Here is a 144,179-nt window from a genome sequence, read left to right on the forward strand (position 1 = left end):
AGAAAGAAAAAGAAAGAAAGAAAGAAAGAAAGAAGGAAAGGAAGGAAGGAAGGGAAAGAAAGAAAGAAGAAAGAAAGAGGGAAAGAAAGGAAGGAAGGAAGAAAGGAAGGAAGGAAGGAAGGAAGGAAGGAGGGAAGGAAGGAAGGAGAAAGGAAAGAGGTAGCTTTTGGGGTGAGAAGATATAGGAAAATTTATATTTTGTGTATTTTGTTAGCTGTTGACAATTATCTACTTGGCAGTATCTGTTATTTCAATATTTTATATAATTGCTAAATATCCTCATCATTACTCTAAATTTAAAAACATTTATGCCTAGATATTTCTAGTTATTTTTAAAATACTGAGTTTTTCTACAATTTATTTTATTTTATTGTTCTATTTTATTTTTTTTGAAACAGAGTCTCAGCTCACTGCAGTATCCACCTCACAGATTCAAGCTCTTCTCCTGTCTCAGCTGACGGAGTAGCTGGGATTACAGGCATGCGCCACCACTCCCAGCTAACTTTTTGTATTTTTAGTAGAGATGGGGTTTCATCATGTTGGCCAGGATGATCTTAAACTCCTGACCTCAAGTGATTCACCGGTGTGGGAATCCCAAAGTGCTCGGATTACAGGCTTAAGCCACCATGCCTGGCCTACTTTACTATTTTTGAGAAATTTGTTAAAACATATTTACAATATCCGCTAAATGACAAAAGAGGAACTGTGGCAAAATAAGGTTTAAAATTCTTTCATCTCAAAAAATGCTTTCAAATATCTTTCAGTAAGTAAGTTGTATAAAATCTCTATTTGTTTTTTAGAGACTGGCCTAAATCTTCAGTACACAGTCAATGATGGAAATAAGCTTATAAAGACTTCATAAAGAAAAAACAGTTTTATTTTTTTTTAAAGGCAGTCTGAAAGGTGTGTATACCTCCTGCCTCCAAAAATAGAATTCTTTACTATGATCATAATAGATGCTCTGATTTTTCTCCATCATTTTTCTCCATCAAAAATCTAGTGTATCAATCATTGATCTCCTGAAATATTGCTTTATGAAAATCACATGAAAGAATAATCAATTTTGTGTTCGTTAATTAACATGGCATCCAGCCTGCACTAACATAGAAACTCTCCTATAGTAATATTTTGATATGAACAGAAATAGACATCTGTTTCCTTAAGACAAATATCATTTGCTGGTTGTTACCGTTTTTTTCATAAGAGAAACTTTTGTTTACTCATGGCTCCTCCTTGATGAGTATAATCAGTACTCATGGTATTTCTGTATTCTGCCCATACTTTGAAACTTTCTTATGGCTTTTTCAAGATGTTTTATAGTATGATCATCATACAAAAAGCAAAAGTTTTCATTACATTTTACATACCAGCCAAAATGATGATCCTTTTAATACTACCTAAATTAGCACTTCTGAAACCACAATGGTTGGGCCTTCCATCAGCTCTATTACATACAGCATACCCAAGCCCATCAGTGGAAACCAGGAGTTGTGGTTCTGTCTGTGGGTAAGGGAGAATAACAAATTAAGTAGAAAGAGTGAATTGTGCAATTTTCAGAATTCTTAAATCTTTTGGGTTTTTTTTGTCTTCTGAGGGCAAATCAATGTTTATTTTTCAGTTATAATGAAGCAAAGGAGTATGGAATTTACCTTAAGAGAGAGAAAACTCTGCAGGAGCCAGCACCTCTGAATGACCCGGAAAAGCACTGATTAAGAGATGCATTTGCCCTGAGCATCTACAGCCCTGGCAAGTACTGCCACCTATGAGCAGAAAGACAGAAACCACAGGACCCTAAAGCCATCCTCAAAATAGCATGGATAAGGGAAGATTATATTGGGGTTTTCCATGAAAAGGAAGGAACCAAGTTTTCAAGAGGATACATAGGAAAGCTTAGTTCATATTGTTAGTACAATTATTGCCCTATTTTACTGATGAGAAAACAGTGTGATGGAGGTCACACAATTAAACTGGTAAGTCTTCATTGCATTTGCAACACTTACTGGCTTTTTATATGTTGTCTCCACTAGAGTGTGACTTTCAGAAGGGCAAAGGCTTTGTTTTGTTTATTTCTATACCCCAGTATACAGAACACAGGTAAATGCTCAGTAAATGTGTTAGTGTAAAAAATGAAATTAACTGAAATCATCATTCAATCCAGTCCACTGCTTTAAAAGGAAGATTTTATATATAATTGACAATTTCTTGTATATCCATTCTATCATTCTATAAGTCAGGAAGTTCTAGTGACTTCGAAATAATACCAATGTATCAAATATATTTGATCAAATCAACAATAAATTCAAAATACCATTACAATATAGCCATATACGTTTAAAGTCAGTTTTTAAAGCATTTTATACTTCCAAATTCTAGCACCAAATTCAAATGTCTCCATATTTTAATGACAAATTTCTTCATAGCATTTTATGTGACTTTTTTAAAATTTACAGAAATTTAGTTAATGATGAAAAAACTGAAAGGGCATATACATGCACCCACATTTCTGAATCTGAAATTTCATTTAGTGACATTTTATTTAACAGTATTTCATTCATCCTCAGAAATCAAAAAAGACAGTTTCTCTTTAAAAAAGGAAATAAAATATTAATATAATGGTTTTCAGAATATAACAATGATATGATTTGTAAAGTTATTAAATCCATTATAAAATGGATTATAATTAATACAATTTACCAAGGAACATACCCTTAGGATTCAATTATAAAAAATTATACAAAGAAAATTCAACCTAAGAGAACATGAACTATAGTATCTTTCATGTGCTGTGTATACTTGAGCTTGAACTCTATGTTTGAAGTGATGCTAAACATATTCATAAAGGTTGGCAAAAAAGGATGTCACAGAGGAAAGTGGTTTCACTGTACAGACTATCAAGGATCAAAGATTAAGAAATGTAAGGAAATTCTCCCTTGTTTGTGAGCAAGAATCATTAGTCTCTTCTCTAGAGAATGTTTTCCAAACTGTTAACCCTGATTACCATATCCTTGTGTAACTGACAAGAAACATGATCTATATTGCTTAACAATGTCATAAACAGCACACAAAGCGGAACAAAACCCCTACCCATCACAAAGCCACTAAAAAACTGGATAACTTCTGACACATTTTCAAACATCTATCCTTATTCTTCAGGTTATATTTCTTCTTCAACATCACCTGCTGATCCTTTAAATTCGATGTCTTCTTAATAGAGGTTCTGGTAGGAGATTATAAAACAGGAGGCTTAAATTATTACAGTGTTGGGAAAGGCACAACAATATAGCCAAGGAAAAGGAATAACATGTGTTTGGCAAGGCTTAAAAGTTAAACTGCAAAGGATAAAAATCAGATACCTATCACACCAAGAACCAATATCTAGGACATTTAGTTACTAAAATTATGGAGAAGTCAGTCCAAAAGGAAATAAAAATTGGGGATAGTTAAGAAGAATTGTGACTGTAAGGCTCTAAAATGATTGCTAGAATTAAAATAAAGAGAAGGGAGCAAGTTGAAAAGCCAGTTCAAATATATGTGAGCATGAGCAATTTCTGTTATCTTGTGTCACAGCTATAAATTTTCATCATAAAAATTTAAAGATACGTAACATGAAATCCAACTGTTAAAAGTGTTCACAGACTAAATGACTATAATATATAGATTTCCAGATCATGTAAAGACCTTAGAAACACCAAAATACTTCCTCATTCATTTTATAATTGTTGCAGAGAAGGTACAAACATGATTTCTTCCCTTTTTTCTCCTATTCTTTTTTCCATTAAAAGTAACTACTATTCTGTCAGTTCTCACTCATAGGCGGGTGTTGAACAATGAGAACACATGGACACAGGGAGGGGAGCACTACACACTGGGGTCAGTTGGGGGGAAATAGGGGAGGGACGGTGGGGGGTGGGGAGCTGGGGAGAGATAGCAAGGGGAGAAATGCCAGATGTAGGTGATGGGGAGGAAGGCAGCAAATCACACTGCCACGTGTGTACCTATGCAACAATTTTGCATGTTCTTCACATGTACCCCAAAACCTAAAATGCAATAAAATAAATAAATGGGGGGAAAAAATAAAAAGTAACTACATCGTCATATTCTCTTAAACTGGCTTCCAATGCTGAAATTATGGTCATTTTAACTCCCTGCAATTTTTTAAAAACTGGAATTAACTATGATAATGAATAAAGAACAATTCCCTATAGTTTTAATCTTAAAATGACTTTTCACCTGAGCTATCTTGTAGTCTCTCCAAGAGTAAGCCATGTGGATACATATAGGGTCCAGTGACCCTGGAGTAACTTCTGAAGACAAAACTGAAACACTGATGTAAAACTTAGGCTCAGGAATAGAGACCACAATTGAGAAGAGGAGGATATCATTTTTGATTCATGATTCCATCATCATGGGAGGAAGATAACAAGATTTTTTAAATTAAGAAAACAAGAAACTATCCTTTAATGCATACTATTGGGTGTTATGTAACTTACTGAAACAAATTAGGACCTTCATAAAATCATTTTGGATTTGCTAAGTCCTGGGCACTGTTCAAGGCACCAGTAATGCAATAGTGAACAGACAGACAGAAATCCCTGCCCTTGTGGAGTTCACATTGCTATTGGGGGAAAATATGAAGTAAATAAATAGGCTGTGTGGTGTATCAGATGATAAATGCTATGGAGAGGAAATACAGCAGAAAAGGAGAATGTGAAGAACCATGGGCTGTTTCATCTAAAATTGGGAAAGAGAGTCCTCATAAAGATGACATTTGAGCAAAGACCTGAAGGAGATGAGAGAATAAACCATGAGACTATCTGAAAGAAAGAGGCAAAGGAAACCGAAATGCCAAAGTCCTGAGGTAGAGGCATGCTTGGCAAGTCGCTGGAACAGCAAAGATGACAGTTTGGCAGCAGCAGATAAAGGAGCGATTCTTAAGAGATTATCTAAGGAAAGTCAAGAATGGGGTAGAGAACTTCAAAAGCAAGAAATTTAAGTATTTTACAACTATATTTGCACAATATCGGCAAAAATGCCAGACCACTCAGAAACCATGGTATGCTGCTATACTGATGCTTACTGCCTTCATATCAACACTTCTCATACCCTGTTATAAAGACATTGGCTTTTACTGTTTCAGAGGATTTTGAGAACAAAATTATCTGAGCTACATTTTAAGAGACTCACTCTTGCTAATGTGTTGAAAGTCAACTCTAGAAACAAGGAGACGATTTTTTAGATTATTAAAATATTCCAGATTTAAAATGTTGAAGACTTGGGCTAATACAGTGATGATGAAGATTAGAGAAGTGGTTAGAGTTGGATACATTTTAAAGAGCCAACAGCATGAGCTAGCTGATTAGATGTAGTTTTGAGAGAAAAAGAGGACGGAAAGAGAGGATGACTTCAAAATTTTTATTCCTAGAAACTGGAAGATTGGGGTTGACACCGAGCGAGATGAGAAGGCTAAAGGGGAAGCAGGGTCAGAGCGAGACCAAAGTTTGGTTTTATAAATGTTAAATTCACATATCCATTAGCCATCCGATTAAAATTGTTAGCTATATGAATGACGAATAAGGGATATTACCAGTCTTCCCCATGAATCCAAGACACAAAGAACACAATTTTCTAGCACTAAAACTTTATAATTATATTTCATAAAACTTTTAGGCAATAATTTATAAACAAGCATGCAAATATTTCAATCATATGCAACTAAGTGAATTATATTTATATATGTATAATATAGCATTTTTTTCTTAAATGACAACAAAGTATTTGTGGCTCCTGTCTGATACTTTCTTGATGCCAATTAGAAAAAAAAAGGGAACAAAACAGCATATTTAATTTTATTTTTAGAGAAACAAGTAATCCTCAGAGGCACGAGTTTTTGATGATGTTGCTGTGTGGAAGCTCGCTTCACAACAGAGATTTGACCATCACTTCCCCATGACCTCTTTTCACTTGTCAAGTATTTAACCGTTGATATTAGAAACTCTTGACATTTTGAAATAGCTTTCTGCTTATAATTAAAAATATTTTCTCCTCGGTCATCCTGAAGAAGGAACACACTTTTTGGCAACCAGAGTGAAAACAATGGCTTTTCCTGTGTTTTTTGGTTGCCTGGGTTCATTCCCACCGTGGATACTACTGTTGGAATCATGGTTCTCCTGGCCTGCCTTTAGGAGGGAGCACCAATAATGATTCTGGATAACCTCAAGGATCCTGTGTAAAGAAAATCCTCTGAGTTTGGGCCAAAGAAATTAATGAAGTCTACTTACAGATGGTTCTGGGTAAATGTAATTGAGTCTCTTTTACCTTATTAGATAACTTTTCATCCACAGATAGGATAAATGAGAAAAACTTACCGAAGACACAAATGTATATTTAGTGAATAAGCATTCTTTCTCAAATCAGGCTGAATTCTTTTTTTTAATTTCACAACACATTTTGACCTGGGATTATTTTTTTGAGGATCTATTTAAACCAATGCTTTCCTGTAATTCAAATTTCTAAATTTAATCTCTTGTCTAATCCATTTTATGTGTAAATGTGAAAACACTAGTTATTTTATTTACTGATCATTTTATTGCTATATGTAATTAAAATGTTAGCTTACTTCTTTCCAACTTTCCTTTGAAAGTTTGACTAGGAGTTATAGAATACAGAATGTCATTTTGATTAAACAACTACTGTATATTTTCCTCTTTGATCCCCACACATACAAATATCACAAAATTGGAGGAATCCTAACTTAAATAGCTATGCACAAGTTCTCTCAAAATAAAAATATTGTTAATTTTTAGAGAACCTTTTAAAGACATCTCCATTTTATAGATGCAGCAGATCTGGGACTACCAAATTCAACATCAACCATATGCAAAATAAATGTATACATTTAAAATATAAAATATACAAAATTAAAGTATACATTTCTCTTAAACAGAAATGTATACCTATCCAAAAATTATACTATACTTATTGGAAATTATAACTCCTTCAAAAGGCCAAATTTTGTGTAGTACTAAACAAATAGTATGTAGTAGTAAAAATTAATAACATTGGAGCAAAATAGCAAATAATGTGCTCAGTATTCTTCAAGGACTTGTATTTTTCCTCTAGACATCTTTTATTTTTCCTGAAAAGCTTTGAAAACAAAAACTATTTGGTTTTCTGAGTTTTACTTATCACTTAAGCAAATGCAAAAATCTGAAAAATAGGATTAGAAACAAGACAATGATTTGAATCTCTGTTAAATGTAAATGAATTAAAGTTCATTGCAATTTTTTTTAAGTAGCTGAGGATTGGCTGACTCTTAAAGCTGTTGTTAAAATTTATTTTGATTTTCACCCAGGGCCATCTCATTCACTAGGAAAAAACAAATCTTACAGAATAAATTCACTGATATTATCAAGGACAGAAGTATTTGCATTGAGACTTGAAACTAAGTCAAACACTGACAAAACACCTTCTAAATTTTAACAATTTCCACTATTTACCATGGCTGTATTGATTGTATTTAAGTCCTATAATTAATCGATTTCTAAAATTTTATTTCAATAGTATCACTTGCACTCCTCCTTCTTTGAAAAAGGTCTAACTTGAGTGTTTCAATCCACAAAGTTGTTATTTCATATTTTTTTCTATAGTCCCAGGGAATTCATTCCCATATTTAGTACATAATAGAATCCACAGCACTATTTTCATGTCTGAGGTTAGCCTCTAAATATTTATAAAATAAAAACTTTAATTCTTAAAAAAGATTATATGACTATGTTCTCTAAGCCATTAACATCATAATATAATAATGTTACAAAGCCAAACTTCTTTTGTATTTTTACTTATTTTTCCCTTTCATGTAGTAAATAATGTCAAATAGTTTCAGTAGCATATGGGAAGCTATTTTTTTCAACTAAAACAAAAGACCAAAAACAAGAAAACAAACCCTTTTAATTACTGAAGATAATTATACACCTTGCATATTTAACCAACCTTCTTTTGTTTCAATACATTGGTTTATAATCTGCCTCTTGTATGATTAGTGACCTCACAAATTTCAAACACATTACTATGTTTCAGGCTATGTATTTATATAGCAGATCTAAAATGGAATATATGCCTATGAGCTTATTGTTGTAAAAAAATGTACATATACCAAATCTGAAAGTTCAAATATCATGCTAGAGCTCTGCTCATTTTATTTTGTGTGTTGAAAATCTTTCTGAAGTGTCTTCATGGCTGATGGCAACTTTTCATGTAATCATTAATGAATATACACAAAGAAGCTGAGATGTTATTCACTAACCACACAAGGCAGACCTTTAAATAAAACAACAGAAGAGTGTACAGTCTCTCAGCAAGCTTTCTTAATGTAACTTCTTTAAAGGACAACAGACGTGTCCATAAACCTTTACATTATAGAAGCAAAGGAAGCCTATCCCTGAAGACATACTCTATGGCTCTGAAGGTTTCTTTTTGTAAAGAGTCATAAATATATTCCCCAACATCTAAAACAACTCTCCAATTTCTTGGTACAATAGGACTTCTGTTCCCTCGAGTATATTACAGAAACTTCTCATTTAACAATATGACCTTGTTAACACTATTAAAAGAAGCTAGGTATGAATGTATGAATTTTTGGCTTTCCTGCTTATGAATGTATGAATTACTGGTACTGTAAAGTAAATAAGTATTCTATATGAAAAACTTAGGAAATATCTCTGTTTATACTTATGCAAACCATTACTGAAATAAAATAAATCATGCATGCCCACTTCAAAAACTTGCTTGCAAAACTGTTTAATACTTGTACATTGTTTTAGCATAGTGCCAGGTTTATCATTAACATGTGTTAAAGTGTATTTTACTTACACAACAGAGACCTAATACTGTATGAGAATACTCAAATAAAGGCCTCAAATATCCTTCAAATATTTCACCTTTATAATATAGATTTATGTATTTACTTTTTGGAAGAGAGTACAAATAAAATCCATATGCCAGTATCACTGCTTTATTCCATTCTCAAAGAGGCACTTCTTCATATTTCTTAGAGTATATTTTCATGATAATCTCTTCCTTCTTAAATAGTAGTCAAAAATGCAGGCAAATGTCACTGACAACGTGGTAAGAGATGTTATTTATTTTTAAACCAGCTTTGGAAGCAGCTGCCCCTGAAATAACTGGAAGAAAAAAAAGATACCAGAAATAGAAGATGGAACAGGCAGAGGAAAATAAAAATGGACTACTGGCCTATTCCAAGTCAAATATGGTAATTCTTTGAAGCCCACAGATTTCAAGTGACAAGACAACTAAAATCCCTCTCAAAGTACAGATGCAAATTAATTAGAGCAAACAGTCTAGTGAGTTAGTGTGTGTATAAGAGTGTGTGTGTGAGAGAGAGGCAGTGAGTGGAGGTACACTATTGCAATTAAAATAAAAGGATATAGGACTGCTTATAAGTATACAACTATAGGGTATAGATTACAGAACAATAGACATAGCTATGTGACACAGAATATCATGAAGGGGAACAGTCCTAAACAGTGCTAGATACCTGGTGCTGAGGGGTAAATTTATAAAGTTGAATGAATATCCCTTGACTGAGGTTCACAAACATTACTAGAAAATGAGTTTAGTCACAGAGTGAACAAGATATGGTAATTTCAAAAGGCATCATCATTGTAATTTGTTCATTCATTTTAAAATATTTTACACAATCTAGCCAACTCTCAATTGCTCATTTAAAGATGAGCAGTAATGCAATGCAAACTTTCCAAATGTGGGTCCAGGAGACAGTGTGAATGATACTTATAATTAGATAGGCATACATATAAAATATGCCTTTCTAGTTATTTTTATATATGATACTAATTTTACGATAGGAGAAAGAAGCTGCCAATGCTGGTTGACATCTGAAACTGGCAGAATTCTGGAAACTGGCAGAATTCTGAAAACTGGCAATAAATGGTACACATCAAGAGAAATTCATGAGAATAAAATGTTTTCTGCCCTCTGCACTTACAATGTTTCTATTTTATTCCAATAGATTATACTGCATAAGGTTTATATAGTCTATAAAGCCCATGGCTACAAAATGTATGTCAGGTAGGCAAGAATATAAGAATATCAATGGTTAGAATTCTCACAAAGGTAAGAACTGCTCAGACATGTACCCAGTGCATCCCAATCTCTGTAAAAGTAACAAGGAGAGCAGAGTAACTGACACTCATTATTCTTCTGCACATGACTGGAGGTTGGCATTATTAAGGTCTTTCATTTGTGTTAAATAATGTACTTTTACACACAGGAGGCCGTCCATTGATACACTGTACACTGATGTACTTAGCTTGCTTTTACAATTTTTGGCTGTAGAATTCTAAGAAATTTTGGAAGCTTTTGGCTCAAAAGTGTGAAGGCTGCCACATGCCTTTATTTTTGTTGGTTTCCAAGAGTTTCTGGAGATATTTTTCTTCCAAAAGAATATTTTAAAGATATACTCTCAATCTCAAAATTTATTATGGGTGATAAAAATCTTTTTTTCACATTGAAATTTAGAATAAAAGTTTTATAAAATTTGCTGTAATTGTATGAATTTTATAAAATAAAACATTAAATATGCAAATTTCTAAATCCATGTATAAACTATTGCATGCTGTCTTAGATGTCTTCAGATGATTTCATTATGTCTCCTGACTAAATGTGTTTTTTCAGCCTTTTCTGAAAAAATTTGTGGACAAATCGGATCACAAAGATAATTAACTTAAATTTGAAAAATAAAATTGGCTGTCACCTGATGCTACTCTACGCTATGTTGAAATCTGTTGCTTCTTTGAAAGAAAAATATAGTTCAAATAAGATGGCACATATTTAAGATTGCATTATATATTAAATTGGAATTCCCTTAAATAGGTACACTGAAAATCAGTTTCACTATTTCTCATTTTCATTAACTTCAGTGGAATAGTTTTCCAGTTATCTCATGTAATTATCTATAACATCTTGAAGATCATTGAATATCTATGATTTATTTTATAATCCTGTTACATCAAGGATTTATTAGAGCTCAGTAAAAATATATATGTGTTAATATATATATGTTTTAACCAGTGCACAACAATTAGAAATTAGCCCCTTACCTGTAAGCTGAAAATTTTATGTTCAAAATTAGCTGTCAAAACACTATTCACATATAAGTTCTCAGTCTCTTGGTCAAAGAGCTTTGGGGGGAAGAAATGTACTTAGAGTACATTAGAGAGAAATATAATGGGGTCTTGAATAAAGGTCACATTGTGAAGACAGCAATTTAAAAAGAATCCACTCTCTTACAATTCTATGTCTTAACTGAGGAAACACATCTTTTCACAAGATTCCAGGAATTAAACAACATAGAAGAGTTCAAGTGTTCAGTTTACCAGCTCATCTGCCATTCCTTGCCTCCAAAATGCAAGTCCAATAATAGTTACTAAGACACATTTCTCTGAAATGAAAATCACTAGACAGGAAATACATTAATCATGAAATTTCCGAGAATCATTTAGTTGTGTGTGCCCATTAAAAGTATGCTTGAATACTGACAGAGTTTCAGAGAAAAACAATGAAGCAATCACTATGATAGCTGAAATATGGCTTCATAGGAAAGAGGGCTACATTTAATTCGCTTTGATTGTGTCTTTTCTGCTTTTTGTTATAGTTCATATTACTGGCATGGAGTTTTGAGCCAACCTTTTTCCAAACTGAGTTACTAGCGAAATTTACAAACTTGACATGAAGATTACATTATATTTACAAAGAACTTGGCACTTACAGAATAAATTATTGACATTTTTAAAATCCAGCTCAGGGCCCCCATGGTTCAGGCCAAGGAAAGCCTGATGCCTTATTATATATTATGCTACATTAACATGAATAAGTCAGTTTCCAGCTGGTAATTCCTCCACAGTGCTGTCCCTGTTGCTGAAAACCAATACTTTCAATTTCTAATCCGTGAAGCGGATGTAGAGAAGTTATTAGTCCAGAGAAAGCAAAGGTTGCATGTTTTCTTCCTCATTTTTATCCATGCGTTTTAGTACTGTAGGATCCACTACTGATTGGGATCTGGAAAGGATAAAGCCAACATCAGTGAGTTATTACCAGATAATTGCGCAGATGACATTCCCTCCTCTGTCTTTTTGTCATTGCTTCTCCCGAGAATGTGGATTCCCTTCCTCTATATCAAGGAATTTATGAACTGTGGATGTTGCACATTTAAAGATAAACTGCTGCTGGTGATGTTTTGCACTGGAGTGAGGAAACAATCCTCTCTGGCCTCTAACTAGAATAGTGAGTCACCAATGGTTCTGAATAGACAATACTAGGCTTAAGAGCTCTTCATAGTTGAGCAAGATTCTTTTCTTTGAGATATCAAAAATTTCTAGTGTAGGATAGATGTTTTCCAATAAAACATCTCCAAATGAAAAAAAATACAGTGAAATGATTATTATGATAAATTAAAAAGAAATAACAGGAGGCTTAATTCCAGTCTTTAAAAAAATCTATGAAAAAAAATGCAACAAAAATGCACCTTTTTTTTCTTCAGACCGTCATTTTTTAGCTTGAATGATCGTATCAACAAAAAGATCAAAATTTGAATGTTTTTATTAAATTTCCTAGTAGAATATCCAAATAAAATCAACCTTAATCTTGAAAGTTTCATGGAACAGTTCTAGAATTTTAAAAAGTAAAAACCCCTCTTGTTTAGGCCACAATACGTTATGATTGGGAAAGCACATAGTTTGAAAACCCACTTATACATGACTTTGATAGCAGGTGGGGATTATATCTCAATTTATCATTAGGAAACCACATGAGAGTTGAAAAGAGGAAAATCAATGAAACATGCTCCTGTCATGGCAGGAAGCTGCCATCTTAATAGCTATAGCATTTAGGAAGCAGCTGCCCTTTTAGAATTCTCCTTGGTAATGAATTCTTCCCCTGCTGCTGCATTCCAGCCAATTGGCTTTTGCTGTGGCAATATGCCTCTTAGCAGACCTCATTAACTGCTGAAAAGACTATAAGCTAAAACACAACTGCACATGCAAATGAAAAAGAACAGCAACGGAACTAATTATCAAAGTAAAAATAATTACAGAATTAACTGATAAACTGTCTCAATTTAAATAAACAAATTATTTTCCAAAGATGGAATGAAAATGAAGGTGAAAGCATTAAAATATTGAGAGATTTTGTTCCCTAAGTATCATTTACACTATTTTATCTCAATGTTAAATGGGCATTAGATGCCTATAACAGAAAAAAGCCTGACTAAAGTTGTGCGTGTGTGTATAAAACAGACAGAATAGGATGAGGAAAAGAAGGCAACAAGGAGAACAGAGAGAAGAGAGATTTTGTGTCATTATGCAATAATACATAACCATCTTTATTTAAAGCAAATAAAATACTTTTTAACAAAGCAGACAACTGAACAAAACACTAAGTAATTAGACTTTTAACTTGTTTTTAGGTAAGACCCAACTAAGCAAATTGGCTCTCAGATGAATCCATGTTAAAAGAGAAAGAGGCTCATTTAATGTCCTGTGCTAAAGTATTAACTTGACAACTGACATGCACTAGACTGCAAGTTCCATAAGCAGGGACTTTATCAGTTTCTTTTCTTATTGTGAAAACAACGTGCATCATATGGCTTGGAAAAGAGTAAAGTCTTCATGTCTGGACTTCTAGCCAGTAAACAATTTCCCTATTGAAAGAACTTCAGTATGAAGCACTCAAAATGAAGAGTAATGAGAATAATAGAGAAAGCAATTCTATTTTCTTTATAGAAAATAAATTTTAAAATGTTCACAAAATTAAATCGATTATGTAAATTGTTAAGATATATCCTAATAATATTCTATAAGTATATACCAATGCTCTTCAGACAGTACAAGGCACAAAATTTAAGCATCTGCCATAATATTCTCTTACACATTATACAGACATGCACACATATACACATTCTAAGTCTGTGTGTTTCAGGGCTGTTTTTGAAAAAATATTAGAGAATATGACATTTTTAACAAAATATTTTAAATTACAGTATACTGTTCAACCTAAGATTAAGTTTCTAGTTTGCTTTTATCATGCATTACAGATATGAAGATTGTTGGATGATGAATGCTGGTTCCATATGTCGAACAATTCCTCAATCACAGAACAAAAGTGAGTCAGAAACAATTTATAATTAATTTTTTTTCTTTTTGGTATTTAGTTGTACCAAGTGTATAGTTATTTTAGTCCAATTTTTTTTACTCTCTTTTATGACAGAACAGGATTATTTGTGCAGAATCAGAAGTGTTAATGAATTTATTTATTCCAGCCACAGTAGGGAGAGATATCTGTGATTAACTCATACATCTCAGAGGTTTCTGGGTTTTTTTGTTTGTTTTGGTTTGGTTTTGCTTGAGCCAAAGGCTCACTATGTCATCCAGGCTGGAGTGAAGAGGAGCCATCTCAGCTCACTGCAACCTCCGCCTCCTTCAAGCGATCCTCCCACCTTGGCCTCCCCCAAGTAGCCAGGATTACAAGCATGCACCATCACGCCTGGCTAATTTTTGTATTTTTAGTAGAGGTGATGTTTCACCATGTTGGCAAGGCTGGTCTCAATCTCCTGACCTCAAGTGATCCTTCCTTCTCAGCCTCCCAAAGTGCTGGGATTACAGGCATGGGCCACCATGCCCAGCCCATCTCAGGAGTTTCTGCACAGCTTCTATTGTTTTCACAATGAATAACTTTTCTTTCTTTCTTGAAAACCAGTAATTTAGATTTAGGTATCCAATACTCATTTCTCATGCATCTACAATACACAGTGTTTAAGAAACTAGATATCGGACAGAAGTGGATCATAACTGCAGTTGTTAATAATAGCAATTTGCTAGCTGTATGAACATGAGAAGGCTAAACTCCCTAAAATTTTGTTCTCAATTTTTGTAAAATGGGGAAAATAACACCCACATTATACAGTTATTGTGAGGATCAGAGGCAACAATGCATCTATAAACTCTGGCACAAATTCTGGCATATGGTTAAGAAAATGGCTCTGGAATACTATTGCCTATGTACAGATATTAACATCACTACTTTGTAGTTATGTCACTTATCTTTCCTGTTTCTCAGTCTCTCTATCAATAAAATGTGGATACTACTACTTTATTAGTCGCTTTAAGAAGCAAATGAGTCAACATATACAGAGCATTGGAACAGGGTTTGGCACAGACTAACAATAAATGCTTAACATTATTCAATAATAATATATTCAATATTCAATAATCAGAAGTGCATATCATGAAAATAAGTACTGTTACTCACTACTGTTATGTGCCAGGCACTATCATAGGCATTGGCAACATAAGGTAAAAGACATTCTCCAGTTCTAAAATACTCAGTCTGGTGAACTTTGTGTCTTTGCACATGACTATGCCATTCCTCCATAAATTTATGCCAAGAGACAAAGTCATCTTCTTAGACATCTAGCTACATCTACTCAAAAGAAGAATTATTGACAGCTTTTTGGTGATTGAATGATTTTCTCCCTCTTAATCTAAAGATAGCATAAAACTACAAAAAGGAGAAAGGCCAAGGGGAATCAGCATGGAACACAGGAGCAATCTTCTCTTTTCCTTGATGGCGAACTGCCATTCGCTGACAAACAGAACACGAGAATCAACTGCAACATCTTTCTTAGTCTCATTCTTCAGGAGTTTTCCAATAGAATCATAAATATTTCATACAATACCAAACATACACCAAACAATGCCTAAAATTCTAATCAGCCCATGACACAAGCAAGAAACTCAGGATTGGGGCCGTTAATGGGCTATAAGCAAAGTGCTCAGGGTGGGAAATGGCCTAATTACCTGGAGAAGAGAATCAGTATACAAACAGTGAATAGATTGGGCTAACTCTTAACAAGACGGGCTTTACTCAATTAAAACAATGTTAACGGAGGACAAAGCTAAACTATAGGAGGACATGGATTGGTAAGTAAAGAGACTTTCCAGTTTTAGGAAGCCCCATATGAGTCAGCTTTGGCTGCCTGAACAATAGCAACAGTGACAACAAGAGGAACCCAAAGAAGCCACTGAGGTCTACCCTGCAAAGCCAGAACTCTGCAACGTAAACGCAAGTACTAACACCGGGTCAGATGTCTCCTATTCAGTTATGAATACTGCACTTAAAGGGGACTAGTGATGGACAGCAGAGCACACTCTTCCATGCATTCAACTAGTAAGTGCTGAGCACCCTCTGTTGTTCCAGGACCTTCTCCAGGCACCGGAGATTCAGAGAACAGGGTAAACACAGTCAATATGGTCTCCATGAAGCTTACTTTGGGGTGGGGATTGGATATAAAATTAAATAAAATCAGCTATTTCACAGACTAAAAGTGCCATGAAGAGAATAAAATAAAGAAAGGTGATGGACAGGGAGTGACCAGAATGAGGAGAAAGCAGAACTGACTAAGACCAGGTGAGTGACAAAGATCAAAAGACTCTCTATTGAGAAGCTGACCTTTGATTGGGACCAGCCATTTGAAGATGAAGGAAAAGAGCATTCCAGGTGGCAGTGACAAGGGACAAAGAGACTATTGTGTCTGAAAAGCAGGGGAAGAGGAAGAAAATAGGATATACCTGGAGGAGACAGGGAGGCAGGGTCAGACAAGGTAGCACCTTGTAAGCCATGATAAGGAGGTGATTCTATTTATTGCATAAATAGCAGTCATTAAAAATATAAAGCCAAGGCCTGCACAGTGGCTTATACCTGTAATCTCAGGGCTCACGCCTGTAATCCCTCGGCTTTGAGAGGCCGAGGCAACTGCATCACTTGAGGCCAGGAGTTTGACGCCAGTCTGGGCAACATAGTGACACCTGGTCTCTATAAAAGAAACTTCAAAAATTAGCCGGACGTGGTGACAGGCACTTGTAGTCTCAGCTACTTGGGGGACTGAGGTGGGACCAGTGCTTGAGCCTGGGGAGGTTGAGGGTGTCGTGAGATATGATCACCCCACTGCACTCCAGCCTGGGCAACAAAGTGAGAACCTGCCTCAAAAAAATAAAATAAAACCAAGATGTGAAATGGATCTGATTTATATTTTTAGAAGATTTTTGGATTGCCATGTGGATAATAAATTGGGGATAGGGGAGCAGGTAAGGCTGGAATCAATGAGAGCAGTTAAAAGTTTTTTAGGGGGTGGGTGCAGCTGAGCAGAGTGCAGGTGATGTGTAAAAGTTAAAGAGAAAAATGTGCTCACATGATGGGGCCACATGAGCAATCATGCCTCAGGTGGAATGGCTGAAGGAAAAGGGCCTCATTAACTGACAAAGAAGAACACTAGTGGACACCGATGACAGCTGCCACCAAACCCTTATGTAGTTCAGCTCTTGAGAGAGGGGCTCTGTGCCATCAAGAGTAGGCAGGCTTTATGTCAGTGATGTGAAGGACTCCAAACCTCATGCACTGGAGCCCTGCTCTGCTACATATAGACTAGCTAACATTGAGGATGCAATAGCCGTTTAAAGGGTTGCTGTGAGGATTCAATAAATTAATGCAAAACAAGGCACCTAGTAAGGACCTAACTCATGATGAGTACCTAGTAAATGATAGATAATAACAACTATTATCATTAGGATTATTATTTTATTAGAAGAAAACTACTTTTAGGGGAAGTTGCTTTTAACCACTTTTGCTTTTAAAAACTTTTAAATAATTTGATGAAATATATGCCTTCTCCCCGGAAAATAAATGCATGACATATATATACATTCATACTTATGCACACAAAATTTTGCATACAACTTATAGCACCTAACAGAATCCTTTGAGAGCCCATCCGTGAACCCCTTAGGAGAGCAGAGATCTCAAGAAGTTCTGTTCTAAAAGAAGGTAGTTAAGAAGCCTAAAGTTGGTTTAAATATAAACTTGCTAACTAGCGGGAAATTCGAGCAAGGAAAGTTCCTGGCCTTTCCATTCTCTCCAAGGACTTGTGCATCAGCCTGGAGAGAGAAAATGATCGCACACACATACTAACAACAATCACCACAGAGGCAGCAGCATAAAACAAAGCATCCTTAAAGAACAACCACATTACTCCATGAGTCAGAGTTAGGAGGATAGGACCTTAAGGCTTACATCGGAGAAGGATGCCAGACATTGGCATGACCTATTCAACGTCCTTGCATCTTCCCTAAGCTAGGTGTGGAGACACTTGCGGGGGCTGTGGTGCCCATATTTCTGTGAATGCAAAATGAACCAGAGAAGTAATATTTGTTACTGTTATCCAAATGGACCCCGGGCTGCTGTTGCCTGGGAAGTCTGAGAATTATACATCTACTTGTTTGCAACAGAATGCAAGCTCAAGGCCAGGGATGCATTTGTGCATGCTGACAACTCCCCAGATTATTGATTGAAAGAAAAAAGGCATAAAAGTGCTGTGAGAGTCAAAGCAGGTATTTGAACTCTGACTCAGCAATGAAATTTATAAAGATTAAAACTGAAGGCAAACACAATGTTTTGTACCACTAATGTTTAGATCTTTAGACAAAGACTTGGCAGATATATTGAAAAAGGACCACAAACTTTATTGAATACAGTGTTTGAACTGATATGTTTGTGTGCATCGTTGCTTTCTTCAAAAGAAATCTTACACAGAATTCCAGTAAATTGCTTAGATAGGAGAGTTGCTCTCACTGCAGTGGAAATGGGCACTCTCTCTACTCTACCTACTTGGCCTGAGGCACTCCATCAAAACCCTTGGTTTCTCAGGACACAATTTGAAAACCACCAGATTTGGTCACTTCCAAGGACGCTGCTAGACTGTCTGTGAATTGGGAAAAACACTAAGTTTAGATTATCTCGAATTACTTTATCTTTTTCTTAACTGACAAATAATTGCATATATTTATGGAATACAATACGATGGGAAAATACTGCATGATTTCACTTACATGTGGAATCTAAAAAAGTCAAACTCATATAAGTAGAGAGTAGAATGGTGGTTACCAAGCACAGGGAAGAGGCAGGTGGGTTGGGGGTAGATGGGTAGATATTCATCAAAAAGTACAAAGTTTTAATTAGGAAGAATAAGCTTGGGAAATCTATCATACATCAGGGTTACTATAGTTTTCAAATATATAATAATAATATATTATATATTTGAAAATTGCCAAGAGAATAAATTTTAAATGTTTTCACTGTAAGAAAAGGACTTTATCTTTGATTCAGAACTCAGACATCAATCATCGGGCATACAGAGTTTAAAAATCACACCAGAAAAAAATATACAAAAAACTAGAAAGCTTAGAGGTGACTCAGGTTGCCTCTCCTTGCCCTGGCCCCAGCCCACTCCCAGGCTACCTCCAGCATACCTCTTCATGGACTTGGGGGAGAGTTCCTTGTCTACTTCCTTCACAGGCATGCTGTAGGAGTCTACATTGTATTCGCTGTCATCGTCATACTCATGGTCTAGCAGCGTTCTTGCCCATGTCCCCATGTCATAAGGAGGCAGCATTCCTCCAAACTCAGAGGGCAGGATCTCAGGATGAATTAGTTGGTGTAGACTGTTCAGGTTGTTACCATGCAAAAATATCTATAAATGCAGGAAGACAGGAGGAAGGGAAAGACACAGAGGAAACTAAATATCATCTAAATACTACAGGGAGGAAGAATAGCAATAGCAAATATGAGTTTTCCACATCTGCTAAAATACTTAAGCCAGTCATCTACTCTGTGAAACAGGCAGGGCTGGTACTATTATCCTAATATTTCATACCAAAATCCTGAGGCTCAGACACTTTACGTAGTTTCTGGAAGGTCAGAGAATTATTGAGTAAAAGAACTGCAACCACAAATTTAGTTTCTGCTTCACATGCAGGGACATGAGCAGAATAATATGTGCATGCTGATCTGTACATCATCCTGGTGTTAGCTGTGCAAATTTGATGATGTGTATAATGAATACTGTGAAAACAGACCCTTCTCATAAGAGACTCATCAATTACAGAGCCTATGCAAGTTATTACACCCAAAAACTGTCACTTGCATGGCTTTCTCTTTATCATCAATAAAAATAAGAATATTGTAACCACTAAATTACTGTTTTGTAATGCAAAGTGGGTGACGTAAATAACCGAAGTAGATTAGCATCATGATAATGAAAGGCTGAGTGAAGTTCATGTCCCAAAGTACATTATGTTCTGCAATGTGGCCAGTATCTTCTCTGCTAAAGATTTCCATATGTACTGTCCAGATAGAAAATGAAACAACGGATTAAAAATGTAAAGCTGTATGCATACCGTAATTATTTTGCCTAGATAGTGCTTTTTTAAAAACTGGAGACATACTCAAGACACATACTCAAGCTTTGTTTTTCCATAAATTGCTACCTTTCTTCTCCTGTCATTTCGGTTTTAAAACTGCAGACTGGCCTTCTCTGCTATAGCAGTGTTGTCTCATCTAAATTTATATAATATTTATTTCAACATTATAGCTTATAAGCAACAAAAATAATTTCATTTTTCAGTTCAAGAGGAATAAGTTGACACATTCATATTTGCTCTCTGTACCTTTAGAATCCACTGAAGTAAATATATAAGAAAACAAAGAACAATTACTCTAAAATATCGAATAAAATCAGAAGACGGTAGTTACCAATTAATAAGCATTTTCAACAAATCATAGAAGAGGAAAAGCAGATAACAGCAGGTCACTAGCCAAAATAGGCAGAGCAAATGGCTGTCTGAAGTATATGACATGAGACCCACAGGAGGTGAAAGGCGCCGTCTCCCCCAAAGTACACAAGGTTAATTGCAAACTTTACACCTTGCCTCTCCTGTCTGAGTGCACAACAGCCAGTATTTATACCCAGGAAAACACATGTGCACCCCTGTGTTCTTTTTATAAGAAGAAATGAAAATAATTTTCCTATGAAAGTTAACTTCTGGCATATGCAATCCTTATTTCATCAGATATATAACTTTTATCAGATGGAATTGTTCACATAAGAAATCTTCAACTCACACAAGAGTCATGGTAATAAATCCTTGGAGCAGTGAATGTAATCCTAGCACAGTACTTCTTCTCTCTTCCCTAAGACTCTGTTGCCTCCTTCTACATCATTTTCCGCTTTGGCCTTGCTTCCACTTTCACTAAGAAAATAGGACAACCAGGTGACATCAACCCACCCACCAGCATCTGTGTCTATGTATTTTGCCTCCACTGCTAGTACAATGAACAGATAAATCCTACAAAGGGTAATCTCTCCACCTGCACACTAGAATTCATCCTCTCTCCCCTACTCGGTTGTATTTCTTAACAGTTCTATCTCTCTCTCATCCTCAGATTTCCTCTCTCTGCTAGATCTTTCCCATCAAAGAAAGGACATCCTCACTCCACTCCCCCTACACAGACACAGAAAACCTCTCTTGGCCCTATTTCCATATCCAGTTGTTATCCTATTTCTCTCCTCTTTATAGCAAAATTCACCCAAGGAGTTGTCTATATTAATAGTGCAAATACTCTCTCCCCATTTTTCCTAAATCTAATCTAGTCTGGCTTTGTCTCTTATCACTGAATGAAAACAACTTTTGTCCAGGTCCTTCTCACTATTAGTTTCAGTACCCAATTTCCAGTCCTTATACACCTTGAACCCTCAGTAGCAATGAATATAATAGATGACTCTGTTCATTGAAACATTTTCTTCTTGCATCTCTGAGTTTCTCCTACCCTCCTAGATACTTCTTTGCAGTCTCTTTTGGTGATTGCCCTAATATCTTAATTGGAGAACTGCTGGTTTTTAGATACATTCTCTTCTTTAACTATACTTACTCATTGGTGATTCCATTCAGTTCATTTTATTCAGTCAATGACTTTAAAATAGTATCCCTGCACTAGAAATACGTGTCTTGAATCCAGGCCTCTTTTTTGACCTCCATAATTGTATTTCCGCTCTCCACGTAAAATAGTCACTTAAATATTCATTGGCCACTGCAAATTTAACGTGTTCAATATTGGACTCACAATCTTCCCCAACCCCAAATATGCTCCTCCCTACCTCCAACGTCAGTTAATGTCGTTAACATCTTTCTCCGACATCACTTTCTCAGACCAAAACTTTCGACTCATCCTTTACTCCTCTTATTATCTAAGGTGTCAGTAAATCTTGTTGGTGCTCTCTTCAAAATGTATCCGGAATGCAATCATTCTAACTAGCTCTACTCCTACACCCCTAACACAGCTACTGTCCGTTCAGCTGCGCTCGTGCACAAGCCTCCTAACTGTTTTCCCTGCAGCCACTCTTCTACCTACACTATACTCAACAGGGTAGCCAGAATGACCATGTGAAAATATAAGTCAGGTCATATCTTTCTGCTCACAATTCCCATTGACTTCTTTCTCCTAGCATAAACTTATAAGGTTTTTTTTGTTTTGTTTTGTTTTGTTTGCTTTTCTTATATAAGCCTATAAGAACTACTCTGAACGCACCTCCTACTGTGCACTTGCCTCGGAACATTTGTAATGGATATTTCTTCTGTCTGGAGATTTCTACTCCCAAATGTCCTCATGGCTTGTTGACCTACATCCTGCAAGTCTCTTCTTAAAAGTCCCTTTGTCAGGAAGGCCTTCCTTGGTAAGCCTATTTAATACTGCAACCCTGCCCAACCTCGAAAGCACTATTCATTTTCTACATATCATGTTTCTTGACAGCACTCCTAATCTTCTATCGTATCGTATAGTTTCCTGACTTAAATCCTGCATATACTATCTTGGCAATTCATTAAATGTGATGCTATTATTTCTCCAAAGCCAAGATTTTACTCATCTTTTACTCCTCTCATCATCTAAGTTGTCAGTAAATCTCTTTGATGCTATCCTCAAAATGTATCCCAAATCCAATCGGGATATATTTGAAAAAATGCATATTATATGACAATGCTCTTTCAGAACTCTTACATGTGAATTGTATCTCTGAACTAGGCAGTAAAGATGCATTGCATTTGCCCAACTGTTAAGTTTCTACTTTGTTTTCACTAGTTCTATGTAATAACATCATTTATTAACATTTTACTATTTTTCTCTCCTTATATTTTTTTTCTTCCTCCATTTCATGAAAGAAGTCTGATCCTTGTTGGTTCCTGTTTCTGAATACCCTACATTTCTAAAAATTGGCCCACATAATGCTTCCATTTTTTATTTTACTTTTCTACATTGTGCCATTAAAGAGATTATGTTAGGTGATCTGGAGTAGAAAGGTGAAAGACTTTTGAGCTTCACCAAGTTGTAGAAGACAAAATTGGCCATATTGACTAAGAGGAAGAAATTTGTGCCAATTAGTAGGAAAACCTGTTTTCCATCAACATTTAAGTAGCAGGACCACAACCAGTGACTTACTGAAGAATACACTAAGGTAGTGAGTTTCGATGGGTTTTAACTCTAGCAAAGATATCTTTTTATCACAGACAACTTGGGAGCAGAAGGAGACCATAGTTGAAGGAATTAATATTGGTTGGAACACTGAGGACATCAAAAGTGGCCATGACAGATGGGAAGTTTGGCTCTGCATGAAAAACTCCAGATACTGATGAGCTTTTGAGGAAAAAGGATGCCTCTGCTAAGGCTGATATTCCCAGCAGCCCAGTGAGTTGGAGACTTAAAGTCAAATTTAAGTTAATTTAAGAAAATGAAGCAGCAGATGAGTCTTGCACACCTGAATTTGTAGGAAAAGATTCACAACTGCTTCTTCAGTTTTTTCTTTTACCAGCTTTTCAGAACATAAACTTACAGCATCTGAAGTATAAGGTGTGTGAGTAATATTGTGATGCTGAGTCACTTGGAGTATCAGTGAAGAAATTTAATAGCTTTGTACTGTGTATTGATTATATAAATAGAAATGTAAAGTATTTAAACATATAATTATTTTCTTATACGAAAATTTCTAAGTCATATAATTTTAATTAAAATGGTAAAGTTCAGATAACTTACTTCCATCTGGAATAATGCTAGCAATGCATGGCTTTAGGTTGTCAAAACTGTCAAATTCAATTACAAAACCCCAAAACGCAGTGCACTCCTTGTTTTCTAGACTTGATCCTCTTCAGTAGTTTTCAACAGAGCATAAGCATGTTAAAAATCATTTCAGTACAAGTAACCCCTGTATTCAATGACCTTCAAGGGCTTCAAATTTTACTCTGACTGAAAGATCAGATCCCAGCAATGGTGTATGAGTCTGTATGTGATCTGGCACAACACAGTCCCTCCTATCCCATCCTCTACCACCTACCCCATCCCTGCCATCATCTCCCATAGCTCATTCAGCTCCAACTTTTCTGCCTTCTTGCTGTTTGTGAATACACTAGGCGTGTTTCTACCTAAGGACATTTGTCTTTGCTATTCCTTCTGCCTGAAACTCTTTTTCTCATATTCACAAAACCAGCTCTACTCTACTATCTGCTAGCTGTGATTCACAGCAAATTGGTTAACCTTCCAAGGCTCATTTTTCCATCCATAAAAAGAGAAACATAACAAAATATACTCCAAAGTGGTGGTGTAAGTACCAAATGAGTTAATGTATGCAAAACACTGAGAACAGCATGCGGCATTGAGTGAATACTGCATAAGCATCCACCAGTATAATTTGTATTAGAAGCCCCTGAAGGTTTTTTGGATCACTTGATCATCCTTTCAAAAAGCAAAGCTTGAAATAGCACTTGTGAGGCACTTCAAAACACTTTCCGAATTCTAAAATATAAATTAGTTTGATATTTGGTGGTAGAAACAATTTTTACTCTATATTATAATTGTTTACACAATTCTTCCTCCTAAACTACTAAAACATTTTCAACAAATTCATTTACAGTAAATCCTCTGTTCACTAATGCTTGATATGGACATGTAATTATTTCATTTTCACAAGTACAGATTCATTTACAGTAAATCCTTTGTTTATTAATGCTTGATATGGACGTGTAATTATTGCACTTTCATACTACAAGGAAGCTTCTACTTGAAGTGCCTTCTAGGTCATTGAGAAAAATGGAAACTTATCTTCCACATAGATTTAGAGGAAAGTATTTTGCTGTGGAACTAATCACTTGAAAACTGGGAACAGCACCAGGAGATAAAAATAGCTCTATACATGGGGCTGAAATATTCGGGATTGTATATTAGCTCTGCAACTTTTCTTCTCTGTATGTGAGTAAGCAGGTTACTTATCCATTCCAAGACTTAGCTTCTTCAGCTCTAAAACAGGAGATAATGCTTACTGAATTTACTTTTCAAAGCTGTTGCAAAAATTAGTGAAATGTACAGCAAGATGTATTTTAATAAAAATATGTGTTCAGTATTTAACTGTGCTCTACATTGTATTAAGTATTTTATATAAATTATCTCAATCTCACAAAAATTATTTTGTTTTATGCACTTTGACTATCCTCATTGTTAGATGAAAGTGAAATTGAAGACACTGCAAGTAAAATGTAATTTAAAGAAGTATTAAAATTTCCACACATTAGCTTCTTTTCAAAATGTGTGACCGATCATAATAATCATTGCAAAAAATTATATTAGATACCACAGGTGTCACTACATTCATTGCTGTACATACTGTGAAATACCACCCACTTATCAGCATATAAAATTATAACTTTTATTTATACTTTACTTCAAAGTAAGTTCATCAATAACATTATAGTAACATGGCATAAAAGATTTTTGGGGGCTTTTAAATTGAGGCTTCAGCATATAATAAATGTGCTAAAATATCCTCCTCTTTTGTGAGCAATGAGGAGAGCTAGCTTTTAAACGCTTCAATCACAGATATACTGTTCATAACCACAAGATCTGGAAGATTTTTTAAATGTCTTCTATGTTGATTTATATACAATGTAGTATACTTGATTAAAGCTAACATTATGTACACATTACGCATCATAATTGGTTGAATGAGGGATGAGAAAGGATTAAAAAACAAAGAAACTATTACCCTTTTCCGAGTTTTCTCCTTCAGGAAAGGCCGGATCACGGTGTACAGGGCATGGATATACCATGGTTGATTAACAAAATGAATTCCTCCAAATCGCGCTGGGAAACTATCCTAGAGTAACATGGAGGGAAAAAAAATTAAAATATGCTTTAATATACCAGGAAGGCTTCGGAAAGGTTATATGATATACAAATTTCTTCTTTCACATACTTAGATGAGATTACTTGTAGAGTTAAGGAGAGCAAAGAAGAAAGAACCTCACCATGTTAAACACTGTATTTTTTTTTTTTTTTTTTTGAGACGGAGTTTCACTCATGTTACCCAGGCTGGAGTGCAATGGCGCGATCTCGGCTCACCGCAACCTCCGCCTCCTGGGTTCAGGCAATTCTCCTGCCTCAGCCTCCTGAGCAGCTGGGATTACAGGCACGCACCACCATGCCCAGCTAATTTTTTGTATTTTTAGTAGAGACGGGGTGTCACCATGTTGACCAGGATGGTCTCGATCTCTTGACCTCGTGATCCACCCGCCTCGGCCTCCCAAAGTGCTGAGATTACAGGCTTGAGCCACCGCGCCCGGCCAACACTGTATTTTTAATACAGTAACTGAGATAATGTATAATTAAGTGAATCCTTCCCAAGAATAGGTAATTGATAAGAATTTCAGCATTGTTAGAAGGTTCATATTTTAAGCCTGTAAACTGCTAATAGTCATTACAGGACAAGACACAAAAACAAAAGTCATTAGAGATTTGTCAAATAATGAATTTCACTTAAATTATTTACATTTACATTTAAATGTATTTAAATAAAAATATGTTATTAAATAAAAAATATTTATTAATATTTTCCTACATAGGGATTATTAATTATTAATAATTAATCCCTAGGTAGTCATCTATAGTGTAAGCAATGTCAGACACAAAACTCACTTTATTCTCTTTATCTTATTATTTTATCAACTTTGTTACAAACATTCTCTTTTCTTATTTTAACTACAAAAAGGTAACATGCTTAAGCAAAATAAAAACATGGAATTGTACTATAAGAAGCATAAGGATGCATTTTGCAAGGTTAAATGAAAATCAAAGCTCTCTGATCTCACCTCATAGGAAGAAAATGTAAAGCCAGCCTCCTCCTCTTCCTATCCGTAATTAAATAGATGTAGCCCTAGCCCATTCCAAAATATGTAGGGAACCCTTAAGCCAAATGAATGGCAATATTTGACACTACACTTTAGTATATTAATGATTCTACATAAACAGATCTGATTCTTGCTACTATTTCAAAATTACACATTGAACTGACTACAAAAGTCTTCTTTAAAAAAAAAAACTAACCTACTAGAAGTGTCTCTGAAGTGACATCACAATACTTGGCATTCTTCTGAATTCTATTTAGAGTATAAGCAGGAAGAAAATAAAAGTAAAGGAGCTGTAATAATTATATTTTTAAAATTTAAATGTTCTTTTCAATAAGAGTCTCTGGTCAAAAACGTGCATGGCATAATCCCATTAAAATATTTTGTTTTTATTTTGGATATTTATGAGCATTAGTGAAGTAATCTAGTATTTGCATATTGATTTGCAGAGCTACCAAATTTTATTTTGCAAAGCAACTTCTATTTCTGAGAACCATACCCTATAAAGCAATAATAGTTCAAAAAATAATTAAAATAGCTTAAGATAAAACTTTTACTTTTTATGTCTGTATCTTACTTCTTTTGTAAATACGTGGTTTTTGTTCGAGAGGTTATTATAACAATAAAATGAATCTGAGAGAAATATAGGCATAGTATGTTTTAAAGTTATTTATTTGTATAAATAAAAAGAAGATAGTATATACCTAAATAATAAAGAGACTAAGACAACCTTATTATTATTATTATTATTATTATTAATTATTATTTCACCTGGATATGGGAGTGATAGAGAGGTTTCCTTACAGGTTTCCAGGCCTGCAGGGGTTTTCCTAGTTTAATCTTTCCCTAAGAGTGTAGCATCTATAAGAATGCAGGGTCTCACATCTAGTCTCCCACTTGCCCCCAATGTATGCAACCCTAGTCTTTGTCAGGAAACCACTATTCTCCAAAATTCTGGGTTCCTGCAGTTAACAATTGCCTCCAGAGCCTCCCAGGGTTCACCTCCTCTCCTGTTTTTCTCCTGTAGATTTCTGTGTGTGCTTGGCTTAGAAGGATTTGTCTCACATTCCTGAGAGTTCAGCAATGCACCTGGAAATATTTTTGTTGTGATGAAACCAATATCTTGATGCTTTATGACAAAAAGATCTTTAAAAATTGTTAACCTGCTGTGCTATCTGAAGGAATCTCTAGAGCACAACTAAATGAACACCAGCTTTTAAGCCAAAAGTCTTGGCTCAAGTGATTTTTTTTTTTTTTTTTTTTTTTTTTTCTTTGAGACAGAGTTTCACTTCTGTTGCCCAGGCTGAAGTGCAATGGCGCAATCTCGGCTCACGGCAATTTTCACTTCCCAGGTTCAAGCAATTCTCCTGCCTCAGTTTCCTGAGTAGCTGGGATTACAGGCATCGCCACCACACCCAGCTAATTTCGTATTTTTAGTAGAGACAGGGTTTTACCATGTTGGTCAGGGTGGTGTTATACACCTGATCTCATGTGATCCGCTCACCTTGGCCACCCAAAGTACTGGGATTACAAGTGTGAGCTACCACACTCAGTGGCTCAAGTGATTCTTAAACTTTGAGAATCATAAGAAGGTCATATTTCTTCTTCTCTCCTGAAAAAAAGAAAAGAATATGCAAGCATGTACACATAACTTGCACACAATGTCATGGACTTTCTTGGACACATCTTTAGAGGTCCTTGATCAATACCCAATCACAGTTGAGGCAGAGTGAAAGAGCAGGGAAATCCTGGACTTTTCAATCAGTAGATTTAACTTAAAATTCTGACTTAATGTCACCTCTCATGCATCAAAGTCCAAAACAAGAAGATGGTCCTTGATTCCTTTCTTTCCCTCATTGTGATCTTCCTTGCTTCTAATCATGCCCAACTGCATGTCATTTTTCTGCATCCCCTTCAGTTCTGTGGTCATCATGCTGCTTTACGGCTTGTTAACTTTGTTCTCTCCCACAGGCCTACTGTGGCCTTCCCTCCCTTTGAGTATAATCTGGTTTTACTAATTAATCCCTTAAGACTTAGCTCAAAAAACACCATTTCCAGGAAGCTTTCTTTGATCCCTTCTCTCACTTCTCACCCATAAAAGCCCACTCTCTGCCATCACTAGCAAAAGCCTGGGTCCATCACTGTACTTGCCATATGACCCTGAAACTCTCTTTATTTGTCTGCCTCCACTATTAAACCATGAGCTCCTTAAGTGCAGAGGTTATGTGTTCTGTACAGTCTATTGGTACCTGGCCTGTAATCCATTTCCACTCACATCATGCCCCACCCTATAAGGTAGGGAATGGAAGGTTAGACATATGATTCTGAATGGGAGAGTTCTGTCAGTGAGATGTACCTGAGCAAGTTTTAAGGGACCAAGAGGAGGCAGCAGTCACCTTTTTGTTTCAGTGGCAGCTGCTAAGCACCTTATTAGCTGAGAGATTGTTTGCAGTAATGTCTAGCCCCACCTTCCTCTTTCTAGGTGTCATTTAGGAAGTGAGAGGCTTCTTGGACAGCAGCAGCAAAGGCGGACACTATTTTCTTGACTCTGAATCACTTCCACAAGGTTGTGGCCTCAAAACCAAGGATTCAGCAGCAGTCCTCCTTTAACTTCCACTGCCCAAGCTCTTCCAATGAGGCCTTAAACACTAACTCCCTGTATTAAATCCATTTGTTCTTGAACTATCTAAAGAGATTTGTTTTGTTGTACTGAACTCTGAGCCAGACTGTGCCTCATTCATCTTCATATTCCCAGAATTTCAAAAATATGGTGTGTGTGTGTGTTTGTGTGTGTGTTTGTGTGTGTGTGTGTGTGTGTGTGTGTCCCAGAACAGAGGCAGATAAATGTTTACTGATTAGATCTTGATACATACTATTTAAGTAAACTATTTATCTTCTCTGAGCCACAATTTCCTTATTTGTAAAATGGGAACAACATTGAATAGGATTGCTGATAACTCACAATATCTCTTAATTATTCAGCACACCCTCTAGGTACAGGGCTACAGTATTAACCACTAGCCCCATCCTACAAATGTGGAAGTGACCATGAAGGAGTGAAAGGAAAATCAAATGTCATGACACCAAATTCACTAAGCCAAAGGGAAAAGTTAAGCTTGGAAACCAAGTAACACACAAAAAAACTACCTTTCCTTTTCTTCCCAAATAGCTGCAAGATAGAAGGCCACATAGCGCCCCAAGTGGCCTCCCTCATCCTGACAATATAAATTAACAGTTTATCTTCACAAGTCCAGGACAAAGACAAGATTAGAAATCATCCCTCTACCAGCCAAGATAAATGCAGATTTACCAAGTAGCAGGAGATGAATGCATAATCGACTGTTCTTCTAGACTCTCCCTTCACACGTAATATGTAGATTCAGTGAGCCACTAACCAAAGCCTCACAAGAATGTGACCCCTTATCTCTCACTACCTCTCCTCCCCTTTTTTTTCTCTTTCCCCATTTCCCTCCTGCCCATTTACCTCTCCTTAAATAATGAAGTCCTCAAAATACTCTATGGAAAGAAACACAGGCCATAGATCCTACTGTGATTTGGGTCTCCTTTTCCCAGGCACATCCTCCACCTTGGCAAAACAAGCCTCTAAATTGATTGAGACCTATCTTAAGCACTTTTTGTTTTGCAGAGGTAGTTTTATAGTGTGGTTTAAGCGGCAGTTGTTTGGCCCTAAATAGCACTACAAAGTACAAACTAATAACAAAAATCACAACACACAATATGCCAATCGTTGACTCTGCTGGCTACATGGTTCTTAGCTGGAGACAATGAAATAAAATCGCTTGGCAATCAGGAAGGGTACAGCCAAGATGGGTTGAAAAGGTAATAAAATTCTTAACTTCCAAATACTTTGCCAATTCGCCTGCTTCCACTCCTTTTTTTTTTCTTTAAGCAAAGCACTTTGTGCCTAATGCAAAGATTGACTTGCCTGAATGTTTCAATTAATGGAAAGTTGGACATTATTTATGGGGTAAATTTATTTATATGTATCATTATACATGTGTGTGTATGTATCAGCGAATTATTCACATATTTCTAGCAAAAATATGTTTGTCTCACATATCTAACCAAAAAGAAAAAGTAAAGAATCTGAACTATAGCATATTATTCTAAATTTTAAATAAATTTTGATGAAACACAAAAATTACGTATCAGGATAAATACTATTACAAGTAATATTATCTGATTTATGAATAAATCAGTATAATTCCTAATACGATTGATCGGGATAGAGTATATGGCTTCAGATGAGAGCAAAATGAACTTTTCTATGAGAATTAAACCCACAACTTTGGTCTCATTTCACAAGAAACACTGTCTAGGTTCCTAAACCAATCAGTTGCATTAAGATGTGTTTTCAGTGTGAACATAAGCAGAAATTGTATGTGTACCTCGCTTATTCAAAATTAAATCTATCAGCCTTTAAAATATTTTTGTTTAATCTCTTTCTTGTACTTTCTTGATACATTTAGCTTCAACGACTATACTGTCCATAGCAAAGGGCATATAGTTATAAGATGTAGCAACCAGCACCTAGAAATTACATGTTTAATTCCATAACTCTACCCATAAAATTATACTGCAACCTAAAATATTGCATTATATCTATGTGACACTAGGAATACACTATGTGTATAAATATAAAAGATAGTTACTGTAGAAATTTTGAATACCAAAAACTATAATTTTAAAAATCACTCATAACTTTACCAACCAGAGGAAAACACAATACTCTAAGAATCTTGATGTATGCTCCCAAGTTTTTTTCCAAGTTTTATGCAGATGATATGAAACTTGATTACTCATCTGGAATTATGACAATAGTTATTGGGAATGACTCAGAAGTGTACAACATATATAATATCTCTGTTTCTGAAACTGCTTTGGTTTGGAGAGAAGAAGTGATTTTGTAGCAGTTGGTATTACTAATTCCCTCAGGAGCATTACAATTAGCTTCCTTCAGATGTGTTTAAAATTAAGTTTGATCTACCTTGACATGCTAGCCACACCATGTTTCCCTAAATATGTCTTTTGAGGCTATCCTTTCTAGATAGTGGAACAACATTTGTATACCTTGTATACGTCTTTTAGAATGATGTATTAGCTGTTTATATACATGTCTTATTCATCTTCTAGAAGGTTCTGATTCCTGAAGAAAGTCATGCTTTTCCCAGTTCCAAATAGCTGCTCATTATCATTAGTGGACAGACAGATCCAGGAAAGTCATTCACTTGCTTTCATGATGAAAGCAAAGATTTTTACCAAAACATTCCAACCAGAGTCTTCTGCCAAATTGAGAACAGACAGCCAGGAAACTATTTAATTACCAGCTAATTGGAATGTCTTTTTCTGTGCCTCATATCTGGTAATGAGCCATATTTGAATGAATGGATCAAAAACAAAGATTTCATCCCTCATACAAGGATAAGAGTTTAAATTGGGATTGTACACATGACAGAGGCTGCTCCACCTCTGTCCACTTAACTTTCACTCCTCATTAAAATCTCATGCTGTCCTGGCACACATACAATAAAGGAACTTGATTAGATGCAAAAAATTGTGTAGAAGCAAAATTTCACCAGAAAAAAAAAAAGTAATTAATCTGATATGTAGGAAAACCAGAATACGTAATATTTTATCTAACTAGGTTGTTTAACATTTAGGAGTTTGTCATCAGAGAAAAGAGAAAAAAAGATAATTGAATGGCTAAAAAATGAATAGTCAATTCCTGTTACAGGAGACATCAGTCTCTAAAGATATACAACACTGTATTTTAAAATAAGTGCTTAGAAAGGCTTTTTACTTCATCAGGATTCTGTAAAACAAAATGCATGTGAATCACATAGTTACATTTTTGTGATTACTTACAAAATAGTGTCAATTTTAATAAGTGTTTTAAGAAAGAAGCATGGATTTATCATGATGAATCACTTAAAATAGTGGTTAAAATGATACAATCATTTCCCATTAATACATGGCTTCGTAGGTAAAGTTTTTTTAGAATATTCAACTTTTAAAATATGAATATATTTTGAAATAATTGTGCCCTCTCAAGTGGAGTTAGGATTTTACCTAACTCCAAATATGTAATAGAACGCAGATAATTTTTAGGATTAATTTTTAAATTGAAAATTGATGTTCTAGGTTCACAGCTAGATAGTTTATAGTGTCTGTTTAAGACCCTCAGCCAAATGTCAGCTATTGTTTAAATTTTCCATCATGTATAGAATTGTGTCAACATGTATTTCTCTTAAATGTAGACAGAACGTGCTCTACCCAAAGGCATACATATCTTTTTTGGCATTACTATTAAAAAAATCATTTCTCCATTCTATATGTGTTAATATTGGCTGAAAAAGACCTCACAACACAGTGACTCCTAGAAAATCTCTCTTTTGCCCTGTCACTCTCCTCTCAGGGAATTCAGTTCTCACTATAGAGATTGGCAGCTTTACTCTGTTTCATTTCTGTCTGAGAGTGTTCTCTGGTTTGCTTGTTGTTGCTGCTGTTTTAAAGTTAGTTAGAGATAATGCCCAAATGACATATCTTCTCAGTGCACACTACTAGAAAATCTGCCATAGGATCCTTAAGGTTTTACAGAATCCTGTTCTTTAAACTGTGGGCGGGCATTTATTGTAGAGCCAGCAGGTCTCACACTAACACTTTGAAGGCAGAAGGATTTGGCTGCATTGCTTTGGTGATTCTACAATCACTATTTATAGTTTGGACAGGGAGAGTTTTTAACTTCTACTCAAGATGACTGGAAGGAATTTTTCCCTGGCAACTCAGAACTGTCCTTCTATCAGGTCCTTTAAGTTTTCCTTTATGCAGTCTGTAGAGGAGCCTATCAGGCTCCTCATTGCACTTGGGCATTATTTCTAATTAACTTTAAAAACTACCACGGGGGTCAGGGCTGCTCCAGTTTATGAAAACGCAGGCCCATAACATGGCACAAGCTCCACTTGCTTCATATAAGATAGCACATGACTGTCATCTGCCTGTGGGAAAACGAGAGCTTTGTGATAGTATTGTCATTGTTGTAATCTTAATGTAGACTATCATTTCCAAATTTTTAATTTTTTTTAATCTGAAAAAACTGTATAAATTGTCCAAATCTACAATCAATAACTTTATTTCCTCTTTAATCACTTAATTGACTTGTAATTAATAATTATATATTGATTCCCTGGGGGGGAACACAATGTTACTTCTTTTTTTCTTTTTCTCCTTTGTTTTAAATACGTATGCTGAAATAATATGTAGCATTCTTGACTCCCAGTTTCCAGTAATAAATCCACTTACCTATTAGATAATGTGTCTGTATCAGCAAAGATACCCCTGCACCTCAGTACCAGCCACATACTCAGAATTACCAAATAGAGCAAAGGGATTATTATGGAGAAAAAAAAAACCTACAGGAGTGTATTATGACTATATGCACAGGGTCTCTGACATGTGTGAGCTAGATGTGATTAGGCCATCTCAAAATCTCAAGCATATTCTAATTACTGACAAATCATTCTTTTGTTATCGTTTTTCAGTACCTACAGTTGATCAGTTGGTGCTGCCTAACTTCAAATACAGCTAACCCCTGCCCAAGCCTGGACTCTTATACAATGTTAATGTACTTGTATGGATAGATGCCTCCACCAGGATAAAACTCTCAGCTTTGGTGACTGTTTTATGAGTGATTCAATGACATCAATTTTGCATATGGAGGGGAATGTCTGAGTCCTGAGTACAGTAAAACATAGACAACTTAAAGAAGAATACTACATAAGATGTTCTCCCTTGAAAGAGGGAGATTTACCTAGCTAAAGAGCTAGTTTTACCTAGCTAAATATTTCCCAAAGTAAAACAACACTAAAAATTAAACGTAACATGATTAGTCATCATAACAGAATGGGCAACAAAATCTCTCTTTCGTGAGCAAAACATACATGGCCTTCTCACCAGTTACCTTTTCTACCAGAGAAGGCTGATAACAGATGGAAGCAAATCACAGCCACGCACCCTCAACATGAAGATATGGGGCTTATTTAAGTCAGCTGCTGCTTGTGTGTGCCTGATACAATCGGGAAGTAAGACAGCCTGGATAATGTGACACAAAGCCATTCTCACACCACCTCACAGTCTAGGAAACACCAATCTCAATCAAGTACAACAGCAGGAGAGAAAACTACTGCCTTATAAAAATGTGACATTGTCGCGTTCCTAGGTCAGACTCTTTTATTAAAACTAAATGCACAGCAAGGGTCACAAATAATTTTGACATTTTTAATCAAAGGAGTGAGTGTAGTAATTTTCTGTGAATGATATTGAGGCTTGTAGCCCCAATACGTCAGCTGACAGCAGGAAGGCCTTACTATGACTCCAGCTAGTGTATCAATAATGGATTGAGTCTCCCACTTGACTTTTAAACTACTTTAGATAACACACATTTAGAAGTGCTGATGTTCTCATATCCAAAATTGCCAAAGGGGAATTAAGTGGCAGAGTGTAGGCTAGAGAAACTGAGAGGAACAAATTACAGCAAGAATCAGGCTAAAGTCCTTAATGGATATTTCAGGACACTCCTGCCTACATCAGGCATGTGAAACTAGCCAAGATTGAATTTAATGATGAAAACGCTGAGAGGGTTTGCAAGACAGGAACTGTCACATTCTGAGGAGGGACCATATATCGGTAAAATATTATTGAAATAAACTTCAAAATATACTCTTTATGTCCCTAATGTTGCTTCCAGACATCAGTTATAAGAAAATTATCATTAATTTGGGCAAAAATTTTTGTGCAAGACTGTTTCATTTTCACATTTTGTAATTAGGAAAATACTGGAATGAATTGAAATTTACTTCAACAAAAGAGTTAGTAGATAATGTATTTATAAAATGTAATATGAAAGAACCAGTAAGTGGCATTTTCAAAGAATTCCTAATGACAAAATAAATCTTATATTTCAGGTTAATAAATTAGCACCTGGTTAACTCTGTATAATAATAGATGACTTACTTTATTCTTTGTACATTTTAATATATTGCAAATGTTCTGAAAGGGCCGATATACTCCACACATGCATGCATGTATACACAGTTATAAATATATATAAAAGAAAAATATCACATTCTTTTAAAAAAATTGGCACAAAGACAAATTGTATAGCATTCTAAGCATCAATTAAACTTAACAAATATTCACTAAGACTTACCCAAGGATAGAAAATGTAAGGGGAATATGAATGAAGTAGTATTTACCTTGAAGGAGTTTATATTCTGGTAGAGAATAAGTAACATAAAGCAAAGAAAGATAACTTCCATAAGGTGTTAAGAGGCTTAAAGAAGAGAAAGAATGAGAGATTGAAAAGTTGGAGGGATGAGGAAAGAACTCACAAAAGAGATAGCATTTGGAATGGATATCAGGGTATCAATAAGAATCTGGTAGCAGAGTGCGCCAGGAAGAAGGAGCAGTAGGAACAGAGACAGGAAAGATAAAGTCACCTTTAGGATCCGGTTGCCAGAACTGTTTGCCTGGAGTTGAAGGTAAGTGTGAGGGAGTCTTGGCAGGTAATTGAAAGTAAGTGTAAGAGAGAAGACGATGTGGAGCCTACCTGGGTATTGCCAGCTGCCTCCCAGAAAGGTTTGTGCGTATCTTAGCACCGGGTGTTCTTGAGAAAGGAGTGGTGACACGCTGAAGTTGTGCTGTGGGAACATTAATTTAGTAGGGGCATGTGGCTCGATATAGAAACTTCACATTTTAATATTTATATTTTAGTGCAACCAATTTAATGTGGAGACATTGAGTCACAAGTAAAGAAAAAACCAGCAGTAGCAACTAGAGTTTTACGTTAGTTTAGTTTAGCTTTTTTTAAATGACTAAGTAATGTGTGACACAGGCATCCATATGCCAGGTTCCCCCAACCCACATCATGGGTCCTCCACCTCTGGGCAGCAGGTTTAAGGCAGTGAGAGTCAGAGCTGGGTCAGTACTGGAGTGAGACTTGGGAACCGATGGAGGTATGAACGGAATAAGGGTCGTGGGTATGGTGCACATTTCTTAGAGTAAAAAATGGTGATTTTATGTTTTGGCCTGCCAATGTTGTTTGATAAATGCCTGAAAAATTCTCTACTTTACTTGATTTCAAGTAGAGAGAAAGTGAAGTTGGAGACATCAAGTCAAAACTATTAGTGCTGTGCAGATAACCAGAGCCCAAATCTGAGTCAGACCAAGGGGTTAACTCTGAAAGAAAAACTAGGTACCCATATTGAACATATGAGTGAGATGAGGCTCTACAACTTCATGAACAATTGTATGCAAAGGGGACCTGGGAGAGAATGGCAGAAAGTAGTTTGATACAGTTTAATCTGGGTTAGTTGAGAGACCACTAATTGTGCTAAAAACTGGAAAGGATCATATTTGAGAGAGTGATGTGATTTCAAGTGTCCATAGACCACACACGTGAAGATGTTCCTGAGCTAGGAGAGTTCAGGCCGGGGTAGAGATGTAGAAAAGCAGAAACACAGAAAAAAATAAATCAAAAGATTTATGAACACATATAAAGGGACTGTTAAGTGCTACAGGTATCTGTATATTTGAAAATAATAAGAATACACATTTTTCTCCCTAATTTAAGTTATTGACCAATATCATGGAGCTGAGTTGGAGAGAAGAGGGAGGCTACTGAGCCAGAGTGATGATTTCCAATCATTTGCCAGAACAATTTTAGCTCTACCACCTCCTTTCAGAACTGTGTGGTGTCCATATGGATTGTGAGGCAGTAGATTATAAAGATAGCTTGAGAGGATCTAAAGATGTATCAGGCACATGTTCTTCAAAAAAGCACACATGAACAACAGCAAGACTGGGGCTCAGCATGTAGGCAGCCCCTCAGTCTGAAACTGCTGATCAGGAACTCTCATTCTGTCTCTAACTGTTTCCTGAAAAGGTGAAGAAAAAGGGGATGGTACCTCAGTTTAGCTAATCTGGGAAGATCTACTTTCTCTTACCTGCCTGTTAGTTTTATTTAATGCAGTAAGAAGGAAGCAAGGGTTCGGCTTGTGATCATCGCTCTCTTTTCAAAACCCAGAAACACTTAATGAATGTACATCTAAATACAAAGAAAGAATATCCAATTCAATGCTTCAAAGATTTTACTGAGCTTTTCTTGCATTTTTTTACAAACAAATCTTACAGAAACTTATTAATTTTGGTTAATTTGAGAAGATTCTAATTGAAATACCAGGAAATTCAGATGGCCTGAGTAAAATTCTTCTTCCTTTTGCTTTACCCCCTGTGACTTTATTGGAAAGTAATAAGCACCCAAAGCTATTCTCTAGAAGTTTTATTTCATGTTGCTACAAAGCCCTTCAACAAATAAAGCTTCTCAGGAAACAATATTCAACATGCTGTTGAACCACGGTGCAGTTCATGGGAGTGAAGATGTCAATGATTAACACTTACTGTCTGCCCCTAGCATTATTGTGCATTCAATGCTTTCATTTCCTCTTGAACTTTACAATAGAGTTGGAGTGTTTATACTAGTATTTTGCCTACTAATATGCATGAGGAAGATATGCAAGCATCTCTGTTTGCCTGAGTGTTCACATCAGAGCAACCACACACATCTGCAGTCTTTCCTTCCACGAGCTCAGTCTTATAAAGAAAAAAATTTCCATCCCAGCTACATCACTATTGCATAAAATCCTCTAGGAAGAACAGATCTTCTGAGTAACTGTTCTTTCCAACAGTTGCCGTGTATGTGGTATTTGTGTGGTTAACTTTTTCCTTGAAACCTCATGAGTAAAAGTAAAGAATATTACATGCCTTGCCTTCCCACCCACCCTTGATACCTAACTGAACAAAGCAATTCAGAAAGGAGGAAAAAAGCTGGTTCAATACCCTGTTTTACAGAACATAAGAATCTGACTGACACTGGGGCAATGCAGTCATTTTAAACATGGAAATATGTGACATATTTATGGTATTTCAATCTGTATTATTTTTAGAAACACAATCTCTCTGTAATAGATAGTATAGTTCAACTAGGTAGATTCCAGAGTTTCTGAAGAGAAAATATGAGACCTTTTATCCAACATCTTCATCTTCAACACTCTAACTGACCTCATCCATGTAGTTTGTCGTTGGATCAGATTTTGAGAATATTCCTTTTTTCTACCATCATTTCCCATTCCTTCAACATGGGTCTTATATGTGTTCATGTTTCTGTTGGTACATGTGTGTGTACCCAATGGTAATTTCCATTTTAAGGTTTATGTATTAATCTAAAAAAAAATCCTCGAATTTAAAAAAGCATCAAAAATCCTTCACTCATGAAAGTTAATAAATAGGTAGATTTCTCTTTGAAGAATTCCGCTTTTATGACTTTTATTCTCTCTGCCATATAGCTTTGACCAAAAATAAAACAGTAACAAAATACCCTACTTCTTTGAATGATCCAAAAGTGCTTTCTGAATGTAACTTCATGGTGTTCTTCAAAAGATACAATAAAAATGGTTTTTTTCTCATTCAACATTTATTGTACCTGCTATAAACTGTATTGGCACAATGCTGGGAATGGGATGCTGACTGTATATTTTTACTTTTCACTACTCAGAAGGTACCTGAATCTATTGATTCATTAATTTAATTTTATTTCATTTTGAAATATTAATAGACTCATGGGATGTTACAAAAACTGACCCCATGCACCCCTTGCTTGGCTTCTCCCGATGGAATGACTAGAATGACCAAAACCAGGAAATTGACAGTGGTACAAGCTGCGGAGTCTGTTCACATGAAGCCAATTTTGCAAGCACTCGTGACTATGTGCATGTATGTACTTGCAGACAATGTATTATCTGTGTAGGTTTGTGTAACCACTACCACATTCAAGATACAGAAATGTTCTACCACCCCAGGGCTGCTTCATGCTACCCCTTCAGAGTAACACTCAACCTATCTGACCTCAAATCCTAACCCCTAGTAAGCATTAATCTCTTCTCTATCTCTGTAATTTTGATAATTTTTTGAGAATTATGTACACAATGCAGTATGCTGCCTTTTGAGATTGGCTTTTCTCACTTACCACAATGCCCTTGATATCCACAAAAATTGTGTGTATCAATAGATTTTTGCTTTTCCTGCTATGGCAAAGTAGTATTTTATGATATGAATCTATCAGAGTTTTAATCATTCACCTATTTTAGGACATTTGAGTTACTTCCAGTGTTTGGTTATTATGAATAAATCCACTATAAATGTTTGTGTACAAGTTTTTGTGTGAACATAAGTTTTCATTTCTCAGCATTAGATGTTCCAGAATGCAATTGCAGAATCATATGGTCTCATGTTCAGCTTTACAGAAAACTGCCAATTGTTTTCCAGAGTAGCTGTGCCATTTTACATTCCTTCCAACAAGGAAGGAGAGAGACAATTCCTCTTCATCTTTGCTAGCCTTTACTATTTTCACTTTTCAAAAAATTAAATGATTTTGAGAGGTAAGTAGTGATATCTCATTGTGGTTTTAATTGCATTCCCTAATGGCAAAGATGTTGAACATCTTTTCATGTGCTTATGTACCATCTGTATCTCGCCCTTGGTGAAATGTCTGTTCATGTGTTTTAACCATATTCTTATTGGACTGTTTTTTCATTGTTGAGATTTTAGTGATTTTTATATGTCCCTAGATAAAAGTCCTTGTCAGATATGTGGTTTGCAAATATTTCCTCCCCATCGGTGGCTTGTCTTTTCATTCTTTTAACAGAATGTTTCACAGAGCAAATTTTTTTAATTTTGGTGAGGTTCAATTTACCAAATTTTTATTTTATTGATTATGCTTTGAGCATCAAGTCTATGAACTCTTTGCCCAGCTATAGATCCTAAAGATTTTCTCCTATTTTTTTAAAAGTTCTACAGTTTGCTGTTTTACATTTAAATAAATAGTCCACTTGAATTAATTTTTGCCTAAAGTTTTAGCTTTAAGTTGAGGTTCTTTTGTTTATTTGCCTATGTTTTTCCAATTACTTCTTGCAACATTTGTTGAAAAGCTGTACTTCACCTGTTAAATTGCTTTTGTACTTTTCTCAATTATCAGTTGGGCATATACGTACATGTCTATCTCTGAGTCCTCTATTCTGTTCTATTGATCTATGTTTATCTCTCTGTTAGTTCCACATTCTAATATTTATCTCTCTACTACTATTTCTGATATATCAATTTGACAAAAAAGAACAAAATCTACTTCTTTTCAGTATGCACATTAAAAATATTTATCAAATATAATCTTATGTTGTTCTCAAAAGATAAAGTTGATTTTTAATAAAGTAATAATTCCTTGCCCCCCAAAGCTGACAAATTATCTTGTCATTTTAAATTTTTCATCTTCATAAACCAAATGATGTTGGTCTGAAATGTTTCCTTTAAACCAAAAAATGACTAATATGCCACCATGAAAATGATAAACCATATACCTGAGTCAAAGATACATTATCTAAACATTGAAAAATACTTGTAGGAAAAAAGTACAACTAAGAAATAGCTAGTTCAAAAAGCTCTTACCTATATGAAGAAACAATAGACAAAAAAATCTTTGCTAGCCTGGATTTACAGAATACCCATAATGTTTTGGACAAACCTGTCATTGTATGATCTTAATTTTAACCTGAAGAAACTGAGGCACAGAAAATTTAAAGGCCTATGTAATCAAGCTGTTTTTAGTCAAGGTAAGCATGGACCCTACCATAGTTTCAAATCTACTGCTGACTCCACTTAGCTATAATTTTTGTATTCACTGGTAATGGGAAAGATATCAAAATTTGAATATTAAACAAAAGTTAGGTATCACACTAAGAATATACTGCTTCACCTACTCCTATAGCTGAGCATTATTCACCCACTCTACAACAAACACTCACTTTTATAATTTTCTTCATTTAGGTTAAAAAAATCGTATTTTACTAATGATAAATTAATTTAAGAAATATTTGTTAAATGCCATTTTTTGCCACTCCTGTAGTGATTGTAAGACACCATGCCTGCCACCATGGATTCTGCTATCTAATTGATGTAATATTTTTATACTAGATATTTTACCAGAATGCCTTTGATAAACATAAGTATCATTATAAGTAGGTAGTTCTGATATAAAACGACAGACTTAAAACACATATGTATCTCTGCTACTCTTGAGATTTTATCTCAAATGACAGGAAAAATATTTTTTAAAAGAATACCACAAATAAGGAGAGTACTGAAGGAAAAAAGTCATATCAATTATTTCAAAGTATTTTCAAATAGGAAAATGAGATAGAAGCCTACTGAGAAAAAAAAAATCACAGGCACTATAGATGCCAAAACTACTGGGAAAGGTAGGTGAATTAAACAAGAAGCTGTAGGTTTAAGGCAAGAGTTAAGTGAAACCAATACAGGACATTAGCCCTGAAACAAAACCAGAAATCAGTTAGGCAAATTAGAAAAGAAAGTGATGTGACTGAGAGACTAATTTTTAAAAGAATAGAAATAATTTCCCAAATAAATATTATGAAAATTTAACTATAAGATATTGGCAGTAAATCGTGAAAAAGGTGTTTTGGCTCATAACTATAATCTCTCCTACTTAATCTTTATGAAGAGTTAAGTATCTTACTTGAGGTAATATTAAATCAAGTTAAGTGTAAAAGAAAGAAAAATAAGACCAAGTTCCTCATAACAAGACTAAGGCAATTAAAAAAAAAAATGTTCTACTAGTAGACTTCCAATATATCCCTGGGTGTCTTAGCAGCAGAGTTTGGAGTGTTACTTCCTGACAATCTTCTGGAAACAGCCACATAAAAGATCATTGGATTCTTTTTTCCCCAGCTCTATTGAGGTATAATTGATAAATAAAGAGTATATCTACTTAAGGGGTACAACTTAGGGTTTTGGCAGACATAGACTTTGTGAAATAATCAGCATAAGCAATATAATTAACATAGTCACCATGCTGTACATGAAATCTCCGGAACTATTCATCTTGTATGACTGAAAGTTTGTCTCTTTTGACTGACATCTCTTCATTTCCCCCTCCTTTAACAGATGTGTGAGCTGGAATTAGAACTGACATTTGTTTGTGTAAACAGCAGTAACATTAACCTTTCAAATAGGATTGAGATTCCAGGCAAGGTGTGGTGGCTCATTCCTGCAATCCTAGAACTTTGGGGAGCTGAGGAGGGAGGATCACATGAGCCCAGGAGTTTGAGAACAGCCTGGGCGACATGGTGAAACCCTGTCTTTACAAAAAATACAAAAAATTAGCAAGGCATGGTGTTGCACGAAAAAATACAAAAAATTAGCCAGGAGTGGCAGTGCATGCCCATATTCTCAGCTACTTGGGAGGCTGAGGTAAGAGAATCACTTGAGCCCAGGAGGCTGAAGCTGCAATGAGCCATGATTGTGTCACTGCACTCCAGTCTGGGCAACAGAGTGAAACTCTGCCTCGAATAGCTATCTATCCATAGATAGATAGATAGATAGATAAGATATGTATGTATTTGAGATATAGATATATTTAATAATATATACATATATATATTTGAGAATATATTTGAGATACATTGAGAATATATATATATTCTCCTTGTACACATATATATGTATTTGAGATACATATATTTGAGAATATATACATATAAATATTTGAGGATATATATATGAGATATATATTTTAAGAATATATATATACACACATATATATATATATATATATTTCCTCACTAAAGTACTTTGACACTTCCCTAATGCTAGCAAACAAAGTAACTTTAAAGCCCTAGGGTTAACTCCATTTAGTTTGGCTGAGTTACTCCTATATTAACATAAAAAAGAAAGTATGTGCTGTTCTCAGATATTAACATGAAGAAGAAAGTATATGCTATTATTTGTATATGCACAGTCTACAGTCTAGTTCTACTTCAATATTAGCTGGACTGCAAAGTCCAGTTTGGAGCTAAGGAAAGAGACAAAGGGAAGCAGAACTGGAGAAAATGTTACTGAAGATAGGGCTGACCTTTATGCTCAGCCAGTGGGGAATGAGCAATTCTCCAAACAAGCAATCATATATGAATCTAAACAACAAATAGTTTTAGGTGGCATAAAGCTTGACTTCAAAATGACTCATTCCTTCTTCTCCCTGCTAGAGCAGTGAAAACATTAAAACAGAACATTAGACAAGGTTCTTGGATAACTGGGACTCCACTGAAGATAAAACGCTACACAATGAATTCAAGAATCCAGCCTCTTATCTGTCTCTTATTATAGCTCCACAGGAACAGAGATGAGATGAAAGATCAGACATGGTTTGAAACGAACAAAAAAAGAACTAAATTTACATATTTTTATTAACAGCCCATTTAAAATTCTATTTCAAAGAAATAAGAAAAAAAATGATATGAAAGGAGACGACGCAATGCTACAAGACAGCACTGTGATAGTGATAAACTGTACTTCTTTTTCTGACAGTCGGCACTTGCACAGCTTTCACTCTGCTCTCTCTGTATGACTTGCTAAATGTCCAGTGTGCAGAGGTTATAAGCATTTCACTAAGTGATGGCGATGCATCTTCAGGTCTAGCCACCATTCTCCATGTAGGACGATGCATGAGAACTGATCAGACCATGCTCTTGACAAAAACTGCTTGATCGATCTAGTTTAATATCCAAGCTCCTTGCTCCCTATGAATTCCATCATTCCATCATCAGGCAATATTTGTAAGAAATACGGCTCCTGACATACCTAAAGTGAGCCAACTGCATGTTGCAACTGTGACAGTATCTTCCCCCATTTAATCCATTATTTAGCATAGGGATGCTAGATTTATCTATTAAAATACACTTGTCCTGTCAAGTCAAAAACTCTCCTATAAAAAAAAACTTAATTTTTTTTACAGTGGCATTAATGACCTTCTAATATTTGATCTCAATTAAATTTTCCAACCTTATTTCCTATTTATTCATTAATACTAAGATACAACTAAACTAACCTACTTCTTAATACCCAAAGCATCATGTATATGATTATCTCTGTCCCCTCCATTAACTGTTTCTTAGTTTATAATGCTTCCAACAAAGTATTTTCTTTCTTTCAAAGGAGCCTTCTATGGATATCTTTTTTCTGTCCTTTCCCTAAGTAAAATCTAAAGGCTCTTTTCTTCCTTTTCCTTTCATATGTTGTTTGTACTTTTACAGAGCATTTCAAATTTTAAATTAACACAGCCTTTAGCTTTTAAATAAGATACTTTTCTAATACTGGAAAATGTGCACCACACCGATCAAAACACGTGTGGAGTGATTATTTTTCTATTTTGGTATCTTAGTCAGTATGAGAAACTCTAACAAGAATATCATAGTCTGGGTGGTTTAAACAACATTTGTTTCTCACAGATATAGGGGCTGGAAAGTCAAAGATCAGGGTACAGGCATGGTCAGGTTCTGGCGAGGGTCTTCTTCTTGATTTCCTCATGTGGAAGAGAGAGAGAAAGACAAAGTAAACTCTCTTGTGTGTCTCTTCTTATAAGAGCAATAACCTTACCATAAGGGCTCCACCCTAATGACCCAATTACTTTCCAAAGACCCCACTGGGGATTAGAGTTTCAGCATATGAATTTGGGGGCAGGGGAAATCCAAACATTCAGTCCCTAGCATTGAAGATAAACTGACAAAATGTTGTGAGTTTGGAAGGTGGCAACCAGAATAATACACTATTTTAAAACTATGTCATGAAGAGAAAGGGATGGAAAAACAAGTCATAAATATTTGGGAAAAAAAATTATAAAAATGAAAAATATCAGCTAGCTTGCAGTGTTCAAAGAAACAGGCTGCCTATGTCTTTGAAAAATTGTTTCATACAAGACAGTGCATTAAGTAGAGTGGCATTAATCCTGTGTTCAAGATTTTAGCTAAATTTAGGAAAGACCTTTGTTGCCAAACTCAGAGATGAAAAGAGCTGCTCTGTGAAGAAATACAATAGCTGCTCTGAATGTGCATAAACAAAAGCTGCATTATGTTGTTTTTTCTGGGTTTTTTTTTTTTTTTTTTTTTGAGACAAGGTCTCGCCATGTTGCCCAGGCTGGTCTCAAACTTTTGGGCTCAAGCAATCTGCTGTCCTCAGCCTCCAAAAGTGCTGGGATTATAGGCATGAGCCACCATGTATATGTATAAATATACACAAGATGTTCTGTGACTTCTAAGTTTACTTTAAATGCTAAAATTCTAAGATTCTAGACATGTCTGCACTAAACTTTTCATTACAGAATCTAACATAGCATGTGCTTCCTTATCTGCTAAAACTGATTTAGATCTGTACAGCACAGCCAACAGTTCTACACAAAGTTCTAAGAAATAGAATAGAATCCCTATTAAATGAGAACAATCACATTCAGGTGCTCTCTGATATTTTAATACTCAGTTTTTCACTCATCTGCATTTTTAATTATTGGTCTAGAAAGTCTAAATGAAAAAGAAGTTGTCCAAATGTGAATTTCTAACCCTTAAAACTACAGAAATAATTGCTTATGATTTACCAACATTTAATCAGATTTTAGAAGAAAATGGATATTATTAAAAATTCATGTAAGACGTTATGCTATTGATGTACTTCTCTGCAAATGCACAGTACATAGTACATTAATATAATAAACACAATTTATCATCAGATACAGAGCAAATGCAAATATAAATCTTTTCAAGCAAATCCTTTCCCCAAGAGATTTTAACAGGCATAACAACTTTTTTTTTTCCAAAGAACCTCTTTAAGCAGCATTCTAAAATAGGTCTCAAACTGTTGTCTTGCCAAGACTCCTGGTTTATTTCACTTAAGTTAAGCCTGATGAGCTCCAGGTACACACAGCATGGCAGAGCCCCTACTTCTAGTCTATGCAGAAGAAACAAGAAGAGAAAACCAGTGGACTGGGAGAGTGACTGTGAGAGAGATCATATTTTCAAAAGACAATTGTGATCACCATGCCCAGGAGATACTGAACAGGGGCAGGCTGAAGGCAAGGCAATGTCCTTGTCTTCTGAGATAACCAAGGTGAGCTGAAACAGAGATTTAAATGAGATGGAAGAAATCGTGAATGGGAGACGACATAGACAAAATTACCTTCCCTTCCTTTTCATTATTGGCCTCCACTAATGTGGACTTTTAGCTCTAAACTGGATAGCTATGAAAGTCTCTAAACTTCTTACTTTTTGAACTCTTTTTCTTTAAAATGATCCCATTTTATGAGTATTTATAGGATGAAAGCATAAACAAACGAATGGTGGCACATTAATTTTTCTATTATCCATTTTTCATGATTTTTTCCTCTACTCAAGATGTCACTGATTCTCCATTCTTTATAAAACATAGTTAAAATTCAAAGTGCATTGCATTTTGACCCCTATCTAACAGATGACTTCTTCACTTTATCTTGCTTGTCTTCCTTTCATCAACTGTTCACATCAGACAGCCTAGACTCATTATGAAATCCATAATGCAATATATGCATTTTCACTTCTGTACCTTAGCTCATGCTGTTTCCCTCCCTGCATCTCTCCACATACACAAAGAAAATCCTGTAAAATTTATTTTGCCATTTGTTGAATTGATTTTAATAATATAAGAATATAACTAACAGACAAGAACAATGCATATTGTTTAAAAGCATGAGTGTCTTCATTTGATGTAATTTTTTCACATTTTTTTAACTTCATCATGCCTATTTTATTCTAGATTTTCATAAAGCTATTTTTAAGTGGTGCTTATTGATGGCTGTTGGACTGAATTCAACTTCTTTCCTTTCTCCTACCAAAAACTGATCAGTACATGCCAGGTACAATATTAGCATTATCTTTGGGATTTTATAAGTCTGATAACTTCATAAAACATGCTTTTCAAAAGATGCCTGATCTTTTTCTCTAAGGCATATTTACATTTGCCATAATTTTGCTTCCTCAGATCTTGCTATAAATTTCCTTTGTGGTTCCAAATGTAACCCATCACAGCTATATATATTCACAATGCATAATTTTTTAAAGATAGCAGCTGCAGCTGCTGATTCTATTAATTTGCTCATCAAACTATGCTAATATTATTTTTTAAATAGAGACTTACCTTTTTAACACAGTGCATTGTATGTTATTTGCAGAATAATTTGCTTTACTTTTTACTGTATATTGTGTCTCTTTGAAATAAAATTTTTATGGTAAAAATGTTATGTTCCAAATAGCAAAATATTTATGCAGAAGATAAAAGAAAAAATTTCACCATAATCATATTAGTCTTATATAAGCATTATGTCCATCCCAATGCCTTTTCTTCTGTCTTTGAATGTATTATTTACATCAATGTGACAATATTTTACATTTGTTTGTATTGCATATATTCCACTTAATATTATGCATAATCATTTTTCATACGATTACACTTTGCAAATATTACTCTTAAAATGGAAAGATCATCCATCATAGAAATCTGTCTCACTCTATTTCCTTACTATATGCCTATTAGGTGGGTCACTACTTTTCAGCATTAAAATTATTAATGTATTTATAAATTTATAATGAATATTATAAATAGTGCTATGTGTTCTAAGTGGCATTTCCTAGGTAACAGATGGCAAGATCAATATTTGCTTGCAGAAATTTTAACAGGGAGTGATCTCAGGAGCAAAATTCATAAGGAAAAGAAAGAAACTAGGCAGAGAGGGACATTCAAATATGATGCAGTTACAAGAGAGGAAACTCCACAAAAAGCCCTGGAGTTGAGATGGCCTATCAGAATTGTCCAGAATGGAGGAAATGGGGCACAGTCTTTGTACTTGTGCATTGAACCTATCATTTTATGTTTACTTATGTTCCCTGGGGACATAAACTCTGGCAAGTTAGCTCCCTTTAAGCAAGGGCAATTCTTAAAGAGGGACTCAGCTTGAGCTACCAGCAGCGAACATTCCTGGCACCCGGGGAGGGATCTAGGCAGCGCACCACATTATCCATTAGAATTCACCCTTTACACCACTCAGATTCACTTGCCTCATATGTGTTCATATTATTTTGTGGAGAGGAACTTAAAACAGGATAGCGAGACAAATCACAGCTCTCACAGATGCTACTGGTCTCAAAGCACTTCCTTCTTAAGCAATGAATTTTTTTCCTGACCAATAACAATGAGCCTGAGAGCTGCTGGGCTATGGATTCAGTCCACCAACTGTGAGGCAGGTTACAGCTAAAACTCCATGTATTCATTTTTTTGTACCTATTCGCTCCCACTCTAATGTGAAGGGAAGAAGGGCTTAATGACAGCTTTCCAAGTCCCCGGATATTGATGTCAACTTAATTCCTGTGTCCAACAGACCTTTAAATGGCTGGGCAATCCCCATATTCCAGTATACAGTTACCCAAGTGAATGGCTGTGAATCCCTCTGAAAACAACTGATGAAGTAACTATATACCCTTGGAATTGCAGGGCCTTTCTTCGTGGGGATCTATTTTCTTCTTCAGTTCATGAGTTTGGAGTCTGAAAACCGGCTCAGGTGAAGAAAGTAGGCATGCTATCCTAAGTTTATATTGGGATAGCTGCCCTTATCCTTTTAATTTCTTTTGGTTGAATATTTTAATATCTTTATTGTCTTCTATTTACATTTATCATAGAAACACATGGTTTAATAATTACACCCAAAGCTCCCTAAGTACTAGGCATCCTCTATGTTGCCATTCCAAGTGTGAAGCTTGTTGCTATAATTGCACCCCAAATTATTCTGATGTTAAAATGCTACAACCTGGACAGTATTATTTCCAAATCTTATCATTGCCATTTTTCAAGAAAGTATATCTCTAATACATTAGATATCTTTCTCATAGTCCTTTGGATGACTACTTATTCTGAATCTTTCAAATGCCTGAGATATTGAAACCTCCAGTGTATGGTCTCTGAAGAGAATCCTATCCTATTTCATGTCAGGTGAAAGTTTTAATAATCAAAATTCTGCCATATGCCTTTAGTCCACCCAGAGCCAATGGTATGAACTTCCTTGTTAGCCACTTTGTAAGTTAGCTGAATTGAATGTTTTTCTTGCCATTGAGGATCTCTTAATGTAGTTGAGAACAGTGAAGAGATGTGTGCATATTAATCATGTCTATACAAATCTCTTCATGTGATTTCAGTAGAAAATGTTTGTGGTATTCCCAAAAGTGAAAATCTCAAGTCTTATATCCTAGGAACAAACCAGTGATTTCCATTTGTTATAAAGAGCTAATACCTATTGTAATAATTTTAACCATTATCTTACAACCTGGAAGACCAGAGATAGTGGCTAGAAACTTCTAAAAGTAAAGCTGCCTATGCCTATGATTTTTTTAATTGTTTTCAGAAAATGGCGGTGTTGTATGTTCTTCATATCAAACTTCAGTTGATGAGTTTTGTATAACATGCCAGGTTTAGCTGACTAATTACATTAAATAAAAGCATATTTCAGCCTGAAGGGTTAATCTTCTTATTACATAAGTTTACTTACATTCTTTTCTTGAGCATAGGACAAGAAAGAAATGAATGATCAAGACTGATTTTTAACCTTATAGGACTGTGTACCATGCTAATTTCTTTCATATATGCCAATTCATTTAATCATCATGATACCAGGAAGAGGCATTAACCCTATTTTTAGATATGATAACAAAGACTTAGATCAGTTAAGTATTCTATCCAAAATTAAAATCTGGACATGACAGGGGCAAGATTTAAGCCCAGGAATGGTTTTATGCTAAACTCTAACCTATCCCAGCAGTTGTCAGGAGAAGACAAAACTCCGATTGGACTATATCCTATATAATTTTTCTCTAAGATCTCTTTATGAAGAAGACAAATAATCAAAACATGATTTTCTCAGGAATCATGTTTTGCTTGGAGGAAGAAATTAAATCTCTTTCTTCCTTATGTGGCCTCATGATAAAACTCAAATCACAGTACATCAATTCTCTCTTATTGTATGTAACTTAAGAATGTTTTGTGTTTGTAAATTAGGTTATAAATAACCTTACATGAAGTCTCTTAGGGAAAAGAAAAGGGAGGGGATAATTCTATTCTTAATATCAACACATGAGCTTCCAGTAAATAATTCAACCAACTCTAAAAACAAAGCTGAATAATGAAAAACAAGGGCTCTTGTAGAGAGAGCCTTGACAACTCAAATACATAAACTCTGAGATTCGAGGACAATGCAGAAAGCCCTACTTCTGCAGCAACCTCAAGTTATTCTAATAGAGGGACCTTCTTTTAAGGCCTTCATGGGTATAGAGAACCAGAACTGCAAAGGAGAAAAGGACACACCACAGCAACAGAGTTCCAGAGAGCTCTCCATGGTGCTGCTCAAGTCCTCCTAGGCTTCCTCTCATGGTTCCTAGGCAGCATTTAAGTCACTTTTACTCTTTTTGAGTTAAGGTCCTTCCTAGTTCTAAATATCTATAAAACTGGAACACAGTTTCCTGTTATTTACAAAAGAGTGTTTTCACTAACTAAATTACATCTCCACATTTAGCATTTATTAGGAACCTGCTTTGATGCTTATCATCCACCTATGTTGAGACACCAAGGCCTCAGTTATCATTAAATATAGTTTGTTGTCCAGTCCTGAGGAAACCCATGATCGTCCTGTGTGAGGCAGAATGTGCTTCCTCTTAGCCATCTTAAGAGAAGTAATGGGTTGACCAGATGTATCTCCTGGAGGTCTTCTTTTGAAAACAAGTGACAAAGTTGCCTATCTGCTTGCATCACTATCCAGCTACAAATAAGCATGGTTTTCTAAGCTTAAGAGTCTTAGTTCAAATCTGGTTATATTTATTTGCCAGGAATTATAAGTATGTCCATTAGAATTTTGGTTTTGGAAATAAATTTGTTTCTTATTTTACCCCATGGGGTGACCTCTCTGGGGATTTAGATCAAAGAGTATTATCTTTATCATCACCATTATCATCTTCATCACCATACAACAATTACCATATAGAAGAACAATTTATCTCCTAGGACCATTACACTAAGGTGAAAGTAATAGCTAATGACCTTCATTTTTAACATCTTGTAATCATGAACTAGATAATCACTGGCTTTAAGGCATTAAGGAGCTTCCAGATCAACATGGCACACTGAATAAGCACACTTTCCTCAGCTCCCTCCACAAGTTTAAATGACAGCAGACAGTACAAACGATGATAAATTTTTAACACTACTAGAAACCAAATGAGGCAGATTAACATTAGAAAATTAGACAGTTTGATAACATTTTAGAAGATAAAATGTACATGTGGCTCTAACTTCTGCTTCCATAAAGATGGGATGGTCATAATTTTCCCCATTCCTCCCATTAACTATAACTAAAATCCCTGACCATTATATATAAAACAAGCATAAGAGTACTCTGAAAGATAAGGAGAATAGGCAAACCAGCTAGGGGCCTTGACATCCAAAGAACGACATGGTGGTAAGCTTCCTTGGTTCCTATGGTTTGCCTCACAGATCCCAAATTTAAAGCTATAGAAACTGGAAACTCCTATGAGCACACAAAGACAAAAAGCCCTAAGAAAAGCTTGTTCTTACTAACCAAAGAACCAGGAAATAACTAAGTAATGATAATGTAATTTTAAATTCTATTTATTAATTTCTATACTGATTAAAATTGTATCGACTTCTGTATGTCTTCAGTATGTGGCCAAACAGTAAATAAACCTCCAACCAGTTTTTAAAGCACTTGATAAATATTGATAATATGGTGAATCCTGTTGACATCCTGAAGCTTAACAGTGATTCTATTCTCTAAATCGACACATGAAGCAAGACTTTATTGCGAAACTCTTTCAGTATTGTAGCCGCTAATATTTGTTTCTGAAAGTTACTCTTTAGGCCACCTCATTTTTTAAAATGTCTTATTCTCATGTTATGACAATTAAATCCCAAATTTGGATGATTTCTAACTTAAAGACAAAGGAACAGCTATATTGCTACAGCTTGAACATCCCAAATCTGAAAATTCAAAATCTGAAATCCTCCAATATTCAAAACTATTTGAGCACTGATATGACACTTAAATGAAATGTTCATTGGAACATTTCAGATATTGGGTTTTAAGATTTGGGATACTCTACTGGTAAGTATGATGCAAATATTTTTTAAAAATCCAAAATACTTCTGATATCAATCATTTTGGATAAAGGAATATTCAACCTGTGTAGCTATTCTGATAATTTAATGTATCAATTGGACTAGACCAAGGGGTATCCAGATACTTGGTTAAACATTATTCTGGGTGTCTGTGAGAGTGTTTGGATAGATTAACATTTGAACGGATAGACTGAGTAAAAGAGATTGCACCCCCAGTGAGGACAGGCCTCATCCAATCTGTTGAAAGCGTGAGCAGGAAAAAAAAAAAGAAAAAAAAAGCAGAGTAACAGTCTCACTCTACCTGTCTGTCTTTATGCTGGGACATTGGTCATCTCCTGTCTTTGAACTTGAACTTGGACTATAAGTTACACCATAGGCTCTTTTGGTTCTCAGGCCTTTGGACTTCAACTTTGCCTATACCATAAGCTGCCTGGGTCTCAAGCTTTCTGGGTGCATATCCAGGAACTTCCCAGCCTCCATAACTGCATAAGCCAATGTGTTATATAATAAATTGCCTTATGTTTGTTCTGTTTCTTTGGAGAACCCAGACTAATACAGCTGTCCTGGAGATTGTCTTAAGAACATACAGGAATCATTTATCTTTTTCTCTTTTTAAATTCAGGATGTTTGGAAATACTCATCATAGAAGCCAGAGTCATTTGTGGAGAGTTGAATTGATTGAATCACAGGTGCATTGCATTTGTTACAGATATATACCTATACTGATACAAATAAATAGAAATTGCTTGCCCCATTACCTATGCAAAGCTAGTCAGGTACAGAGAACAGTCAGTACATAGTATGAATTGTAGGGATGATGTATTTATTCCTTTGTACTTGAATGTAGGAATTAAAGTTCCTTAAAACACTTTCTGATTATCAACTCTTCCTTTCACAGCACATAAGCAAAACACCCCTTACAGAGCCAATTGAAGAATCATCAAAATTATTTTAGAGGATCAGCATTATGAAAGAGAGTACAAGGTGTCCACCCATTCCTCCTCTTCCTAAGTTGTATTTCATTTCTCAGCCTCCCTTGTCATAATGATTGTCCCTTTGTCTGAGTTCCAGCCAGTGGAATGCAAAAGGCAACGATGTGCAATACATCCATATCTGACCCACTGGAGTCTATCACATGTGATTCTCCCTGTTTTCTACCTTACAGGGAAAAGGAATAAAATTGAGCAAAGTGGCCTTGTAAATCATATGGAGAAGATGGCAGGGCAAGAAAGTGGAAGGAATATGGGCCACCGAACCAAAAGGAGCAGCACCACCACTTGGACTTCATGGGAAGGATAGCTGAGTCAACATACACATTTTGGTTTGTTTGTTAGAGTAGCTATCATTAAATTAAGCAATTACTTTACACTCATCCACATTTTCAAACTCAAATTGAAGTCTTTAAGAATGCAGTTGGGGAGAGGATCCAAGATGGCCGTTTAGGAACAGCTCAGGATTGCAACACCCAGTGAAAGCACAGAGGGTGCGTGGACGCCACATTTTTATTGCCCACAGACTAGGAAATTCCCAGGCGGAGGAGCTCCACAGGTCACCAGCGCGGCTGTTTCGGCCAGCGCGGCTGTGCCGGCCGGCGCCGCTGCTTTGCCCCGCGCAGCTGCTTTGTTGGCGCCCCAGAGCAGCGGTTCTCCCTACAAAATACACCGGTCCGGGTGCCCTTTTGGCTGGCGATTGGAGCCAAGGGAAGTAGCCCATTCATCTGTTTAAAAAGGGGACTGAGCAGGGAGCCAGGACAGTAGATTCCAGGGCAAAAAAAAAAAAACCGCCACAAACCTCAGTGCCGCTGTTTAAGCCAGCGCAGTGAGTGGCCACAGGGGAGAACAAACAGACACTGTGCCTCTTCAACAGGCGACTGGAATACCAACTTTAAAAAGGCTCTGAGGCAGGGAGCCAGGCGATCAGGCTCGGCTGGTCCCACCCCCACAAAAGAACAGCAACCAGAAACTCTCTGGATTGAGAGTTTCACAGCAAGCACAGCTGAACCCGGGAGGGTCCAGCTCTGTGGGGGAGGGGCGTACACCATTACCGAGGCAGCCCACCACTATGGAGGTAGTCTGCCAATGTTGAGGCAGCCTGCCATTGCCAAGGCAACCAGCCATTGCTGAGGCAGCCCGCCATTGCCAAGGCAACCCGCCACTGCAGAGAGACTCCGCCTCAACAGAGGCAGGCCACCATTGCCAAAGCAATTCTAACTACACTGATATAAACAGGACTGCAGGGAAGCTTACTCGGCAGCTGGGCGGAGCCCACAGCAGCTCAGCAAAGCCTCTACAAGCAGACAGCGACTAGGCTGCCTACTTGCTGGGCAGGGCAGCTCTGAAGGACAAAAAAAGAGAGAAGGCAGCAGCATAACCGAAACTCATAAAGCCCTAAATCCCTGGGACAGAGCACCTGGGAACAAAAAGCAGTTTATGAGTTCTGCTGCAGCAGACCTAAGCGTACCTGCCCAGCAGCTCTGAATGAACAACAGAGCTCACAGCTCACCATTTGAGCTCCTATAAAGAAGAGACCGTCTCCTCAAGCAGCTCCCTGACCCGTATATATACAAAGAGACACCTCATAAAGGAGAGATCAGATTGACACTAGGCGGGTATCCTTCTGGGACAAAGATAGCAGAAGAAGAAAACTGGTAACAACCCTTACTGTTCAGCAGCTGCTGCAGGTGAACCACAGGCAAGCAGGGCCTGGAGTGGACCTCAGCAGACCTACAGCAGAGGGGCCAGACTGCCAGAAGGAAAACCAAGAAACAGAAATAAGCTCATCATCAACAAACAGAATGTCAATCTGAAAGATTTGAGACCCAATCTGAAAGCCAGCAACTACAAAGTCGACAGGTGGATAAATCCTTAAAGATGGGAAGAAACCAGCGCAAAAAGGATGAAAACACCCGAAACCAGAACACCTCTTCTCCTACAAGGGATCACAACTCCTCACCAGCAAGGGAACAAGGTTGGAGGGAGAGCGAGTGTGATGAAATGACAGAATCAGACTTCAGAAGGTGGGTAGTAAGAAACTTCTGTGAACTTAAAGAACATGTTCTAACCAAATGCAAAGAAACTAAGAACCTTGAAAAAAGATTTGACCAAATGCTAACGAGAATGGACAAAATAGAAAGGAATATAAGTGAATTGATGGAGCTGTAAAACGCAACACGAGAACTTCGCGAAGCATGCACAAGTATCAACAGCCGAATTGACCAAGCAGAAGAAAGGATATCAGAGGTCGAAGATCAACTCAATGAAATAAAACGGGAAGGCAAGACTGGAGAAAAAAGGGTAAAAAGGAATGAACAAAATCTCCAAGAAATGTGGGACTATGTGAAAAGACCTAATCTGCATTTGATAGGCATACCTGAATGCAATGAAGAGAATGAATCCAAGCTGGAAAATACTCTTCAGGATATTATCCAGGAAAACTTTCCCCTAGCAAGGCAGGCAAACCTTCAAGTCCAGGAAATACAGAGAACACCACAAAGATATTCGTCAAGAAGAGCAACCCCAAGGCACTTAATCCTCAGATTCACCAGGGTTGAAATGAAGGAGAAAATACTAAGGGCAGCCAGAGAAAAAGGTTGGGTTACCCACAAAGGGAAGCCCATTAGACTCCCAGCAGATCTCTCAGCAGAAACCCTACAAGCCAGAAGAGAGTGGGGGCCAATATTCAACATCCTTAAAGAAAAGAACTTTCAACCCAGAATCTCCTATCCAGCCAAACTAAGCTTCATAAGTGAAGGAAAAATAAAATCCTTTGGGAACATGCAAGTACTCAGAGATTTCGTCACCACCAGGCCAGTTCTACAAGAGCTCCTGAAAGAGGCTCTACACATATAAAGGAACAACAAGTACCAGTTCAACTAAAGGGCAAAACACCCAGCTAGCACCAAAATGGCAGTATCAAATTCGCACATAACAATATTAACCCTAAATGTAAATGGACTAAATGCCCCAATCAAATGACACAGACTGGCAAATTGGATAAAAAGCCAAAACTCACCGGTGTGCTGTATCCAGGAAATCCATCTCACATGCAAGGACACACATAGGCTCAAAATAAAGGGATGGAGGAAGATTTCCCAAGCAAATGGAGAGCAAAAAAAAGCAGGAGTTGCAATTCTCATCTCTGATAAATTAAACTTTAAAGCAACAAAGATCATAAGAGACAAAGAAGGACATTATGTAATGGTAAAAGGATCAATGCAACAAGAAGAGCTAACGATCCTAAATATATACGCACCCAATACAGGAGCACCCAGATACATAAGGCAAGTTCTTAATGACTTACAAAGAGACTTAAACTCCCACACAATAATAGTGGGAGACTTTAACACCCCATTGTCAATATTAGACAGACCAACCAGACAGAAAATTAACAATGATATCCAGGACTTGAACTCAGACCTGGACCAAGCAAACCTAATAGACATTTACAGAACTCTCCACCCCAAATCCACAGAATATACATTCTTCTCAGCACCACATCACACCTACTCTAAAATTGACCACATAATTGGGAGTAAATCACTCCTCAGCAAATGCAAAAGAAGGGAAATCATAACAAACAGTCTCTCAGACCACAGTGCAATCAAGTTAGAACTCAGAATTCAAAAACTAACTCAGAACCACACAGCTTCATGGAAACTGAACAACTTGCTCTTGAACATTGACTGGATAAACAATGAAATGAAGACAGAAATAAAGATATTCTTCAAAACCAACGAGAATGAAGACACAACATACCAGAATCTCTGGGACACATTTAAAGCAGTCTCTAGAGGAAAATATATAGCAATAAGTGCCCACATGAGAAGCAAGGAGAGATCAAAAATTGACACCCTATCGTCAAAACTGAAAGAGCTAGAGGAGCAAGATCAAAAAACCTCAAAGTCTAGCAGAAGACAAGAAATAGCTAAGATCAGAGCAGAACTGAAGGAGATAGAGACACAAAAAAACCCTTCAAAAAATCAATAAATCCAGGAGCAGGTTTTTTGAAAAGATCAACAAAATAGACCACTAGCCAGATTAATAAAAATGAAAAGAGAGAATAACCAAATTGATGCAATAAAAAACGATAAACGGATATCACCACAGATTCCACAGAAATTCAAACCATCATCAGAGATTATTACAAACAACGCTATGCACATAAACTAATAAACCTGGAAGAAATGGATAAATTCCTGGACACTTGCCTCCTCCCAAGCCTAAACCAGTAAGAAACCAAAACCCTGAGCAGACCCACAACAAGATCTGAAGTTGAGGCAGCAATTAAGAGCTTACCACCTAAAAAAAGCCCAGGTCCAGACGGGTTCACAGCCGCATTCTACCAGACATACAAAGAGGAGCTGCTACCATTCCTTCTGAAACTATTCCAAACAATACAAAAAGAGGGAATTCTTCCCAAATCATTTTATGACACCAACATCATCCTGATTCCAAAACACGGCAGAGACTCAACAAGAAAAGAAAACTTCAGGCCAATATCCATGATGAACATAGATGCAAAAATCTTCAATAAAATACTGACAAGCCAATTGCACCAGCACATCAAAAAGCTTATCCACCATGATCAAGTAGGCTTCATCCCGGCAATGCAAGGCTGGTTCAACATATACAACTCTATAAACATAATTCACCACATAAACAGAACCAAAGACAAAAACCACATGATTATCTCAATTGATGCAGAGAAGGCCTTTGACTAAATTCAACAGCCCTTTATGCTAAAAACCCTCAGTAAGCTAGGTATTGATGGAATGTATCTCAAAATAATAAGAGCTATTTATGACAAACCAACAGCCAATATCATACTGAATGGGCAAAAACTGGAAGCATTCCCCTTGAAATGTGGCACCAGACAAGGATGCCCTCTCTCACCACTGGTATTCAATATAGTATTAGAAGTTCTAGCCAGAGCAATCAGGCAAGAAAAAGAAATAAAGGGCATTCAAACAGTAAAAGAGGAAGTCAAATTGTCTCTATTTGCAGACGACATGATTGTATATCTAGAAGACCCCATCATCTCAGCCCCAAATCTCCTGAAACTGATAACCAAGTTCAGCAAAGTCTCAGGATACAAATTCAATGTGTAAGAATCACATGCATTCCTATACACCAATAACAGACTTAAAGAGAGCCAAATCAAGAACAAACTTCCATTCACAATTGCCACAAAGAGAATAAAATACCTAGGAATACAACTAAGAAGGAAGATAAAGGACCTCTTCAAGGAGAACTACAAGCCACTGCTCAATGAAATAACAGAGGACACAAACAGATGGAGAAACATTCCATGTTCATGGTTAGGAGGAATCAATATCATGAAAATGGCCATACTGCCCAAAGTAATTTACAGATTCAATGCTATCCCCATCAAGCTACCAATGACCTTCTTCACAGAACTGGAAAAAACCACCTTAAACTTCATATGGAACCAAAAGAGAGCCCGCATAGCCAAGTCAATTCTAAGCAAAAAGAACAAATCGGGGTGCATCACACTACTGGACTTCAAACTATACTACAAGGCTACAGTAATCAAAACAGCATGGTACTGGTACCAAAACAGAGATATAGACCAATGGAACAGAACAGAGGTCTCAGAGGCAACACAACATATCTACAACCATCTGATCTTTGACAAACCTGACAAAAACAAGCAATGGGGAAAGGATTCCCTGTTCAATAAATGGTGTTGGGAAAACTGGCTAGCCATGTGCAGAAAGCAGAAACTGGACCCTTCCTGACACCTTACACTAAAATTAACTCCAGATGGATTAAAGACTTAAACATAAGACCTAACACCATAAAAACCCTAGGAGAAAATCTAGGCAAACCATTCAGGACATAGGTGTAGGCAAGAGCTTCATGACCAAAACACCAAAAGCATTGACAACAAAAGCCAAAATAGACAAATGGGACCTAATCAAACTCCATAGCTTCTGCACAGCAAAAGATACAGTCATTAGAGTGAATCGGCAACCAACAGAATGGGAAAAAATTTTTGCAGTTTACCCATCTGACAAAGGGCTGATATCCAGAATTTACAAAGAACTAAAACAGATTTACAAGAAAAAACTAACAAGCCCATTCAAAAGTGGGCACAGGATATGAACAGACACTTTACAAAAGAAGACATAAATGAGGCCAAGAAACATATGAAAAAATGCTCATCATCACTGGTCATCAGAGAAATGCAAATCAAAACAACATTGAGATACCATCTCACGCCAGTTAGAATGGCAATCATTAAAAAATCTGGAGACAACAGATGCTGGAGAGGATGTGGAGAAATAGGAACACTTTTGCACTGTTGATGGGAGCGTATATTAGTTCAACCATTGTGGAAGACAGTGTGGCGATTCCTCAAGGACCTAGAAATAGAAATTCCATTTGACCCAGCAATCCCATTACTGGGTATATATCCAAAGGACTACAAATCGTTCTACTATAAGGGCACGCGCACACGAATGTTCATTGCAGCACTGTTTACAATAGCAAAGAACTGGAACCAACCCAAATGCCCTTCGACGATAGACTGGATAGGGAAAATGTGGCACATATACACCATGGAATATTATGCAGCCATCAAAAACGATGAGTTTGGGTCCTTTGTAGGGACATGGATGAACCCGGAAACCATCATTCTCAGCAAACTGACAGAAGAGCAGAAGATCAAACACCGCATGTTCTCGCTCATAGGTAGGTGTTGAACAATGAGAACACATGGACACAGGGAGGGGAGCACTACACACTGGGGTCAGTTGGGGGGAAATAGGGGAGGGACGGTGGGGGGTGGGGAGCTGGGGAGAGATAGCAAGGGGAGAAATGCCAGATGTAGGTGATGGGGAGGAAGGCAGCAAATCACACTGCCACGTGTGTACCTATGCAACAATTTTGCATGTTCTTCACATGTACCCCAAAACCTAAAATGCAATAAAATAAATGGGGGAAAAGAAAAAGAATGCAGTTGACTTCAGGCCATAGAAACACACTATTTTTAATTGTGCATCAAATGGTATCCCAGGATAAATCCAAGGAGGCATTCCTCTTGTGAGTTTATTGTGGCTTCTCCAAATGCAGATGAGAATAAAACCAAGCCCATTAAAAAAAAACGCTATTCAGAATATAAAGAATAAAGGGTATTTTAGTTTTCAGAACAATCTTAAGAGAATAGAAGAAGAGTGTTATTCATGGATAAGAGAGAAGAATCACTCACTTCTAAGATTCTGGCAACATAGTACCAGAATTTTTAAATATAAGAAAAGGAAAATAACCCCTTAAACTGATACTTTGAAAGAGTTTAATTAAGTGTTCATAAGATAAAATTTATAAAAGTGAAATGACTAGATATTTACAAAATATGAGGGATTTCCACCAAGATGGCCGAATAGGAACAGCTCCAGATCACAGTTCCCAGTGAGAGCAATGCAGAAGGCAAGGAATCTCCAGATTTCCAATGAAGGTACCAGGTTCATTTCAATGGGACTGGTTGGACAGTTTGCCCAAGGAGGGCAAACCGAGGCATGAAGTGCAACTGGGTGGAGGATTTGGGACTCTTCCCCTCTGGTACTCCAGTTCAGATACTGCACTTCTCCCATTGCCTTTGCAACCCACAGACTAGGAGATCCCCGCCAGGCTAAAAAGTGCCATGAGTTATTAGCACAGATCTGAGTGGCAACTCTGGCCAGTGCTGCAGGTTGTCGGCACAGATCTGGGAGGATGTTTTGGACCAGCACTGAGCATGCCTGCAAGACAGAACTCCTTGCTCCGCAGAAAGAGGGGGAGCTGAATGCAGGAAGACAGGTGATATGGCTTGGTGGGTCCCACCCCACAAAGACCAGCAGACTGAAGCCCTTGTGCTTGAGAGTTTCACAGTCAGCACATCAGTTCAAGCTCAACCCGGGACAACTGAGCTCAGTGTGGGGAAGTGCATCCACCATAGCTGATCTTACCTGTGTCAACAAAAGACAGAGGAAGCTTACACAGCAGCTGGACTGAGCCCATGGCAGGCCAGCAGCATCCTTGCAGGCAGACAAGTGACAAACTGCCTCCTCAAGCGACTCCCTGACCCCTGCATAACCAAAAAAAGTCACATACAGAAGAGCTCTGGCTGACAACTGGTGGATACCCTTCTGGGACAAAGCTATCAGAGTAATGATCAGGCAGCAATACTTGCTGTGCTGCACTCCCCATGGGTGATACCCAAGCAAGCAAGGTCTGGAGTGGAACTCCAGCAGTCCCAGAGCAGAGGGCCCTGTTAGAAGGAAAACTAAAAAACAAAAAGAAATAGCTTCAACATCAACAGAAAGGATGTCCACTCAGAGACCCCATCTGAAATCACCAACTTCAAAGATAAAAGGTAGATAAATCCATGAAGATGGGAAGAAACCAGAGCAAAAAGGGTGAAGTCATCAAAGACTAGAATGCCTCTCCTCCAAGGGATCAAAACTCCTCACCAGCAAGGGAACAAAACAGGATGGAGAATTAGTTTGATGAATTGACAGAAGCAGGCTTCAGACAGTGGATAACAACAAACTTATCCGAGCTAAAGGAACATGTTCTAACCCAATGCAAAGAAACTAAAGACTTTGAAAAAATGTTAGACAAAATGCTAACTAGAATAACCAGCTTAGAGAAGAAGATAAATGACTTGATGGAGCTGAAAAACACAGCACGAGAACTTGAAGAAGCATACACAAGCTTCAACAGCCAAATCGATCAAGCAGAAGAAACAATATCAGAGACTGAAGATCAACTTAATGAAATAAAATGAGAGGGCGAGATTAGAGAAAGAATGAAAGGAAATGAACAAAGCCTCCAAGAAATATGGGATTATGTGAAAAGACCTAATCTATACTTGATTGGTATACCTGAATGTGACAGGGAGAATGAATCCAAGCTGGAAAACACTCTTCAGGATATTATCCAGGAGAACTTCCCCCACCTAGCAAGACAGGCAAACATTCAAATCCAGGAAATACAGAGAACACCACAAAGGTATTCCTCAAGAAGAACAACCCCAAGGCACATAATCTTCAGATTCACCAGGGTTGAAATGAAGGGAAAAGTGCTAAGGGAAGCCAGAGAGAAATGTCAGGTCACCCACAAAAGGAAGCCTATCAGACTCACAGCAGATCACTCAGCAGAAACCCTACGAGCCAGAAGAGAGTGGGGGCCAATATTGAACATCCTTAAAGAAAAAAATTTTTAACCCAGAATCTCATATCCAGCCAACTAAGCTTCATAAGTAAAGGAGAAATAAAATCCTTTACAGACAAGCAATTTCATCACCACCAGGCCTGCCTTACAAGAGCTCCTGAAAGAAGCACTAAACATGGGAAGGAACAAACAGTACTGGCCACTGCAAGAATGTACCAAATAGTAAAGACCAACAGTGCAATGAAGAAAATGCGACAACTAATGGGCAAAACAACCAGCCAGTAACAAAATGGCAGGCTCAAATTCACACATAACAATATCAGTGTTAAATGTAAACAGCCTAAATGCACCAATCAAAAGACATAGGCTGGCAAACTGGATAAAAAGTCAAGATCCATCGGTGTGCGGTATTCTGGAGACCAATCTCATATGCAAAGACACACATAGACCCAACATAAAGGGTTAGAAGAAAATTTTCCAAGTAAAGGGAGAGCCAAAAAAAGCAGGGGTTGCAATCATAGTCTCTGATAAAACAAACTTTAAACCAACAAAGATGAAAAGAGACAAAGACAGGCATTACATAATGGTAAAAGGATCATGCCACAAGAAGAGCTAACTATCCTAAATATATATGCACCCAATACAGGAGCACCCAGATACCTAAAGCAAGTTCTTATCGACCAGCAGAGAGACTTAGACTCCCACACAATAACAGTGGGAGACTTTAACACTCCACTGTCAATATTAGACAGATCAATGAGACAAAAAAATTAACAAGGATATCCAGGACTTGAACTCAGATCTGGACCAAGCAGATCTAATAGACATCTACAGAACTCTCCACCCCACAGCCACAGAATATACATTCTTCTGAGCACCACATCAAACTTACTCTAAAATTGACCAAATAATTGGAAGTAAATTACTCATCAGCAGCAAAAGCATGGCAATCATAACAAAAAATCTTTCAGACCGCAGTGCAATCAAATTAGAACTCAGGATTAAGAAACTCACTCAACACTGCACAACTTCATGGAAACTGAACAACTTGCTCCTGAATGATGACTGGATAAACAATGAAACGAAGGCAGAAATACAGATGTTCTTCAAAACCAATGAGAATGAAGACACAATGTGCCAGAATCTCTGGAACACATTTAAAGCAGTGTCTAGAGGGAAAATTATAGCAATAAATGCCCACAGGATAAATGAGGAAAGATCTAAAATTGACACCCTATCATCAAAATTGAAAGAGCTGGAGGAGCAAGATCAAAAAATACTCAAAAGCTAGCAGAAGACAAGCAATAACTAACATCAGAGCAGAACTGAAGGAGATAGAGACAAAAAAAAAATCCCTTCAAAAAATCAATAAATCAATCTGGTTTTTTGGAAAGATCAACAAAATAGACAGACCACTAGCCAGACTAATAAAAAGAAAAGAGAAGAATCGAATAGACATAATAAAAAATGATAAAGGGGATATCTTCACCAATTCAGCAGAAATACAAACTACCATCAGAGATTGCTACAAACAATTCTATGGACATAAACCAGTAAATCTGGAAAAAATGGATAAACTCCTGGACACTTATACCCTCCCAAGACTAAACCAGGAAGAAGTTGAATCCCTGAACAGACCAATAACAAGGTCTGAAGTTGAGGCAGCAAGTAATAGCCTACCAACCAAAAAAGTCCAGGCCCAGATGGGTTCACAGCCAAATTCTACCAGACATACAAAGAGGAGCTGGTACCATTCCTTCTGAAACTATTTCAAGTAATACAAAAAAAGGGAATGCTCCCTAAATCATTTTATGAGACCAACATCATACTCATACCGAAACCTGGCAGGCACAAAACTAAAAAAGGAAATTTCAGGCCAATATCCATGACGAACATCAGTGCAAAAATCTTCAATAAAATACTGGCAAACCAAATGCAACAGCACATCAAAAAGCTTATCCATCACAATCAAGTAGGCTTCATCCTGGGGATGTAAGGCTGGTTCAACATATGCAAGTCTACAAACCTAATCCATCGCATAAACAGAACCAAAGACAGAAATCACATGATTATCTCAACAGATGCAGAGAAGGCCTTCAACACAATTCTGCAGCCTTTTATGCTAAAAGCTCTCAATAAGCTAGGTTATCAATGGAACATATCTCAGAATAATAAAAGCTATTTATAACAAATCCACAGCCAACATCATACTGAATAGGCAAAAACTGGAAGCATTCCCTTTGAAACTGGCACTAAACAAGGATGCCGTCTCTCATCATTCCTATTCAATATAGTATTGGAAGTTCTAGCCAAAGCAATTAGGCAAGAAAAAGAAATAAAGCGTATTCAATTAGGAAAAGAGGAAGTCAGATTGTCTCTATTCGCAGATGACATGATCATATATTTAGAAGACCCCACTGTCCCAGCCCAAAATCTCCTGAAACTGATAAGCAAGTTCAGCAAAGTCTCAGGATAAAAAAATCTATGTGCAGAAATCACAAGAATTCCTATACACCAATAACGGACTAACAGAGAGTCAAAGCAAGAGCAAAATCCCATTCACAATTGCTACAAAGAGTATAAAATACCCAGGAATACAACTAACAAAGGGTGTGAAGGACCTCTTCAAGAACTACAAACCACTGCTCAAGGAAATAAGAGAGAACACAAACAAATGGAAAAACATTTCATGCTCATGGTTAGGAAGAATCAGTATTGTGAAAATGGCCATAAAAAAAGAGCCCACATAGCCAAGACAATCCTAAGCAAAAAGAGCAAAGCTGGAGGCATTGTGCTACCTGACTTCAAACTATACTACAAGGCTACAGTAATCAAAACACCATGGTACTGGTACCAAAACAGATACATAGACCAATGGAACAGAACAGAGGCCTCAGAAGTAATGCCACACGTCTACAACCTTCTGATCTTTGACAAACCTGACAAAAACAAGCAATGGGGAAAATATTCCCTGTTTAATAAATGGTGTTGGGAAAACTGGCTAGCCATGTGCAGAAAGCTGAAAATGGACCCCTTCCTGACACCTTACACTAAAATTAACTCCAGATGGATTAAAGACTTAAACATAAGACCTAACACCATAAAAAACCTAGAAGAAAAACTAGACAATATCACTCAGGCCATAGGCACAGGCAAGGACTTCATGACTAAGACACCAAAAGCAATGGCAACAAAAGCCAAAATAGACAAATGGGATCTAATTAAGCTTAAGAGTTTCTGCACAGCAAAAGAAACAATCAATAGAGTGAACTGGCAACCAACAAAATGGGAAAAAATTTTGCAATCTATCCATCTGACAAAGGGCTAATATCCAGAATCTACAAAGAACTAAAACAGATTTACAAGAAAAAACAAAAACCTATTCAAAAGTGGGTGAAGGATATGAACAGACACTTTTCAAAAGAAGATATTTATGAGGCAAACAAACATATGAAAAAATGCTCAACATCACTGGTCATTAGGGAAATGGAAATCAAAACCACAGTAAGATACAGTCTCACATCAGTTAGAATGGTGATCATTAAAAAATCTGGAGACAACAGATGCTGGAGAGGATGCGGAGAAATAGGAACAGTTTTACACTGTTGGTGGGAGTGTAAGTTAGTTCAACCATTGTGAAAAACACCATGGCAATTCCTCAAGGACCTAGAAATAGAAATTCCATTTGACCCAGCAATCCCATTACTGAGTATATACCCAAAGGATTATAAATCATTCTATCATAAAGACACATGCACACGTATGTTTATTGTGGCACCACTGTTTACAATAGCAAAGACCTGGAACCAACCCAAATGCCCATCAATGATAGACTGGATAAAGAAAATGTAGCACATATACACCATGGAATACTATGCATCAATAAAAAAGGATGAGTTTATGTCCTTTGTAGGGATGTGGACGAATCTGGAAAGTATGATTCTCAGCAAACTGACACAAGAACTGAAAACCAAACACCACATGTTCTCACTCATAGGCAGGTGTTGAACAATGAGAACACATGGGTACAGGGAAGGGAACATCACACACTGGGGTCTGTTAGAAGTGGGGAGGTAGGGGAGGGACACTGAGGGGTGGGGAAGTTAGGGAGGGATAACATTGGAAGAAATGCCCAATGTAGGTGACGGGGGGATGGAGGCAGCAAACCACCATGGCATGTGTGTACCTATGTAACGATCCTGCAAGATCTGCACATGTACCCCAGAACTTAAAGTGCAACAAAAAGAAGATAAGTATGTCGATGTTATCACTATCTACAGAAAATCCTGATGCCATTGTGTCCTAAACTAGTATTTTAAAAGGGTAAATCGATGTTCATATTTTGCAGTTTTGATCTGAAGAGAGGAAAAAATGAGGTTTTGCTGGGAAAGAAGAATACATCAAGATGCATTTATACTGCTGCTGAAAAGAATAAGGGAGAACCTGCATTCCCTCATCTTTTTTGTTCTCCAGTTCAGGACATGTCTAAACAGCCAGTAAAATGAAATGCAGTGTGGTTCATATGCTTTGTTCAGTTTTTATATCCATTTGTCATTAGCTCAATGACTCAGACCAAAAAGTGTTGTCTTCTTTCCCTTGTATTACTTCAATTATTTGACTATTTGAAGCAAAATTATAACAAGTCACATTGTTAGTGGTTGAAGGTGTAGAAGTATTAAATTTTATTGATAATTAATAATTCTTTTTAATTCAGTAAATGTTAAATAACTGTAGAGCATTCATTTCTCTATTTTACTTTTTGTCAAGGTTGACACCCACTTCCTTCAACTAGACACTTCTAACAGATTTAGCTACTAATCAAAATAAATAAACAGCAATTTTAACACAAGAAAAATACATCAATTATACATACATGCATACATAGATATATGCACAGAATTAATCTAATCCATTATCAAAGGTTATATAACCCTTAGCCTGCTTTCGGGACTGAATAATATATATAGCTTTTAACTATTGTCAGCCTTTAAGAAAGAATTACAACATCCTACTTCTGAGAACTAAACCTCTCAGCCAAACTACATTCTCAAACCATGAAATAAGGCAACTTTAGGGTTTTCACTCATTTTGTTTTAGGTTAAGTAACAACTAAAAGGAAACACAATTATCTCAGCCAGTTATGCATGTGATGAACAAAATGTCACTTTTTTTACACACTGCCCTTGTCACTGTTTCTCAATGTGGTTATGCCTGTGCATACAAAATGTGGAAATAAATGTTCCCACCACCGGGCTGCCTGAATGAATACAGTTCATGAGTCTGTGTGTTCACTTTCAGAAAGACAGGCATTGTTTCAACCCCCTCCCATCAATGCATCATAATGCTGCCTTAAGCTTAAAAGGTAGTTTGTAAACAAGAGGTTTCTGCTATTGCCCAAAGCATTCTAAGCCTGAAAACTATTGGCAGCTTAACAACCACTGCAAAGAACACCGTTGTAAAACACAGACTCCTTTTGTTTTATTATGAATTCCTAATTTAGTCAATATCTCACTAAGTTCTTTTTGACACTCTCCCTTAACCATCTTACACACACATGTGCACACACAGACACACACACACACATATGCCATTTCAAAGCTGTTAGAAATTACAAATAGGTAGGACTTGGAGGACTGAAGAAGCAAATGCTATAGTGAAGCTAAGGGAGCTCCTCACCCACCAGCTTTGGTCAGTGATATTCCAAGTCATTAGCATGTCCTCTGTTTTTGGCAAGATTCCCTAGGTAGGAATGGGCTTCCAAATGCTTAGAGCCAGAATGTGTAGCAGCAGCACTTCTTGCCTTACACACGAGCTAGCAGATTGGTGGCTGCTGGAAACACTGGACCCTTGAGTTAAATGAAAGGGCCAGTGAGTTGATTCCATATTCTTTATTCTGTCACAAGTCCCACTTATTAAGGGCTCTTAAAATATCTGGCACTATTTTAGGCATTTTGTGATGGCCCTACATCTGAATCTCATGTAGCAATTCAAAGAGCTATTCAATCCCTTGTTATAGCCAAACCCCTTGCCAGCAAGACATGTCTTGACTACATTATGTACTTATTGGCAGATGGAGTTCAGGGATTTCTGTGAAATTGTGAAGGCAAAAGCACAGGAGACCCAGGAGGGCAGAGCTAAGGGAGAAAAACAGATAAATATGTCTCGAGGGCAACAGAAAACAGAGGTAAATCTAAAACAAGTTTAAAAAAATCTACAAATTGGGAGATTCGGTATTTATAAAAGAATCCAAGTTTCTCATTAATAAAGAGTTTTGGGGTATTTTTTTTTAAAGAGAAAGAATAACCCTCCCCCCCAAACAAAAAAAAAGCACGTAACTTTACCGTAAATTCAGTCTAAACTGTTGTAAGCATTTCTAAACAATTTGTGTTTTCGTTAGCTTCCCAGGCAGATACCTTAGTCTACCAGTCACATTCACTTAATCTTGTATTGATTTTCTAAGAAACTTCCTGTTTCTATGACTACCCTAATCAATTAACTTCTTGTAAGTAACAAGACAATTTTCTCTTTTTCTTTTCTGACATATGAAGGCTAAATACTTTCTTCCTTTTTCTTTTTACCACCCTGAATACTTTCCTTCCACACAAAAAAATCTGATGTTATGCCTTACCTATTAAAGAAATACAATTTGTTGGTAAAAATGGTTGCTGTCTTTTATATTTGAAAACATTTGAAGATTTTTTGCACAGAGAAAGCATACAAACTTGCCTTGGACCAGTATTATGAATGGTTTATCACTTTGTTGTTATATTAATAAAAGGTATCTTTGGTGATCAGCAAAGTGGCTTTCTGTTGGCCTCCATGCTTTATCCTGGAGAACTGGGAGGCTGATAGTCACTTAAGGAATGGCTCACTGGAAAAAGAAAATGGTTCTGCCACATGGTGTCAAAAAGGTCCAAAGCCACAGGCAGCCATTTGTGACTTCTTTAGTTGGAACTGTACTGGCCATTACAATAAATAAATTTAACCTATATTAATATGTGAGAATTTGAGTATTGGTGGAAGAAGTCACTTTGATCTCAGCCTACCTACTGTTTCTTAGACACAGGCCTGGAAACAATAGAAACACAATTCATGAAAGACATTGGCCTTTGGAGTCAGACAACCAAAACTCAAACCTTGAGGTCAGCTGAGAAAATTTGATTAAGCATCTTAGACTCCTTAAAGTTTCATTTCGTATCTTATAAAATGAAACTATTAGAATTATTTCAAAGTTAATGTGGGGTTCTCCAGATCTAACTTCTCTTTCCTTTGATCTAATGGATCTTTCCAAAGCAGAGAAGTAATTAGGACACTTTTCTGTCCCAAGCCTCCATGTATTTGGAAAGCACAAACCACACCATAAAGCATGCAGTCTTTTACGCCATAGAGCCAGATTTCAGCCTGCCTTCCCAGGCTCACCTATGGTTATTTTCCAATTCACTTCTCATTCTAGCCATGTCAAAACAGATTCATCCTGTACTTTCAGCCCCCTAGAGCTGCATGATTATTCAGAGTACGTCCCCAGTGTTGCTCTGATCAGTATGCCCTTACTGTTTTTGTCCACTTAGCAAACTTTTGCTCAACTCTCAAAGCCAAGGATGTCTCCATAATCCCCACCTTTCCAGCTATGCCTGGAGGTTCTTCCAAAAGAAACAAAGATTAAATTTCACCAGGTGAAACATCTCATTTTTTGCTTCTACCATGAAAATGTATTTTATTTGCCATCCAACATAAAAATATCTAGATACTATTTAACTACAGAAAAATTATAGATAAGAATACAGTCTGTGTATCTATAGTCTGAGCACCAAAAGAATATGATAATATTCAGATTCCCAAAGTCAATCAACTTTAATTCATCACAGTTTATGTAGTCACTGACTGTGAGAAAGGCAGTGCACATCCAGAAAAATATGCCACCTGAAAAAATGAGCTGATCCAGATCAATTATTTCAATCATTGCTATTACCTGCCAGGTACAAGATGTATCATTTCCAATATGATAAAACTTGAAAATTGGTATAAATGAGTAGACCGAGATTCAAACAAGTGCCCAAGTATTTGATGCGTGGCAGGGTTGCCATCCACATCCTGATCTGTCTGCCTCTAGAACATTTTGTATTCTACCCTTCCACATTGTCTCTTAATTCATCTCATACTATATTTATGTATGGACTTATAATAGTGGTTCTTGTATCTTTATACAAGGTATCGGGTGCTATCTCTAGCCAGGTCACTTCAAATACTCTTTTGCTTAAGAAAAAAGTAGGTTCATGATTTGGATTGATAGGTTATAGCCAACGCAAGAGAAAGAGAGACAAGGAGTCTTCAAAACAGAGTTACATCCCATTTATAATGCACGTAAGTTTTCTCTCTAGCTGTCAGACTGGTAGACTTTCTTATTTTTAGTTCAATTCCGTATGGTATTCTGTATGTTCGCCTAAATAAAAGTGACATGATAGCAGAATTATAGCATACATTCTAATTGACTTATTTTAAATCTTCTCATTTCTTCATTTTCCTGACTAGGTTAACTAGAAGGGCTTTACTACTTTTGTGGAGCTGGTGATCTTGGTATGGTGGTGGCTGTGTTTAGCAACCTAAAACTGTGGGTGTATCTTTACTTCAAACATTTTGTGGTCATATATTGATCTTGAAAAAATGTTTATTTATATTCTGAATGAAACATATAGTGGTACACAATATTTCTCATATAGTAAATGCAAAGTAAAATAGAAACTTGATTTAAAAAGTCAGAAAGTGTTACTTCACTATGAGACTAAATATGAGATCATGCATGTCACAGCAGAACATTTCTAGCAATTCTATATTCGTATTCAAAATTACCATTGTTTTTAGATACACATATGTAGACACAGATGCAGATATAGACACAGACATAGGTATAGATGTAACTATATAGCATTAAAAAGTCAATTTCAACTGAAAACAAAAATGAGTTTAAAGGTTAGCAACACATCAAATTTATTCCCAGGAAGAGATTTCTTCTTGTAAGTGGCTTCTTAATTAGGAATCAGGAAAAATCAATCCTGCTTACTCTGTCTTGTGTTCTGAGAAAAAGGAGAAAGAGACTGAGGCATTTGTGGGGAATAGAGAGAAGGCAGCTCCAAATGTGCAGCCAACACAGGCCCATGCAGCGATGGGGATTATTTTCTTCTCTAGACATATGCACAGAGGCTTAATCTAAGTGTAGTTCCTGTCGTGTTTACATGTGGCACTTAAAAAATTTCTGATAGTGGTTATGGCTAACAAGGAAGCTCCCAAACATCTCCGAGTTGTCAGTTTGTTCTCCTGCAATGACTTATCACATTATTATTAAATAACTCCATAAGGTAGGTTGGAAAACAGCAAGATACTAAATCTATTCTTTAAGTTTTTTTTTTTAATTTCTTGGGAAAAAAATATGAGTTCTCCAGTCCTTCATGGAACTGAAGGCCTAGCCTAGCCTTAGTGCAAAGAGAAGACACAGGTTAAACAGGGATAACAATTACAAAAGGCTAGGTTACTATTCTGTGTTAGGTAACACAGTGGGTGGTAACCAATCTTGTTCACAAACTGAAGAACATCATATACATTGCTGGAAATAGGGCAAAGTTAGGACTGATTTTATATGACATGTACATTTACAAACATGCATTATCTTGTGCTCTCTACCATTCTGTATTAACTGTTCCTGTGAAGTTTTCAAAAAACATTGTTTAGGATAAGACAGGAGCAAGGCTGACTCACCAACAGCAAGTCAGGAAGCCTACATCAGGAAAAACCTATATGAAGAAGAAACATCAGTGTGTCTTATTCAGTCCAGAGGCAGAAATCAAAGATTTCCAGCACCTAGAAAAGTGGCCCATTTTTGGGAGGTCCTCTGTCATCAATTTAGGTGTGTATAGATGCAGTCAGAAATTACTAATGAGTAAAGATCTAGATGACTTGTGCTTATTCAACATTAACGCCCTGGTCTAATGAATGATGTCACTCAAGGATTAACTTGCAAATATTTTTTACAAGTTTAAAATCGATTCCGTAAGTATTATATGCAAAGTAACATAAAGCAAAGAGAGAGAATAGAAGGACGTCCTGGAAGTTAAAAACAACTTAACAAAAGCAGATTTATGACAGACTACTAAATAATAATATATTTCCCATCTTCTAATTCCCAAGTAGTTAAATATTATTCACTGGAAGAAGCTCCATTCCCATATAAATTCCATGTGACAGCTCTTTCCACTCACAAAAAAAAAACCCATGAAGTCTAAAGAAAATTTCAGAAAGATGGTCTTTGTATCTTAGAGACCAAAAAACATATTGATCGATGTTCCAACAGCTGAACATATTGCTGATCAGATCCCAAATTCACCAGGTTAAATCAAATAATGAAGAAAATATTTAACTAATTAATGTACGCGGAAAAGAGAAACAAAAAACAAGCCTAAATAGCTAATCATTACAATCTAAAAAATGCTGCTTGTTCTGATTTTCAAAATTAAAAATCTCAATTTATTACTCGTATTTATGTTTAGACAGTGAGCACTGTATCAGTGTCACAAACTCTCATCCTTCAGTGTTTCTTCTATAATCCTTTGTTCAGTTGGTATTTTAATGTTTGTGCTCAACAACAACAATTATTTTTGTTATTGTTATTCTGTAAATAAGACATCTTGTTATTCTAACATATTAGACAAAAGAAGTCAAACACAAGAGACCAAGGAAGTAGGTAATTTGCATATCCTACCTGTAGGCCTTCAATAGCTAATCGCAGCATACTTGGTGTGAGTTTAGAGGCTTGCTTGAAAGTGAAGTTACTCCAGTCTATGATCAAAACAAATCCATTCACTTGAAGCTCAGGATCTTCAATCATGGCTTCTAAAGAAAGTAAGATGGCACGCAATATATCCACCAGTGTGTACCTATCCGCAACAGAAAAGTATTAAATTAGGTCTGACAACCACTTTTATAAGAAACTATAAAACATTTTCTAGCACACTAAAAATTCACTTTAAAATATCTTCAGAATCTTAAGGAAATAATTTTGTTTAAAAACTTATTTTAGGCACAGATTTAATTTATATGTACTTGAGGAACATAATCGAATTTAACATGTATTCTGCCCAAACATATGGCAGTTCTTTCTCGTATTTTATAACCATTTAATTTACCTCAAGGCCTTCTTATGATTTTCTGAAATTACCTCTAGGCCTTCTTATGATTTGCTGAAATCTCATTCAACTAACCCAAAACTAGGCATCACACTTTTTGAGTGGTTCAGTAATGCCCCAGTAATACTGACATTTCGTATCTTCATATTTGAAAAAACTGAGAATGACATTTGAGTAAGTATCATCAATAAATGAGAACACTGTGCACGACAGCTATGGATAAAAGTTACTCAATTCAAATTAATTGTATTGAGTTTGATCATCAAGAAAAAGAAAGGTAGAAGTGATAGAAAGAGAGGGAGATGAATATAATTAAAAGTGGGAAAAGTCATGGAAATTTACCTACTATAATACAAGCCATCCAAATTCGAGGGTTGGATTTTTTGATTTGTTTTGTTTTCTTCTTTCACCTTAGTACAGTTACTAGAACATTCCAGTAACACAGCAAATGCTCTTTATATTCCTGTAAAAGGGACTTGACTACAGTAGGAAGACGCTGGTTGGAGATTAAGACATTGCTTCAATGAAGGGAATGGAACCAATAACAAAAATAAGAAGCCAAATTCGAGTGGCATTTTAGACAATCTTATTATACCATGACAATGTGAGAACTGAGATTAGGGAAGAGTAAAAAGTCACACAAATATTTTAGCTTTGGAGCCTGAATGCATGGAAAATTTTTAATCAATGTCAATACTGCAAAAATGAGAGACTGTTGGAAATGGCTGAAAATATAAGTTTTGAATAGAACTTATTGTATTTGAGAAACATATAGTATACTCAGAGAGATATATCAAGCAAGCTTCCGAAAAACATGGATCCTAAACTCAGGAGAGAGCTCAAAACTGAAAATTCTGGAATCAAAAGCATATAGAACCTAAGTTCAAGGAAGTGAAGGAGGTAATGCAGTCAGAGCAGAGAGAAATATCAGGTAATTATTTTAAAAAGGGAATTCATAGAAACACCAGTATTTTAAGAGGAGTCAGAAAATTTATGGAAGAAATTTATGAAGTTAACAATTTCAATGCATTTTAAGTTTTTTCCCCTGAGACATTCAGGGGAAATTTCAGGAATAGCTAGAGAAAAACATCTGGACCTCAGGGAAAAGGTAGGATGGGGAGGAGAGTGGATTAGAGGTGGAAATCACTCCCAGTTAGTGGAAATGATGGTCTCATTAGGAAGATAGTATGATACTATCCTATGATAATATCATAGGATACTATTCCTATGGTCTCATTAGTGAAGATATACGAGGGAGTAGGTCCATTTTTACTTCTAAAACCACTTGGAGGTGCTAGGAGAATGCCTAGTATTTCAGAAAGGAAAGAATAATTAATATTAGAACTTCGGGCAATTTCTCATCATTTCAGGACCTAATTTCTTCATCTGTAAAATCGGCAGTTTGGAAGATAATCTTGTTTAGAATCCTAGCATTAATCAAGCACAGGGCATGGTGTCAGAAGACTTCAAGATGCAATCTCTGCCCTGTGCCTCATTAGCCGTATGGTCTTAGATATGTCACTGATTTATAATTCTGAGGATCAGTTAACTATCACTATCTCACGCTATTCTCACTATCTACTGCTGTGGTTGAGGGAGGGTTGGGGCCAGCACCAGAGAGTCATCAAAGAAATGAAAATATTTGTACAACTTTGCACAATACTAGGTATAAGCAGGTGTTCAGTAAATGTTGGTTGGAATACACACATAGCATACTTTTTGTTACAATGGTATCCATATAGTGTACTAGGCAGAGTACAAATCAGAAATGATAATCTTTAGTATAACCTATTACTATTATAAAAGGCAACAGCCAAAAGGCCTAGGGATATGGCACCCAAGAAACTACCTGAATATATAAAATAATAAAACTTTTATAGAGTTCTACTATGTACTTGTTATTAAATCTCTGAAACATATGTGGCTGAACACCTTTAAAAGTCACTTTATGGCTGGCCTACCTCCATTTTAAACATAGTGGCCTGACACACTATTAGATACTGAAACCTATAAACATACACACTGGAAAGTTGAAACACGAAGACTGTATTTCTGGTTGAAATTCAGACCCCCACCAAAAAAAAAAAAAGAAAGTTTTACTTTCTGAAATTCATAATATCGTGGTAAAGAAAATTAAGAATTTGAAAAGTCCAACTTCAAAGGTTTCCCTCATTATGAGGTTCGCCATTCTTATGTTACCCATAAGAAATCAAATAGCATTAATACCAAAATGCCATTAAATAAAATTTGAATTTGAAATCAGCTTTGGAAGGATGAGACATTGTATATAGTAAAGATTAATCAAAGTACCACTAAGGACTGAAAACAAGAGGGAAGTTGTTTTAAATAACACACTTGAAGTATGGTTCCTCTAAACTGTTTCAAAATCAACATAAATGTTTATACGTATATCATTATTCCAAATGAAATAATATAAGGCAAATCCCAAAACAGCAATAAAGAAAAGTAGGTTTGCAAAATTTTCAAAAATGAGTCTAACCACCTTTTTTGAATTCAGTATCTGGCTCCAAGGAGAGAATCAAACAATTTTATATAAATCATATTAATGTAGAATTTCAGAAAAAAGAAACATAAAAATGTACTAGCTAACTGCATTCAATGGGCAGGTCAAAACCACTCTTGACTTAACTCCAGTCCTCTATTGACAAACATCTCACATTATTATCATTAGCAGCTCAGCAGGCTATTCCTCAGCGGAACAGTACTACACAGAATCTTGCCAAAACCTGTAAAATATCTTCCAAAGAAATGCAGCATCTATTAATTTTATCTCTTCAGGACTCCTGCCATACTCTCCTTTTTAAAATTATTTTAACTGTTATAATATACAAATTAGAGGTCACTACAATGAAATATTCTACATGGTCATGTTTAGGATTTACATTGAAATTGTGTGAGTTCCACCATTGCTATTGTTCTCTGTATGCTGAAAGAAAGTCATAAATGAAAACTAGCACATTATTTTAGCTCTTGATTCCTGATTGTGCTTCCCAAAATAGCATTAAGTAAAATTTGAATTTGTGAAAAGAATGTTGTGTATGTGGTAAGAAGAAATCATGACACAGATAAGAAATTTTACAACTGACACCAGATTATGTAGACCACTGCTCTTGAAAAGAATCAAAGCTGCTAGAACACACTGGCAACATATGGGGAAGACTTTGATACCCACAGCAACTATGTACTACCTGTGCAACCAGAAGGAAAACATCTAATCCCTCTTGAAATTTTTCAGTTATGAAATCAGTCTTCCCTGCAGAGTAGGATATATATTCATGAATTAATTATTTGGGCACATTTACGTAACTTATAAGTCTTTTTTAACGTAAAACTCACAAGTATTAACAAATATCAAAGAAAAAAAATGGGGATCTTTGATTATTCTTCTAATCTTAGCTTGTTCTCACACACCTTGAAGTTACTGAACTTTGCTGAACCTCCATTTTCTCTTATAAAAGTGGTGATACTAATAGTTACCTCGTAGAACAGAATGTAAAATAGCCCAATGGGCATCACCCAGCAAACAGTAAATGTTAACTTCTATGACTGCTACAATTGTATGACTTTTGCTCTTTCAACAATCACATATTCTATACTTGCTTTTTGTAGTTTTTAACCACTTACTCTTAACTTCATAGAATTGTGAGGACAAAAATGAAATAAAATAATATATGTAAAGTTTTTAACAGTCCTTGACATATAATAGAAATGACATATATTTGCTGCGATCATTGCTGTTGAAACTCTTCTATTTGGTTCTGTGACGCTACATTGAACTTTTTCTTCTTCCACTTTTCTGGTCACTCTATTATCTTTCATCTTTGGTTCCCTGCTGCAATCATCCAAATGTAGAAATAAGACTTTTTTCCCTGTTGTCATCCTATAGTAGCTCCTAGAGTTACCGAATCATGCACTTATCCCCTTGGCTAATACATTGGTGAAGGCTCGATGTCCCCAGAGTTAGTGTCAGTCCTGTGCAACATCCTCATCTTTCTAGTTCCCATCTGAACATCAGCACCTTAGTGACTCCTTGCTACCTGAAATATGTTAGTGTAACTCAATTTAGTGCTACCTAACTCCTTGCTACCTGAAATATGTTAGTGTAACTCAATTTAGTGCTACCTAACTCCTTGCTACCTGAAATATGTTAGTGTAACTCAATTTAGTGCCTCCTATTTTCTTCTGGGATTGCCTACATTAATTAATTAATGAAGAATCATTCTCAAATATTCCCTTTCTTTCTCCCTCTACATTTATTCACCAAGTCCTAAATATTTTTCTGGCCTTTTATATTTATACATTTTTGGCATCTAACTCTTTCTACTAGAATCTTAGCTTTATTTCCTAATATAATGGTACTTGTGTGTCTTTTTCTTTCTCTCTTATCTTTCTCTTCCAGAAATCTTGCCTAACCTCTATTGTGAGATTAATTGTCCTAAAACATTAATTGGCCTGAAAAATTGTCCTACACACAACGCTACTCCCCCATGGCTCTTTCAAAACTGCACCATTCCCTTAATAACCATACTTCTTATTTTGTACACCCATGCACAGGGTCATCCCAGCCATCAAGGTCTTGTCATATCCAAGCCCCAACAAGCTGGTACACTCAGATGCTTTATCTTCATTTAAATCCATAGAGAACACCCCCCTTCCTGTTCACCTCACCTAAGTTTTACCCTTCTTTGGGCCCACCACCAGCTTGGCCTGCTCTGCAAAATTGTCTTTACCTGCTGGATACCTCAGCGTCCTCTCTCTCTCCTAATCTGAATTCTAGTGTTTCAGTGTTTGTTCTATAGCCCCAGACATATAAGCTTAGCTTAAAACTCTTTCACTGTTTGATACCACTTTCTATCTCCAGCACCAAATACTGTGCCCTGCACACTATAGGTACACAATCATATGTGTTAACATTGAATTATCTCCCAAGGACACAGACCATGCTGCTTTATTTTACCTACAGCAGTCATCGAAGTTCCATAATGGCATCATTTTAAAATTATAACATTCACTTAAGGCTTCTCTGACAGCCCAAAGGGCAATAAAAAACATATTCCTGGACCAGAAAGAGGACAAGAGCCTTGTCCTGCCACACTGTGGGGAGGCTGCACCCTGCCGGCAACCAAGGGCCCTCTCGATTTTTTAGATCAGAGAAGCTTCTTCTCCTGCCTCTGGCCATGCAGTTTTTTTGGTGACTACCTGACCCATGCTTCTTTGTCGGGGTTCACAGCGTCTCCTCCTCTACCATAGCTTTCAATCAGTGCAAAGATCAACTTAATGACAAATAGGTGATTTCCCTCTACTTTTCAACCTTTTCAGCATAACAAGAAAAAAACTGGCATCTTGGCATCGCATTGAGTAGCACAACACCAGCATTTTCCCTTCATCACTAAATCAATCAGCCATTATTAAATTCTTCATTAAGGCTGCCCCCACCCCTCAGTTTTCATTAAGCCACATTTTCTAATGTCTGAAGCACTTCATAGTAGAAGGTGCTGGGGGAGGGAAAAAAGGAGAAGAATTACCTTTATTAATGCCTCAGGGCATTGTTAATGCTAAAGCTGATGAACTCTTCTAGGTGTTTTATATTAGTGAGTGGTAATAATAATAATATTATGTCTATCTGGGTAATAGTTTAAGGTTTCCAAAGCAATTTCAATTGCATTATCTTAATCTCATAACAATTGCAATGTCTCTGAGCTAGATTTCTTCCTCTTATTTTACAGATTAGGACAGAGGGTCTAAAAGAAAATTAAAGTTTGCTCAAAATCACCATAGGAAAAAGAGGAACCTAGGTTAGAGGTCAAGTCTTTCTGATGCCACATAGATCAGGACCAGTGCTTTTTTCCACCCACATAGATCAGGACCAGTGCTTTTTTCCACCCCATGGTGCCTCCTACTCAGAATAGAGTTTGATTAATAGATAGCTGGTCTGCTTTTTCTTTTTCTTTTGGAGATGGAGTTTCGCTCTTGTTGCCCCAGGCTGGAATGCGATGGCACAATCTCAGCTCACTGAAGCCTCTACCTCCAGAGTTCAAGCGATCTCCTGCCTCAGACTCCCAAGTAGCTGGGATTACAGGCGCCCACCACCAGTCCTGACTAATTTTTTTATTTTTAGTAGAGATGGAGTTTCACCATGTTGGCCAGGCTGGTCCCCAACTCCTGACCTCAGGTGATCCACCTGCCTTGGCCTCCCAAAGTGATGGGATTACAGGCATGAGCCACCGTGCCTGGCCTGGTCTGCTTTTTCATTGTAGCATAATATGTATGTCAGATGACAGGAGATCAGGAAGTCAATACCCTGGCACTGTCCAGCCTCACTACAGTAGGCGGCTTTGGTAGAGGAAAAGCAATAAGACATCCTAGGACTCTGAATAAGAAATGGCTAAATCCACCTCCCTAGAGGAAATATGAACTCTTGAAATTTCATCTCTCTGGCTTGTATCACTGAGCACAGAAGATTAGATGTCTGAGACTTGCTTCAATTTTACTGCTGTAGGAATGCAGGTGAGCAAGAACAAGAGAATCATTGGAAATGAAACATCTTCGGGCCAAATATTTTTCTTTGAAGAAGTTGGGTAAAGAAAAAGCTTTTGCACTTATTGTCACCAAAAATATAAAATACAATAAAACAGAACTGTACTGGGAGAATACAAACACATCAGGAAGGCAACTCTTTTTATCAGGGCCAGGAACTCTAACCAAACATCTAGTTAGTAAAGTCTGCCTTCAGAAAGTTTATTCTTCCACCTTGACGTTCTGTTCCTGCCTGTATTTGTGACATTTAATCAAGATTTTCTAAACCATAGATGGAATTATCTTTAATTATCAGAGCTTGATTTTTTTGTACATCTGTCTTTTCCTAGATTTAGGTTGCTAACTGTCTACACACAAAAAAAAAGTTACTAATTCACTTACTAGTTGTGTGATCATGAGCAAAGTACTTAATTGCTACAACACATATAGAATTATTTTAAAATGAATAATGAATGAAAATGGAACAATAAATGTTGAATTCAGTTAAACAAGCAGGCACTGTTTTTCCTACACAACACTGAGTAGCCCACAGCTGCCCGTCCATCCCCAACTTCTAGCATTGGTAAACAGTATCCTCATTAACTGCATATGACCTCTGATAGTTACTCAGCTTTACATGCTTTTTCTTCCCAGGGAGGTTACATATCACTTAATAATACAAAATATGTGTCTTTATTTGCCCCTAGCACCTACTAAAATTCTACACACCTAGCAATTGCTCAACCAAAGCGTATTTTTTTCAATTAATTTGACTAAAATATTAATCACTCGGTTTGTTATATGATATCATAAGAATCCCACATACCGGAGTATCCTTTCCTTCATGTTAATAACTCCACTTACTGTAATAGTGACATCGATGTACCTGCCCTCAGTAAAGTTAGAGAATTTAATCTTTCCCTCGGAAAGGAGGAAATGTATTAATTTACCAAGGATAACTTGTTAATGTTCACTGTTGACTCATGTTTTAAAATATCTTTAAACATTTCTTTTGAGGCATCCTTTCAAAACACTGTAGTAACCTCAAATCCTTTGCTTCTCTGTCTTGTTTAAAGTTGCTTTTGAAACATGGAAATAGCTTGGCTCAGACCAGACTTAGTCAATGTCCTACTGAAAGTTGGCACTGGAAGTTTTTGCTGTTATTTCAGGTTTATTTTACTAATTATTGCATAATTGCCCCAGTTTTTAGAGATTGTCCTATTTTTACAGAGATTCATCACAATATTCATCTAACATTTCTCAGGACAACATTTTTCCTCCCCTGTTTTCCATGACATGTACAGGAGTGCAGTTTGGGATAAGTTTCAGTTTCCAGAGGATTTGCTGAAGAGTCTCCCTGAAAGGAAGCAAGATGGAAGCTCTGCTGGGACAGAAGTTGCATGAAATACACACCTGCCATTTGTGGTTTTGCCCTAACCAGTATTCACCCAAAAGACAGCATAGCAATGCTTCCAAAATTTTTAATGGAAAGGCTTCTGACTGTGCCACTAGGTACGACAATGTGAAGCAAAAAGTTGGGAATTGTTTAATATGTTAACAAACTGAGAAAAGAATCCTTGAAAAATCAAGCTGAAAAATTAACTTCTTTTATTTTTTTGCTTTTTTTTTTTTGTTGCTGAGCACGAATATTTCACCATAATTATCTGGATAAATGCCCTTGACTCTTTCAATCTAGTCCTGTTTATATTTATTTTATTTTATTTTTAGTACAATTCCAGAGATGAGTATAGCTTTATGATTGGCATTAATACACATCAGTGTAGTCTATGGCTATGTTTTAAATTGTAAGCTATCATCACCATAATCTTCTATTCTGAATATTGGCCATATTATTTCAGTAAATGGAAGCATGATCATAATTCAAACTGAACCACAAATAGCTACCATTTATACAATGTTTTCTTTTTTATAAAAGCCACATAATAGAAGCAAACTGACAAGTTTTTTGGGCAAATTCCAGGATAAGTTAGAGGATTATGGCAATGTCTGACCACTCAGCTTTCTGCCCCTTCCAGAGCTTCACTGCTGTAAGTGGTAATCAGTGTCCACTATGATAAGACAAAGACCATGCAAGGTGGTCAGTGCTTTCTGGACTGCCATCATACTAACAATCATTTTGGTTTTAACTGTGTTTGTTTTTGAATGAGCATTAACTAGACTCCAGATAAATGGTTGCTATACTAAAGTTCAGAGAGTTACTGAGAATTACTGTTTCTAATGACTATTAACCATATTCCAGAGAAATGGTTGTTTGCTGTACTGAAGTATAGCGAACTACATACTTCTAATGAGATCTAGAGAAGTAAAATACGACTTGCAGGCTCACAACTTACAAGTGAACTCTCACACTTCTTATCATCGTTACGTTTCAGGTGACAGAATTTTACTCATCAATATTTCCAATAATTATGTGACAGTGGATTTCAGTTTCTTAGATACCTGCTTGCCTGATCTAGGACCTAGAATGCCATGTACTTTCTTTCCAAGCTTCTTTTCCTCAAGGAGTATTATCTCTGCTAGCTCTATGGCACTTTATCCTCACACTCTGTGGATAAGATCGTGTGGACCATTTGAAGGTATTTGCTGAATCCTAAGCAGCTCACTATCATTTAGGAAGGAAAAGAGCATGCAATGCATGGAGGATGAAGGCCTCCTCGTGATGCAGTGTAACAATGAAATCGTTTTTAATTCCATGGCATTTACTTTTGTTGTCAGAAATTATGTAAGGCAATCTAAAAGGAGATAAAATTGTATGAATCTTTTCCAAGGTACAGCTTAATAAACGTACCAGGCCATCAGGGCCTGCCCTATTCTTTTTTGAAAGAACCACGGACCACACTGAAAGTCATTTTGACCTTTGAGTATTTCCATTTGTTTTAGATTTGTTAGAAGGTGGGTACACTATAAATATTATGATTTTACATTAGTCTTTTTAATGTTGCCATGTCTCTCAAAAAGGCTTTGGAAATCATCCAATTCTTTACAATTACCCAAAAATAACCTGCACTATATTGCAGCAGAAATAGACACTATTTTATTTATAGTCACTGTCACAAAATTTTACTGTTTTCAGTGTCCTGTGGAGCACAGAAAACTCACCTACAAATTTGATATAGGAGAAAGCATATATCAAATAACTCTCTACTCAGAATTCTTTTTATACAAATGCATAACTCAATTCAACTCAAATATTTATTGAGCATCTACTCTAGTTCAAGTGCTGTAATAAATATAATAACATGACATAGTCTTTTTGTTAGATCAATTCTGTTGGGGGTCTTTACAATTTTTTTCAAGATTCATAAAATCTTGTTTTTCCTTTTGTAGTTGGAAAGTTACAAGTAATCTGTTTTCCAAATAAATGGAGGCATTTTCTTCCACTTCATGTCTGGAATTTACCTATGTAATTATCTACACTTCTCACACACTGTTCCTTTAAAACAGGCTACTTTTTAAGAAAGTTGTTGAAAGCCAGGTGATTCACTTAACAACTCAAAGAATATTGTCAGGATTACTTTCAGACATTCAGTCTTCTGGAGAAATCCAGGTAGCGCTGGACTGGTGGGATCAGGGCCAGGAAGGTGAGAGCATCTGACTCACAGAACAGGGAAGGGATGAGGGACAAGAGGACCTAGCACGTGCCATATCCACCTGAGTAAGAGAGCAATAATAGTAACGTAAACATCTAGGGAAAGAGGCAGACTTCTGTAGGGGTCAAGGAGCCTTTGGGGTAGAGGAAGGGCATTCAAGTTGAGAAGGGTTGGTAACATCCTGGCATTAACAGAAAGGCAGCTGTGCTTTGAGTTTCAGAGTGGGAGCCAAGGAGGTTTTTATGCACATATCCCAGTGATAAAGGTTTATAGATGGTGCCAAAAGGACAGATCTGTTTGTCACTAATCCCCGTCATTAGGTTATATAGATTTGGGATAAACAGGAGGTGGGGAGGGAGAGATAATTATTTTTTTTAAGATACTTAACTGAAATTTCGTCTAAGCTCTAAATCATTTGTATACCTTTTTGCCTTGTTGTGCTATAACTTCTTGATTATACCTGTTTATTTCCAACCATAGAAATAGAATTCATAAATCTAGACATCTTGACAGGATATTTCTACAGAACACAGTTTCTCATTTTGTTCTAATATACAACATTCTAGTATTTAAGATTATGTGTAAGTTTAATAAAATGTAATTCTATATACCAATTATTAACTCCCTTTCCATCGTAGATTTCCAGAGGAAGAGGATTTGATTACTAGTTACCTGCCCTGTATGTGGAAGCATGAGATAGACAACTTTAAAACAGTGTCTTTAATAAATTCAGAATTATTACCTTCTCATATACATGAAAACTATGTGACTTCATCTTAATTAGGTTTACAAATTATTATGAATATTAGTGCACTTATAGAAATAAATGAAAATAGGTCTGATGTATATGTATGCCTCTCTGAATGCAATCTGCCTCCATAATAATATCTCTAACCGACTTCAAGATTTATATAAATATAAAATTTCCATATAGTTTCCATTTCACTATAGCTCAATTAACAAAGTTCCAATCTGACATATGGAATATTAGTTTTTTCCTTGAGTAAAATTTTTCAGTTTTGTTATTCACAGTCATTGGTTTGCATGACCCTACAATTTACTTCTATGATGAAAAAAACATTTTTAAACAAAAACTGTGGTCAATGAATAAAATGTCATAATTCATTAGAATTTTAAGCTACCTGATAAAAAGTAGAGTAAGATCTCTATTAACCGACCAAAGTAAGTAACAAAACTCTATTCTCTTTCAATAGCTAACTGTATGAGTTTCTTAGCTTTATGAGTCTTCAGGTAGTAGTCTGTCTTTCTATTTACCTAAAAAAAAATCAGAGTGTTTCTCAACCTGGAATGACAGGGAAAAATAAACCACAATAAAATGAGAGAAAAAAATTAAAAATATTAATTTGCATTCCAAGATACCAAGACTCAAAAACCTATCTGGAAATCTCTAAGACCTACAAGACCTCTCAGTAACTGTAAATGTCTTCACAATGGCTCCAGAGATTATTTAAACTAACTAGATGCATTGAAAGTCACCATTCACAGAACTAAAAATACACCAATGTTTTAACAAGAAGCTTGTTATGATTCATAGCTCTGGTAGCATTTTTAAGTTCCATGAAATATATTTAACTTTGAACTTAACTGAAACTACCTTACACAAGAGCCTTTATAATTTCTCACATCTTTCAGTCTGAAAAATCAGTTCTGATTGAGGATAGAGAAGTGTTATTGTCTACATTTTTCTATAATAATGTAGATAAAAAGAATATTATGTCTCCTCTAGTAAATAGCATATGAGCTTAAAAAGTCCACCAACTGACACATCTGAACATTTTCCACTTCCTTCCAAAAGATGAAAAATCACATCAGACAGGAAACAGATTCTTTAGATTAGTGGCAGGTGTAGAACACATACACCAGTCAGTGTACATTTTCAGTGTCGACAGGCATCCTCAGTGACAGAGAGTGCAACTCTCCCTTTCATTGAAGGGACACACATAATATTATTCCTTCTTCTACACATCACCAAGCAGAGATGTTCCCAAGCAACAAAACTACCTGCTTTTGGTCGAACATCAGGCTACTCTTAAAAGATTTAAAAAGTCAGTACTAAAGAGAGGATGATGATGATGATGATGATGGCCATGATGATGGATCTAGTTTAAGAAATTTTTTAGGAAGAAGGAGGAAAAGTTGTCCCCATTTTCATACTAGTTTATCCAGCCCAATAAACTTATTCAGAAGGTGAAACATTTAGAAGCTTTATTTACAAGTTAAGTAATTTAGATCTCGATGCAATAACATGGTTAAGGTAGAACCTTAAAGGTGCAGTAGTAAATGGGTGTTAGTGAAATAAGTTTTAAAAGTAAAAATACAAGCCCTCCTCTCTTCCCAGAGTGCCTACCAAAAACTCATCTCCTGGTTCGTTTCTCTTTTCTCCAAGCCAAAGAAACAAAAATATCAAATCTACAAAATCATGAGACTACTCGGGGTAAATTCTGGAAAATGGGAGAGTTAAAGGAGAATACACGTTTGGGTTTCAGATTTACCTGCTCTGATCCCAATTGGCAGCAAAAAGGACTAGAATCTTCCTGCCATAGTGGTCCAGATTGGCCAGGCCGCCCGGGAAGCCATCCTTCAGTGCCTGCTTGATCCCAGGGTCGGTGGCCTTGAAGCTTTTGAACATGTCCAGGTTCTGCTGCCGGTACTCAAAGTACTGCGCCAGGAGGCGGAAGGCCTCAAAGTGATGAAACTTCCTAGCCCGCAAAAAGCGTAAGATAAAAGCATCATCCGTGCGCAGAAAGCCGATGTCCGGCCTGGTGATGACCATATCCCTCACCTCCTGGATGTCCTGGTGCAGCGTGTCTGGGTTTTCATTGAGCTCCAGGCGAGCTTTCTCCAGGGTCTCAGGGGAGAGTCCAGCTTGCAAATGAGTCATTGTTTCTGCCTGTTCCAGAGCCTTCACTCAGAAGCCCTAGTTGACTGTCCCAAAGCAAATCTAGCCTTTACCACCACACACTCCAGCCCCCAGGCCTCCTGCTGCCTGTTTCCTCTCCCCTACAGGAAATTAATAGTCTTGGTATCCAGTCAAGTGCCCTGTTGCTCCTGCTTTCCCCCAGCTTTACCGGGAGGGGGGATGTAAACTTCTTCTCCCGCCCCCTAAAATACAACACCCCAGTTTGGCTCCCTCTTCGCTTTCCTTTAAAGAGATGGGAACCCCTGAAGGGATCCGCACTCCTCTTCCTGTCCTTTCCCTCTCCTAACAAATCACCCCTAATCCCACCTGGCACGGGTGGTTCCGATCTTGGTACTGTCCTCTTCTCTTCTCTTCCAAGATATAACGAAAACAACCCCCACGCACATCTCAGCCCCTGCACTGTGAATGTTCCTGCGGTCCCTACTGAAGGATACGCCTGCCAGGGGTGGCGATGGAAATTGTGATTAATAATAAGGTAGCTCTTCAGCGCTGAGCTCCAGGGCGGAGAGAGATCATCTTTGCCAGAAAGAAAAAGAGAGAGAGAGAAAGAGGGGGGAGAAAGATTATTTCTCCCTCTACTTATTCAAAGAAGCTATTTTTAAAAGGCATATTTGTGGGATTTATTTAAGATTATTGTGATCCAATTAGGTGGAGACTCTGCAGATAACGCACCTTCCCACCTCCCCTCTGAGATACATCGTGATCTCATAAGGCACCAGTAGGGGTTCTGGTGGCGTTGGTACCAGTGTGGGCTCCCCCAACCCCACCCCCAACTTCTGCCTTCCTCTAGCCCTTCATTTCCACGGACTTGCTGCGAGGTGGGGGAAAAGGGGGGAAGGGGAGGTAGAGGATCGGGGATCTCTCTGGGAACGCACATTTCAAAAACGAGAAGGGGAGGGCGTTGTGGAGAATAAAATAAAAATGTCCTTATCTTTTCCATAAAACCCCAAAGCAAGAAAGAAGCAAGAGCAGCCGCTCCTACCAGCAAACCCGGAGGCGGGGTCGCTAAGCAATGCGACACTCCCAGGCATCCATCAGCCGCGGCTTCAGCGGCAGCGGCGGCGACAGCGGCATCAACTCCTCCGGGCGGGATGGAAGGAGCAGAGAAGAGGGGCGGCGGCGGGGACCCAGGCCGAAGATGCGCTCGGGAGCGGCCGCGGCCACATCCTCCGCGGGCAGCCCGCCGCCTCTCCCAGCAGCAGGGGTGGGGATCGCAGGGCTAGAGCCGCCGCTGTCCCAGGTCCTCGCCTGGCCCTGCCATTTCTGCCTTCGGGAGAGAAGGTGGGGAGCGGGACCCGAACGCCTGGGTGGAGAAGGCCACTCGGGCGGCCACCGCCTTTGTGCGCCCTCCGGAGCAGCCGGGCGGTGGGCACAGCGGGGCGGCTGCTGCGCCGCGCGGGCCTCTCCGGGGGGCTCTTTCGAGCGGTCCGAGTCAGGCGCGCCCCTCCGGGCTGCTGCGGCGGCTCCGGCTGCTGCTGCTAAAAGAGGACTCGGCTCAGCCCAACTCCTCTCTAATTATCCCAGCACAGATCTCGCTGCGACGTAAGCACTCACTCAGCTCGCGCGCGCACTCCGCGCCTCTCTGCCTCGCTGGGGTAGGACGGCAATTTGGGTGGCCTGGAAATATCCCGAGCTCCAAGTTTAGGGTGCTCCTGGACCTCACTGCCCAGCAGGCTGCGGAGCGGGCGTCGCCGGGCCAGGCGGGGCAGCGATGCTCTCCAGCCTCCCCACGCCCCTCTCACCCTTTGTGTGCAAGACCCCAGAGCGGCCAGGAGAGAGGCTGTTGCAGACGGTAATTCACATTGACATGCATCTTCTAGTTCCTGTAGGAGGCAATTTTGATGTAGAAGGAGTACGGAAACATTTTGTACTTTTTGCATTTGTTGTAGACACAGATATTTAATTTAGAAAAGACCAGACTGGTTCCAAGGCAATGTGTTGATGATTAAGCCTCCGGAGGAACTTACATGAATAACAGTTTTTCAACCATACACTCTTCCTGTTGAAGAGGATGAAAATGAGCACTGGGGCAAATAATAATAAAATAAAATAAAAAACATAATTCTCAAAAGAAAAAAAAAGGCACCTCACTCATATCTTATAATAAAGCAAATATTTCTAGAAACACATACCATCCTTCCTTCAGTTGTATAAATCTGCATAAATGAACAAGAGTCCTTGCACTTAAGATGACTATCTATGGATTTGAGGGAAAGGGATATTTTCTATTTCCAAAGCACAGCACGTATTACTGAGCATGTTACTAAGAGTAACTTTTGATTTACAAACTGTAGAATGGGGTCTTGATTTGAAGTTAACGTTAACTCAATGCAACTAATATTTACTGAGTTCCACTAGATGTAGGGCATTTTTCTGGATTCTGTGAATAGGAGGTGGTCTTGAAGATAGGCACATTTTGTCATGTTCTTAACTTGACATTTCTTATCTGCTCATTTTCGGTTTCGATGACTAAAAGAACCCTCAAAATACAGGCACACTTCTTGTTATTCTAACAGTGATGGTGTTAACAAGAAGAAAGAAGGAAAGGGGTTGTATGGCAGAACTAGAGCATTTATTAATTAAATTAATGCAAATTAATATGGGAACCAGAATAAGACAATAAATTACACACACACACAGTCATTATTCTCAAGGAATATACTTTTTAAATGGGGATGGCAGAAAACAAACTACTTAAGTGTGTATACATGTGTTAATATGTGTGTTATATATATGCACTATATATAAGGTCCTTCTAGGATTTTAAGTGATTATGACTCAAGCATTCCGAATGCAATGTAAATTTTTGGTTTTCATTTAAAATATTTTGAAAAAAAAATTTTGTCTAATATTTTATAGGTTGAAGAAAATTTATGGTTCATATCAACTGTATGAGGAGGTTTTAGTCATCACCACCATGGAGAGACAATTCTCCCTGCGTCTGTTCTGTTTCTGCATGTCTTATGAGCAAGGCACTATAACTGCCCTTTTTTCTAGACTATCTTTTCAAGGGTATTTGTACAGTAAATAATCTTGGGAGATATTGGAAGATAGAGATAGTACCTCCATCTGAAACAAAGCTTTGAAAGCTGTGATATCTCTCTCCTGACCAAAGGATAGGCAGGCTTATTTGAATTCCCTAAACTAGGAGCTACTCTACTGTAGTGCCACCCACTGTTTATGCCAGTATCACTTCTTAGCTCTGTAGGAATTAGAGCTCAGGTGGCCAGTGCAAGTTATGCAGATGCTCATACTGCCCGCTATGCCTGAGTGACAAAACCCTTTATTTCTAGGCCAGGAGTTTTCCATGAAACTATTTCTAAGCCAGGAGTTTGCCATGGAACCATAGCCAGCTAACTTGTTAGCCTGTAAATAGAGTTAAAACTCAGATATTTCACCTTGATGAAAAATCAATTGCTTGTTCCTTGAGATGGACATATTAGACTATATTTTTAAGGGAACTTATAAAATAAAATTTATTTTTCTGGCCCAGTGTATGTTACAATCAATATTGAAGGAAGGCATTTTTATTATTTATTATTTACAATAATAGAATTGCTTCAAATAGATTTATTTTAACATATAAACATAAGATAGAAACAGTCTCTATCACCCAGTAGGATTGTTGGAGTATATCAGTTAGGTATATATAAGATTTTTAAATCATATTTACAAACTATTAGTGATTATACTATTATTCTTTCTCTACTTGTACATTTGAACACGGTTTTTAAAACAAAATAAATATACAAAGCCATCTAAAATTAAACAAGGTGTTTTTTCAAATGACATCAGAGCATTTGATTTTCATTCAATATTAATTTACCTTGCCAAATTAATGCAAAGTAATGTAGGAACTGGAATATGAGAATAAATTAACTAAACAAAGGATTAATTAAAGCATTATTGGAAAAATAATTAAATCAAGGGCTTCAGGTGTTTTCAAGCAACTAGAAAGGAAAGCTTGGTTTACTGCTAAATTTAAAATGAATAGAGTAAGTAGTTTACATTTTAAAACATTTTATTCCATTTATTGTTAAATAAAATATATGCACAAAAAGGGGCACAATATAAAGATGTACAGCTCACTTCTATATTACAAGCCAAACACAATATAAGTGTCCAACCAGGTTAAGAAACTGAAAATTGTCAGCAACCAGAAAGCCCCCTCCCAGCCCCTCCTAAATACTGGCCTCTTTACAACAAAGGAAACCATGCTGTCTTTATTTTAAAAGTAATCCTTGTTTTCTTTAATTTTACCAACTAAACAACTACAATTTAGTTTTTCTGTTTCTGAACTTAAATGTAATCATTCACATATAATGGTATAATTGACCTCTTTTATTCAATATTATCTTTGTGTGATTCGACCATGTTGTTGTATGTAGTTCTCTCATATTCAGTAATGATGCATAGAATTGCATTTTTATACACATGTTACAATATGTGTATCCATTCAACTGTGGAGGGAAATTTGGGTTGTTTTCAGTTTGGAACCCTTATGAATCATGATGTATGAACATTCTGATACATGTCTTTTGGTGCACATGGAGAGACCTAGGATTGAAAATTTCTGGGTCATGTGTGATGTGCACCTCCAAATTTAGTAAATAATCCCACGCTGTTTCCCAAATGGTTGTTTCACCATCCCCCAGCAATAGATGAGTGTTCTTACTGTGCCATGTTCTCAGAAATCTTATTATTGTCTATCATTTTAACTTTATCCATTCTGATTTTGAACCAGGGTATTATTGCATTATGGTTTTGGTATGCTTTCCCATCATTACTAATGAGGTTAAGTTTTCACATTGTTCTGGGCCATTGGTACATCCTTTGTTTGAAGCATCATTTCAGAGATGTTGCTGATGTTTATAGTGGGGTATTGATTGCTTTAATATTGAATTGTAGAGCTTCTTTATAGATTCTGAATATGAACCTTTGTCAGTTGTACATGTTGTGAATGTCTTCTCCCAGTCCCTGGCTTTTTCTTCTCACTCTCTTAGCCTTGTCTATTAATCAACATAATTTTAAATATTTTAAGTAATTCAGGTTTTCTCCTATGAACAGTACTTTTTGGGTCCTGCTTAGAATATCCCATAATTACTCAGACATTTATTCTCCAGTATACGTTCTAGAAGTTTTATTGTTACTGCCTTTCACATTTAGACTTGCAATTCACCGGGACTGTGTTTTGTGCATAACATGAGAAAGACATCAAGTAATTTTTTTCTATATATGAATAACCTGTTTATTCAGTACCATTTATGAAGACTATTTATTGAAAAGATCATCATTTTTCCCTACAGGACAGGGCAACCATTGTCACACAAAATAATTTTTCACATGTGAGTAGATTGTGATTCAATATAAATTTTAAACTCCACCTTTTTTTATACAACCCATATTCCTCAGTGGTTCCCAAAGTGTAGGTCCCAGACCAGCAGCATTAGTATTACCTAAGAACTTGTTAGAAGTATAAATTCCCATGCCTGACATACTGAATCAGAAACCCTCCCTAAGATTCAGGGACTCACAAAGTCTCTGCACAGCCCTTTGAGTGATTCTAATTTACACTGAAATTTGAGAATCAATGTTTTAGATTTAACTCCACACATATCCTTTTACTCTTTATTCCTTCCTGTATCTCTGAGTTTCCATATGGTATTGATCTGTTTGTTTCTTCACTAGAACACATTGTAATGTGTCCTTTAGTACAGATCTGTGGGTTATAAATTGTTTATTTGTCTGAAAGTCACTTTATTTTACTTTTACTCTAAAAAATATTTGTTAGATATAGAATTCTAAATTAGCAGCTATTTCCTTTTAATACTTTACATATTTTATTTCTATTTTTCTGGCTTCTCTTATTTCTGTAGTAAACTTAACTGTTAATTTTTTCATTGTTCCTTTCAAAGTAATAGCCATTTGTCTCTACCTGATTTATTTTCTCTACTTATCTTTAATTTTCAGCAGTTTTACTCTATGCTTTTTATTACTTTATTCTTTTTTATTATTATACCTTAAGCTCTGGAATACATATGCAGAATGTGCAGATTTGGTTACATAGGTGTACACGTGCCATGGTGGTTTGCTTCATCCATCAACCCATCATCTACATTAGGTACTTCTCCTAATGCTATCTCTCCCTTTGCCCCCCACCCTCTAACAAACCCCAATGTGTGATATTCCACTGCCTGTGACCATGTATTCTCATTGTTCAACTCCCACTTATGAGTGAGAACATGCTATGCTTGGTTTTCTGTTCCTGTGTTAGTTTACTGAGAATAATAGTTTCCAGCTTCATCCATGTCCCTGCAAAGGACATGAACTCATTCTTTTTTATGGCTGCATAGTATTCCACAGTGCATTTGTGCCACATTTTCTTTATCCAATCTATCATTGATGGGCATTTAGGTTGGTTCCAAGTCTTTGCTATTGTGAATAGTGCTGCAATAAACATACATGTGCATGTGTCTTTATAGCAGAATAATTTATAATCCTTTGGGTATATACCCAGTAATGGGATTACTGGGTCAAATTGAATTTCTATTTCTAGATCCTTGAGGAATCACCACAGCCTTCCACGATATTTGAATTAATTTACACTCCCACCAACAGTATAAAAGCATTTCTATTTCTGCACATCCTCTCCAGCATCTGCTGTTTCCTGACTTTTTAATGATTGCCACTCTAACTGGCGTGAGATGGTATCTCATTGTGGTTTTGATTTCCATTTCTCTAATGATCAGTGATGATGAGCTTTTTTTCTTATGTCTGTGGGTAGTATAAATGTCTTCTTTTCAGAAGTGTCTGTTCATATCCTTCACCAGCTTTTTGATGGGGTTGTTTGTTTCTTTCTTGTAAATTTGTCTAAGTTCCTTTTAGATTCTGGATATTAGGCCTTTGTCAGATAGATAGATTGCAAACATTTTCTTGCATTCTGTAGGTTACTGGTTTGCTCTGATGATAGTTTCTTTTGTTGTGCAGAAGCTTTTTAGTTTAATTAGATCCCACTTGTCAATATTGACTTTTGTCGCCATTGTTTTTGGTGTTTTAGTCATAAAGTCCTTGCCCATGCCTATGAATGGTATTGCCTAGGTTTTTTCTAGGGTTTTTATAGTTTTAGGTCTTACATTTACATCTTTAAACCATTTGAGTTAATTTTTTATAAGGTGTAAGAAAGAGGTCCAGTTTCAGTTTTCTGCATATGGCTAGCCAGTTTTCCCAATGCCATTTGTTAAATAGGGAATCTTTTCTTCATTGCTTGTTTTTGTCAGGTTTGTCAAAGATCAGATGGTTGTAGATGTGTGGTATTATTTCTGAGGCTTCTGTTCTGTTCCATTGGTCTATATATCTGTTTTAGTACCAGTGCCATGCTGTTTTCATTAGTGTAGCCTTGTAGTATAGTTTGAAGTCAGGTAGCATGATGCTTCCAACTCCCCCCACCTTTTTTTTTTCCCATTTGCTTGGTAAGTCTTCCTCCATCCCTTTATTTTGACCGTATGTGTGTCTTTGCACATGAGATGTGTCTCCTCAATGCAGCACACCAATGGTCCAGTCTGTGTCTTTTAATTCAGGCATTTAGTCCATTTACATTTAAGGTTAATATTGTTATCTGTGTATACAATCCTGTCGTTATGATGTTAGCTAGTTATTTTGCCCATTAGTTGATGCAGTTTCTTCATAGTGCTGCTGGTCTTTACAATTTGGTATATTTTTGCAGTGGCTGGTATAAGGTTTTTCTTTTCATATTTAAGGCTTCCTTCAGGGGCTCTTGTAAGGCAGGCATGGTGGTGACAAAATCTCTCAGAATTTGCTTTTCTGTAGGGATTTTATTTCTCCTTCACTTCTGAGCTTAGTTTGGCTGGATATAAAATTCTGGGTTGAAAATTATTTTCCTTAAGAATGTTGAATATTGGCCACCACTTTCTTCTGGCTTGTAGGGTTTCTGCAGAAAGATCCACTGTTAGTCTGTTGGGCTTCCCTTTGTGGGTAATCTAACCTTTCTCTCTGGCTGCCCTTAACATTTTTTCCTTCATTTTACCCTTGGTGAATCTGATGATTATGTGTCTTGGGGTTTCTCTTCTTGAGGAGTATCTTTGTAGTGTTCTCTGTACTTCCTGAATTTGAATGTTGGCCTGTCTTGCTAGGTTGAGAAAGTTTTCCTGGATAATATCTTGAAGAGAGTTTTCCAACTTGGTTCCATTCTCCCCATCACTTTCAGGTACACCAACAAATGCAGGTTTCGTCTTTTCACTTAGTCCCATATTTCTTGGCCCCAAGTACCGGACTTATCTCATCTAAACTTCTTCCGATTCCACCATAGTAACTGTCTGCTATCATTAAGCAGGATTTGCTCACATTCATTGTCACTTCTAGACATCCTCAGCCAGAGGATTGATCTCCAAAATATCTAAACTGACTCTTTTTTCTTATGAGACTGGAGAATAATTTAAGCCAGTTTCCAAATTTTCTTATTACTGATAGACATTTTTTTATGTCAGAAATTATAATTTTATATCTCCATCCATATTTATGTGTATAATTAGAAGATATTTAGAAACTATTCCACCAGAAGAAACTATGTCTGCATTATTAAATCTCTACTGGGAGCTCACATGTTCATAACAACAACAAAGGATTTTACTTAAGCATTAAAGCATATTTCTAAATTTTCCCTTCAGTATTTATTTTTTCAGCACTCATTTATTTCATCATGTTCCAGTATCACCCACAGACAAGTGACAGCTGATCCCAAAAGTATGAGAAAAGATTTGTAGGTTTAAAATGTAATTAAATTAAACTTAAAATTAAGAATTATTATTTAATTTTTTATTTTGAGAAAATTATACATTCACTGCAGTTTTAAAAAATTAAAGAGCAATCCCATGGACCCTTAACCCAGTTTCTCCCAATGGTTGCATCTTACAAAATGATATGGTTCAGATCTGTGTCCCCACCAAATCTCATGTCGAATTATAATTCCCAATGTTGGAGGTGGGGCCATGTTCACATGGAAGGTGATTGGATCATGGACCACGTTTCTCATGAATGGTTCAGCACCATCCCTCTTCATACTATCCTGATAGTAAGTTCTCATGATGTCTGGTCATTTAAAAATATGTAGCACGTCCCCCCAGCTCTTGCTCCTGTTCCTGGCATGTAAGACGCCTACTACCTCCTTACCTTCTACCATGATTATAAGTTTCCTGAGTTTTCCCCGGAAGCATAAGCCACTATGCTTTCTATGTAGCCTGCAAAACCATGAGCCAAATAAGCCTCTTTTCTTTACAAATTACCAAGTTTCAGGTATTTATTAATAGCAATGCAAGAATGAACTAACACACAAAACTATGGAACAGTGTTACAATTAGGATATTGATACAAAAAGAGTCTGAGCCTTTTAGTCAACACAAGGATCCATCATGTTGCCCTTTTATAGTCACACTTAGTTCCTATAAGCTCTGTTTAGCCCTCAGACCCAAAAGACCAGTGCCCCTAATATATCTAAGGGAATCAAGAACTTTAGAATATGCTTCCTGCTACATCTGTACCTATATTTATTTGTATAATTTAGAAACTATTTCACCAAAAGAGTTGTCTGCATTATTAAATCACTGCTGGGAGTTCATATGTTCATAACAACAAAGAATTTTACTTAAGCATTAAAACATATTTCTAATTTTCCCTTCAGTATTTATTTTTTCAATGCTTATTTATTTCATCACCTGCAGGTATCACCCACAGACAAGTGACAGCTCATCCCAAAATTATCTGTAGGTAGTACTATAGATAAGTTAAATTAAAATGAGGGCATTGCTTTTAAAAGCATCACATAGAATAGAGGTTGCAGATGTAGTTGCCAAATTCTCCGATCGGACTCTTTTCTGTATCATTATCAAAATCCAGATTGAGTAGTATAGTTTTGTGTATTATTCCATTCTTGCATTGCTATTAAGAAATATCTGAAACTGGGTAATTTATAAATCAAAGAGATTTACTTGGCTCATGGTTCTGCAGGCTGTACAGGAAGCATAGTGGTTTCTGCTTCTGGGGAGGCCTGCTGTATTAGAGGGTTTATAGCTACTAGTCTCCTAAACACAGGGGAACATTAAGAACAATGAAATAATAATTTGGCAATCATCATTGTAATTATAATAATTCACAATCACCATTGTCATTGTTGTATTTAATGGGCAAACTGCTTACCTCCAGATGTTTACTTCAGTTTCTTCTTTTCTTTTTATTCGTATCTAGGTAGAACCACAGATAAGTTAGTTAAAATGACGGTATTACCTTAAAAGCACTTCATAGAACAGATGTTGCAGATGTAGTTGGCAAATTCTCATTTCATCTTAGTGTTGTGTTATCAATAATATCACACCTTCACAGAAGCCAGTAATAGAGAATTGATCTAGCTAGTCCCTTTATGATAGAAATGCTTTCCAGATATCCAGTTAGATGCAGTGAAAATTGTAGTGCTCTCCTTACTTTCTGAGAAGTAATAAGGAGGTGATTATATTAAATCTTATTCATCTGAAGAGTTTTATCTAATATTATAATGCATACTATACACAAATATTTTTAGTAGTTTTCATTTTATGGATCTATATTAATTTTTTGTTTGTTTTATTTTGCAATGATACACTCTACTTTTAATAAGGGCTTTCATAAAAGGAAAAAATTTGCTCGAGTCACTTAATCCCATGGGTCAATAGTTCCAACATAATTATACAGGTAGAACTAGATTGAAATAATCATCAAGGGTCACCTCAAGGAAAAACACTCCTTAAAAGATTTGGGAGGGGTATGTGTGCATAACTATGTGTGTGCATGTGTGCAGGCAAAAACTGATGAAGGTCTGGATGGATGTATAAGAACCTCAACTGTTTTTAACGTAATCAGCAACTATGTGCTTACCCTCTGGGCAGCAGCTTGGTATAAGCAATGCTGACCCCCATAAAGCATCTATTCAGGGTGAAGACACTTCAATAGATAAACATACGGAAAACTGTTATTTTGCTGACTCTCCCAGAGTTGTCATTTCTTATATGAATGCAATTATGTCTAAGCTTGTCAATGGCAGCAAACATGCCTGTGACTAAATGTCACCCTGTTGGTGATGTCTCATCAGTAGATAAGAACAAAGTCAGTTCTGTCTCATTGATCTTGTTTCGAGACATGTAATTTCAGTTGTAACATATTTTCATACCAACTGTTCAAACTTGAATCCCTTTCATTTTCTCAGGAGCAATTTTGTTCTCAAAAATATTGACAATCTTGTTATTGCATCCTCTCTGTTAAAAATCATCCAATAGTACCCAGGTTTGTTTTAGTGGAACATGATTAGCTAAACTTTACAAGTGTTGGAAGTTTTTTTACTACAAGCACAAGTAAGTTTTGTTCTGAGGTTTCCAGAAACATGAAAATTATACATCTGTTTGTCCTGCCTCATAGCCCTCATGTCCAGCATGCATTAAGCACTCAAAAAAGCCACCAGTAGAGAAACAAGTAAAAGAAAAGTGAAACTCATGAAGGAAAAAAAAAAAAAAAAAAAAAAAAAAAAAAAAAAAAAAAAAAACCCTGATATGTTCCAGATATAAGCCATGTTTTCCTTGTGGAAGTACTTCCTATTATCTACAAATAAAATATCTTAAATTTAAAGTAATTCTTTTTGACATTTGACTCAATGTGTGATCAATTGCTGGGATTTCTTTTGCATTTCAGTTAAATAGTCCTCTGAAAGTGTTTCTCTTAGATTTCCATTGGTTTCCTTTGTCTCTGGCAATAGTTACAGGTACTCATGTGTCTTCCCAAACTGTTTATCTTCTGGCTTACTAGGCGACTAATGTGCTTATACAGTACAAGAAGACCTTGAGTCTGTCCAGTTGAATATTCATTCATGGGTTAAGATAACAACCTTAGTCATATTTTTTAAAAACCACATTTTTTAGGAGAAGGGGATTTATTTTTATTTTATTTTGTTTCATTTTATAATTTGAACTTTTATTTTAGATCCAAGGAGTTCATGTGCAGGTGTATTTCACAAGTGTATTGTGTGATGCTGAGGTCTGGATTATGAATGATCCAGTCACCCAGGTGGTGAACATAATACCCATAGTTTGTTTTTCAACCCTTCCCCCCTTTTTTCCTCCCCATCTAGTAGTTTTCAGTACCTATTGTTTCCATCTTTATGTCCATGAGTACCCAACATTTAGCTCCCACTTATAAGTGAGAATCAGGTAGTATTTGGCTTTCTGTTCCTGCGTTAATTTGCTTGGGATAATGGCTTTCAGCTGTATCCATGTTGCTGCAAAGGACATGCATTTGTCCTTTTTTTTAGGATTGTGTAGTCTTCCAACCACATTTTTGTTATCCAATTCACTGTGATGGCCACTTAGGTTGATTCCATGTCTTTGCTATTGTGAATAGTGCTGTGATAAACGTGCAAGTACATGTGTCTTTTTGGTAGAACAACTGGTTTTCCTTTGGACATATACCCAGTAAAGGGATTGCTGGATCATATCGTAGTTCTGAGTTCTTTGAGAAATCTTCAAGCTGCTTTTTATGATGGCTGGACTAGTTTACATTCCAGCCAACAGTGTAGAAATGTTCCCTTTTCTCCACAACCTGGTTAGCATCTGTAGTTTTTTGATTTTTTAATAGAAGCCATTCTGACTTATGTAAGATGGTATCTCACCATGGTTCTGATTTGCATTTCTCTGATGTTTAGTGATGTTGAACATTTCTTCATATGTTTTAGGCTGCTATATGTTAAAGACCACTTTAAAAATCACTCATATAAGTCATGGGTTCAATCCTCACAAGAAATTTTAAAAATATGTTGTTTTAACATACAAATGGAGTTTCAGTCCCTTACTAATACATTTATTCTTTCACAAACTATTTCTTGAGAACCAGTTATGATTCAGGCTCTGTACTAGGCAACTCTCCCCTCTGTTTCATTTTCAGCTTACTGTTGTAAAATATATAGCAGGTAAATTATCTAAACTAATCAAGGCTTATTTCCCAAAACTTTATTTTTAGGATTCTATAGCTATAGTCATGTTTTCTGGTATAAGATGGGGACATGTCTCTAAATTCAAGCAGAACCTGTTAGGATAGTGACCAGCCCCTACCAGTGATACTGTGGCTTTTCACATCAATGCTGTTATACCAAAATGGTATCCTTTAGCAACCCTTCAGGAGCAGCCCCATTTTTCTTAACCACTCAAATCAGGTTTTCTCAACATATTTAGGATATCAACACATGTGAGGACATCATCCAAAAATCCACAGAGAAAATAGGCCTTTAGGTTTTGTTAAATCCCTGGAAAGCTTGCTTTATCCAGTATTTTTCCACTCAAAAAAGTATATCAGGAAAAGGAGAATGAGCTATAAGAATATAACCTGGAATTTTACAGGTTTTATGTGTAAAGGTCAATAATTTTCAAACTTCAGTCCTTCAAGTCGTAGTGGCAACACATTATATGCAATACACCGCAATTGATCATTCACAAAGTGTGTGTGTTGGCTTCATCAATTGAAGTGAGGCTTAGCTAGTTTCTGTGCCTGAATAATTAGATGTCTTTGATAACAGTACTTTTGATGACAGTTTTCCTTTTAGCAGTGTCAGCAGCAACTTTACTTTCTCTGCCTCTGATTGACCCAGGTTTGCATAGCTGAATTCAATATTAGCTGCATTAGAAGATTCTGGTACTTCTTTGCTTTCCAGATCAACCAAAACAAAAGTAAAGTGTAAACCAATAGCCCCAAATGTCATTAAGGGCCCAGCAGCGTGTCTGAAGATATGAAGTTGCCTGCATGAGGCCACAAGTACGGATGGTAATTGTGGCAAACTAGAGAACATGCTCAGCCTCCCCATGTCCTGATTTCTTTTCATACTGCACAGGCATCCAAAACACATGCAGGGCTACCAGTTTGCAACTCTTGACATTATATAATACCTTCTGCCCAAGTTACTCCTCTCTCAATCTTCAGACCTGAGATTTTGGGGAAGATTCCAGTTTCTAGATGCCTAAGTTGTGCAACCCCACTGACCTCCCCCAACAGCACCTGAAAACTTCCTTATATCTGAGCTACAGTGGACTCAGTCCACAGGACTGACTGTGAAGTGTGCCCCAGACCCTTAAACACTAACTAGCCATCTGTTATTCTGCTTTGCTCCTTCCGGTTGCTCTTTCTGTGGCTGTGTTAGTGGTGGAAGAGATCTAAGTTACCCCGAGTTACCAGCAGCGAATCCATAGGCTCTGCAGAAACTCCAGCCCTTGCCTCCTCAGAAGAAAAAATTCAACTGAGAAGCATAAAGCAAAAAAAGAGACCAGACCGAGGCAAGTTTCAGAGCAGGAGTGGAAGTTAATTTAAAAGGCTTTAAAACAGGAAAGAAAGGAAAGTTCACTTGGAAGAGAGCCAAGAGGGTGTGTGAAGGTTAAAGAGAGAGGTCAAGTCCCCATTTGACCATGATCCTAGGACTTTTATAGGCTCACCTCTTTCCCATGAGTCGTCCCTTGGGGTGGGCTGCCCGCATGAGCAGAGCTCTCCTCACCCTTGGGAAGTGAGCATGCATAGTTCCCAAGGGAGTTGTACACATGCCCATCTGAGACTTTTTTCATTTTTCTGGTAGAAACTACCTTAAAGATCATACTTCACCATTTTTGTCTTTTAACCTGCATACCCAGGAAGTTGCTTTTTCCTGGGATCCGCTTTTAATTAACATTTTAATGTTAACAGGTGTGGGCCGTCAGGAAATCGCCTCTCCCTGGTGTGGGCTGACAATTTATCACTTTGAGAGAGGCAATGAAATAATTGCTGAATCATCACCTGGCATTTCTAGTGGGTGGGGGGAGAGGCATGGGCTGCCCCACTCATGCCTGTCTACCTGTAACAGCTGGAACATTGCCTTGTATCTGAAATTAGGTGCCCATTTTTAATAGACACTTTTTCCAGATGCTGACCACGAGCCCACGAACTTCAGAATGTTCTTCAACCCTGATGAGGACTGGAGGCTGCACCCTGTCTCCCTGAACACGCAGCCAGGTCCCAGAATCTACTGCTACTATAATCATGGTTGAGAGCATGTCTCTCCTCTAATTCTGTGACCAAAGAATGCAATCCCCACCATTTAAGCACCTGAAGCATCTCAGAGAAATTTTAGGGCTCCATCTTTCTTTCCTTATCCAACAAACATTGTTCCTCAGTTCACCAAAACTGTAATTCAAGGAGAGTATATCATGAATGTGTCAGAATAGGACTTTTCCACCCACTGAATTATACATGTTTCTCTTCACATTTCAAGAATCTATGGATAATTTGTTGCTGACCACCAGAGGGAAACCCACTCATAATATATTGACCAGGATACTCTGCCCTGTAAAAGTGGCCATCAGCTTGGTCAAACTGTGAGCAGTCCATTTGCATACTGCTTGGTTTCTAAAGTTAAGAGGCACCTTTACTATAAATACTTTAGTACAACTCAGCAACTTTGTAGCATATGCCTGTCCAGTCACTTTGAAAAAGATGTGAGCAACTCTCACAATAAGGCAAAACATAATAAGAATATTACATCATTAAACTGTTAGTAGCAATTTTCTCCATCTAGTGCTTTCAAATTGTCTATTGTTAGAATAATAATCCCTGAATATCATATCTTACTTCTTTCTTCTGATCTTGTAATCCTCTAAAAGATACAAAACAGGACACTAAAGATAGCTCCAAGTTTGCTGAAAGGCAGTACAAGGGAATAGCAAAAAAGTTTGATATATATTTATTGTGAAATAAAAGAAAATACTGACATGATTTCAAAATTAGTCAAAGAATAATTGACTTCATAAGGCTGTAATAATTTCTTAAATATAAAACAATTTGTGTTAAAAAAAATTTTCAACCCAAATCTTCAAAATGCTCCCTACTTCATGCAAAGTGATCTGCTCACTATCCCCTATGACCAACATATCCATTCTCTCAGTACCATCCATCCCTCCAAGCTCACAGCCTCAGACTTATAGTCAAAGATTTGGTGTGGCTTCCCAGCAGAGGGAGCTGTAAACTCGATAGAGACTGAATAACATCCAATGACCAAAAGCTTAGTGGTCACTTGGGCTCTGGGCTATTGAATGTCATGTTAGAGGATTTACAGAGGAAAAAATAAAGATGCTCAGATAAATTTGAATTTTAGATAAACAACAAATAAAAATTTTCAGCACAACTATGTGCTGTACAATATTAGAGACATACTTATAATTTAAAAATTTAAAACTAAATTTAAATCTAATTGGACATCCTATCTTTTCTCCGGCAATCCTGGTTGAAAAGTCAGTTGGCTGACACAAGAACAGAAAATCAAACACCACATGTTCTCACTCATAGGTGGGTGTTGAACAATGAGAACACATGGACACAGTGAGGGGAGCATCACACACTGGGGGCTGTTGTGGGAGGCCAAGGGAGGGACAGTGGGGGGGTGGGGAGGTCAGGGAGGGATAACATGGGGAGAAATGCCAGATGTAGGTGACGGGGGGATGGAGGCAGCAAACCGCATTGCCATGTGCATACCTATGCAACAATCCTTCATGTTCTGCACATGTACCCCAGAACCTAAAGTACAATAAATTAAGAAAAGAAGAAATGAAAAAAGAAGTCAGTTGGCTACAGTGGGGAAGAAAGAACAGTAACATTTAACAGTAAAAGATAGGCCCTCTTTTATCAATACTAGAAACAGGAGCAGGAAGGAACTGATTACAACATCAACCTTATGGCAATGGCACTGCACCTGTCAGGTCAGATGACCAAATGTCTGCAGGAGAGTAGCCTGTTAGACTATGAGATAGTGGTTGTGAGTGGATATAAAGAGTGAACTCTAGAGGGACTTTGCATAGGAGCTCAATACGAATGCCTGCCAGCTGGGAAGCAGTCATTTGACTTTTCTGACCTGTCTTATCTTATTCTATTTTATACTGTCAAATAGAAAAACATTGCTGTAACTAGTTTTGGAAGTAGGGCATAAACTCTAAGATATTTCCCTGTCTCATGAAAGGGAAGCAAGGAGTTGAAGAGTTGGAAGTTCAGATAAGTTTCATGGACGTTTGAGTTAAATGTGTCTTTGATTATAATTCCAGCCTTTGAAATATCCTGTGACTTAAATGAACTAAAAACAGCAGGCACAACTATGTTTGTCTTGCATCCACAATGCCCTTCAGCTTCTTCAAAAAAAGGATAGAATCTTGTTCATCATTGACTCTCCAGTAGTGGATACAAACTTGTTTCAAAAGACATGACTGTATCTATTGATTTGATTTCTGATGATTATGAGACTAAAAATAGTGTTTCTCCAAAGAAAATAAATGGGTCCCTTATAGCATCAAAAGCTACATTTGTTTTTAAAAAGATCAATAAATCACAGTATAATTGAGAACGTTTTAAAAGACAAAAGGAAAATAAAAGTAATCTGGTAAAAAAAAAAAAGTTCCTCTTTATATAAAACTGTACTATTTCTCTTTGAACACTAAAAACTACTGACATCTCTATGCACAACCAAACACTCCACCGTTACTGGAAATGGTTAGCTATACTCTGGCAGCAGAGTGATCTCAGTGTGACCAGGATTTAAATCACTGGACAGATGAAGAGTGCCTTGTGGAAGAGCAATGAGCTTAATATACACTGATGTGTCTGGAATAATGTCCTGTCTTGGCCTCCCTCCATCTCACATCCCTGGTCCACTGCCCTAACTTAGACTGCTGTGAGACTCAGCATGTCCTTTCCAATAGATGAATAGCATAGTTCAGATGAAAGCACTTCAGCCTATGAGACTTAGCCTGGAAAATGTCATTTTGAGAATAAAATGTTATATTAGACACCATGGGAATAAGGAAATGATATGAAATTAGGAGCATCAGACGAAGCAAATGTTTTAGCTTATATCATAAGCTTTATGTTTCACATTAATGCCCAGACTGACTGGTTGACATGAAAATTCACTTAGTGGGTATGGCTTAAGTCACCCTCTAAAGTCCATTTTATTACTTGTATAAAAATATATTTTTGAACTGTTTCAAAATTGATATTTTTATACTGTCAAATAGAAAAACAACATTATACTAATTTTTATTAGCTGTCATCTTACTTCCATGAAAATGACAAAATGAGAATATATTCTTAGAATTCCTCTTGCAGAGGATTCACTAAATTCATGATATTTGTAACTATTCAGGTAAAGGCAGAGAGATAAGATCAAAGAGGTATCCCATGAGGGTTTAAATTATCTGGCACTATTTTATATTTTAGGACATATGATGAGTATAAAGATTTTCCTGTAGGACTCTTTGTATCTGTTTCTATCTTAAATGTTTCACAGTAAACTTTGAAGATGAAAAATCATAGCTACTTCATTCATATGTATACTATGGTGACCTTTATATAAAGGTCAAATTACATGCTACACATTTATTTAGTATAAATTTTATCTTTAGGAATGTAATCACCCATCTTCTCTGGTGCTTTTATGGTCATTCAGTTACAAATCAAAGGAAGATATTTTGATGAGCTATCAAAATAGCTTTAGGTTTTCAAAATCTATCATCTGTAAAAAACGGTATTGATTGTAGGCTTCTTCAACCCCATAAACCTCTCTAACTACCACCCTCTTTCTCCATCTCCTCTTCAAACATTTTGAAAAGCTGTTTAAAGTAACCATCGCCTCTTATCCGTTCTCTATTCATCCTCAGCTGTGTCCTCTGACTCACTCCATTAACATTAAAGTCATGCATTAGCGTTCGTCACCAACAAAATCTTGGTAAATCTTACTTAATCTCTGTAGCATTTGCACTGTTCATCTTCCCATCTTTCTTGTCACATTATCTTGTCATATTTGGCTTCCCTAATATGATATTTACTTGGCTTTTCTCTTTTGAGTCCCGTTTTCACCACTCTGCCACTTTCTCTTTATACTTTTACTCTAAACCTAGTTTTACCTACAAGCCTAACTTTCTTTACTGTAAAGATTACTCATTGCAGCATGACCTGGCCTGCTTACTGTATCCATACAGGAGAATTCCAGACAACTCTTTTAAAGTACAAGGTAAATCAGTTAAAATCATTTGGAAAAAGTAAGTTGCAACAAAAGTAACACATTATAAAAAAAAAAAAAAAAAAAAAAAGTTGCAAAAAAAATAAAACATTAAAAAAAAAAAAAAAAAAAAGAATAGTTGATAACAATATAAATGTTCAGAGTAGAAAAAAATTACAGAAATATGCACTATGCTTTACCAAAAATTGTTTTATAGAGTGGATTACATAGGATATTTACCTTCTAAATTAAATATTTATACCATTTTGAATTTTGTATAAGTATATATTACTTTGAAAGCTATAAAATATGAAAGAGAAAGTGAGAAGTAGGGATATAATAGATTTCATTGCATTGTCAGATTGATTAAATGGCACAGCACTTGCCTGGATTTATTGTGGGTTTAACTGTCTATAGGACATGGTAAACCCACAATAAATGTTAGCTATTATTATTACCTCATCATACCTTTGTAGTTTCATTATTCTTCTCCCAATCCTAAAATGCTTGGTTCAATAGGGTTGCCACGTCAGCTCTACATACTTCCCCTGATATTCCTATGCCAATAACTCCCACATTTCTAGCCAAGTTATCCTGTGAAGCTCCAGACTCACCTGCCACAGTCTTGAGCACAGTTCAACTTGTGTATCCTATAGGCCCCAAAATGCAACAGGTATAGAGCCAAAGCCTTCATCTTGACCCCCCATAAGTACTTGGCCTCTGAGGTCCCCATTTCAGTGCCTAATACCATCATTAATCGATTGTGCAAGGCAGAAACCTGAAGGTCATCCAACAGTCTGCCATCATCCCTTACAACTGATACCTATGTCCAGTTGATTCTTCCCCTTTATCTCCTTCATAGCTCACTTCTATCCATCTCTCCTGCCATTCCCTTGGTCAGTTCCTACAACATATCTGTAACTGCCTCCTATTGAACTCGCTGCCTCAGTTGTATACCATCCTAATTCATTTATTCAACAAACATTTACTGAGCAAAGTATATAACCACTAGCGAGAGAAACAAGTAAATTTGCAATCATGTCTTCTGCCTCCAACAGTGCTGGCGTGGTTATTCTTACTTCCTATATTATACACACATATACATATCTTATTCATGTTCAATATTTTTAAGAACACAAACATTTAAATGCAATCATGCTATAGGATGACAATGGTATAATAGTGATGGTACAGAGAATCTCAAAGACACAGAGTAGATGAAAACCAGCTTAGAGTAGGTTATTTCAAGGAAGGCTTCCTGGAGGAAGCAACATCTGAGCTGAAATCTAAAGTATGTGTAGGTGTTGGCCAGACAAAGACCTGTCCCAGGTCAGAAACAGCATTTTCAATGTTCTGGAAGCCAATCTTCTTAGCATGAAACAGTCTGTTCCAGTGTAGCTGTTATTTGTCATCAGAGCGGAAGAAACAAAGGCAGAGTCCTGTGAACCTTATAAGAATATCAGATTCTGTCCTAAGGAGAATGGGACCCATTGTATGATTTGAAGCAGGAACATCACATGGTAAAATGATCACCCTGGTCACAGTGGTGTCTGTCCCTGCCCTCCAAATCAGAGTGAATTTTATACCTTCTACTTAATACCCTTCAACAGATCTCTATTTCCCTTAGTTTTAAGCCCAAGTATTATCTGATCCCTGCTTACTTCTCTATTCATGTGTCTTATTATTCACCGAGCTTTAACAAACTCAGCTTCAACAAAACCAGTCTTCTAGCACCCCTTGGAAACAAAAGTACTGCACAGTTTGCTTCCCAGCCTTTGCAAACTCTGTTCCACACTTCCTTCACTAATTCCGGAACATAGTTTCACCCTTCTTCATTATAGTAACAACTAATCATTTAGAACTCAACACAAAATTAACCCCATTATATGGCACCCACCCTATCGAAAGTTTGATCTGTGCCCTTTCTCTGTAATCAAAATGCTATTTATAAGATGATATTTATATTTTATCATCTATCATGCTCCACTGTAAGTGCCTGCTTTTCTCTTTTCTTTTCTTTTTCATGACATACTTTGATACAGGCATATAATGCATTTTTTTCTTTTCTTTTCTTTTTCTTGTCTTGCTCCCTAGTGTGCATATGTTCTGTAAAGCTAGGGCTTTGTCTAGGTAGTCATGTGATAAATATATGTTGAATTAATGTATAACAACATTTGGCTTATTTGTTTAGATAATATAGCAGGTTTCTAAAGAAATGCAAAAGCTCAATTAATATATCAAGTAAAATATTATAATAGTATTAATTTAAAACATGTAATAAATAGCTTTATAAATTACATGGTATAAATTGTAGGATTTAAGAGATCCAATATTAGTTACGTTTTTCTTACTTGCCGTGCTATTTAGATCATTTTAATATTTCTTTCAAATTTAAAATCCTCTAATCAGATAATAAATTTAATTGTAGATAGAATCTATGTAACGTACAAATGTTTCCCAGACACTATATCTAACATATAGTTTACTTACCTGTATTTAGTTAAAACCGAAGTGGGAGAAAAAAAAATCTTTGTAAGCCATTGATGTTTGACTAAACATCTTTCACACTATCCTGATAAATTGGTTTGTTTTTGTGATTAATTCTTAAATAAAATTGCTGTGGAAAGCAATTTGTCTCGACTATAAATGGTGCCTTGAAACTCACTCTTAAATCTTCTCTTAGTAATTCAATTCTAAGTACTATAATTCAACCTTAGATAGAAACTCACTCATCAATTGAATGGTCATTTCCTCTGACTCTGTGTTTTATTAGTATCTTTCTATGTATTACCTTCTTTAATTAGAGAAATACAGAAACTGGCATAGAGATTTTCAAACGTTGGTATTATACTTCTTCAAATAAGTTTAATGTTAGAACATTGTCATGTGGCTATAAATGTAGACTTTCCAGTTTTAGATGAACAAGGTAATATCACCTTTGAGAATCTATTCACAAACTGCCAGAGCAAAATTAAAAGCAGTTCATCAAAAGAGCATACTGACTGTCTTAGTAGAATGGACATTGATTATGTACCAATTAAAGCAAACATGACTCACACTGAATGGAAATCAATCGACTCTATTTGTATAAAAAGCATGCTCCTCCCTTCACTCTTGGAGAAGGAGTCATGCAGACAGCTGGGGAAAGAGATGTGCGCTATATGTCACGTTAATGCTGTATTGGAGTTCAGGAAAGATGAAGGTGAGTTCCAAAGGATGTATGGCCAAGGAAACACTAGACACAGGCCTATACACACACAATCCTCTGTTTATTTAATGGCCAGCCAGCCTGCAGAGGGAACTGTAGAGGGAATTCTGTGATCTGCTGGCCTCAGCCAGACTCAGGGCTTCTCCTAAGACAAAAAGAATACACTAAGATAAGTGTCTGGACGAGGGGCAGAAGAGGCCCCTTCTCCTGCCAGCGTCAGCCAGTATGCATTCCTCAGGGAAAAAGCCAAAAGTTTCTGTCTCTACTTTTCTTTCTTACCTTTTCATCTCCCATTTATTCTTTTTTTTTTTGTAACAGATTTATTGAAATATAATTCACATACCTTGTAGTTCACCATTTTATAGTGTACACTTCAGTGATTTTCACAAGGTCGTGCAACCATCACCACCATCTACTTCCAGGACATTTTTCATCATTCATGCCATTAGCAGTCATCCTCTATTTCTCCTCTTCCCACACCTCACCCGAGGCAACCACTAAGCTCCTTTCTGTCTTTATTGTATTTGCTTAATCTAGACATTTTATGTCAATGGAGTTATGTAATGTGTGGTCTTTTGTGACTGTCTTCTTTCACTTAGCATGTTTTCAAAGTTCATCCATGTTGTAGCACGTATCCATACATTCCTAGATAGGGCTGAATAATATCCTACTGTTAGGATATTCTGTGTGACTATCCATCCATTGATAGACATTTTGGTTGTTTCTACATTTTGGCTATTATGAATAGCTGCTTTAAACATTCATGTACATGTTTTGTGTTGATATATGTTTTCATTTTTCTTGGAGAAATATTCATTTTCTTGGGGAGAAATGCTATCAACCATTATCCTAAGAAAATTAACACAGGAACAAAAAGCCAAACACTGAATGTCTTCACTTGTAAGTGGGAACTAAACTTTGAATATACATGAACACGAAGGGAACAATAGGCACCAGGGATTACTTGAGGTGGGAGGGTGGGAGAAAGGTGAGGACCAAAAAACTACCTATCGGGCACTATGCCTGTTACCTGGGTGAAGAAATAATTTGTACATAAAACCCCAGGACACATAATTTACCCATGTAACAAACCTGCACATGTATCCCCTGAACCTAAAATAAAAGTTGGAAGGATAAAAGAAAAGTACCTGGCATTAAAGTGGTGGGTGTCAATGCATCCCTCACCTTCTACTTCCCCGTAACTGAGTTCCACACTGCGTCCTCCCAGTGCTGCTGTGATACACGCAAAGGTTCCTCAACAGCATTTCTTAAAAGGAAAAAAACAAATGCTTATATTTTACACACTGTTACATAGAGCTAGGATGGCAAGATTGAAGGCCTTAAAATCTCATCAGCTCCATTTATTAGATGTTGTGAACCTTTTATGGTTTGTACAGACAATTGAGCATTGCAGTGCAATGAAACAAGACAACCACATGGTGCCTTAAAAACTCTTTGAGCTGTGTGAATTCAGTAAACCATATACAAATCATGAGACCAGCTGCTTTGACTAAAAAGCATACTATAATTTGATGCTATTTTTTTCATGGAAACTATTTAAACCTACAATGTTATATAGTACATTTAGAAAAACTCCTCGTTATACCCTCTTTTCTCTTATTACAATTGTTTTTCTATTATTGACTACATATACCATACATATCAACCTTCCTTTGAGCTCGTGGATTTAAAAAGAAAGAAAAACCTACTCTGTTTTCTTTAGACTTCACACTTGCTTCATACAATTGCTTTATTCTGTTTTAAGTGGTCTCTCAGGGCAAGAAAATATATTACCTTATATTTGATTTTCTCAGGTTCTGGAGATAAATTGCAACCCTCTAGTTGAGAATTTTGTTTCTTTCCCACTCTTCTTTTCCTCTGGATTTAATTGCTCCTTTCTCTGACTTCATTTATTTGGAGTTCTATTAAAGTACTTGTTTTATTCTGTCCAGTAATGGACGTCTTTTGCGTGTTTTTCTCCATGGAAGGATGCACAAGCTCTTAAGAGAGTGGTGCACATGACTTTTTCATCTTTGCATCCCTGACAGACACACAAAAAAGGGTCGTTTCCAAAGAGACATTGTGTCTGATCGAACTAAGTTTAACCAAGCAGTTCAAAAAACGTCTTGCTTTTTAAAATCATTCAGAGAGAAAAAATATATATATATATTGACCACAGCCAACCACTGTGATCACTATGGACAATCTGTGATCAACCAGAATCCCTGCAAGAATGTGTGCAAAACATAGCATTTTTCTTGCTCTTACTGAATAATAATAAAGGACCAAAGTAAAAAAAAATTGTCAATTTTATGGTTGTTTTAATGACAAAAGATTAAAATAACAAATGATTTAAAGGCATACATCTTACATGCTGTATACACAATTGCTATTTCCAAATAGCTGCCTATTCTGTCAATTGAGCAAAATATTTGTTTCAGTGATCTAACTTTATACCTTCCACACAACCTTGTACAGATAATAACTTTAATTTATTTTTACATACACATAATGCCATTTAACACACATTTATTTGGTGTCTCAAAGCTCTATAAAAGGTGTCTTAATACTTTAGAATTTCTAAAGTGAACCTCTATTATTTATATATTTCATCCTCCTTACAAGTCAGTATTTACCTCTGAGCTAAAGGACAGGTTTTTTTTTTAATTGCATTTTAGGTTTTGGGGTACACGTGAAGAACATGCAAGATTGTTGCATAGGTACACAAATGGCAATGTGATTTGCTGCCTTCCTCCCCTTCACCTATATCTGGCATTTCTCCCCATGTTATCTCTCTGCAACTCCCCACCTGCCGATGTCCCTCCCCTCTTTTCCCCCAACAGACCCCAGAGTCTAGTGCTCCCCTCCCTGTGTCCATGTGTTCTCATTGTTCAACCCCCGCCTATGAGTGAGAAAATGCGGTGTTTGAGTTTCTGTTCTTGTGTCAGTTTGCTGAGAATGATGGTTTCCAGGTTCATCCATGTCCCTACAAAGGGCACAAACTCATCATTTTTGATGGCTGCATAATATTCCATGGTGTATATGTGCCACATTTTCCCTGTCCAGTATATCATCGATGGCCATTTGGGTTGGTTCCAGGTCTTTGCTATTGTAAACAGGGCTACAATGAACATTCATGTGCATGTGTCCTTATAGTAGAACGATTTGTAATCCTTTGGATATATACCCAGCAATGGGATTGCTGGGTCAAATGGAATTTCTATTTCTAGGTCCTTGAGGAATCGCCACACTGTCTTCCACAGTGGTCGAACTAATTTACACTCCCACCAACAGTGTAAAAGTGTTCCTATTTCTCCACATCCTCTCCAGCATCTGTTGTCTACATATATTTTAATGATCGCCATTCTAACTGTCATGAGATGGTATCTCAATGTAGTTTTGATTTGCATTTCTCTAATGACCAGTGATGATGAGCATTTTTTCATATGTTTGTTGGCCTCATGTATGTCTTCTTCTGTAAAGTGCCTATTCATATCCTTCACCCACTTTTGAATGGGTTGGTTTGTTTGTTTCTTGTAAATCTGTTTTAGTTCTTTGTAAATTCTGGATATCAGCCCTTTGTCAGATGGGTAAACTGCAAAAATTTTTTTCCATCCTGTTGGTTGCCAATTCACTCTAATGACTGTTTCTTTTGTTGCGCAGAAGTTGTGGAGTTTGATTAGGTCCCATTTGTCTATTTTGACTTTTGTTGCCAATGCTTTTGGTGTTTTGGTCATGAAGTCCTTGCCTACACCTATGTCCTGAATGGTTTTGCCTAGATTTTCTTCTAGGGCTTTATGGTGTTAGATCTTATGTTTAAGTCTTTAAACCATCTGGAGTTAATTTTAGTGTAAGGCGTCAGGAAGGGGTCCAGTTTCTGCTTTCTGCACATGGCTAGCCAGCTTTCCCAACACCATTTATTAAACAGGGAATCCTTTCCCCATTGCTTGTTTTTGTCAGGTTTTTCAAAGATCGGATGGTTGTAGATATGTCATGTTGCCTCTGAGGCTTCTGTTCTCTTGCATTGGTCTATATCTCTGTTTTGGTACCAGTACCATGCTGTTTTGATTACTGTAGCCTTGTAATATAGTTTGAAGTCTGGTGGTGTGATGCCTCCCACTTTGTTCTTTTTGCTTAGAATTGACTTGGCTATGCAGGCTCTCTTTTGGTTCCATATGAAGTTTAAGGTGTTTTTTTTCCAGTTCCGTGAAGAAGGTCATTGGTAGCTTGATGGGGATAGCATTGAATCTGTAAATTACTTTGGGCAGTATGGCCATTTTCACGATACTGATTCTTCCTAACCATGAACATGGAATGTTTCTCCATCTGTTTGTTTCCTCTCTTATTTCGTTAAGCAGTGGTTTGTAGTTCTCCTTGAAGAGGTCCTTTACATTCCTTGTTAGTTGTATTCCTAGGTATTTTATTCTCTTTGTAGAATAAAATTGTGTATGGCAGTTTGTTCTTGATTTGACTCTCTTTAAGTCTGTTATTGGTGTATAGGAATGCTTGTGATTTTTGCACATTGATTTTGTATCCTGAGACTTTGCTGAACTTGCTTATCAGCTTCAGGTGATTTGGGGCTGAGATGCTGGGGTCTTCTAGATATACAATCATGTTGCCTGCAAATAGAGACAATTTGACTTCCTCCTTTCCTATTTGAATACGATTTATTTCTTTTTCTTGCCTGATTGCTCTGGCTAGAACTTCCAGTACTATATTGAATAGGAGTGGTGAGAGAGGGCATCCTTGTCTAGTGCCAGATTTCAAAGGAAATCCTTCCAGTTTTTGCCCATTCAGTATGATATTGGCTGTTGGTTTGTCATAAATAGCTTTTATTATTTTGAGATATGTTTCTTCAATACTTAGTTTATTGAGGGTTTTTAGCATAAAGGTCTGTTCAATTTTGCCAAAGGCCTTCTCTGCATCTATTGAGATAATCATGTGGGTTTTGACTTTGTTTCTGTTTATGTGGTGAATTACATTTATAGACTCACACGTATGTTGAACCAGCCTTGCATCCCCGGGATGAAGCCTACTTGATCATGGTGGATAAGCTTTTTGATGTGCTGTTGCAATTGGCTTGCCAGTATTTTATTGAAGATTTTTGCATCTATGTTCATCATGGATATTGGCCTGAAGTTTTCTTTTCTTGCTGAGTCTCTGCCGGGTTTTGGTATCAGGACTATGTTGGTCTCACAAAATGATTTGGGAAGGATTCCCTCTTTTTGGATTATTTGGAATAGTTTCAGAAGGAATGGTAGCAGCTCCTCTTTGTATGTCTGGTAGAATTTGGCTGTGAACCCATCTGGACCTGGGCTTTTTTGGGGTGGTAGGCTCTTAACTGCTGTAAAGGACAGTTTTTAACTCGTACTTTAGAGATGATAACTGAGGACATAGAACATAAGGTACATGACCAAAATCCCCCTGGTAGCATATATCTGGGTCAGGACATCTAACTTAAGGGAACTAGAAACTTGTCAGAGCTCCTCAATACTGTACCAGATGAACATATCCAGGGTAAAAACGTGATTGTCACATTCATTTGAATATTTTTCTTGTACAATTCTTAGCCTTTAACAAAGTCTCCATGCAAATAAAATTACTTACAGGTGAAATGATGTGATGTCAGCAATTGTCTTTAAACCACTCTAGGGGGAGAAAGTAAGAGTAGTGGAAAGTTTCGAAATAATTGAGAAAATGTTGATAAGTGTTGAAGCACAGTTATGGATACGTAGGAGTTCCTATGCTATTCTCTCTAATTTTGTGTATGTGTGAAAATGCTCATAATAAAATGTTAAAGAAAATAGAGACAATTTTAAACACTCACTTTGGAGCATAGATGGTAAATTATTCAAGTAAATGGTTCCTTCGGATGTTGACAACAGAATAATTCTGGAGGAAGTCCAAGATTGTAACTCTTAGAGCTTTAGACCTGTAGATTCTACTTCAACTCATTTCCAGTTAATAAACAAAATGTTCAGTCTTCAAAAACATTTACTGAGTATTCAAATTCTTTCATGAGCTAGCCAAAGAAAACAAAGCTAATGGGAAAATTATGCATAAAAACAAGAATTAAAATTCCTTTCAGAATAATGGAGGAGAAGAGCTATTGGGAAAAGGAAATGATAAGAAACACCAGTTGAGTATATTATTCTCAAATTCTTTATAATATGCATATGGCTTGGCACACTTTAAATTTCAGACTTTTTATGGAACTTAGAGAATACTCTTTAAAATAATGCAAGAATAAAACCAAGGGTAGAAACAAATTTAGTATAGCATGAAAAGAAAAATGAAAAGTATGATCTTAAAAATTATGATGTTGACCAACTGCTTTACTCTGGACCACTTTTATGGCCTTACAGGGGAAAAGTGATGCAGGAACATGACCTAATATTTGTTATAAATGCACCGTGTAGTAGGTGTGATGGTCCTTAGCATGTCATCTGTAAAGGAAATGCATTTTTTTCCTAACCAAGTAAAAATGAATATGTGAAATATCAGGCTTGCCCCTACCCATAGTGATAAAAGTAGCACTTAGCATAAGAGAGCAGGTATTCTCTCGACAACCTGCTTACGGGTCCATCAGGGCAATTTCCAACTTTTCTAAAGAAATACAAAGCTGAAATTTCTGCAGAGAGTAGCTAACTACAATAAAGGATTATGGCAACCTCTCTGAGCATTTAATTATATTCAGGGCTTATAAAAGTAGACAGAAGTTAAAAGAGAAGAGTGGAAACATTAAGAGTCTCTGTTTCTGCATTAACTTAGGACAACAGAGTTTATGTTTTTATATTAGAAAGTCAAGATCATCCCATACTTGAACAATGAAGGGGAAAATACAAGTTGGAGCCATAGCAGGAGAGGCAAAATATTATCATTATATGATTCTTGCTCTTTCCTTTACCTTTAAGTGATTACACAAAATATTGTGAATCAATGTTAATATTTTTGTTGCTTTTATGCTCCTACAGTGATTTTGTCAATCACTTAAGGCAGACTTCACTCTAAGGCAAATTTTCTTATAATAGAGCCCTCTGATTTTTCTCTGGAATGTTCTAAGGACGTGGGCTTTGCCATTTCACTCCTTGGGTTTGCGTCCCTCTTCCACACATTACTTATCTGGAGCAAGTTGCTGAAACTCTGAGGCTTAATTTTCCTATCTATGAAATGGACATCATTATACCTACAGTAATAGAATTATTGCAAGGGTTAAATTAGGTAACACATGTGAAGAGCTTAGCTTAGTTTTTTGACACATAGTAGGAACTCAACAACTGGCAGATAATAATATTATACCCAATACAACATATATGTCTTTTTTTTTCATTGTACTTTCAGTTCTGGGGTACACGTGCATATCATGCAGAATTGTTGCATAGGTACATACACGGCAAGGTGGTTGGCTACCTTCAACCCCCATCACCTATATCTGCTATTTCTCCTCACATTATTCCTCCCCACCCTCTCCAAACCATGATGTCCTTCACCTAGCCCCACCCCAACTGACCACAGTGTGTGATGCTCCCCTCCCTGTGTCCACCTGTTCTAATTGTGCGACACCAGCCTATAAGTGAGAACATGCAGTGTTTGGTTTTCTGTTCTTGTGTCAGTTTGCTGAGAATGATGGTTTCCAGATTCATCCATGTCCCTATGAAGGACACAAACTCATCGTTTTTTTTTATAGCTGCATAGTATTCCATGGTGTATATGTGTCACATTTTCTTCATCCAGTCTATCATTGTGGATATTTGGGTTGGTTCCAAGTCTTTGCTATTGTAAACAGTGCCACAATGAACATACGTGTGCATGTGTCTTTATAATAGAACAATTTATAGTTGTTTGGGTATGTACCCAGTAATGAGATTGCTGGGTCAAATGGAATTTCTATTTCTAGGTCCTTGAGGAATCACCACACTGTCTTCCACAATGGCTGAACTAATTTACACTCCCTCCAACAGTGTAAAAGAGTTCCTATTTCTCCACATCCTCTCCAGCATCTGTTGTCTCCAGATTTTCTAATGATCACCATTCTAACTGGTGTGAGATGGTATCTCATTGTGGTTTTGGTTTGCATTTCTTTAATGACCAGTGATGATGAGAATTTTTTCATATGTTTATTGGCCTCATAGATGTCTTCTTTTGTAAAGTGTCTGTTCATATCATTCACCCACTTTTGAATGGGTTTGTTTGTGTTTTTTTCTTGTAAATCTGTTTTAGTTCTTTGTAGATTCTGGATATTAGTCCTTTGTCAGTTGGGCAGATTGCAAGAATTTTTTCCCATCCTGTTGGTTGCCGATTTGCTCTAATGATTGTTTCCTTTGCTGTACAGAAGCTCTGGAGTGTAATTAGATCCCATTTGTCTATTCTGGCTTTTGCTGCCATTGCTTTTGGTGTTTCAGCCATGAATTCCTTGCCTATGCCTATGTCCTGAATGGTTTTGCCTGTTTTCTTCTAGGGTTTTTATGGTGTTAGGTCTTATGTTTAAGTCTTTAATCCATCTGGAGTTAATTTTAGTGTAAGGTGTCAGGAAGGAGTCCAGTTTCTGCTTTCTACACATTGCTATCCAGTTTTCCCAACACCATTTGTTAAACAGGGAATCCTTTCCCTAGTGCTTGTTTTTCTCAGATTTGTCAAAGATCAGATGATTGTAGATGTGTGGTGTTGCTTCTGAGACCTCTGTTCTGTTCCACTGGCCTATGTATCTGTTTTGGTACCAGTAGCATGATGTTTTGATTATTGTGACCTTGTAGCATAGTTTGAAGTCAGGTAGCATGATGCCTCCAGCTTTGTCCTTTTTGCTTAGGATTGTTTTGGATATGGGGGCTCTCTTTTGGTTCCATATGAAGTTTGAAGCTATTTTTTCCAGTTCTGTGAAGAAGGTCATTTGTAGTCATTGGTAGCTTGATGGAGATAGCATTAAATATATAAATTACTTTGGGCAGTATGGCCATTTTCACGATGTTGATTATTCCCAACCCTGAGCATGAGATGTTTTTCCATCTGTTTGTGTTCTCTCTTATTTCATTGAGTGGTGGTTTGTAATTCCCATTGAAGAGGTCCTTTACATCCTTTGTTAGTTGTATTCCTAGGTATTTTATTCTCTTTGTAGCAATTGTGAATGGGAGTTCACTTTTGATTTGGCTCTCTGGCTGTTATTGGCATACAGAAATGCTTGTGATTTCTGCATATTGATTTGTATCTAAGAGTTTGCTCAAGTTGCTTATCAGTTTCAGGAGATTTGGGGCTGAGACGATGGTGTCTTCTAAATATACAATCATGTTTCTGAAAATAGTGACAATTTGGCTTCCTCTTTTCCTAATTGAATACCTTTTATCTATTTTTCTCATCTGATTTCTCTGGCTAGAACTTCCAATGCTATATTGAATTGGAGTGGTGAGAGAGGGCATCCTTGTCTAGTGCCAGTTTTCAAAAGGAATGCTTCCAGTTTTTGCCCTTTCAGTATGATATTGGCTGCGGGTTAGTCATAAATAGCTTTTATTATTTTGTGATATGCTCCATTGATACCTAGTTTATTAAGAATTTTTAGCATAAAGGGCTGTTGAACTTTGTCAAAGGCCTTGTCTGCATCTATTGAGATAATCATGTGGTTTTTGTCTTTGGTTCTGTTTATGTGATGGATTACATTTATAGACTTCTGTATGTTGAACCAGCCTTGCATCCCCAGGATGAAGCCTACTTGATCATAATGAATAAGCTTTTTGATTTGCTGTTGCATTCTGTTTGCCAGTATTTTATTGAAGAATTTTGCATCAATGTTCATCACGGATATTGGCCTGAAGTTTTCTTTTTTAGTTGCATCTCTGCCCGGTTTTTGTATTAGGATGATGTTGGTCTCACAAAATGAGTTGGGGAAGATTCCCTCTTTTTGAATTATTTGGAGTAGTTTCAAAAAGAATAGTACCAGCTCCTCTTTGTATGTCTAGTAGAATTCTGCTGTAAACCCACCTGGACTTGGGCTTTTTTTAGTTGGTAGGCTACTAATTGATGCCTCAACTTCAACCCTTGTTATTGGTCTATTCAGGGATTCAACTTCTTCCTGGTTTAGTCTTGGGAGAGTGCAAGTGTCCAGGAATTTCTCCATTTCTTCCAGATTTACTGGTTTGTGTGCATAGAGTTGTTTGTGGTAATCTCTGATGGTAGTTTGTATTTTTGTGGAATCAGTGGTGATGTCCCCTTTGTCATTTTTTTTGTATCTTTTTGATTGTTCTCTTTTCTTTTTTATTAGTCTAGCTAGTGGTCTATCTATTTTGTTGATCTTTTCAAAAAATCACCTCCTGGATTTGTTGATTTTTTGAAGGGACTTTTGTGTCTCTGTCTCCTTCATTTCTGCTGAGATCTTAGTTATTTCTTAACTTCTCCTGGCTTTGAGGTTTTTTTTATCTTGCTCCTCTGGTTCTTTCAATTTTGATAATAGAGTGTTGATTTTAGACGTTTTCTTGCTCCTCATGTGGGCAATTATTGCTATGAATTTCCCTCTAGACATTGCTTTAAATGTGTCCCAGAGATTCTGGTATGTTCTGTCTTCATTCTCATTGATTTCAAATAAAATCTTTATTTCTGTGCCTTCATTTCATTGTTTATCCAGTCGAAATTCAAAAGCTAGCTGTTCATTTTCCATGAAGTTGTGTGGTTTTGAGTTAGTTTCTTAATCCTGAGTTCTAATTTGATTTCATTGTTGTCTGAGAGGCTGTTTGTTATGATTTCCATTCTTTTGCATTTGCTGAAGAGTGACTTACTTCCAATTATGTGGTCAGTTTTACAGCAAGTATGATGTGGTGCTGAGAAGAATGTACATTCTATGGATTTGGTGTTGCAAGTTCTGTAAATGTCTATCAGGTTCGCTTGGTCCAGATCTGCATTCAAGTCCTGGATTTCCTTGTTGATTTTCTGTCTCATTGATCTGTCTGATATTGACAGTGGAATGTTAAAGTCTCCCATTATTATTGTGCGGGAGTCTGTGTCTTTGCAGGTCATTAAGGACGTGCTTTATATATCTGGGTGCTCCTGTATTGGGTGCATATATATTTAGAATAGTTAGCTCCTCTTGTTGTATTGATCCTTTTACCATAATATAATGCACTTCTTTGTCTCTTGATTTTTGTTCATTTAAAGTCTGTTTTATCAGAGATTAGGATTGCCACCCCTGCTTTTTTTTGCTCTCCATTTGTTTGGTAAATCTTCTTCCATTCCTTCATTTTGAGTCTATGTGTGTCTTTCCACGTGAGATGGGTCTTCTGAATACAACACACTAATGGTTCTTGGCCTTTTATCCAGTTTGCCAGTCTGTGCCTTTTGATTAGGGCATTTAGTCCATTTACATTTAAGGTTAATATTGTTATGTGTGAATTTGACCCTGCCATTTTATTACTGGTTGGTTGTTTTACTGTTTGGTTGCCGTAATTTCTTCATTGTGTCCTTAGTCTTTACCATTTGGTTCTTTTTTGCAGTGGCTGCTACTAGTTTTCCTTTCTGTGTTTAGTACTTCCTTCAGGAGCTTTTGTAGGGCAGGTCTCATAGTGACAAAATCTGTCTGCAATTGCTTGCCTGTAAAGAATTTTATTTCTCCATCACTTATGAAGCTTAGTTTTGCTGGATATGAAATTATGGGTTGAAAGCTCTTTTCTATAAGGATGTTGAATATTGGCCCCCACTCGATTCTGGTTTGTAGGATTTCTGCCAAGAGGTCCACTGTGATTCTGATGTGCTTCCCCTTGTGGGTGATTCAACCTTTCTGTCTGGCTGCCCTTAGCATTTTTTCCTTCATTTCAACTGGTGAATCTGATGATTATGTGCCTTGGGGTTGCTCTTCTTGAGGAGTACCATTGTGGTGTTCTCTGTATTTTCTGTATTTGATTGTTGGCCTGCCTTGCCAGGTTGGGGAAGTTCGCCTGGATAATATCCTGAATAGTGTTTTCCAGCTTAGATTCATTCTCTTCATCATCTTCCAGTATACCAATCAAGCATAGGTTAGGCCCTTTCACATAATCCCATATTTCTTTAAGTCTTGTTCATTTCTTTTCACTCTTTGTTCTTTTCTCTTGCCTTCTCATTTTATTTCATTGAGTTGATCTTCAATCTCTGATATCCTTTCTTCTGCTTGATCTATTCAGCTACTGAAACTTGTGTATGCTTCACGAAGTTGTTGTGCTGTGTTTTTCAACTCCATTAACTCATTTATGCTCTTCTCTAAGCTGGTTATTCTAGTTAGCATTTCATCTAACCTTTTTTCAAGATTTTTAGTTTCTTTGCATTGGGATAGAACATGTTCCTTTAACTGAAAGAAGTTTGTTATTACCCACCTTCTGAAGCTTGCTTCTGTCAATTTGTCAAATTCCTTCTCCATCCAGCTTTGTTCCCTTGCTGGTGTGGAGTTGTGATCTCATGTTAGGGGGAGGCCTTCTGGCTTTTGATGGTTTCATTCTTCTTGCGCTGGTTTCTTCCCATCTTGTTGGATTTATATAGTTTTGATCTCAGGTAGCTGCTTGAGGAAGCAGCCTTTCCTTTGTCTGCCTGCAGAGGCACTGCTGGGCTGCCATGGATTCAGTGAAGCTGCTGCATCTTTTATTTACTCAGGAAAATTAGGCTGGCTTCTGCAATGGTGGCTTCCCTTCTGCCCACTGAGCTCGATCGTTCCTGGTCACTCTCTAACTGATGTTCTGGATGTGAAACTCTGGAGTGAGAGTTTTTTAGCATGCTGGGCTTTGTGAGGGTGGGACCCATCCTGCTGTATGGGCTGTTTCCCTGCTTTCAGTTCCCCTTCTTTCTGGGGGGCAGGTAACTCCATCCAGTTGGCTTTTTGGCTTTTGTGTCAGCCAGTGCTTCCACCTAGATCTATGCTGATAGTCCTAGTGCTGGCCAAAATTGCTATTCTGCCCTGTTCAGGCAGCTCGCTGAGGCTTTTCAGCCCAGCGAAGATCTCCTGTTCTGTGGGTTGTAGAAGGGCTTGGGTGGAGTGCTGTATCTGAACCAAAGTCCCAAAGGGGGAGATCCCCTGGTTGCACACACCTCCTGGGGGGGCAGCACCCCACCTTGCCTCAACTTGCCCTATTTGGTTTATACCCACTGTTTAACCAGACCCACAAAATGAACCTGGTACCTTGTTTGGAATCGTGACGACCACTCTGCTTCTGTGTCTCTCTTGTTGGGAGCTACTTTCCACAGCTACCTCTTATTCGGCCATCTTGGGATCCCCCACCCATATATATGTCTTTCTAATACAGATTTTCTTTCTATTTTAAATAAAATATATAGATCATAGGCTAATAAATCTCAGCCATGAATACTGAAATACAGTCTTGATCCCTCAGGAATTAAAGATTTAATAGAGTATGGTTAACATTGTTTTTTACTTACAAGAATCTATGCAACCTCCCTTCTTCCTTCCTAAGAAACACTCTTTAAAAAAATTTTGTAGAAAAAAATAATGTAAAATCTACCCACTTAAAATTTTAAGTGTAGGGCGAAGGAGGTGGTTCACACATATAATCCCAGCACTTTGGGAGGCCAAGGTGAGTGAATCACTTGAGGCCATGAATTCAAGACCAGCCTGGCTAACATGCTGAAACCTCGCCTCTACTAAAAATACAAAAATTAGCTGAGTGTCATGGTGCATGCCTGTAATCCTAGCTAATTGGGAAGCTGAGGAGGAGAATCACCTGAGCCTGGGAGGTAGAGATTGCAGTGAGCTGAGATCATGTCATGGCATGCCAGCCTAGGCAACAGAGAGAGACTCAGTCTAAAAACAAAAAACAAAACAAAAAAAAAAAAAGTGTATGGTACAGTATTATCAACTGTACACATATTATTTTAGAGCAAACCTCCAGAACTTTTTCATTTTGCATGACTGGGACTGTATACTTATTGAACAGCAACTCTTCATTTAACCTTTCTGTCCACTCCAGAATTGTACTATTTTCTTTATTATTATATTTTCTTTTCTTTTGGTTTTTTCAGATTACGTTTTTCAGTTTTATTGAGTTATAATTGAAAAATAAAATTGTACACATTCTACATATATAAACATGATGTTTGATACATATATAGTAAAATGATTTCTACAATCAAGATAATTAACACATCTGTAACTTCACCTACCTTTTGTGTATGTGAGAGAGAGGTGAAAATACTTAAGATCTTCTCTCTTAGCAAATTTCAAAGATTCATTATTATTAACCATAGCCATCATGCTGTACATGAGGCCTCTAGAACTTATTCATCTCATAACTGAAAGGTTGTTCCCTTTAACAAACACTATCCCATTGTCCCCACTCCTGGCCACCATTCTTCTAGCCTATGGTTCTTTTTTATTTTCTTTTTTTAAACTATTATTTTAGGTTTAGTGGTACATGTCATGTTTACTTATCAAGAGTCTATGCAACTTCCCTTCTTCCTTCCTAAGAAACACTCATTAAAAATTTTTTGTAGAAAAAAATAAATAACATAAAATCTACCCACTTAAAATTTTGAGTGTAAGGCCAGGTAAATTGCATGTCACAGGGGTGTGGCATACAGATTATTTCATCATTCAATTAATAAGCATAGTACCTGATAGGTAGTTTTTCTATCACCTCCCTCCTCCCATCCTTAACCTGCAAGTAGGCCCCGATGTCCATTGTTCCCTTCTTTGTGCCCATGTGTTCTGAATGTTTAGATTCCATTTACAAGTGGGAGCACATTGTGTAACATTTGATTTTCTATTTCTGTATTAGTTCACTTAGGATAATAGCATCTAGCTCCATTCATCTTGCTGCAAATGACATCATCTTGTTGTTTTTATGGCTACTTAGCATTCCATAGTGTATATGTACTATATTTTCTTTGTCCAGCCTACCATTGATGGGCATTTAGGCTGATTCCATGTCTTTGCTATTGTGAATAGTGCTGCAATGAACATATGCATGCATGTGTCTTTATGGTAGAATGATTTATATTCCTTTGGCTACATGCTTAATAATGGGATTTCTGGGTTGAATGGTAATTCTGTTTTAAATTCTTTCAGAAATCACCAAACTGCTTGCCACAATTTTGAACTAATTTACATGCCCACCAGTGATCTATAAGGATTCCCTTTTCTCTGCAGCCTGTTCAGCATTTGTCATTTTTTGAGTTTTAGTAATAGCCATTCAGACTGGTGTAACATGGTATCTCATTGTGGTACTGACTTGCATTCCTCTAATGATTAATGATGTTCAACATTTTTTCATTTGCTTTTTGCCCATGTGTATACTTTTTTTTTTTTTGAGAAGTGTCTGTTCGTGTCTTTTTTCCACTTTTTAATGGAATTGTTTACATTTTCTTATTAATTTGTTTCAGTTCCTTATAGATGCTAGATACTAAACTTCTGTTTGATGCATACTTGGCAAATATTTTCTCCCATTCTGTAGGTTGTCTGTTTACTCTGTTGATAGTTTCTTTTGCCATGCAGAAGCTCTTTTGTTGAATTAGGTCCCATTTGTTATTTCTTATTTTGGTTGCAATTGCTTTTGGCATATTTGTCATGGCATTTCCCAGGTTATCTTCCAGAATTTCTACAGTTTTAGGTTTTACATTTAAGTGTTTCATCCATCTTGAATTGATTTTTGTATATTTTGTAAGGAAGAAGTCCAGTTTTAATCTTCTGCATATGGCTAGCCAGCTATCTCAGCACCATTTATTAAATAGGAATTCCTTTCTCCATTGCTCGTTTTTGTCAACTTTGTCAAAGATCAGGTGATTTTAGGTGAACAACATTCTTTAGGAGCTCTCAATTCTATTCCATTGGTCTATGTGTCTGTTTTTTGTGCCAGGGCCATGCTATTTTGCTTAGGATTGATTCAGGCTATTCAGGCTTCTTTGGTACCATATGTATTTTTAAATAATTTGTTTCTAATTATCTGAAGGATGTCATTGGTATTTTGATAGGAATAGCAATGAATCTACAAATTGCTTTGGGTAGTATGGCCATTTCAACAATATTGATTCTTCCTACACATGAACATAGAATGTTTTTCCTTTTGTTTGGGTTATCTCTGATTTCTTTTAGCAGCATTTTGTAATTCTCATTGTAAAGATCTTTTATCTTCCTGGTTAGCTGTTTTCCTAGGTATTTCATTCTTTGTTTGTCTATCATGAATAATACTACATTCTTGATTTGACTCTCAACTTAGACATTGTCAATGCATAGGAATGTTAATGAGTTTTGGGCATTGATTTTGTATTCTAAAACTTTGCTGAAGTTGCTTATCAGATCTAGAAGTTTTTAGACAAAGACTATGGAATTTTCTAGATATAGAATCATATCATCTGCCAACAGAGAGAGTTTGACTTTCTCTCCTCCTATTTGAATGCCTTTTATTCTTTTTCTTGCCTGATTTCTCCAGCTAGAACTTCCAATATTATGTTGAATAGGAGTGGTGAGAGTGAGCATCTTTATCTTGCTCCAGTTCTCAAGACTAATGGTTCCAGTTTTTGCACATTTAGCATGGTGTTGGCTGTAGGCTTATCATTCATGACTATTATTGTTTGGAGATATAATCCTTCAATGCCTAGTTTATTGAGGATTTTTAACATAAAGGGAAGTTAAATTGTATCCAAAGCCTTTCTGCATCTATGTCTTGCATGAGTGTAACCTGGATTTGAGACATGGAATCAAAGATCATTTTGGAACTTTAAGATTTAATGACTGCTTCACTGGATTTTGGAATTGCATGAAGCCATTTTGGCCATTTCTCCCATTTGGGATGGATGCATTTATCCAATGCTTGTACCCCATTATACCTTGGAAGTAACTAACTTGCTTTCATTCTTACAGGTTCATAGATGGAAAGGACTTGCCTTGTCTCAAATGAGACTATGGACTTGGACTTTGGTGTTAATGCTGAAATGCATTACAACTTTGGGGAACTGTTGGGAAAGCATAATTGTGCTTTGAAATGTGAGAAAGATGGGATTTGGGAGGGCCCAGGGGCAGAATAATATGATATGGCTGTGTCCCTAACCAAATCTCATCTTGAATGGTAATCCCTCTGGGTTGAGGGAAAAATTTTGTGGGAGATGATTAGGTTATAGAGGCAGTTCCCCCATGCTGTTCTCATGATAGTGAGTGAGCTCTCATGAGATCTAATTATTTTATAAGGGGCTTTCACCCCCGCTTTACTCTGCACTTCTTCCTGTAACCTTGTGAAAAAAAAGTGCCTTGCTTCTCTTCAGCTGCCACCATAACTGTAAGTTTCCTGAGACATCCCCAGACATGCCGAACTGTTAGTCAATTAAACTTCTTTATAAATTACTCAGTCTTGGGCAGTTCTTTGTAGCAGTATGAAAATTGATTAATACAGTTGTTGTACTAGTTTACATTCCCACCAACAGTGTAAAAGTATTCCTTTTAACCACATCCATGCCAACATCTATCACTTTTTGATTTTTTAATTATGATCATTCTTTCAGGAGTAAGGTGGCATCACACTGTGGTTTTGATTTGCATTTCCCTGATCATTAGTGATGTTAAGCATTTTTTTAATATGTTTCTTGGCCATTTGTATATCTTCTTTGAGAATTGTCTATTAATGTCCTTAGCCCATTTTTGTATGGGATTGTTTGCTTCAATTTCTTGCTTATTTGTTTGAGTTCCTTGTAGGTTCTGAATGTTAGGCCATTGTTAGGAGTATAGATTGCAAAGATTTTCTCCAATTCTCTGGGTTGTCCGTTTACTCTGCTGATTCTTTTGTTATGCATAAGCTTTTTAGTTTAATCAAAACCCATCTATTTATCTCTATTTTTGTTGCATTTGCTTTTGGGCTCTTAGTCATAAAGTCTGCCTAGGCCCATGCCTAGAAGGATTTTTCCAGTGTTATCCTTTCAGAGTTTTATGGTTTCAGATCTGAGATTTAAGTGTTTGATTCATCTTGACTTGATATTTGCATAAGGTTACAGATGAGAATCCAATTTGATTATTTTACATGTGGCTTGTGAATTAGCCCAGCACCATTTGTAGAATAGGGTATCTTTTCCCCACTTTATGTTTCTGTTTGCTTTATTGAAAATCAGTTGACTACAAGTGTTTGGCTTTACTTCTGCATTCTCTATTCTGTTCCATTGATCTATGTGCCTATTTTTATACCAGTACCATGCTGTTTTTGTGACTATACACTTATAATCTGAAGTCAGGTGTACTAGTCCATTTTCATGCTGCTGATAAAGACATACTTCAGACTAGGCAATTTACAAAAGAAAGAGGTTTAATTGGACTCACAGTTCCATGTGGCTAGGATGGCCTCACAATCATGACAGAAGGCAATGAGAAGCAAGTCACATCTTACATGTATGGCAGGAGGCAAAAAGAGAGTTTGTGCAGATAAACTCCCATTTTTCAAACCATCAGATCTAATGAGACCAATTCACTATCACCAGAACACCACAGGAACAACCACCCCTATGATTCAATCATCTCTCATGAGGTCCCTCCCACAACACATGGCAATTATGGGAGCTACAAGATGAGAATTTGGTGGGGACATAGAGCCAAACCACATCATCAGGTAATTTGATACCTCCAGATTTGGTCTTTTTGCTTAATCTTTCTTTGGCTCTTTGAGCTTTGGGTTCTACATGAATTTTAGAATTATTTTTTCTAGTTCTGTGAAGAATGATGGTGGTATTTTGATAGGAATTGTATCAAAGTTGTAGATTGCTTTTGGCAGTATAGTCATTTTTACAATATTGATTCTATCATCCATGAGCATGAGATGTGTTTCCATTTTTGTGTATGTGTCATCTATGATTTCTTTCAGCATTGTTTTGTAGCTTTCCTTGTGGAATTCTTTCACTGCCTTGGTTAGGTATATTCCTAAGGTATTTTTTGTTTTGTTTTGTTTTGTTTTGTTTGTTTTTTGGGGTTTTTTTTAAGCTATTGTAAAAGAAGGTGAGTTTTTTATTTGATTCTCAGCTTGCTTGCTGTTTCTGTATAGCAGGGCCACTAATTTTTGCATATTAATTTTGTATCCTGAAAATTTGCTAAATTCATTTATCAGTTCTAAGAGCTTTTTGGATGAATCCTTAGGGTTTTCTAGATATAAAATAAAGCATCAGCCAACAGTGACAATCGACATCCTCTTTACCAATTTGGATGTCGTTTATCTTTTCTCATCTGATTTCTCTGGCTAGAACTTCTAGCAATTTGTGAAACAAAAGTGGTGAGAGTGGGCATGGTTCTCTTATTCCAGTTCTCATGAAAAATGCTTTCAACTTTTTTCTGTTGAGTATATCTATTTCACTGAAGTTTTTCCATTCATATCCTGTATCTGGGTTTTTTGTTTTTTGGTTTTTGTCCTTTAAGTTGAACTTCACCTTTCTCTGATGCCTCCCTTTTGGGCTTAATAATCAATCTTCTGAATTATTTTACTGGCAATGCAGAGATTGGTTTAGATCCATTGTTTGTGAGCTAGTGTGATTGGGTGGAGGGGATGTTAAAAAATCTTGTTTGTTTTTACCAGAATTGTTTTCCTTGTTCCTTCTCATTTGGGTAGACCATGTCAGAGTGGACTCAAGGGCTGCTGTTCAGAATCATTTGTCCCATGGGGTGCTCCCTTGATGTGGTGCTCTTCTTTTTCTGACAAGAATGGGGCTTCCTGAGAGATGAACTGCACTAACTGTTATTTCTCTTCTGAATTTGGCCACACAGCAGAGCTACCAGGCTCTGGGCTGATACAGGGGGTTGTCTGCAAAGAGTCCTATGGTGTGTAATATGATCCATCTTCAAGTCTCTGACCTGTGGATACCAACCCCTGATTCGATGGAGGTAGCAGGGGAGTGAAGTTTATTCTATGAGGGTCTTTTGTCATATTTTTGTTAAGTATACTGTTTTTGTGTTGGTTGGATTCCAGCCAGGAGTTGGCATTTCCAAGGATGCATCAGCTGTGGTAGCATAGGGAGGATCAGGTAGTGAGTGAAACCAAAGAGCTCCGAAGAAATTATGTCCTTTGCCTTTGATCCTCAGAGTGGGTAGAGAAAGACCATCAGGTGGGGCAGGGTAGTCATGAGCTCAGACTCCTTGTACGAGGCTTGCTGAAGCTACTGTGGGGGATGGGGATGTGGTTTCCAGGCCAATGGAGTTATATTCACAGTGAAATTATGATTGCCTCTGCTGTGTCACACAGGTCACCAGTAAAGTGGGGGAAACCTGGCAGCCACAGGTCTCACCCAGGTCCCATGCAGCTCACAGCCCAAAAGGCCAGTCTCACTCCCATTGTGTGCCCCTAACAGCATTGGGTTTATTTCCAGGCAGACAGTGAGCAGAGCTGAGAACTTGCCCCATGTTACAGCCTCCCAGCTGAGAAAGCAAGCCAATTCACAGTTCCTTGATTATCCCATGGTGCCAGCAGCAACAATGTACCTCCTTCAAAGGGTCTGTGAATTCTCTCAGCTTACCTGGTATATTCCTGCCATAGTTCTTGGAGCAAAAGTTCATGACGTGAGCCTCTACACACTACGCTGTCCTTCAAAGAGGGAGCTGCAAGTTAGTCCTTCCTCTTAGCCACCATTTTTTCCCTCCAAACAATGTTCTTCATATTAATTTTTATTTTTACTGTATTGTGGCTGGTATCTTTTCACTTTTTTAATTTTCTGATAATTGTTTTATGGCCAATTTTGTGGTTGACTTTAGAGTATTTTCCATGTACAATGAGAATAATGTAGGATTTTGTTGTTTTGGGGTGGAAAGCTCTGGAGATATCTGTTAGGCACATCTAATTAAGTGTTGAGTTCAGGTCCTGAATGTCTTTGTTAATTTTTGCCATCAATGATCTTTCTGATACTGTCAGTGGGGTATTAAGGTTTCTTACTATTATCATGTAGTTATCTAAGTCTTTCCATAGGCCTCTAAGAACTTGTTTTATGAATTTGGATGCCTTTGTGTTGGGTGCATACATATTAAGGATGTTCAGGTCTTTTTGCTGAATTTTACCCTTTTCCATTATGTAATGCCCTTCCTGGTCTTTTTTGATGGTTGTCGATTTAAAGTCTGTTTTGTCTAGAATCAGAATAACAACCCTTCCTTTTTTGTCTTTTCCATTTGCTTGGTATATTTTTCTTCATCCCTTTACTTTGAATCCATGGGTGTCATTGCATGTGAGATGGGTCTCTAGAAAACAGAATACAGTTGGGTCTTTCTTCTTTATCTAACTTGCCACTCTGTGCCTTTTATTTGAGGGCATTTAGCCCATTTATATTTAAGGTTAATATTGATATATGCAAATTTGATCTTGTTGTAATGCTGTTAGCTTTTTATTATGTGGATTTGATAGGTCTGCTGTTAGCCTGATGAATTTCCCTTTGTAAGTGACCCATCCCTTTTCTCTAGCTGTCTTTAATATTTTTCTTTCATATTGGCCTTGGAGAATCTGATGATTGTGTCTTGGGGATAGTTATCTTATGTAGCATTTCACAGGAGTTCTCTGCATCTTCCGAATTTGAATTTGGACCTCTCCAGCAAGGCCAGAGAAATTTTTATGAAACATAACCTCAAGTATGTTTTCTAAGTTGCTTGTTTACTGTCCCTCTCTCTCAGGGATGCCAATTAGTCATATATTTGGTCTTCTTACACAATCTCATATTTCTCAGAGATTTTCTATTCTTTTTATTTTGTTTCCTTTATTTTTGTCTGACTGGGTTAGTTCAGAGAACCAATCTTCAAAATCTGAGATTCTTTTCTCAGTTTAGTTTTTTCTGCTGTTAAAACTTTTTATTATATTATGAAATTCTTGTGTGTTTTTCAACTCTATCAGATCAGTTTGGTTCTTTTTTCATAACGGTCATTTTGTTTTTCAGCTCTTATATTATTTTATTGTAATACTTAGGGATATTTTGTCTTGGGTTTTAACTTTCTTCTGAAAGTAAATTATCTTCCTATACATATTCTGAATTTTATGACTATCATTTCTTTTGTTGTGGAAATGGTATGGTCATTTGGAGGAAAGAAAACACTCTGGCTTATTGAGCTGCCAATGTTCTTGTGCTGGTTCCTTCTCATCTGTGTGGGCTGACGTTTCTTTAACAGTGGTATAATTTTATTCCAGTCACTCGACTTCCTTTCTGGATGTTTTTTATAGAGCTAAGACCCTCGTGGAGGTAGGATGACTCATGGGGTATCTCCTAAGCCTAGGTTGCAAAGGCGCATGGAAGAAATGTGAATCCCCGGGGACTCTCACTCACTGTTTCCCCGCAGTTGGAGGCATCCCCTAGCTCTACACCACTCCTGGTTGGTTAGTTGTCCAGTCTTGCTCATCTCCCATCCTCTGTGGGTTGCCTTGCTTCCTTGATGAATTCCAGTGTGTCTCCCTGGATGATCCAGTTGAAGAGCAAGTGTTTACTTGCTACTCTCTTCTCTCCATGACAGCAGCACACACTAGCTGCTGCTAGTCGGCTGTCTTGGCCAGAATCTCTATTCTCTGTTTCTATGAGTTACACTTTTTAAGATTCAGCATATTCGATCATGCAGCATTTGTCTTTCTGTGTCTGACTTATTTCACTTAGTTTAATGTCATCTATGTTCATCCACGTTGTCACAAGTGACGGGATGTCTTTCTTTTTTAAGACTGAATAAAATTTCATTTTATATACATACCACAATTTCTTCACTCATTCATCCATCAATGGATGCTTAGGTTGTTTCCATATTTTAGCTATTGTGAATCATGCTGCATTGAACATGGGCGTGCAGATATATATATATATATATATTTTCCCATTTATTTATTTTATTGCATTTTAGGTTTTGGGGTACATGTGAAGAACATGCAAAATTGTTGCATAGGAACACACATGGCAGTGTGATTTGCTGCCTTCCTCCCCATCATCTACATCTGGTATTTCTCCCCTTGCTATCTCTCCCCAGCTTCCCACCCCCCACCGTCCCTCCCCTATTTCCCCCCAACTGACCCCAGCGTGTAGTGCTCCCCTCCCTGTGTCCACGTGTTCTCATTGTTCAACACCCGCCTATGAGTGAGAACATGCGGCAGATATATTTTTTAAGATACTAATTCACCATTCTACTTTCTGTTTCTATGAGGTTGACGACTTCAAATACTCCATATAAGTAGAAACATACAGTGTTTGTCCTTTTGTGACTTTCTCATTTCACTTATCATAACATACTGAAGGTTCATTAATGTTGTAGCATATGATAGAATATTCATCTTTTTCAAGGCTGAATAATATTCTGTATGTATATACCACATTTTCTTTAACTATTCATCCACTGATTGACAATGAAGTAGTTTTTACCTTTTGGCCTTTGTGATAATTCAGAATAAACATAGGAATACAAATGTCTTTTTTACATCCTGTTTTCAACTTTTTGTATAAGTATCCAGAAGTAGGGTTGCTGGATCATGTTATAGTTTTATTTTTAACTTTTGGGGGAATTTTATACTGTTTTCCATAGATATGGCACCATTTTGTATTCTCACCAACAGTGCACAAGTATTCCAATTTCTCCACAAACTTACCAACACTTGCTATTTTCTGCTTGTTGTTTCTGTTGTTCTTGTTTTTGAATAATTGCCATTTCAACAAGTGTAAAGCCATCCCATTGTGGTTTTGATTTGCATTTTACCTATGATGACTGTTGAGCATCTTTTTTATACACGTGTTGACCATTTGTAAGTCTTTTTTGGAAAAAAAAAGCCCTCTGCACATTTTTAATTGTGTTTTTTATATTGAGTTGTGAAAGTTTCTTATATATTTTTGATATTAACCCATCTTTCCTTGTCTATGCAGAAGCTTTGAGTTTAACGTAGTCTCACTAGTCTATTTTTGCTTTTGTTATCTGTGCTTTTGTTGTCATAACCAAGAAATCATTGATTATGTAATTGATCATGTAACAAATGTAATGAAGCTTAATTTTTTCATCCAATTTGAGTTTATTTTTATGTATGGTATAAGATAAGGGTTCAATTTCATTCTTTTTCATGTGAATATCCAATTTTCCCAGCACATTTATTGAAGTACTGGGTGCTACACATTTTTTTCATTGTGTAGTTTTGGCATGCTTCTCAAAGATCATTTAGCTGTTTAGATGTGGGTTTCTTTCTAATCTCCCTATTTTGTTTTATTTCTCTATATATCTGTTTTTAAACCAGGGCTGTACTGTTTTTATTACTATGGATTTATAATATGGTTTGAAGTCAGAAGTGGTGAGGCCTCCAGTTTTGTTCTTTCTTAAGATTGTGTTGGCTATTCAATATCCTTTGTAGTTTCATATGAATATGAGAATTTTTTTTCTCTTTTGGAAAAAAATTGCATTGGAATTTTGACAGAGATTCCACTGAATACATTTATAATGTGTTCTACAGTCAGCAAGTATTAGGCCTCCAGTTTTGTTTTTCTTTCTCGAGATTGTTTTGATTGATTTTTTTGTAGCTTCATATGAATATGAGATAGAGATTGCATTAAATCTGTAGATCACTTTGCATAGTATGGACATTCTAACAATATTAACTCCTTCAACCCATGAATATGAGATGTATTTCCATTTATTTGAGACTTCTTTAGTTTTTTTTTTTTCAGCAATGTTTTATAGTTCAGTGTACATATGTTTTGCCTACTGGTTAACTTTATTTCTAAGTATAGGTTTAAACTTTCCTTTTGATGCTATTGTAAATGGAAATGTTTCTTAATTTCCTTTTTGGCTTACTTTTAGTGTATAGAAACACAATACACTACACAATATGTGTTGATTTCATATCCTGCAAATTAGCTGAATGTATTGATTAGTTTTAAAAGTTTTTGGAGAAGCTTTGAGTTTTCTACACGTATTATCATGCTTTTAAAGAACAGAGACAATTGTGCATCTTTCTTTCTAATTTAGATGCCATTTATTTCTTTTTCTGGCTTAATTGCCCTGAGTAGGACCTCCAGTGCTATGTTGAATAGAAGTAATGATAGTGGATATCCTTGTCTTGTTCCAGACCTTTGACTTAGAGAAAAAGCTTTCAGTTTTTCGCCATTGAGTGTAATGTTAGCTGTGGGCTTTTCATATAAAGCATTTATTATGTTGCTCTAATTTTATTCTATTCCTAGTTATTAGCTTCTTTTTTATTCATGATAGAATATTGAATTTTGTCAAATGCTTTATCTGCATCTACTGAGATGATCAAATAATTTTCATCCTTCATTCTGTTAATGTGGTATATCACATTGTTGATTTTCATATGGTAAATTATCCTTGCATCCCAGGGATAAATCTCACAAGGTCATGGTACATAATCCATTTAATGTACTGTTGAATTAACTTGCTATCATTTATTGAAAATTTCTGCATCTATATTGATCGGGAATGAATAGTTTGATTGATTGATTTCCTATAGGTTTTTTTTTCTTTCTTGCATCTTGTCTAACTTTAATATCTGGCTAATGCCAGTCACCTAAAAAAAATTATGAAGTTTTCCCTCTTCTTGAACTTTTCTTTAATAGTGTGAGGATCGGCAATAATTCTGTTAAAAACATTTGGTAGAATTTATCTGTAAATCCATCTGGCCCTGGGCCTTTCCTTGTTGGGATATTTTTGATTCCTGATCAATCTCCTTACTACTAATAGGTTTGTTAAGATTTTCTATTTTTTCAATGTTCAGCTCTCTTAAGCTGTATGTTCAAGGAATTTATTTACTTCTAGATTATCTAATTCACTCACAAATAATTATTAATCATAATTTATTATAGTCCTTTTTAGTTCTGTTGCACTGTCTTCCCTTTATTTCCTTTTTTAAAATGTTTTTCCTATGTTCAAGCTAACAAGTTATTGTCTTTCATTTCTGATTTCATTTGTGTTTTTCTTTTAATCAAACAAAAGCTTTCTCAATTTTGCTAATTTTCCTAAAAATCAGCTGTTAGTTTTGCCAATTTTTTATTGTTTTTCTATTCTTTTTTATTTATTCTGCTATAATCTTTATTATTTCTTTCTTTGCTTTTGCTAACTTTGGGCTTAGATTGGTGTTTGTTAATTATTTCTTGTTCTTCAAAATGTAAAGTTAGGTTGTTTATTCAAAATCATTAAACTTTTTAAATGTAGACACTTACTGTTGTAAGCTCTCCTATTATAAATGTTTTTGCTGCCATTCACAATTGCTACAAAGAAAATAAAATACTTAGGAATACAACTAACAAAGGATGTAAAGGATCTCTTCAAAGAGAACTACAATCCACTGCTCAAAGAAATAAGAGAGGACACAAACAGATGGAAAAACACTCCATGCTCATGGTTAGGAAGAATCAATATTGTGAAAATGGCCATACTGCCCAAAGTAATTAATAGATTCAATGCTATCCCTATCAAGCTACCTAGACCTTCTTCACAGAACTGGAAAAAAAACACCTTAAACTCCATACAGAACCAAAAGAGAGCCCACATAGCCAAGTCAGTTCTAAGCAAAAAGAACAAAGCTGGAGGTATCATGCTATCTGACTTCAAACTATACTACAATGCTACAGTAATCAAAACAGCATGGTAATGATACCAAAACAGAGATATAGACCAATGGAACAGAACAGAGGCCTCGGAGGCACATCTACAACCATCTGATCTTTTACAAACCTGACAAAAACAAGCAATGGGGAAAGTATTCCCTGTTTAATAAATGGTGTTGGGAAAATTGGCTAACCATGTGCAGGAAGCAGAAACTGGACACCTTCCTGACACCTTACACTAAAATTAGCTCCAGATGGATTAAAGACTTAAACATAAGACCTAACACCATAAAAACCTTAGAAGAAAATCTAGGCAAAACCATTCAAGACATAGGCATAGGCAAGGACTTCATGACTAAAACACCAAAAGCATTGGCAACAAAAGCCAAAATAGACAATGGAATCTAATTAAACTCCAGAGCTTCTGCACAGAAAAAAAAAATCATTAGACTGAACCAGCAACCAACCAAATAGGAAAAAATTTTTGTGATCTACCCATCTGACAAAGGGCTAATATCCAGAATCTACAAAGAACTAAAACAGATTTACAAGAAAATAAACGAAACAAACCCATTCAAAAGTGGGCAAAGGATATCAACAGGCACTTTTCAAAAGAAGACATATATGAGGCCAACAAACATGTGAAAAAAATGCTCATCATCACTGATCATTAGAGAAAGGCAAACCAAAACCACATTGAGATACCATCTCACACCAGTTAGAATGGTGGTCATTAAAAAAAATGGAGACAACAGATGATGGAGAGGACATGGAGAAATAGGAACACTTTTACACTGTTGGTGGGAGTGTAAATTAGGTCAACCATTGTAGAAGACAGTGTGGTGATTTCTCAAGGACCTAGAAATAGAAATTCCATTTGACCCAGCAATCCCATTACTGGGTATATATCCAAAGGATCATAAATAATTCTATTATAAAGACACATGCACACGTATGTTCATTGTGGCACTGTTCACAATAGCAAAGACCTGGAACCAACACAAATACCCATCAATGATAGACTGGACAGGGAAAACGTGGCACATATACACCATGGAATACTATGCAGCCATCAAAAATGATGAGTTCGTGTCCTTTGTAGGAACATGGATGAACCTGGAATCCATCATTCTCAGCAAACTGACACAAGAACAGAAAAGCAAACACTGCATTTTCTCACTCATAGGCGGGTGCTGAACAATGAGAATACATGGACACAGGGAGGGTAACATCACACACTGGGGTCTCTTTGTGGGGACTAGGGGAGGAACAGGAGGGGGTAGGGAGTTGGGGAGGGATAACATGGGGAGAAATGCCAGATATAGGTGACGGGGATGGAGGCAGCAAACCACATTGTCATGTATGTACCTATGCAACAATCTTGCATGTTATTCACATGTACCCCAGAATTTAAAGTGCAATAAAATACATATTTTAAAAAAAGAAATCCTTTTGCTGCATGCCACAAGATTTTATCTGTTTTGTTTTCATTTTTTGTCTCAAGATATTTTCTTCTTTCCCTTTTGATTTTTTCTTTGATTCATTGATTGTTCAAGAGTGTCTTGTTCAATTTTCATGTAATTATAAATTTTCTAGTTCTCCACCTGTTATTGATTTCCAGTTTTATTTCATAGTGGTCAGAAAAGATATTGATATGATGGCAGTGTTCTTAATTTAAGACATGTTTGTAACCTAATTGATCTATACTGAGGAATGTTCTATGTGTGCTTGAGAATAATGTGTATTCTACTACCATCAGATGAAAGATTCTGCATATGTCTGTTAGCTCCATTTGGTCTGTAGCATTGTTAAAGTTCTATTTTTTTTAATTGATCTTCTATATAGATGTTCTACCTACTATGGAAAGTGAAGTACTGTAATATTTTATTACTATCATTTTTCCCTGTAATTCTGTCAATGTTTACTTCATGTATTTAGGGACTCTGATGTTGGATATATACATGCTCATAACAGTTATACCTTGTTGGTGAATTAACCCTTTTATTACTATGTAATATCCTTCTTTGTCTCTTGTGACAGTTTTTGACTTAAAGTCTGTTTTGTTGGATATTATTATGGCCACTACTACCCTCAGTTGGTTACTATTTGAATTAAATACCTTTTCCCATTCTTTCACTTTTGGCCAACACCTGCCTTAAATCTAAAATAAGTTTCTTAGACAGAATATATATTTGGATCTTTTTGTTTTAATCCACTCGGCTGCTCTATGTCTTTTCATTGGACACTTTAATCCATTTACTTTTTAAAAAAAATATTTTATTGCATTTTAGGTTTGAGGGTACATGTAAAGAACATGCAAGATTGTTGTATAGGTACATACATGGCAAGGTGGTTTGCTGCCTTCCTCCCTATCACCTATATCTGGCATTTCTCCCTGTGTTATCCCTCCCCAACTCCCTACCCCAAACTGTCCCTCCCCTAGTTCCCCCCACAGACCCCAGTGTGTGATGCTCCCTTCCCTGTGTCCATGTGTTCTCATTGTTCAACATCCACCTATGAGTGAGAACATGCAGTGTTTGATTTTCTGTTCTGTGTCAGTTTGCTGAGGATGACGGTTTCCAGGTTCATCCATGTCCCTACAAAGGACACGAACTCATCATTTTTGATGGCTGCATAATATTCCATGGTGTATATGTGCCACATTTTCCCTGTCCAGCCTATCATTGATGGGCATTTGGGTTGGTTCCAGGTCTTTGCTATTGTAGACTGTGCTGCAGTGAACATTTGTGTGCATGTGTCCTTATAATAGAACGATTTATAAACCTTTGGATATATATCCAGTAATGGGATTGCTGGGTCAAATGGAATTTCTATTTCTAGGTCCTTTAGGAATCACCACACTGTCTTCCACAGTGGTTGAATCCATTTACTTTTAAAGTTATTACTGATAAAGAAAGACTCACTATTGCCATTTTGTTAATTTTCTTTTGTCTGTCTTGTAGCTCTTTCGTGCCTCTTTTCCTCTCTTTTTTGTGTGTTTCATGGATGTTTTAGAGTGATATGCTTTGGTTCTTCTCTCATTTTCTTTTGTATGTCTTCTATAGGCATTTTCTTTGGGGATACCATAGGCTACATAAAACAACTTTTAAAAATTTATTTTAAGCTTAACTTTAATCTTATATAAAACTCCATTTTTATATATCTCCTCTACATTTTATGTTATTGATGTCACAAATTACATTTTAATATTTTGTGTCCATTAACATATTTATATAGTTGTACTTATTTTTTTATATTTTTGTCTTTTAACTTTTACGCTAGAATTAAAAGTGACTATATACTATCATTATGGTATTATAGCATTCTTTATTTGTCTATATATTTGCTGGAAAGTTTTATACTTTTATGTTGTTATGTTGTTGTCTAGCATCTTTTCATTTCAACTTGAAATACTTTGTTTATAATTTTTTGCATGGCAAGTCTAGTGATGATGAACTTCCTCAGCTTTAATTTATCTAGGAAAGTATTTTTTTCTTTATTTTTGAAGGAAAGTTTTACCAGATGTAGTATTCTTGGTTGGCAATTTATTTTTAAATTTCAGCACCTTGAATATGTCATCCCACTGCCTTCTGTCCTGTGTGGTTTCTGCTAACAAACTGTCTTATGGGATTTTCCTCACATGTGACAAATTGCTTTTCTCTTGTTACTTTTAAAATTTTCTCAGTCTTTGTCTTTGACTTTTGAAAATTTGATTATAATGTGTCTTGGTGTGGAATTCTTTGCATTCATCTTATTTGGAGGATGTTGGGTTTCTTAAACATGGAAGTCTATTTCTTTTCCCATATTTAAGATTTTTTTCAGCTATTATTTCTTTAAGTAAGCTTCCTGACTCTTTTTACCCTCTTCCTTATTTATTTATTTTATTTAGAACTTCCATAACACATGTTTTGGTTAATTCGATGGTGTCCCACAGTTTTCTGACTAGATAATTTCAAATTATCTGTATTTGAGTTTGCTGATGTTTTCAATTTTTTAAATTTGGTTGTTGTATTTCTCAGCTCCAAAATTTCTTTTTGATTCTTTTTTATATTTCTTATCTCTTTTTAATATTCTCATTTTGTTCATAAGTGATATGTCTGAGTTTGTTCAGCATCTTTATTACAGTCATTTTGGATTCTTTGTCAGGTAATTTATATGCCCTTGAGATATGGTTGGCACTATGTCTCCACCCAAATCTTATCTCAAATTGCAATCCCCATGTGTCAAGGAAAGTACCTGATGGGAGGTGATTGGATCATGGGGGTGATTTCCCTCTGCTGTTCTCTTCATAGTGTGTGAGTTCTCACAATATCTGAAGGTTTAAAAGTATTTGGTGTTTTGGGGGGTGGGGGGGCTAGGGGAGGGATAGCATTAGTAGAAATAGCTAATGTAGATGACAGGCTGATGGGTCATCAAACAGCAAACCTCCATGGCACATGTATACCTATGTAACAAACCTGCATGTTCTGCACATGTACCCCAGAACTTAAAGTATAATTTTTTTAAAGTGTGTGGTTGTTCCATCCCCACCCTGACTTCTGACACCTTGTGAAGAAGGTACTGGCTTCTCCTGTGCCTTCTGCCATGATTTTAAGTTCCCTGAGGCCTCCCCAGCTCATGAGGAACTGTAGGTCAGTTAAAACTCTTTCTTTATAAATTACTCAGTCTCAGGTAGCTCTTTATAAGAGTCTGAAATAGAATAATACATCTTGAATCTTCAGAGTTTATTTCCAGAGATTTATTTTTTTTCCTGATTGGGCCAGGTTTCCCTGTTTTGTTGTTGTTTTGTTTTGTTTTAATATGCTTTTTAACTTTGTTCTGAGACCCACACATTTAGAAATGTAGCTACCTCTCTCAGTCTTCGTGGTCTGACTTTGTACAGGGAAAGACCTTTACCAATCAACCAGATTGAAGATTCTGGGGGCCTCTCAAATCTTTCCTGTGGTTATTTACTCTCTGAACTTGTGCAAGTAAAGTGTCAATGAGGGGAATTTACTGGTTTATTTTTTTAGGAGCCCACAGTCTCTTGCATCCTTTGGTGTCTAAAGTACTGCAGAGTCTCTGGGGTATCCATAAGCCACCCAATTCTCCTTCGTTCTCAGCAACCTCTATTCTTCTAGGCTATGCCGAGTCTAATCAGTGCTTTTAGTAGGGCAAGACAGAAGTCAGTCCTCTGGGAAGAGCCCTGTAAAGCCAAAACTTTGGATGCCTATCCCACTCTTCTCTTCCCTCTTTACCTCCTTGAGGGAGAAGCAGCTAAGCTGTATCCCTCTCTGTGTGCCGTAGCACAGGTCATCTGGAAGGGCATCAAGCCATCCACCCGCTCTTGTTCTCAGTGGCCCCAAGGCATTTAAAATATGCCAGATGGTCCCCTCAGTGCTTCAAGATGAGTGACAAAGAAGCCAGTACCTCAAGCAGTCCACAGAATATTGTATACACGCTCCAACTCTTTCACTCCCAAGGGAGAAGCCAGGAGTTGGCAGTTTTCTTCTACTCATTTTATGAAGAGCCTGGGAGAAAGACTATTGCAAGTTAATGCAAGCTAGTCCAAACCATTGCCTTTATTCTCACTAGCCCCTAACCTGATGTCCTTTCCTTTCAGTGCTTACATTCAGGCAACACAGAAATCATCCCTCTGGAAGACCACCAAAATGTCTGAACTTTAGACATATATTCTAGTTTTCTCTTTCCTTCCCCCCCAAAAAAATCTGGAAGGTGACACTTTCCTCCCAATTGCCCTGTGCTGTCCTTGGGGTGGGGATAGGAGACTATAGTTAAAGGGTGACACACTTTTCCGACCAGCTTCAATGTAGCTGATGTCATAATCAGCTCGTGTGCAAGAGCCTCTTAATTGATTTCTGAACTTCTCACGAAGGGAATTAGTTCACGTATTATTGTTGAGACAGTCTCAATGGGGTGAATGAGGTTTTAAGACATCCTATACTGCCATCTCACTCTAGCAGAACTGAGCTTTATTTATTTATCCATCCCACTCCTTTCATTTTTTGATTTTTAAGGGAATTGACTCCACCAGCAGCTCCAGGAATAGACCTGACTGCTCTAAGGATTATTTCATCCATCTTGCCAGCAATGAGATTGTGCTTAGGCCAACTTAATTCAAGGAAAGTGTCTCTATTACTAGAGGATTCTGCAAAAGTTTGCCTTGCTCTTCTGAGAAAGCCTCCAGAAGCAATGTTCTCCCCCATGTGAACAAAGAAGCATGAAGTGATTGGAAAGTATTGTAGGGTCATGAAGAAACTGGCCTTGTGATAAAGACAAAACTATAAATGGCATCACAGAGAGACCAAAGGAAATTGAGTTCTTTATAACATATGTTGTTTCTTGAATCAATCAAAACTGAAGCCCATCATTAGCTTTGGATTTCTTGTAATGTGAATTCTTATTGTACAAATTTGAATCACATGTTCTGATACTTGCTGACAGAAGCATATGGGACAAACTAGAGAATGTCATAACACCTCTGAAGCTTAGTTCTCTAATCTATAGGGACCCTGCTGTGATTTGATGTGTTGGTGTTTATAAAGCCTCTATCCACAGTGTCACAGACATTCAGTTCTCAATACCTGTTAGTTTCTTCTCCTTCTCTGAATACAGAGACTCAGCATTTCTTTATCCACACACCCTTAGACTTATCAAGGAGGATGCTTCCTGTTTTTCATTTCCTAAGGTAAAAACAAATACATTTTACATGGCTGCCAAAAGAGTACAATTCCTTTAGCAGAAAAATGATGCTTTTTTCTCTTTTGTTCCCAATAGTAAGATTAGTCCAGATTTCTTTTCGCTTTTCACCCCCTTACTCCAGCCCCAATTTTCTATGAAATTTTAAGCATACGTGCTTGAAATTACTGTTGCTTATTATGTTATAAAAATTGGAGTATAGGAACATATGATCCAGGACTGACAGTTTTTGTTCCAAGTCTAAGACCAGAAACAATGTTCCCCCAAACTCCACAAGCTATGTTTAATTAGTAGTTTTTACATAAAAGCAGAGGGAAAAAATGTGCTACCATAGCAGATACTGAACCAGACCACTGGGTCTAACTCTGCCAAAAATATATGTATGCATATGCAAAAGTAGTAGCAGACTTGAGGCCTGCAGATCATCATTTGTGGTTCAAAAAAAAATTGGTTTAGCAATTTTCACCCTGCAAATAGTGATTTAAACTTTCATCATTTTTCTTAGAGACTTTGGAGTATCAATCAGATGAACACTGCCATGTGATAAGCTAGAGCAGACGTAAGCTGATACAATAAAAATTGAGTATTTCATATCCACTTGTGAAAGATTTGTATACTTATGAACTATATCATTTATGTGATTTGTGAAGCCATTGGATAAATGACACCAATACAAATAGGGTTTGTTGTGTAACATAGAGCAGATTTCTAATTTTGTGTGTTGTCAGGCAGTGTTTATAGTACTTTAAAATTTCCACACAGCTGATGACAAATTATAATGGAAGAGACAGCTAGCTCTAATATAACTCTACTATAGATTTTTTAGTCTTCAGAACACATTACCAAAGCCATTTTTACCAACTTAACACACATCACTGCCCTTCACATGTGGATTTAGCTTTCTTCAAGTTTTTACTTCCGCTGCCTACATTTTCTATTTACTTGCTCTGGTATCTGTGAGTTTCCTAACCACTGGGTTAAATG

The 144,179-nt window shown here is 36.7% G+C and overlaps 1 protein-coding gene across 1 annotated transcript; it reads right to left on the bottom strand.

The window, feature by feature from the left end:
- Nucleotides 1–5,831: 5,831 nt before the first annotated feature.
- On the bottom strand, nucleotides 5,832–89,493 carry CLVS2 (clavesin 2). Its single transcript, XM_032274892.1, has 6 exons — nucleotides 88,727–89,493; nucleotides 87,317–88,260; nucleotides 74,232–74,406; nucleotides 26,003–26,113; nucleotides 19,392–19,612; nucleotides 5,832–12,093 (listed from the first exon to the last, which is right to left on the bottom strand). The coding sequence occupies exons 2-6, from the start codon at nucleotides 87,703–87,705 to the stop codon at nucleotides 12,006–12,008; spliced, it is 984 nt and encodes a 327-aa protein (XP_032130783.1). The 5' UTR covers nucleotides 87,706–88,260; nucleotides 88,727–89,493; the 3' UTR covers nucleotides 5,832–12,005.
- Nucleotides 89,494–144,179: the final 54,686 nt, after the last annotated feature.

The sequence above is a fragment of the Sapajus apella genome, unplaced genomic scaffold (assembly GCF_009761245.1).
Source record: "Sapajus apella isolate SASKATOON/1434 unplaced genomic scaffold, GSC_monkey_1.0 scaffold6, whole genome shotgun sequence".
In the NCBI taxonomy this organism is placed as follows: Eukaryota; Metazoa; Chordata; class Mammalia; order Primates; family Cebidae; genus Sapajus; species Sapajus apella.

What these genes read in the sequence shown, in the direction of transcription:
- CLVS2 (XM_032274892.1), bottom strand. Translation starts at nt 87,705, where the DNA reads ATGACTCATTTGCAAGCTGGACTCTCCCCTGAGACCCTGGAGAAAGCT. An exon ending in AGGAGAAAACTCGGAAAAGG is followed by an intron (nt 19,613 to 26,002) that starts GTAATAGTTTCT and finishes CTGCATTTATAG; the next exon opens with ATATTTTTGCATGGTAACAA. An exon ending in TCCCCCAAGTCCATGAAGAG is followed by an intron (nt 12,094 to 19,391) that starts GTATGCTGGAGG and finishes TATCCTTTCCAG; the next exon opens with ATCCCAATCAGTAGTGGATC.